The sequence below is a fragment of the Hippopotamus amphibius genome, chromosome 8 (genome assembly GCF_030028045.1).
Source record: "Hippopotamus amphibius kiboko isolate mHipAmp2 chromosome 8, mHipAmp2.hap2, whole genome shotgun sequence".
In the NCBI taxonomy this organism is placed as follows: Eukaryota; Metazoa; Chordata; class Mammalia; order Artiodactyla; family Hippopotamidae; genus Hippopotamus; species Hippopotamus amphibius.
In genome coordinates this window covers 75,093,497-75,237,675 of record NC_080193.1, presented here as the reverse complement: position 1 = coordinate 75,237,675, position 144,179 = coordinate 75,093,497, and the positions used below count along the sequence as shown (strand labels likewise).

Sequence of the window (144,179 nt, the reverse complement as noted above, 5' to 3'; positions counted from 1 at the left end):
TTGAGAATCAAAAACCTGAGATTCTTAGAAGCGCAGGCACACGCTTAGCTGTCAACATGTGAGGGACTATTATTTGCCTGCTGTCTTTATCGCAATCAGTGCGCTTGCTAGTTCCCATCTATCCCCTATGGTATTGCCTTCAACTGCAGGAATTCACCTGCAAGGGTGAATAGCATGCAATCAGGAAGGCCACTCCCTGAATGCCTCTCCAGGGGGAGCTACAGGTCTGGGGAGCTGAGCTCCCATTAGCTAGGCGTTTGTTAGAACACAGACCCACTAAATCCACATCCAGCGTTGCTCTCCGTGGCCCCAGGAATCCATTTCAACAAGCTCTCCAGGAGGTCTTCCACACGCTGAAGTGTTTGATGCTCCAGGTACTGTTCTCATCAAACTGGGGTCCAAAATGAGTTTTCACTGATGAAATTAGTGATGTTTAAGATATGTGGATTGACCAAAATATTCCAGACACTGCCTATCCTCGCGTGAACAGGCCTGTTGGCAGCACCCTTAGGAACGATTTCTACACACTCCTGCGTCCTGCCTTCGGGTTAGACTTGTCACCTCCTGACAGTGGCCAGAGTAACAGAAACCCACTGCTGGAATACCTTAGCTTCTGCCTGCGTACATTTTTCACTCAGGGTATGGCTGGGCCAGCCGAAAAAGCAGAGCTAGGATTTCATTTAACTGCAAACTGTTTCGTGCCTGTCTGTCCAGTGCATGGCAGAACTGGGCTTGAGATTCACTTTCATTAGTATGTAATACTGAGTCATAATAAGGCTGAATGGCAGGCACTGACCTCACGCAGTGCAAACTTTCTCCAGCTATTTATCAAAGAGAATCCATGAGATTTAAGTCATTCTGAAACATCAACCATTAAATAGAATGGGTCCTTCTCCCTACATTCAGGTCAAATTCCAAAGTACTCAGAATCTCAAGTCAAACAGGTCAAATAACAGTCAATAAGAGTGTTTACTAGTGCCAGGCACTGTTCCAAGAGCTTCATCTCCTGCAACTGTCACGATGTCCATGCCAAGTAGATATTATTGTCATCTTGCCATTTTACAGATGAAGAAACTGAGTTACAGCCTGGCTAGAGCAATGGGCCCAAGCTGATATGGCTATTAAATGGCCAGCGGGGATGCCAACCCAGGCAGGGGCATTTTTAACGAGGATGCATCTATGTGTCTTCAGAATCCTGTCTTAATAAGTAATTCTGTTGGAAATAAGTAATTTAAATAATACATACGTTCAAGGGAACTAGTAATGTTTTAGTACCTGCTAGGTGAACAAGGTTTATTTTCAAAAGACAGCAGAGAGAGCATTTCAAACTCTAGTAAGACACTATTCCAGTTACACTCTTAACCGTAAATACTCAGAAAGTGGGGGGCTGACTCGTACCCTGGGGCGTCTCGTAGGTCAGCGTGGACATCTGCACCACCGGGGCGTCCTCGAAGGGTTGGTTGTACTGCGGGAGAGGAAAGGGCATCCCGTCAGATTGGAGGGCCGAGAGGAACCCCTGACCCGGGCTGAGAAGGCGCCAGAGCGAGGCTGCACGTCTGGGGGGCCCGGAACCCCGCTCTCTGCCCCCCAGTCCACAACGCTGCCTTCTCCTCCCTCCCCCCACCCCCGTCCCGCCACCCCCCTCCCCGTCCCGCCACCCCCCTCCCCGCCAGCGGAGGTGAGGGGCGCACCTTCTCTAACAGCTGCTGCATGCGCCTCTGGAAGCGGCGGCGGCTGTCCCTGAGCCTCCGCAGCAGTGCGTCATCTCCCAGGACCTCGCCCTCCATGGCGCACGGAAACCTCAGCCACAACTCCAGCGGGAAGCTGGACCGAGACCGCACCCGGCGCCGCGGTTCAAATAGAGACTCCGCCCTTCCGGCCCGCCCTTCGGTTTTTCCATTGGCTGGTTCTGAAAGGCCGGGCGCTGATTGGGCCTTTCAAACAGGCCTGCGATGCTTTCTCCCGGCCAATCCGTGCGGGAGTTTCCGGCCGCGCCCTGCCCCCGGCTCCAGCGTGCAGCGGAAAGCGGAGGCGGGGGTCGGCGGCAGTGCGCTGGGAGGTTGATGGCGTCACCTTCCCTGCGCGGGTCCCACGCTTGTTCATCAGCAGGGCCACACGAGTATGATTTCCCCCGTCGTGCACCGGAGCTGGGCAGGCGACTTGCGCTGGGACTCGCCGCCGGTGGGGGGCCCCTCCCCTGAATATTGCCCTGCCCCCTGCCCCCCGGCAGGCTTCCTCGTCCAGCCTTCCTCGGGTTCTCGAGCAGTTAGGAGAGCCGAGGGCTGAGAAAGAAACCATGGAGTTAGCAATACAAAAGGAAGCAGGAAAGTGAACACGCATTTAGAAAGGAGAAATACCATAGATCATATAGTACAGTATTTTTATTAACCTCCTGGCACAACTTTTTCTTACATGTTTTTTTATTGCATACTCGGCTCCATTGATATTAACTTTGTAATATTTTCTCTAGCGAATGAATAATTCGGCGTCATCACTGAGCCACATCACTGAGCCATATTTATGTGCTTGTGCTGATGTGATTGCCATAATATGTGATAAAAAATAAAAGTATAACTTTGAGCACGATTAGGACGCTTAGATGGGGCTCTTCACCTCCCCTCAGCCTCCACCCCAATCTTATCATGCGATCCAGCAGAGATTAGGGGAGAAGGGGGCGTGAGAACATCGGGACTCACGTAGGAAATATATTGTGATAGACACAGGAGATGCTGCCTAATTACCAGGTCTCCCCCAAGTCCCCAGCTGCTGGGAGGGCTTCTCCCGGACGCCTTCTGCTGCCGGCCTCTTCAAGGATCGCCCTTTAGTTGTAGAGAGCCGCTCAAGCACCGTCCTGCAACCCTAGGTAGGGCAACCCAAATCCAATGACAACGGATCCAGGTGGAAACCTGAAGTCTGGGCCATTTCAGCCAGTGAAAAGTAAGCTGACGGGCCATTCCAGCTCCTGAGCTCCACAGAATCGGCTGAGGCAACCAGTCTTTGCCTTCCTTCCACAGCTGCCAATCTGAAGGGCACGCCTTGATAAACATCCCTCTCTGTCACTCCATCCCCCTGACTGCTCCCGGGAGAATCCCACCTGTAACAAGGACCCTTCTGTAAGTGGCCACTGAATCTACACATCCCATTTGTAATTTTCCCAGTTTTCCCAAATAGGCTCAGTTTTCTGTCTCCTCCTCCCTTGGGAGCACTCACAAATTTAGGGCGCTGTTCCCTAGACTCAGTGTTACCTTGTAAGTCAGTTTCAAACATTTAACTCATGGCATTTAGAGACTTGAGACATCCAAACTGACCTCTCCTAGGGCTTGGTCCCCACTCCTAGGACACCACTCCCAGGTTTCAGGGCTTCCCTCCCTCACTTCACTGACTATCCAAGGATCTGCTTCTACCCCAGGGGCTCATGGATAGCTCCAGGGAAACAATTTCTGAAGTTCACATCTTTAACTGAAGGTCCAGAAACATACCCACTTTGGTCTCTCCCCTCTGAACCCGTCAAAACCCTTGCGTTGGCCAGCTGGTCTCCCAGTCCTTTCTGACTGGCTTTCCCCAGGTCATGGTCCAAAGTACTGGCCCAGCTAAGGAAGACGGAGCCCAGCACGATGTTCCTAATTTGACACCATCTCTAAGAACACCACCTCCACACCGCACCCCACCCTAGTAACCTAAACATGTGGCCTCAGGAACCTGACCTGCTATATAACTCCTCCCCCGCCACTCCCCACAGCCCAATAACAGGGAAGGATCACAAGTCAGCTCCTTCCCGGGCAGTAGTGGTTGTGTGCCACACTTGAGTCCCCCCGTTTTGGTAGGCGGCGAAGAAGAGGGTGATGCTCGGCTTTGCAGTAGCATCTCCTCCTCTGGCTTTGCCTACACAGCGCCCTCTGCTGGCCTAGTCAGAATTTTCACCCCTCGAAGTGCTGTTCAAATTAAAAGTATACATAGGATCTAACTCTCATTAGAATGATTTTCTGTCAGCTCTTATAAAATGTGCCTGAATTTTATAAAATTTTATATGATAAATGGAGGTTTATTCTGCACATAGTTGTCATGTGCATAATTTCATGTTGGAAAGGTGTGGAAATGTCACCACCTGTGATATTTCTGTGGTTGGAGAAGCACAGCTTTTGGCTGGTTCCTTTGTTGACACAGAAACTGCTATGTAACAGTGAAAACACAGTTTCAGACAAATTATCAACCACAAGCATCAAGGCAGTCTGTTCGGCTGCCAAGAAAAGGGTTTACTTTCCTCTGTCGTTCCAGGGCTGACGGAAGCGAAGAGGCTGTAAATAGCCAACAACAAATTGACTTTCCAAAAGGTGTCAGTCAAAGCTCACAAAATGGGTTTATTCTTTGATTTAGTGAGGCTACTTTTCTGAGATGTATCCTAAGTAATTAAGGCTGTTGGCAAGGATTTAGCTGTCGGATATTTAGTGAAGCACTGTTTATACAGTACGTTCCCTACATATGAACCTTCAAGTTGCGAACTTTCAAAGAAGCGAAACTGCATTTGCATAACCAACAAGGACCTACTGTATACCACGGGGAACTGCACTCAATATTTTGTAATAACCTATAAGGGAACAGAATCTGAAATAATAATAAAAAAAGAAAAGAAAAGAAATGTGAACACCGAAATTTCAAAAAAATTTTTAAAAAGATAATTTTGCACTTCAAAAAAATACATTATATGTTTTAAAAATTTGAGGACATGGGACTTCCCTGGTGGTGCAGTGGTTAAGAATTCGCCTGCCAATGCAGGGGACATGGGTTCAATCCCTGGGCCGGGAAGATCCCTCATGCCTCAGAGCATCTAAGCCTGTGCGCCACAACTACTGAAACCCACCTGCCTAGAGCCCGTGCTCTGCAGCAAAAGAAGTCCCTGCAATGAGAAGCCTGTACGCCACAATGAAGAGAGAGTAGCCCCTGCTTGCCACAACTAGAGAAAGCCTGTGCACAGCAACGAAGACCCAACACAGCAAAAAAAAAAAAGAGCACGTATATATCAAAATGTTTCTAGTGTTACCTCTGGATGACGGTATTATGGCTTATTTTTAATACTAATTTTCTTTAGCTGTATTTTCTAGATCGAACAGTGCTTCTGCAATTATGAGCATGCATTACTCATGTGCTAAAAACACAGCAGAACCAATCGTATGATTCTACCCTGACTCTACAAAATTATTTATCCAAGTAAGACACATATGGCTCCAAACATTCTAAAACTGCTCTCATACAGCTGATATAATACAGGACTGATAGCTACACACTCAGCTTGGTTCAGCTATTGAGGGTGGTCTTATTCTGTGACAGCTCTGGAGTTTCTACTTAGGTGGTTTCAAGGGCCCTCTCTTGGAAGCGTTCTAGGGCATCCTCGGACCAACAGGGGCACTCACTGGGCCCCTTGTGCCCAGACTCCATTTGACCTTAATCTCTACTGCCAGATGAGTCTGTCTCAACAGTGAATTGAGTTCTAACTAGTCTCACTGAGCTCTCGTTCCTGAATTTATTTTGTTATCCTAGGATTTGTAACCAATATGTCCTTGTTTAAAGTAACTAGATCTAGGTTTTGGATAAGACCTTTAGACCTTTTGGTTTGGAGATGAAACATTGGAAAACATTTGCTTATTCTCCAGCTTCTTGCTGTGTGTGTGTGTGTGTGTGTGTGTGTGTGTGTGTGTGTGTGTGTTTAGATGTATGAAGTCTTATTTCAGTTGTCTTTGCTTTGTCCTGGATTGTCTTGCATTCCATAAGAAACATGGATGTATAAGCTGATCATTCCCTGCTTCAATCCAATCCAGCTTTGAAGACAAGTGATTGGTGGTCCACTAGACCAGTGAACAATTTGTGAAAAGGCAATTAGTCAAATCTTGACTTGGCTGCCTACAAAACCTTCATGATGTCACTCATCATCTTGCCAACTTATGAAAGAAAGTCCTTTTGCTCAGTCTATATTTGAGGGCAAATAATTATTGGGTCATTGATCATACAGCCCCTTCTTAGCCTCCTTGGCCAGGGAATCCAAGACACCATTCATGAGCTCATACTGTGGACTAACTGTACTGACTCATCTTCTTTGTGTGTATTTGGCTGAATTAAAGTCTCAGATTCTGCAAGAAATTTCTATTCCTATATAAAGTCTCATTACGATCTCAACTCTTGCACTTTTGGGGGTAAATGGCAAAAAATGGCAAAAAGAATGGCCGTTGTAGAGAATGTTTGCCGTGTCAAAATCAATAAATTCCAAGAATGACACAAAGGCAAAAGATATAAAGAAAAATATATTGTAAAAGAATGTTAATACATAGAAATGAAAATTTTCTTCATGAAAAAGTAAGACAATTTTAATAGGCAAACAACAAAATGGGAAAAGTAGCTCCATTATATATTATAAAGTGTTAATATTAAAATATAAAGAGGAACATGAAAAGCTCAAAAGAGAGAAGGACAAAGTTCATAAATGGCTATCAACAAATGATGGAGTACAAAAGGCCCATAAACACATAAACTGTCCTCCCTCAAAAGCCAAATTTAAAGCTTTGAATCACTATTTTAAACCGTCTAATTAGTAAAAATAAAGAACAATAAAAAAAATTGGTAGAAAAAATGTTGGTGAGAATATGAAGTGAATATTTTCTCATACTTTGGGAGAACATTAATTTGTATAATGTCTCCTGAAGTCCATTTGGTGGCATGTGTTGAAGAGCCTTCAAAACATGTTTATGTTTTGATTTAATGTCTACTTTTTGAAATCCATCCTAAGTAATTAAGGAGGTTGGCAAAAATTTAGCTGCAGAATCTTTAGTGAAGCTTTTTTTTAGTAAAAAGTCCAGTACTAGAAGGATAGTTGAGTCAATGTTCACACACGCATGCACACACATATCTGTATTTCATTAACTATAATTTTGGAGAACTGTATTGGCATCTAAAAAGTATGATTTTTTTAGTATAAAAGTTTACAAACGTATTATATGTCTGCATTTAAAATACGTGCGTTGTATATTTAAAAATTTGAGTGTGTATATATCAAAATGTTTCAGTGTTATCTCCGGATGATGGTATTGTGGATTATTTTAAATATTTGTTTTCCTTAGCTGCATTTTCTAGAATGAACATGTATTCTGCATTTATGAGTGTGCATTACTCATGTAATAAAAATCCCAGCAGAACTAGTCATGTGTTTTCACCTTGGCTCTACAGAATATGAGACCATTTACCCAAAGAAGGCACACACGGCTCCAAACCTTCTAAAACTGCTCTTATACAGCTGGACAACGTTTTATTATGATGAGACCTCACGTCCCAGCTTTTATCCAGAAATGATTTTCCTGGGAAAAGTAGGGCTCCAGCCCTCTTCTGTGCTGTTCCCGCCTCAGTTTCATGTGGTGGGAAATTGCTTTTTATTTTTCACCTTAGACTTTTTGGAATGCAAATACACTCAGGGTCATGATTAATGTGTTTTAATGGGCTATCCATTTTAAAAATCAATGAAAAGAATTTGTGTTAAAAATAGAAGGCAATTAGGTTGACTTGGATGACCTATTTTTAGTCAACCCCATTATTTATGGGTCTGAAGACTCTCAAGACATCTTTCTCTGGAGCATTCAAGGATCCACTCTTCTCTGTTCCTGCCTGTGAATAACTTTAAAACAGGAGGCACCAGGATAATTGATAATTTGATAAATACTTAAAAAAATTACCTACCTTAGAAATGTCTCAGGATTGCCTCCCTTTTCTTCTTTCATTAATCTGTCACCCCATTGCAGATCCTTTTTGCTTCCTGTGGTTTACTGAAGGATGTTTGAAAGGCATAGGAAGACACTCTGTTCTATTTTTTGAAAAGTTTTAGTGCATCCAGTCCTTACTCGAAATGAACTTTTTGTTAATAGCGTTACCTCTTTTCTCAACTGTCATCTTTTTATATTCAACCAAGGACACCATTGGTTCTAAGGTTATTTCCTGCAAGAAATAAGAATTATTTCTGTCTGTCTCATTTATCACAATTATTTAACATTGTTTTAAAATGCACAAAATTTTGATTTTTTTAAAGATTTTTTTTTGATGTGGACCACCTTCTTAAAAGTCTTTATCAAATTTGTTACAATATTGCTTCTGTTTTTGTTGTTGTTTTGTTTTGGTTTTTTGGCTACGAGGCATGTGGGGTCTTAGCTCCCTGACCAGGAATCGAACCCACACCCCCTGCATTGGAAGACGAAGTCTTAACCACTGGACCGCCTGGAAAGTCCCACAAAATTTAGACTTTTTAAAAAGGAATTCTCACTTGTTTTCTCATCTTCTGTAATTTAAATGTCTTGCTTATATCCCAATTTTTTTCTGTTGTTGAATGGGATGTGCATTTTAGAACTCTTTATGAATTTTCTCAAGTCTATAGTTTTGCAAGTATTTGATAGAGAAAAATCGTAACTCCTATTTCAATACCTATGCCTTTCTATGGGCTATAAGTAGTATTTTTACCACATGTTGAGTTTATTATGAAAATGTTAATTTTTCATTTGCAGTCATTCTTCTGAAATTAGTAATATAATTTGCTAATGTTCAGAGGAGAGGAAACTATAGAAACCAATGTCTCTTTTACTTGGAACATTCTGTAGTCATTTGCAATAAGTAAGTGCTATTGAATCTAATTGTCCCCAAAAGAATTGTGAACTCCATATACCCTGAGGGGTCTTGGAGTTTGTCAGTGTGTTTCAGAATATGAACATGCAGCTCCCACCGAGACAATGCCCATCTTAGGGCAGTGATGGCAATACTTTTCCCTCCCACGTGGCCCCTGCTTATGTTTACTGTGAGGTATTTATTTTTTATTTTTTATTATTTTTAATTTTTATTTATTCTTTTAATTCTTTTTAAAAAATTTATTGGCTGTGTTGAGTCTTTGTTGCTGTACTCAGGCTTTCTCTAGTTGTGGTGAGTGGGGGCTACCCCTTGTTGCCGTGCATGGGCTTCCAGACTGAGAATGCAGCTATACCACCAGCTTTCCTGAGTCTCCAGCTTACAGAAGGCAAATCGTGGGACTTCTCAGCCTCCAGGATCCTGTGATTCCTAATTATATGTATATGTGTATATATTTCTGATATATTTATAATTTATATTTTATTTTAAAAAGGTTGATATCACACATACTCAAGTGAGTTATGCTATATTCATTCCTCAAAAGTGGCATTTCAAAGTGCTAAGCATTGTTAAATATCATAAAATACAACTCTGTTGCACAACGTAGTACTGGCACAAGTCAAGGCAGTGTGCAAATTATAAATAGTATAATCAAGTTTCAAACATCTTTTCAAACATACTGAAAGGAAAACACGTAGACACATATTTATTATACCGTGTGTGTGTGTGTGTGTGTGTGTGTGGAGTGTGCGTGCCCTCTCTGGGGGCCTGCGTGCCACTTGGCAGCATCCAAAGTTTCTCCCCCTCTGCATCCTTTGTTCACTCCTGCTCATCTGCAGCGCGGTCTGCAGGGCTGGTGCCTCCACTTCGGAGCTCAGTGCTTCCCGTGGTCCTCATGGATGGCCCAGATAGAATGACTCTGTGTTAGAAAATATGCGGGGCTGGGGAGATGGATCCTGGGGCAATCCACTCACTGCAGTAATACCATCACTAATAGCAATAACACTATTCATTGAGCAGAGACTGTGCTAAGTGGTTTACACATATTGTATCCATTGATCATCTCAACAAAGGAGACAGATGACCTGTCTTACAATCTTGCAGTTTGTAACCAAGGCCATCTTGGGCAATTGACCTGAGCCTCAGTTATGTCATCTGTGAAATGGGAATAGGGTCTACTTCATGGAGTTATGCAGATTAAATAAAACAAGCTAGGTAAGACCACCTGGCACAGTGCTTGGAATAAAGTATCATGGTTACTAAGAACGTAATTTTCTAACCATGCAGGTGTGGGGCTGGAGAACAGGCAGAAGACAGGGGTTGCTTCTAAATAATATCGCAATGCCGTGAGTGGCAACGAGAGGAGGATGTCTATCTAAGGTATGTAGTTAGGAAAGAAAGCTGGTTGGAGGCGCTTTTTTCCAATTAACATCCCAAATTTTAGTGTTTTGCTGAAGCCTGGAAAGAACTACCAACTTATTTTAGAGAATAACTCTTGGATCTAGCGTTATAGTTTTAAAAAACCAAGTGGAAACCAAATAAGTATTAATGCAGGTAAGAGGGCAGAGACTTCTAAGTGGCTCTGGTACAGAGACTTTAGCTAAATTACTTTCCTTCTCCGCTTTTTGGAGAGCAACACTTTTGTGTTTTCCAGGTATCTGCTTTATGCTTTCTCTCTTGACTTTTACTGGACACCTACCATGTTGCAGATGGAGCCTAATGGACCATTTTGCTCCAGAGAGATCCGACACTATCACACTTCTTTGCCACAACTATGAAAAGGCTGCAAGCAGAGAATTTTGCCTCTCAGGCTGTGGCTTTCCTCCCTACTGGAGTGGAAGGCTTTTACTAACCTTTCTGATAGCTTTGAGGATTATGGTGAGGACATTTCTAAGCCATGGTGTTACCTCAGGTTGCATCCCTCAAGCAGCTCTTTTGCTGGAGAGATGAGTTTCAGCTCTGGCCCCATTGGCTAGAGGTTATTATATCCATCTTGATGTCTACTTGTTCTATAATTGAATACAAGTTTCAGGAAGGGGAGAGTGTCTATTAATGTCACAGAGAGGGTCATTTGGTGTGAAACTGACATCCTGGAAGTTGGGCTCATGTATCCCATTGCTGGGAAGAGCAGGTCACAGGAGACTTGATTTCATCATTCACAGGAGCAATTAGACCTGTTGCAGGTCAAGAGGGGCGTCACTTGGTCAGAGCACCCGAGAAGCCCTCATTGCTACTTACCTGCACTGACCTTACCTACCATTCCATCTATCGGGAAACGTGGGTGAGAACAGTTGGGACGTGGTTGCCACACAGCTGCAGGGAAACCCATTCCTTCTTCCTGATTATTGGAGGGGACAGAACAACGAACGGTACTGCCACTGAATAATAATAGTGACAATAGTGGTGACAATAAGTGGTGACTTTTTTGGTCTCATCGTTTCCCTTTTGAATGTGAGATTTATCATCACAGAGCACTGCATAAAACATCTATGTACAGTTAAAAGGATACTCATAAGCAAACACCCCTGGAACCCCACACAGGCCAAGAAATGGGACATTGCCAGCAGCCCAGAAACGCACTGTGTGCCCTGCCCGCTGAGTGACCCCTATGCTGACTTTATGGTGATGATCCCTTTAGGAAAGTAGGAATGCATCCCTAAATGATGTTTGTTTAGGCCTGTTTTGAGCTGCATGTACATGAATATACATGATTTAGTCTCTTTCTAATGTGCTGCTGTCTCAGGTTGCTTTTCCAGGAAGAGGACTCTGAGATGGAATTTAATGAAGGATGTTTATTTGGGGGTGCACTTGGGATCAACCCCTGTGGAAGGGAAGGGATGAAAAAGGGAGTGGGCAGAGGGAGGAGTCAGCTGTGATGTAGACCAAATGGCAGCCTCCAGAAACCCCACAGGGTCTCTGTGCTAGATGGTTATTCAGATTGTCCTGCATTGGACCCAGATGACCAGGTCTTTCCGCTGTAGGCATGCAGTGATTAATCACTGGATCTGGGCCTCAGGAAGGGACCTGACCTTGGACCAGATGGCTCCACATGGCTGAAACCATCCTGGAAGGGGCCAGAGCTGAAGCCCTCTGCAAGCCCAGCAGCTTGGGGGCCAGCTTTGCCATTGTCACTGGAGGACAGAGCTTAGGGACACCATACTTTTAGCATCATGAAAATGTTTTAATTTCCTTTCAAAAAAGAAGAAAAAATGGAGATCCCGGCCTGGACTATATTAATTTCTATACCAACACAGTCATAAAAATATAATTTTAAACATAAATATATATATATATACACATATTTCTCAAATGGAGTTAGGGACCCACAGAGTCAGCATTGTTGAGGACTCAGGAAAGTCAGGATGCAGCCCCAGTGAGTCCTGTGCTGCGGGCATCTGGGCAGCACAGCATCCTCTAAAATCAGGGACTCTGCTGTTTGCTTTTGGCAAGCCGGATAGTTCTTTTTACTCTACTGAGAAATTCCCTCCCTCCCCTCTGCCCCCATTTTGCTTAACATTTTGATTTTTGATCTTGTCAACTGCCATTTTGGCATTCACCGACAGGATGGAATTTCTGCCCTCACGCATCTAATCATGGATAACCTCCACTAATTTCCCAATGTTAAATAATCCCAGAATACGTCTTATTTGGTCAAAGAGCTTTGTTCCTTCTCCTGCTGCTGGATTTTATTTTCGTTGATCACTGTCAGTGAGCCTGATCCATAATATTCTTTCTCTTCCTATAGTGTTCAGATTTTTGTTGTCTTAGCAACTCTTGCTTGGTAGAGTAAATTGGGAAGCTTTCCATCGTGGGGTGTGTGTGTGTGTGTGTGTGTGTGTGTGTGTGTGTGTGTGTGTATTTTGAAACAGTGTAAGTAACATGAGAATTATTTATTTAGCAAATTGGTAAAAGCTCCTGGTAAAGCTTCTGTGATATTTGAAACACGTTTAACATGTAATAAATGTCTCCTGCTTAGTTCTTTTGTTATAAGTCTATGTTAGCATTTCCCAAACTGTGTTTCATGGGAAACTTATTTTGCAAGATCTTTTAAATAGTTTCCTGGTTGGAAACGCTGGTTTAAACTACGTTAAACCATATTTTTTTACAAGAGTCTCAGAGCATTCATGTGCCAATTGCATCTTCAAGAGGGACAAACATTTGTCACTTCTCAAAATTGTAATTCTCCAGAACACAATTTAAGGAATATTTTAAAATGTCATTTTTGGCTCTTCCCTAGATATTTTAATTTTCACTTCTTATTGTTAGCATGTCAAATTCCATCTCACATTTTTAATGTGCAACTTTCATGGTTTTTTTGATGGACTGGAAACCATATAACAAAACTTAGAACTGTGTCAAAAATAATCATATGTAGATTCTTTACAATCTCCATGAGAGTCTGAGGACATTTTTATGGGTAAAGTGGTTTCTCTACATGTGAAGGTGAGTCAAAAATTATCTGTACTCTGCTGTAGAATTTATTTTAATTAAACTTTATAAAAGACAAGCACATTATTTTTTGACATAATCTCCTTGATTTTCAATACACTTTGTCCATCTGTCAACAAGCTTTCGTATTCCCTCATTAAAAAGTGTTTTAGGCTGAGCTTCAAGCCATGAATGCACTGCTGTCTTCACTTCTTCATCAGAAGTGAATCTTCATCCTCGTAGGGTTGCTTTCAGGGGGCCAAACAGGTTGAAAGTCTGATGGAGCAATTTAAGGACTACAGGGAGGATGTTTTAACACCTCAAAAAGAAGTTCTTATAGAGTGTCCACAGTGTGGGCAGAAGTGGGCAGACATGCACTGTCATGCAAGATCACAATGCCCTTGGATAGCAGTCCTCTGTGTTTAATCCGAAGTTTAGGCATCAAGTCTTCAATAAGCATCTGTATCCATTCATGCACCCTTCTTTGTAACAAAACAAGTTCTCCATACTGTGCACAAAGTCTTTGATAAATAACGGCACCAGGTACACCCTCAGACCACAAAAAAGGAGTCACTGCAGCTGCTCTTCTTTTGTGCAAATCACAAGTGGGGCATCCATTTTTGTTTGTACCACAGTTGCAAAAGAGCTGATGTAACATGTTCACACCTGCACAGCAGTGACTGGGGAGACAGGAGCCTTGAATGGAAAGCGCTGATAAGACAGTGCAGCCAACAGAAGTTTTAATATAACCAGAGTGCGGATAATTTTTGACTCACCCTCATATATTGTAACACCCATTTTGGCTACTGAGGGGTGACTTTTGCTTCTTACTGGGTTCTTGGCCATGATCACCCGAGCTGTCCATTGCTCCTGGATATAGCCATGTCGGTATTGAAATTAAACTTTAAGTGACTTAAAATAAAATAAAATTAAAATTTCAGTTACTCAGTCACACTAACCACATTTCAAGTGCTCAGTAGTCAAATATGGCCCGTGGGTGCCATACCGGACAGAACTGACATGGGACAATCTATTTCCAGAGAATGTTCTAGTGGACAGTGCTGTTCTAGATAGTTGATCACAGCAGATAACAGAGGAATCTGTATTTTAAACCAGGACTCATAACTCAACTTGGAACGGTATCTATTAGTGATCTTATAATTAATAATTCAATCTGAGTTATAGTCATTTGTCTAAAGTGGGGTCTCCAAGTAGGAGCAGGCAGTGTTGCTCGTCCACTGAGGGTATGCTTTACATGTCCTAACAAAGCTTGATGTGGGCAGTTCAGACTCAGTAAGACCTCTCTTTCTAAATGCCTCAGGAGTCTTAACTTCATCTCCCCAGGAGACCATGAATGCCTTATGGACAAGGACTGCATCTTCGTGTTCCAGAATGCTCCATGGTACTAATCTCAAGATTCGGCATGTGATAGAAACTTGTCATCCTAATGATTTATTTTCAGATGATGGAGTTCAGAAAGGCAAATCATCTCATTTGAGCCAGAGACAACCTCTCACAACAGAACTTCAAACAATACTTTAGTTAATAACTGTATTAATGGCAGCTCTGTCAATGTTTTGGCCCAAGTCATCATATAGACATGGTATAGTGCTTTGCTTTAGTGATAAAAATCCCAAATCCTTAACATGGTCTATGAGACAGCATGTGATCTGGACCTGCCTACATATCCAGCCTCACCTCACATCACTCTCCTTTCTTTCTGGAATCCTCTAGTCATACTGGCTTTCTTCCAGGTCCTCGAATGCCAAATGATTTACTCTCAAATTTTCCCAGTATACAATCATATCATTTGTCTTTTCTTTCCTGATGTTCAATTGGGAAACATGCAATCAATATTAAAAATTATTAACGGGATATTTTATATTCTTTGTTTTCATGCTAAATCCTTAAATTTGGTGTGTATTTTATACTCGTAGCACATCTCAAGTAGGACTACCCATATCTGAAGCCTCAATAGCCGCAGGTAGGTAAAGGTTACTATAATAGCACAGATACAAACTATTAAAAATTAAAAGCCAAATGACAGCTTGAAAAGGCAGTTTATTTTGTGTGTATGTGTGTCTATTTATGAAAAGGGTTTGCATCCTTAATATATACAGAGGTCTTAGGAATCAATAAGGTTCAGCAAGCAGACCAGTGGAAAAATGGGCAAAGGATGAGAACAGGTAATTCACAAGAAAATCTATAAACATAAAAATATCCAGGTTCTAATCAGCAAAAAATGCACATTAAAATACAATAAAATAGATAGTTTTATCTATTACATTGTGAAATGTCACAAAAGAAATTCTAATTTCCTGTGTTAGTACGAATATGATGAAATGGACACATACATGCTGCTATTGGGAATGCAAATAGGTACAACATTTCTGGATGGAAATATGTACCGAAAACCTTAATACGTGTTTTCTTTGAAGTAGCAATTCTACTGTAGGAATTTTCCTAGGGAGGTATATTAGTTTGCTAGGGCTGCTATAACAAAGTAACACAAACTGGATGGCTTAAAGAACAGAAATGTATTGTCTTAGTTCTAGAGGCTGAAAGTCCAAGATCAAGGTGTCAGCAGGGTTGATTCCTTCCAGAGACCTTGAGGGAAAAATCTGTTCCACACCCCTCTCCTAGTCTTTTGTGGTTTGCTAGCAATCTTTGGTGTTTCTTGGCTTATAGAAGCATCACTTGATCTCTGCCTTACTCTTTTCATGGCCTTCTCCCTTGTGTACATGTCTATCTTCAAATTTCCCCTTTTTATAGGGATATTGCCATAAGGCATTAGGGACCCGCCCTACTCCAGTATGACCTCAACTAATTACGTCTGCAATGACCGCATTTCGAAATAATGTCACATTCTAAGGTAATGGAAATTAGGACTTCAACATATGATTTTTTTTAGGTGGTGTAGGAGGGACACAATTCAACTCATAACAGAAGATAAAGATGTGAACAAAGACTTGGTTGCAAGAACCACTTCCCTCCATCTCTACTCCCCTACACTTGGCTAAGCCACCATTGGGTTTTGCAGTTGCCTTCCCTCTGGTCTCCTTGCCTTCCTATTGCCCGTCTTCCACAAGCAGCCAATTATTTGAACACAATAGAAAACAGCAGCAACAGTTATGAAGAACACAACTCAGGTTGTGTCCCCCCTCTGCCCAAAACCCTCCACGCTCCCATCTCACTCAGAGTTAAAGCCTAAATACTGACCATGTTCTCCAACGTCCTGTGTCATCTGCATCTCCATCTCTCTGCCCCTCGCCTGACCCACTCCAGGCACAGGGGTCCATCTTGGCCTCCCCGGTGACTCCAATATGCAGCTGTGGTTGAGAACCACAGCATTAACTCATTTTATATCTCACGGCAACCCTAGAAAGAAGACTCAATTATCATCTTCATTGTACAGACAGGTTATGCAACTAGGGTCACACAGCTAGTCTATGATGAATGTGATTGGGACAAGGTGGTCTGGGTTTAAAGCAGACCCTCTTAAACAAGATCAATATGGCCTATATACTATACTAACAGGCTGGACATCTAGGCTTAATTTTATCTAGTCTGGCATTTAACTGAAATATGGGTAAATAAAACATCACGTTATATGCAAAAGAACTTTATAACATAAGGAAATATTGAAACTTGAGAAGGTATTATTTCTGGTTATATTAATTCCCATTTACAGTCTTATTCTTTTATTGAATGAAATCTATTATCTGACCAATACCAGCTTCTTCATCCTTTTCTATGAATAAGGTCTTCAAAGCCATTCTTTTAGTGGGTTATTTTCTTACCAACTATCTATATTTGAAATGAAATTGCAACTTAGAATGTTTGTAGAGGGAATCTAGTGTATGAATCATTCAGAAGAAAAGAATTTTGATCTCAAGATTTGAAACCAATGAGGCATTTATGAGCTTGTCAACAGGAACAGGTCCCCTAGGTATGCCCGGAGTGTGTTGGTTTCCCAGTTTTTGGTGAGGTTCATGAATTACACAGCATATACCAAGCACTCTCTACCTGACTGCTCCGAGAACACGAGAATGCCCTGGGAATACCAGGATGCATAAGACATCATCTCCATCCTCTTAGAAGTCACAACACAGCGGGGAGCCAGACAAATGAAGTGGCAGTTATCGTCTCGTGATCTAGGAACCAGGGAAGCAAAAGACAGAAAGTGGAGGGTGCCACATGAGAAATTTTTTTGAAATAGGAGGTGCTTGACTTGGACCTTCAAGGCTGACCGTAGAAGGTGGGAGAGAAAAGGTCCTGGTGAGAGAGCAAAGCAACAGGCAAAGCATGGAAGAGAAAAAGCACAAGAGGTGATGGGGCACTGATGGTCGCTCAGCCTGCCACGAGCATGAGATCAAAGACAGGTGTGAAAGGACAGATGTATTGGCCAGCTCACTGCCATGCAAATAACAGCCAGGAGGCTGAAGGGAGTTTGCGCGGTGGCTTGAAATTCAGTATGTTGAACCAGTCTTAGACAATTGAGTGGGTTCACGCAACTGAGCTTATCTTGCAGTTAAAGTGATCTTCCCTAACACTGCCAATGCTACTGTTTCTATCTTGGAGCCATCTTCACCATTTTTTCCTAATTCGTCTTCCCTGACACTCAGAAAGCTTCTGTTCTGTATGGAATAGGCACCTCTGTTATCATTGGAAAGCTAAGTTCCAGAAACAGCACAGAAATAAAAAGGGAAGAGAATAAAACAGTGAAATATTGCAATCTGGACCTGAGTTTTGAATTCGTGTTGCCTAAGCGGTTGACCAGATGTCGTGAAGAAGTCTGGAAAAGCTGTGATATTATAATTATGTATGTGGCCACAAGACCCAATGGGCCACCTAATCAGGAACATATCTATCCTAGGACAATTCCTAAGATGCCCATCATGTCGGACCACCAAAGATATTCTTAAGAATAGCATCAGGGAGAGAAAAGATGGCGGCGAAGTAGAGAGACGTGGAGTGCATCCCTCTCCACAGATGCATTGGGAATGCACGGAAGGATGCAGTCATTCCCATAGAGAACCAGCTGAATACCAGCAGATGGCCTCGGACACCAGAAAGGACTGCGGGGAGCCCGACATAGCCGGTAGGGAGGCATCTACGACGGCTCAAAGAGGGTGAAGCTGCGGAGCTGTGGCAGAAGGGAGGGAGTGAGAAACATACGGAGGGTCCGCAGCGCAGCTCAGCGTTCCCGGACCGAGATATCGATCCGCGGCTGAACGGAGGGTCCGGGAGCGGGAGCGTGGGGACCGGAGAGCTGGTTCAGGGTGAGAAACATTGTTGCCGGTAGGGTGACGGACCGAGAGGACAGGAGGGAGGAGGTCCACGGAGAGGAGTGCCCGTCCCTGAGAGCTGCCCGGCCATGATGGCGGCTGGAGGCTGCAGGCTCAAGGACAGGGGGGAGGAGCCGCGCGCGAGTAGCCTCTCTCTCTCTTTCGGGGCCTCTGCAGCAGGCAGTGGAGAGACGCCTGTGGGCCACCTAAGGCACTCAGGGATAACAAGCACCCTCAGGCGCTCAGGCGGGGCTAGATTAAAACCCCTTGCAACGCCAGCAGCAGGGAGGCTGCTGAGAGAAAAAAAAAAAAAAAAAAACAACAGCAACAACAAAAAAAAAAACCTGAGAGAGGCCCAACTCTAAGACTTTCTGTTTACGCCTGAGCCACCGGCGTCCCTCTGCAACAGGCACCTCCAAGCCCGACTGAAACAACAGTGCGCCACTGTTCACTCACTCCCAGGAGAAGGAGCCACTATTGTACCCTCTCCCTCCCCACACACCTACGCTTACAGACGAACAATAAAGGAACCTCTGCTGGTCACAGAATAATGCAAAAAAACCCAAGGCAAGGAGAAGGACACTTACAGCTGAGACGCTAAGGAAACAGAAATAGTAGTATCAATACCTGTTGAACTGGTCCATTCTGGGATCAGTTCTGGATTTTTTTTTCTTTTTCTTTTTCTCTCTCTCTCTTTTTTTTTCTTTATTAAATACGATCTTAGCCCTAAGGGATCTACAAGTTTTATAACATAATTTTTTAATGATTTTTTTATTCTTTTTTTTTTTGCCTTTTTATATACTTCTATATCTAGCTAAGTTTTTGGTAGTACGGACAATATATCTCTCATACTTTCCTTTCATCCCTATCTTTTATACATCTCTATTCCTTTCTTTTTATTTGCATATTTCCAACCACAGTACGCTCTTCTGTTCCCCTTTCTTCCAGCCATTTTAAGTTTATTTTATCTTAACATACTTATAAGCAACACTATCGGTCTGCTCAGACTCCTTGCTCTATTCTCCAGATGACGCACTGCCTTGGTATTTAATATTAGGCTTTTGTCTTTATCTTAGTTCTTAGTACAGTTGTCTAATTACATTCTGAGAATCTCCATTCTCTCTGGTGGTACTCTGGCTCTTTTCTATATTTGATCCTAGCTTACAAAATCTCCCTGGATTAATGTTTGTATGTGTAAGGTGTTATTTGTTTGTTTGTTTGCTTTTGCTTTTGTCTCTGATTTGTTCTGTTTCAGTTGTCAATTTCTGTTGGGTTTCTCTTTGAATATCTGATAGCACACTGGGGTTCTGTCAGGTCTTTCTAGAGCCTTATGTCCTAACGGATTCAGTAATTGTGTGTCTTATACATGTATGTGTTTCCTTGACTTAACATTTGTTTAATCCAATACTTGGACATTAGTCTGAGGCTTGGAAAGTCTTCTATAAACACCTCTATCGCCAGGACAAGCAACCCCAAAAGTTTGGACAACCATGAGGAAACAAAGAAACACCGTGCAGGCAAAGGAGCAGGAAAAAACCCCACAAGACCAAATAAATGAGGAGGAAATAGGAAAAATGCCTGAAAAAGAATTTAGAGTAATGATAGTAAAAATGATACAAAATCTCAAGAACAAAATAAAGTACAAGAAACAGTTCATAAGAACTCAGAAAAACAAACAGCAATGGATAACAAAATAACTGAAATTAAAAATACTCTAGATGCTATAACCAGCAGAATGACTGAGGCAGAAGAACGAATAAGTGAGTTGGAAGACAGAATGGGAGAAATAAACGCCACAGAGCAGGAAAAAGAAAAAAAAAAATAAAAAGACTAGAAGACAGCCTCAGAGACCTCAGTGATAACCTTAAACGTACCAACATTCGAATTATAGGCATCCCAGAAGAAGAAGAAAACAAGAAAGGGTCTGAGAAAATCTTTGAAGAGGTTATAGTGGAAAACTTCCCCAACATGGGAAAGGAAATAATTTACCAAGTCCAAGAAGCACAGAGAGTCCCATACAGAATAAACCCAAGGAGAAATACACCAAGGCACATATTAATCAAACTAACGACAATTAAACACAAAGAAAAAATATTAAAAGCAGCAAGAGAAAAGCAACAAACAACATATAAGGGAAAACCCATCAGGATAACAGCTGACCTTTCTACAGAAACTCTGCAGGCCAGAAGGGAATGGCAGGATATACTGAAAGTCCTGAAAGAGAGACACCTACAGCCAAGAATACTCTACCCAGCAAGAATCTCATTCAGATTTGATGGAGAAATCAAAAGCTTTCCAGACAAGCAAAAGTTAAGAGAATTCAGCACCACCAAACCAGCCTTACAACAAGTGCTAAAGGAACTTCTCTAAGTAGGAAACACAAGAAAAGGAAAACACCTACAAATACAAACCCAAAACAATTAAGAAAATGGTAATTGGAACACACATGTCAATAATCACTTTAAATGTCAATGGACTAAATGCTCCAACCAAAAGACACAGACTGGCTGAATGGATACAAAAACAAGACCCTTCTATATGCTGCCTACAACAAACCCACTTCAGACCAAGGGATACATATAGACTGAAAGGAAAGGGATGGAAAAAGATATTCCATGCAAATGGAAGTCAAAAGAAAGCTGGAGTAGCAATACTCATATCAGACAAATTAGACTTGAAAGTAAAGACTATTACAAGAGACAAGGAAGGACACTACATAATGATCAAGGGATCCATTCAAGAAGAACATATCACAATGGTAAATATCTATGCCCCCAATATAGGAGCACCTCAATACATAAGGCAAATGCTAACAGCTATAAAAGGGGACATCGACAGTAACACAATAATAGTGGGAGACTTGAACACCCCACTTACATCAATGGACAGATCATCCAAACAGAAAATAAATAAAGACACACAAGCTTTAAATGACACATTAGACCATCTCGACTTCATTGATATTTATAGGACATTCCATCCAAAAACGACAGAATACACGTTCTTCTCAAGTGCACATGGAACATTTTCCAGGATAGATCACATCTTGGGTCACAAATCAAACCTCAGCAAATTCAAGAAAATTGAAATCATATCAAGCATCTTCTCAGACCACAATGCCATGAGACTAGATATCAATTACAGGAAAAAAACTGCAAAAAAGACAAACACATGGAGGCTAAACAATTCACTCTTAAACAATCAAGGAATCACTAAAGAAATCAAAGAGGAAATCAAAAAATATCTAGAAACAAATGACAATGAAAACACAACAACCCAAAACCTATGGGATGCAGCAAAAGCAGTTCTAAGAGGGAATTTTATAGCAATACAGTCCTACCTTAAGAAACAAGAAAATTATCAAATAAACAACCTAACCTTACACCTAAAACAACTAGAGAAAGAAGAACAAAGAAACCCCAAAGTGAGCAGAAGGAAAGAAATCATAAAGATCAGAGCAGAAATAAATGAAAAAGAAAGGAAGGAAACCATAAGAAAAATAAATAAAACTAAAAGCTGGTTCTTTGAGAAGATTAACAAAATTGATAAACCATTAGCCAGACTCATCAAGAAAAAAAGGGAGAAGATGCAAATCAACAGAATTAGAAATGAAAAAGGAGAAGTAACAACGGACACCTCAGAAATACAAAAGATCATGAGAGACTACTACAAGCAACTCTATGCCAATAAATTGGATAACCTGGAAGAAATGGATACATTCTTAGAAAAATACAATCTTCCAAGACTGAACCAGGAAGAAATAGAAACCATGAACAGACCAATCACAAGTACGGAAATTGAGGCAGTGATTAAAAATCTCCCAACACACAAAAGCCCAGGACCAGATGGGTTCACGGGCGAATTCTATCAAACATTTTGAGAAGAGTTAACACCTATTCTTCTCAAACTCTTCCAAAATATTGCAGAAGGCAGAACACTCCCAAACTTATTCTACGAGGCTACCATCACCCTGATACCAAAACCAGGCAATGATGTCACAAAAAAAGAAAACTACAGACCAATGTCACGGATGAATATAGATGCAAAAATCCTCAACAAAATACTAGCTAACAGACTGCAACAGCACATTAAAAAAATCATCCACCATGATCAAGTGGGGTTTATCCCAAGGATTCTTCAATATATGCAAATCAATCAACGTGATACATCATATCAACAAATTGAAGGATAAAAACCATATGATCATTTCAATAGATACAGAAAAAGCTTTTGACAAAGTTCAACATCCATTTATGATAAAAGCTCTCCAGAAAATGGGCATAGAAGGAAATTACCTCAACATAATAAAAGCCATATATGAAAAACCAAAAGCCAACATCATTCTCAATGGGGAAAAACTGGAAGAATTCCCTCTAAGAACAGGAACAAGACAAGGGTGTCCACTCTCACCACTATTATTCAACATAGTTTTGGAAGTTTTAGCCACAGCAATCAGAGAAGAAAAAGAAATAAAAGGAATCCAAATTGGAAAAGAAGAAGTCAAATTGTCACTCTTTGCAGATGACATGATATTTTATATAGAAAACCCTAAAGACTCTACCAGAAAACTGCTAGCACTCATTGATGAGTTTAGTAAAGTAGCAGGATACAAAATTAATGCACAGAAATCTCTTGCATTCCTATACACTAACAATGGAAGAGCAGAAAGAGAAATGAAGGAAACTCTCCCATTCACCATTGCAACCAAAAGAATCAAATACCTAGGAATAAACCTGCCTAAGGAGGCAAAAGATCTGTATGCAGAAAACTTTAAGACACTGATGAAAGAAATCAAAGATGACACAAACAGATGGAGGGACATACCATGTTCCTGGATTGGAAGAATCAACATCATGAAAATGTCTGTACTACCCAAAGCAATTTACAGATTCAATGCAATCCCCATCAAATTACCAATGGCATTTTTCACAGAACTAGAGCAAGAAATCTTACGATTTGTATGGAAACGCAAAAGACCCCGAATAGCCAAAGCAATCTTGAGAAGGAAAAATGGAGTTGGTGGAATCAGGCTTCCTGACTTCAAACTATACTACAAGGCCATAGTGATCAAGACAGTATGGTACTGGCACAAAAATAGAAAGGAAGATCAATGGAATAGAATAGAGAACTCAGAAGTAAGCCCAAACACATATGGGCACCTTATCTTTGACAAAGGAGGCAAGAATACACAATGGACAAAAGACAGCCTCTTCAATAAGTGGTGCTGGGAAAATTGGACAGCAACATGTCAAAGAATGAAATCAGAACACTTCCTAACACTATACACAAAAATAAACTCCAAATGGATTAAAGACCTACATGTAAGGCCAGACACTCTAAAACTCCGAGAGGAAAACATAGGCAGAACACTCTGTGACATCCATCAAAGCAAGATCCTTTTTGACCCACCTCCTAGAATCATGGAAATAAAATCAAGAATAAACAAATGGGACCTCATGAAACTTAAAAGCTTTTGCACAGTGAAAGAAACCATAAACAAGACTAAAAGGCAACCCTCAGAATGGGAGAAAATAATTGCCTATGAAACAACGGACAAAGGATTAACCTCCAAAATATACAAGCAGCTCATGCAGCTTAATACCAAAAAAGCAAATAACCAATCCACAAATGGGCAGAAGACCTAAATAGACATTTCTCCAAAGAAGACATACAGATGGCCAACACACACAGGAAAAGATGCTCAACATCACTCATCATCAGAGAAATGCAAGTCAAAGCCACAATGAGGTATCACCTCACACCAGTCAGAATGGCCATCATCACAAAATCTGGAAACAACAAATGTTGGAGAGGGTGTGGAGAAAAGGGAACTCTCCTGCACTGTTGGTGGGACTGTAAGTTGGTACAGCCACTATGGAAAACAATTTGGAGGTTCCTTAAAAAACTATAAATAGAACTACCATATGATCCAGTAATCCCACTCCTGGGCGTATACCCAAAGAAAACCATAATCCCAAAAGAAACTTGTACCATAATGTTTATTGCAGCACTATTTACAATAGCCAGGACATGGAAGCAACCTAAATGCCCATCAACAAATGAATGGATACAGAAGATGTGGCATATATATACAATGGAATATTACTCAGCTATAAAAAGGGATGAGATGGAGCTATATGTAATGAGGTGGATAGAACTACAATCTGTCATACAGAGTGAAGTAAGTCAGAAAGAGAAGGACAAATATTGTATGCTAACTCACATATACGGAATCTAAAAATGGTACTGATGAACTCAGTGACAAGAACAAGGATGCAGATACAGAGAATGGACTGGAGAAATCAAGGTATGGGAGGGGGCGGGGGGTGAAGGGGAAACTGAGACGAAGCGAGAGAGTAGCACAGACATATATATACTACCAACTGTAAAATAGTCAGTGGGAAGTTGTTGTATAACAAAGGGAGTCCAACTCGAGGATGGAAGATGCCTTAGAGGACTGGGGCGGGGAGGGTGGGGGGGACTCGAGGAGGGGGGAGTCAAGGAAGGGAGGGAATATGGGGATATGTGTATAAAAACAGATGATTGAACCTGGTGCACCCCCCAAAAAAAATTAAAAAAAAAAAGATAAAAATAAAATAAAATATAGCAAAAAAAAAAAAAAAAAAGGAATAGCATCATCTCTATAATCAGAGAAGCTAATGGCAAGCAAAAAAAATTGTAAATCTTCTCACTGTAGCTTTAGGGGTGGTGGGTGGAGGAAGTAACTTCATTGTAAGGACCAGGTTAATGTTGATACCAACAGTGTAATCTTCCTTTCCATGTCAGTCATAGGAAAAAAAAAACCCTCTTGAAGTGGAATCTATAATCTGTCCCTTTAAAGAACACATTAAAGCAGCCAGTCCTAAGTGGTTTCCAGCATACAGCATCACAAAACTCGGTAAATAATTGATTTAAATTAATGGCCAATGAAAGAAACATATCTGCACTGATCTATAATTACTGGAAGTAACCTCATATATTTTTCATAGAACCGTCGGTTCATTGCATTTTTTTTTTCTCTAAAACTCCATGTATCTAGAATTTAAATTGCTCTCAATAATTGCTTTCAACTGCTTTCAGCGGTGGAGCTTCTCTGTCAATACGGGCATCAGAGAAGGCTATGATTTGGGTGTTCCTTTCTCACCTTCTGATTCTTCCGGACTCTCTGACCTGGAATGGTGACAGCAAAGAGGGACACTGGGATGTGTCCCTGCGGGCACACTTCAGCTGCTAGTCGCTCTAAGCATGGCTCCCCCAGAGCCACAGGGGGAATGTTATTGCTTCAGAAGTTTGTGGGAGCAGAAGCCAGGTCCACGGCTGGCCTGAGAGCAAGTTTACAGCCCAGCCAATTGATGGTTCCAGCGGGTCCAGTGTGGACATGTGATTCCACAATGAAATGAACAATTTAGGCAGTGACTGAAATTTCAGCTAGGGTTCTGAATTAACTTTGCCAAAACAATCATTCAGACAAAACAGTAACAACAAAGACCCAGTTCTGATCTGGAAACCGACTGTTTGTTATTAACAGCATGGTTTCTGGAGTCGGACAGACTGGTTTGATCCCTGGCTCTGACACTTGCTAGCTAAACTTGGGCAAGCTACTTCGTATTTTTGAGCCTCAATTTCCTCATCTGTGAAATGGAATAATAATACGTATTCCATAGGGTGATTTAGAGGATTAAATGAATGGAACTATCTAAAGCTTTTGATACAATGACTAAAAGTTTCTCACTTGAAAATCAATGAAGACCATTGAAATTGATAATAAGAAAAGATCTGTCCCCAAGGCTGCATGTGTCCAGTGGTCCAGATACATCATATGAGGAGGGCAATAAAAATCAAAAGGTCTCTGGAAAGCCTGGCAAGTCATGAAAAGACAATGAGAGTTTTAATAATCAAACTTACCAATGAGTAACCAGTTCATATAGTGTTTTTTTCTTTTAATGCTTTGAATATACAAATTGCAAAATTTCTGTTAAATGTTATTCATTAGAAAGTCCTATTTCCTATCATTAAAAATGATTCCTGACCAGTGAAGCCATGTGCTAGGCAACATCCAATAATTATAACCTGTGCCTGAGGATTTGGCTAATGGTTAAACAAACAAGAATTCCAGAAACAGGTGTTTGAGGTATAAACTCACTTGTGTTTCTTCTTTTCCTTCTCCTTCCATCTCTTCTTCCTCCTCTTTTTCCTCTCCCTCCCCCACCCCCCACCCCCTCATTTTTCTTCTTTTGTTTCTGATTGGCCTGGGAAATTGAACCTTATGTGCCTTAGGATGAAAAAGGGAATTTTTCTTATCTTGATTTTTGCTATGAAGCATTAAATGTCATACTGAGGTCACTGAGATAAAGATCAAGGTAAATAAGACCCTTCATTTGCTTTATAGCTTCTGGTAGAAACTGGCTTATTGTTCACAGACCTCATTTTCTTTTCTTCCTGGTTGCACAACTAGACCACACCTCCCAGCCTCTCTTCAAGGTAGGCGTGTCCACGAGGCTGTGTTCTGGCCAGTGTAAGTCAATAGAAGCAATATTTGTCACTTCCAGGCCCAACCTTGTGATTTTCCACTTCCCCACTTGTCTGCTGGATTGACTGGTGACCCTACAGAGGACTCCAAAGGGATGCAGAGCCACAGAATGGAGGAGCCTGGTCCTTGAGCACCACATGGCTAGCTGCCTCTTAAACACCCAGATTCAACTTGGACGTCAGCAAGAAACAGACTTTTTTTTTTTTTGTATTAATCCTCAAGATAGGGTTTGCTTGTCACAACAGTTAGCCTGCACTGACTATTACATAAATAGGCTCCAGGCACTTTTGCACACACCTATCCCCATTTTACCCTCCCTGTAGCCTGCTTGCTGAGGGGTAGAGATTTCCCTGAGGCCCATGCTTGATGTTTGATTAAACTGGAACCAATTCCCAGAGACTCTCCAATTAAGAACATACCTTTCATTTATTGATTGGTAGATTGAAGAGTATAGTTTAGCAAGCATTTTGCATGGCCCTCTGTACATGAGGCACAGTGCTAAGTACTGGGAACATAAAAGAAATTGGCCCTCAAAGGTTATTTAGTTCTGCTACACTAAATTCTCTTTTTTAAAATTAATTAATTAATTAATTAATTGGCTGCATTGGGTCTTTGTTGCTGCACACAGGCTTTCTCTAGTTGCGGCGAAGGGGGGCTAATCTTCATTGCGGTGCGCAGGCTCCTCATTGCAGTACTTTCTCTTGCTGCAGATCATGGGCTGTAGGTGCTCGGGCTCCAGTAGTTGCAGCATGTGAGCTCAGTAGTTGCAGCTTTGGGGCTCTAGAGCTCAGGCTCAGTAGTTGTGGTGCACGGGCTTAGTTGCTCCATAGCATGTGTGATCTTCCCGGAGCAGGGACTGAACCCGTGTCCCCTGCATTAGCAGGCAGACTCCCAACCACTGTGCCACCAGGGAAGTCCCTGCTGCACTGAATTCTTGAATTCAATCTATAATAGTGTCCAAAATCAACTATTTGCCAGGCCCAGGCAGGATATCAATGTGAAGTCAGGCTGAGCAGAAAGTAGGAGGATCTATAGGAAATTGGAGTGTGGAGACATCAGACAAAGGTGTTCCAATAAAAAATCTAAAACACTGTGCTGCCCTAACAAAATATGTATTTGGATTGAGTTCAGCCCACCAGCTCCCGTTCGTAACCCCTGCTCTACACTGTTCCCAGGGATGACCTTGTGGTGTGCCCTCAAGCCAATCAGTGAGCTGTAGTTGCTGATAACAGTCATTGGTTAGGGTAGACCCATCACCTCAGTCAGGCCAGTCAGAAACCTGAAGATCCAGTTCTGAGACTTCTGTTTGTGTGGTCTGGGAGGTGGGCACTCTTTCCCTCATTTTCCTTGTTCACGAGGTGCTGTTAGACTGAGCTTCTCTGGTCATCCTGCAATCTTGATTGGAAAAATATGTCTGAGAACAAAGCCCAGGTAGAGAAGGCTGGACCCAAGAAATATGTAGAAGAGGCCAGGTCCTGGTGATATCATCTGAGCCTTTGACCAAGCTACTCCTTAAGACTGTATGACCCTGTGACTTTTAGCTTTCTGAGCTAATAAATCCCTTATTAAGCTAACTTGGATTGGGTTAGGTTTTCATTTATTTGCAGCAGAAATTCAAACCAATACACTGATCTCTTTCAAAGGAGATCTGGTGAATAAAATTTCTCCAAGTCTGTAATATAATAAATATGCCACAAAGGATAGAGCAAGATCTAGCAACTTCCAAGTCTGAGTATCAGTGGTTGGGCTCAGTGGTTATACTGGATTTACCAAGAATTCTGACCTGTTGGTGAAAGAGAAAGTATAAAAGGAGGATTAGAAAAGAAAGAGGGACTGGGAGAAAGAGACAGACAGACAGACAGAGACAGAGACAGAGACAGACAGAGAAGGAGATCTCCTTCAAGGAAAAAGAATCCTGCTGAGAAGAAAAGTACTCATATGTATTTCCATTCCATCCTGCAGCATGAATAGGATGGGGCCCATTATTGGTCCACCTTTGATGACTTTCTGTCACTTAACCATAGAAATAGAGTTGTCTACAGACAGGAGACTCCTGATAAAGGAGACTTCTTACCTTCCAGTGGTGGTAGGAAAGGGACTCAAGTTCTACAGGAGGTGGGGTGGAAGCACAGGCAGAAAGCCTGTGTTTGCTCCCAGTTTCACAACACAGTGTGCAGCCTGGTCATCTGAAGTAGCCCTGGTCCTACACAGATGACCCAATCAATCAATCAATCAATCAATCAATCAATCAATCAACATTTCTTGGGCACTGGCTGTGCCAGGAACCACGGGAGGCACAGGTGTTGTGCTATCACCTTCTCTAAGGCCTAAGCTTGTTGACACAAGATATCGCATCACACAGGAATTAACTTTCCATTTGTTTGTGGTTCATGGGAAAACGAACAGGAAAACATCGAAAGTATCTGAGCCTGGATCATTGTTCCCACTCCAGGATTAGGAAAAAAATTAGTCAGGGGCCAGAAAAAGTTCAAAACACACACCAGTGCACCCACGGTTCCCAGGACTGCATGTTTATGTGCATTCAGTCCTGCTTGTTGTTAGAGCTGGAACATTTTGGACAAAGCCTGAAGATGTATACATCAGAGCTGATCCTTCACCCACCGTTTCTAACTGATCAAAGATGATATATGCAAAAGAAAGCACAAGGCTTTCTTCCACTGTGTCTTGCGGTTCTAGCCTTCTCCATCCTGAGGTTCCTCAGTATGGATTCAAGTAGCATTGGGACCCTTGCTCGCATCCTCTGATGCTCTCTGGGAGTGCTGCCTGCTGTGGCTTCAGCTAAGCCTGATTTAGCATCAGGGCGAGCTGGATGCTTTATTACACAAACTCGGGTAACAGCACGGGAACCCCAGGGAACAAAGAGAAACCAGGTGCCAATAGAGCTTTTCCACACATGGGAAATTGTCTTCCGAGGCAGCCGCATGCAGGCAGGGAAGTGTTGGAGCACTAATGGGCAGAGCAGGGGCTGTGACTTCCAGAGCAAGTGCCAACTGTAGAGCTCAGCCGTGGGCTTCTGACTTATTCACTGGCATTTTTTGACAAAGCCGTACTGTTGCCAACAAAACATAACCATGTTGCCCGGGCTTCTACCACATTTTCTGTCTTTACTCTGTTATTGTAATTAATGTTATAAAGACCAATAAAAGTAATAATAGCAGAGTCAATCAATAAAAAGTACCGTGGAAGTGTTCTTAATTGGTCTCCACTTAGCTGAGTCACCAGATATGAACTGGTGCTGTTAATCTTATCTGTAAAATCTGCCGGATTTGGCCCAGATCACACCGAATCCTTGCTGCTACTAAGTCACTTTTTAGAAGGACTTTGAACCTTTCCTTCCACCTTTCCTTGCTTCCATCAGCTTCCAGGAAGCTGATAAAGCCAGCCTTGGATGTGTTTGTTTCCGAATACTGTTTCTGCCAGTTTTACTTGATATTAGAATGATGTCAATTAATTAAATACTCCATAAATAGATGAAAAATGAATGTGAAAATTTAGAGTTGCTCTTTCTATGGAACTGTATTCTTTTTCTATTGCTGCTGTAACAACTTAACACAAACTTGGTGGCTTAAAACAACGTGAATTTTGTATATGATGATTTTGTACATTAGAAATCTAACATGGGTCTCATGGCACTAAAATCAGCGTGTTGGCTGGGCTGTGTTCCTCTCTGGAGGTTCTAAGGGAGAGTCATTTCCTCAATTTTTCCAGCATCGAGAGGCTATCCACATTCTTTGACTCGTGGTCTCTTCCCTGTAGCATCTCTCTGCCTGTTCCCATTGCCACAACTCTTTCTCTGACACTGACTTTCTTTAAGAGGACCATTATACTTACACTGGCCCCCTTGGGATAATCCAGGGAAATCTTCCTACTTTAAGGTCAGCTGACTAGCAACCTTAATTCCTCTTTGTCACTTGAGCTAAAGTATTCATAGGTTCTGGGCATTAAGACATGGACATCTTTGGGAACCATGATTCTATGTACTATAGCATTAAAAAAATTTTTTTAATTAATTATTTTATTTATTTGGTTGTGCCAGGTTGTGGCTGGCAAGCTCCTTAGTTGCGGCATATGAACTCTTAGTTGTGGCATGCATGTGGGATCTAGTTCTCTGACCAGGGATCGAACCCAGGCCCCCTGCCTTGGGAGCACAGAGTCAACCACTGCACCACCAGGGAAGTCCCTACCATAGCATTTAATTAAATTAATTAATTAATTTTTGGCTGCATTGTTTCTTCGTTGCTGCACGTGGGCTTTCTCTAGTGGTGGCAAGCGGGGGCTACTCCTTGTTGCGGTGCATGGGCTTCTCAGTGCAGTGGCTTCTCTTGTTGTGGAGCAAGGGCTCTAAGTGTGTGGGCTTCAGTAGTTGCAGCACATGGGCTCAGTAGTTGTGGCGCACAGGCATGTGGGGTCTTCCTGGACCAGGGATCAAACTCACGTCCCCTGCACTGGCAGGCAGATTCTTAACAACTGTGCCATCAGGGAAGTCCCCATAGCATTTTAACTTGAATGCGTCTCAAGCGTCTTTAAACTTTAAACTTTAAACATTAAACTTCAAAGAAGCTACATCCTACTACCAGCTCTGATAGTGTTTGCAAGAAAGTTTTACTGCACTTGCAAGGGGCACTGGAAGTGGTAGTGAATTAGAAGTAATTGCATGTAACTCCAAGCATGACCTGTACAGCTTGGTTGATTCCTCCTCTTTCTCACATCCTCCCATCCAGATCTTCTAAGATTATAAAGCCCATCCCTCCTTTTCATGATCACTTTCACTCTCCTCCACTCTTGTCGGGACCAAATTGCTTCTTTGTTTTCATTCTTAACCTGACCATTGAGGAGACTCAAGGATGATCTTCCTAAAACACAAATCTGGAGATGACCCTGCCATAAAGCTCTTCAGTGCCTACACACTCGCAGGATAAATTCCAAACTAACAAAAGGCCCCGTCCTACCTGCTCAATCTCCTCTCCCTCACCCCAGCTACCACCTTTAAACTCTAGCCGCACCCATCTGTTTGCTGGTGGGCATCCCATGTTTGGATCTTGCTCCTGCAGGAACATGATGGAGGGGTAGTTTTTCTCATCTCCCTGGGCTATGTTGCCTCTGGTATTTCAGTTATCCATTTCTGCATCTTCGTCCTCGGCTATAGTGAGATGCTTATGAGCAGGTACCAGGTTGAACTAGCCTTGGTGACTTCTGTGCTCCGCATGAGGCTGGTATGTGGTTGGCCCTCAGTTACTGTCAGGCTGATGAATGAATCAAATGATGAATAAAGGAACAAATTAGTGAGTAAAGAGAGAGGGGAGAGCGGGGAAGTATGAGAGGGTGTGTCTGCACTCAGGCACCAAGGTAGACTTGCCATTGAACCACAGAGTGCTCTGCTTGGTGGCAGCCACGTGAGAACCACAGAACATACAGCACAATGCCAAGACCCTCTGTTAAGGTTTGAGGGGCAGAGATGACTGGACACAAACTTGGGCAGCAGAATGACAACCCCAGGGAACAAAGAGGGACCTCTCACAACAGAGCATTTTCACACGTGAACAATTGACTTCAGTGACTTATTTTGTTCATTTGGCTTTCATTGCATCCTGCCATGTGCAAGGCTCTGCTCCAGGCCCTCGGGAAACCCTTGTGAAAAAGACAAGGCTGCTGCCTCCCTGGTGAAGCTGGAGAAAGGCTGGAGGGAGAGAGAGGTGATCAATTACACACAGCAGCACAATCTAATAGCAAGCGGTGACCAATGCAGTGATGGAGAACAAGACAGGGCGACAGGACACAGAGTGATTGGTGTGGGGGATCAGGGAAGTCTTCTCAAATGAGGGGACTGTTGAACAGAGACCTGGAAGAGAATGCTGTTAAGAATATAATAAAATGATGATGAGCCTTTCTGAATGCTTACTGGGTGCCAAGTACTGTCTTGAGTGTGTGACATGTATTAACTAAAAAAATCCTTACAAAATATCTATGAGGATGGTGTAAGTATTATCTCCATTTTACAAACAGGAAAGCTGGGCACAGAGAGGTCCAGTAACTTGTCCAAGGTCACATAGCTAGTAGTGAGTGGTAGTCTGACTCTCCAGAGTCCAAGCTCACAATTGATTTGGTGGCAATAATAATAATAATAGTAACCACAGTGAACATTGCTCGAGAAAGGCATGCATCACATGGGTTGACAAGAACCCTGGGCAGATGCCATGATTATCTTCACCATTTTCTAAATGAAGAAACAGGCACAGAGAGGCTAAGAAACCTGCCCAAGGTCACACAGGTGCAATAGTGGAGGCAGTGACCTCTGGAGCCTGGGCTCTTAACCTCCATCCTATGCATCCTCGCAGCAGCCACGTGCCAGAAGATCTGGGAGAGAGTGTTCTAAACACAGCAGATGGAAGACACCAAGAGCCTGAGGGGGACAGAGGGAGAAAGCGGGGAGATGAAATCAGTGGTTGCCCCAGGCCATTGTATGGACGTGGGTTTTATCCTGACTACAACAGGAAGCCATCCGAAGGGTATAAAAAGGGGGCTGACACAATCTGACAAGGGTTTTGATGAGATGGCTTTAGAAGAGAGATGGAGAATAGATCATGGGAGCAGGAATGGGAACAGAAGTTCAGCTTTCAGGAGAGAGATGGTGGAGTTTGGATGCAGGAGGAAGCAGCAGGGATCAGAGAAGCGGCTGGGATTGGGGTTCATAGGATTGGAATTGGTTGCTGAGTCAACAGGAATTATGGGTGGATTGGGTCACAGGGGGGAGAGAAGACCTGGGGATGACTCCCTGGTCCTGCTGGACTCCAGGGTGGAGGATGACTGCAGGGGGCCATGAGCTGCTCTGTGTGAGGTGCAGGTTAAGGGTTTGGGTGGAGGGGGTGACTGGGTCACAAACACTATGGTTGGGATCTACTAAGTCTGTGATTACACTTATTAGACACGTAAGTGGAGACTCAAGGACAATCCTTGGAAATTTCTGAAAATATAACTGGTCCCACAAAAGCATGGCTGGGAGAGACTTCACCTTTCTTTGAGTTTAATTAGGGCCAACCTGCCTCCCTGTGCCGCTGCGTTGAGTAACTCTGAGTGTGGGTGTGCATGTGCGCACGTCTGTGTGTGGGTATGTGTTCATGAGTGTGTGCACCTGCATGTGTGCCCATAGCAGAGAAGTCAGGCAGAAGGACTCTGGAACCACACGGCTTGGATTCCAAAGCTGGCTCTGCCACTTGCTGGTTATTAACTTTTGGCAAATTACTTAAACGGTTTGTGCCTCAGTTGCATTATCTGTAAAATGGGGTTGGTGGTGGTAGTGGTACATCCTTCCAGGTTTGCTGGGTGGTTCCATGAGTCAGCATGTGTCAAGCACTGAGAAGTGTGCCTGACACAGAACTTCAGGCTCTCCATCACTGTCACAGGTGAGTGTGTACACACGCACTTAATTGTAGAGAGAGTTTATGGTGGTAAACTTGTTCGAGATTATGAATTCTTTATTGGGTGAATAGTCCAACACTTTCCTACCTGAGATGTCATTGTTACAGAATGGATATAAGGAGAAAAGCTTAAAAGAAAGCCTATCCTTGGCCGTTGGATGGACTGCCTCACTGAAACTGACCAGAACCCCACACCAGACACCAGTGTCTTCTGCACGATCCTTACGGAACTGAAGTCCTTGTGTCCAGTCTTCTCCTGCAGTGTGTCTGAATTTGCAGCCCCGAGCCTGGATCCTGGCAGTCAGCCAACCCTGGTTTGGTGGATGGGGCTTCTAGTTTGATGGGGCCAGAAAACCGTGGTGCTCACTCTCACCTCGGAAAATGTCTTTCTCGTCAGGTTACTTTTGGGGCAAATATTCAGTTATCATTTAGGGTCACGTGGCTATTTTTTTTCTGACATTTGAACCCTTTTCCACTCAGGGACCACTCTGTGGGATGGTAATACTTCTAATAATCCTAATTGTCCACTGTTTTCATGTTCTTTTTTCCATTACACTTCATCACCCGTAGCCATCATGCTTTTAAGTAATATTCAAGCATCCTTTCTGTCTTGGGATGGGTTTCTCACCCCCCAAAGCAGAAGGAAGACAGAGCAGTTCTGCTAATCCAAGTGGGCCTGGAATGTATTTTTATGCTCATGGTGTCACCACATAAAGGTGGTCAGAAATCACTCAGAACTTATTTTGTCTCCTCAAGCAAAGTTTCGGTAATTTGGGTAAAAGGGAAGAAATGGGTTCTTATTGCCCAGAGCTCTAAAATGGGATGGAGCAGGGTCATATAGGCCAAATGGACCACTGTGTGAATTTTCAATATGCAAGGTGGTTTCGTTTCCTCTCGTACTCAGGAGCTGAAGCACACTTGGGCTGGAGTCAGGGCAAAAACATTTCCTCAAAAGACACCCTTCCATCTCACCATCCCATTTGCTTATCTATTTGAGTCACAGATTTTAAAACACAGTTTCCTCTGTAGCTCTTTGAAATGATCTACTTTAAGTCTCATAATCCTCTTTCTAATTCCTGTACATCAACATCATCGACAGGCCTGTCTGATAGTCACGGGGTGTTTATGCACTGCTGCCAGGGAGCACACCGTCCTGGGGAAGGAGCTAACCCTCTCAGCAGGGCTGTGTATTCACCGATTCTTTACCCTGCATCATGGCACCTGAGTGGAGAGCTTTACAGGTGGTGCTAGAGCTGAGGATACTAAGCCAGGGAGGTCAGGGACCTTGCCCAAGGTTGCCCTGGAGCCTGGGCTTTAATCCAGACCTGTCTTCCAGAGGTTGAGTGCTTGATGGCTATGGTATTCTGTCTTGTTTTGAGAGATTTCCTGTAAAAGCATAAGGAAAATTGTCATTGTTTACATTTGTGTTGGTGAATATCAAATACTTGACCTCTGAGTCAGAATTATTCTTGGTCCTTTTCACTTTGGTACTTCTCTCGCTTCCATTTCCATCTCCATCTCTGTCTGTCTCTACTTTCATCCTCATCCCCATTCCCTTCTCCATCATCTTCATTCCTGTCTCCTTCCCCATCATCTCCATCTCCATCTCTTTATCTGTCTCTATCTCTATTTTTATCTCCATTTTTATTTCCGTCTACAAAACTACTGTTCATTCTTGTTTGCAGTCCCAGTGTTGGTTCCCATAAGAAAAGCAACTTGCTGACAGAAAAATCATTGAGGAGTTTCATTTAGCCTCTTATGTCTGGCATAACTGAGGAAGGCTAGCCATGAGCATGAAAGAGTTTTAAGCTCCTACTTCATATCAAATCACTCAATAAAACCCTGATCTCTAAAGAGGTGTCAAAAAAAATTTAAAGAGGTTTCAAGCCCCATAGCTCTCTTGTCAGGTCACCTACAATGGAATTGGGAAAAAGTAAAGTTTAAGTGGCCCAGGGCAAGTCGGGCTGAGGCTGGTCAATGCTCAGATACCTTGAAATTATGGCTAGAACAGGAGCCTCTCACTTGAGACCAGAGGAGAGACTGGTGCCTTAGCAAGCTGGCTACATCTGATCTGTCCGCAGGAGCAGAGTTCAGGGGGCTGGGGAGATGGCTGAAGTGCACTAAATCCAGAGGAGCTCCTTCTCCCTTAGGCAGAGGTGGTTCCTGGGTTCACCTGATGGGCCATCTTCAGGTGCGCAGCACTTCATCTTGACCATTTTCTGGTCCCCACCTTTCTCATTGCTGCTGGCCTTGAGAGCTGACCATGGTGCTGGCATGAATCTGGTTCTTTCTGTTAAAAATGTAGCATCATGGGCTTCCTAGGCGGTGCAGTGGTTAAGAATCCGCCTGTCAATGCAGAGGTCACGGGTTCGATCCTAGCTCCAGGAAGATCCCTCATGCCATGGAGCAACTAAGCCCGTGTGCCAAAAATAAAATAAAAATAAAAATGTAGCATCCTAGGGGCTTCCCTGGTGGCACAGTGGTTAAGAATCTGCCTGCCAATGCAGGGGACACGGGTTCCATCCCTGGTCCAGGAAGATCCCTCATGCCATGGAGCAACTAAGCCTGTGAGCCACAACTATGAGCCTATGCTCTAGATCCCTCGAGCCACAAATACTGAGCCCATGTGCCACAATTACTGAAGCCCGTGTGCCACAACTACTGAAGCCCATGTGTCTAGAGCCAGTGCTCCTCAAGGGCAACAAGAGAAACCATCACAATGAGAAGCCCGTGCACCACAACAAAGAGTAGCCCCACATGCTGAAACTAGAGAAAGCCCACACGCACAAAGCCCCAACGCAGCTGAAATAAATAAAATAAAATAAAAATTGAAGAAAAAAAATCTTAAAACAAAATTAAAAATAATGTACCATTGTAGGTCCTGCCCTATATCTGCTGAACCAGAATCTACCTTTAAGAAGATCTTCAGGCAGTTCATGTGTACATGAAGGTTTGAGGAAGGGCCAGGGCCTACCTGGGACTCCAGCTTCATGCAGATGATCAGGGGAGGAGGCCAGTTCATGGAAAGTTGCAAGTGCAGCCTCCGCATGAAGAGAGGACCTTTCATGTAATGCCCAAGTGGGCCCTGCTGCACTGGGCCAGAGGCTGTGTCCTTCCAACCAGCTGCAGTGGAGCAAACTCAGTCAGAGGCCAGGGCTGCAATGCATGGCTGTGCCCAGTCGTCAGGGGAGGGGAGAGCTGGCCCCAGTGCCTGGAGAAGAGGCGGCTTCAGTGGACCAGGAAGCTGGGAGTTTAGAGGGGAGCAGCTTGGGGAGATGGAAGGGAGCCAGGGTGAGGCCCTTGCACACCTGCTGATGTCCAGGCTTCATTTCATGGCCAGTGTGTGTCTCCTATAGGGAGTCCGTGTGCCAGAGGGGGCAGGACAGTCCTGCTTTCAAGAGCGGCTCTTTGGGACACAATTGGCCAAGAAATCTCTCCCATGACCCATGGAGTCTATAGTAGCTCAGAGCCAGTATATAGTATATACTGCATATACACTGTATATAGTATGTATGGGCTATTTTCTAACTATACCGTATGTATAGTATGCATGTGTACTACACATAGTATAGTACGTAGCATATAGTAAGGAGACAGCCAGGATAGCAGAAATAACCTAAGCTCTGAGCGAAAAGTGCATGTGTTGACCTTTTCCTTCCCTTGTAGACAATGAGCCTTGGGGTGATGTTGGGGGTCCCCCACGGAGTGTGACCACTTCTCTGTGCAGTTGCCCAGCTCCCGCCAGCTGTCCCTGTCCCCAGGGCAGTACACTCACCATCACCCGGCTGGCTGTGTTTTTGCCTTATTCCTGCCGGGCGACAGCATTTCTTCTGCTGGCACTTGTTTCTTCAGAGCTGTGGTTGTCTAACTCTCTGCTGAACTTGAGAAATAGCGGATTCCTGGTTCACCATGTCTAGGTTGGGACCTGAGCATCATTTTCAGACTGTGGCCCTGAAAGGCTGATGCAGGCGGTCATGGGCCACAAAGGGGAACAGCAGTGGAAGCATGTGGGGGCTCACCTCCCTGCTTCAGTGGGCGCTGGGCAGCAGAAAGAAAGGCGCCCTCTCCCTGACCCATCTATAAAGTGAGGCCCCAGACTCAGGGATGCTGAGCTGGGGGTACAAAAGAAGTCGGAAGAGGGAGGATGCTGACATGGTTGTTGCATCCACTGTGGCCAACCTTTCAGGATTCCCCCCAAATCCTGACACAGCCTGAGTCGTAGGTTTTAGAATCCCATGTGATGGAGGAGGACCTGGGATTTGGGGGTTGGGTAGCTTTTTCGAGCTCCCACAGTTAGCAAAAGCTCAGAGTCAAGTTCATTCAATATTTTTAAAAACTTTTTCATTGTGGCAAAATAAAATCTACATAAAATCTACAATCTTCCCCATTTTTAAGTGTTCAGCTCAGCAGCATTCATTACCTGCATCCACAATGCTGCGTGATCACCACCGCCGTCCGCTTCCAGTTCACTCAATTTTGACATGTTTTCTCACAGCTCAGAAAATAGGGAAGCAAAGCTGAGAATTTGGTCTGCACATTGAGCTGAGGGACTCTGCTTATTGTTGTGGGGCCAAGAGGGCTCTGAAGGGACACACCAGGCCAATGTCATCATTCATCTGTGAAACCTGCTTTGGGGATAAAGGTGAATGAACATGTCTCTCCTGCAGCCACTGAATTTGCTCAGAGAAGCCACCTGCTGGCACTGAAACAGAATGCAACAACCTAGTATTTAAACATTCTTTAAAAAAATCACGTAGAGGAATTTGGGCATTTTGTTAAATTGTGGATAAAAGGGCAAAGCTGTAGGTTACACACCTGTACATCTATAACTATACCTACACATCTATACTATATCTATCACTGTACTTCTATATCTTGACCTATACATCTGTATCTACACTTCTGCATGTATCTCTATATCTTGACCTATACATCTGTATCTATACTTCTGCATGTATCTCTACCTATGCATCTCCATCTCCCCCTCCATCTGCACCACCTCCTCCTCCTCCTCCATCTCATCTCTTCCTCCACCTCCACCTCCTCTTCCACCTCCACCTCCTCCTCCACCTCCACCTCCTCCTCCACCTCCTCCTCCACCTCCACTTCCTCCTCCACCTCTACCTCCTCCTCCATCTCATCTCCACCTCCACCTCCTCCTCCATCTCATCTCCACCTCCATCTCATCTCCACCTCCACCTCCTCCTCTACCTCCACCTCCTTTCCACCTCCTCCTTCACCTCCTCCTCCACCTCCACCTCCACCTCCTCCTCCACCTCTACCTCCTCCTCCATCTCATCTCCACCTCCACCTCCTCCTCCATCTCATCTCCACCTCCATCTCATCTCCACCTCCACCTCCTCCTCTACCTCCACCTCCTTTCCACCTCCTCCTTCACCTCCTCCTCCACCTCCACCTCCTCCTCCACCTCTACCTCCTCCTCCATCTCATCTCCACCTCCACCTCCTCCTCCACCTCCTCCTCCACCTCCACCTCCTTTCCACCTCCACCTCCATCTCCATACCTCCCACTGCATGATGGTGTTTACTCACACCAAGGATCCATTCACTTAAGACTTTCAGGAAGGACTGAAAACATTTGAATAGAACTTGTTTAGGCCAGGTGATACGTTATTTGCTGTGGATAAAAGCTTGGAATTACAATGAAAATTGGGATAGAACAAAGAACCTGATGGTTTCATAATCAGAAAATGAAGGAGAAAAGTCCACTCTAGCTTAATTAATCTCACTTCGAGACCAGGATAGGGTTACTTGGCTCCCAGTATTTCTATCAGTTGTAATGAAAGCCCATTTTGCCCCTCCTCAGAAGGACACGCTCGCTGTGCAGTGCTGAAGGTGGAGGATGGGGTGGGGGCATGCATGAAAGGCCCCCCTGGGAACTCTCTGCTCTTCCCGTGGGTATCTGTGGCGGGCCAGGCTGCCCCAGGGAAACGTTGACAACTGCTTCTCCATCCGTCCTGTATGAGTCTGCTGGGGCTGCCCTAACAAAATGCCACAGACAGGGGGGCTTAAACAGCAGAAATTTATTTCCCCACAGTCCTGGAAGCTGGAAGCCCAAGATCAAGTCTGCAGGTTTGGTTTCTTCTGAGGCCTCTCTCCTTGCCTTGTTTCCTCCCTGTGCCTCCATGTGGTTTTTCCTCTGTGTGTGTCTGTGTCCTAATCTCCTCTTCTTATGAGGACACCAGTCACGTAGGATCAGGGCGCACCCTAACGACCTCATTTTAACTTGATTAATTCTGTAGAGACCCTATGTCTAAATACAGTCTCATCCTGAGGTCCTGGGAGTTAGGACCTTAACATATGATTTGGAGGGGACAGCAATTCAGCCCACAACAGGAGACAGCAGGACGGAGCTGTGGTTACAGGCAGCATACAGTAGGCACGACCTCCACGCTCAGAGAGCCCGGCTTGCCCTAGACCTCGCAGGTACTGCGCCCGCCTGGGGGCCCTCATCTCCCCTAGTCCCGACCTCTCCAGCTCCTGATGCTGTGACTCTCGCTGTCGCTGGTCAGCGCACAGGAGATCACCCGGCAAGCCAGAGCTACGCCCCGCAGCCTGGTGCTCAAAGCCTGGTTGTTCTTTTATTCCTCAGGACCATGACATCTTTCCAGTCCCAGCCTGATTCTCCCCAACACAGTCCTTCTCCTTCAGGTCTCAAGCCAGCCCTCTTCTCCTTTGGTTCTTCCTCTCTAGGTATATTTTAAACCCAAGATGAGAGTGTACACCATTTTGTAATCCACACCAATCACTTGACAACATGTATTCTGAATCTTTCCCTGTAAATACAGCTCTAAATCACCATGTGCAATGGCTCTACAATGGTGCACCTGCTGAGAGTATCCTCCTTCTCCCCATCTCTCTCATCCCCACCTCCATACTCATCCCCCTTCTGCTCTCAGCTTTCCTTCTGCCAGCCTAGGATCACTGTTCTGCTACCTTCTGCAAGGAGTATTCCTCCATAGCAGATCAGTATGCAGTTGGTACTTCAGTCTCTATAATTTTCTAGCTTTCTAGTCTTTTTCAGTTCATATTCTGGTTTTCAAACTAAATTTTAGGTTCTGCTTTTCAATACCTTTGTATCTCTGAAAACACCTGGAAGGATGCTGTGTAGATTGCAGGCTAAGGACAGAGAGGATCAGATCCATGGCCCTGTCTGTATGTGCATGGGGTGGGGGGTTGAGAAGGAAATTGTGGGGGTTAAGGGTATGGGAATTTTTAGTCCTACCATCCACATTCAGGGCGATTTTGAGATTTCTCTGATTCTCTCTCTGTTTCTGGCTAGATCTCTTCTCACGTGGGTCCTCTTTCAAATGTGGCCCCTGATGTTTCCAATTTCCCACAGTCCTTACCCTTCCGTATTACCTCACACTTGGTCACTCTGTTCACTTTCATTACCTGTCTGACCCTTGGAGTATTTGAGTTTGTGCCCTTACCTTTTTTTTAAAAGATTTTCTTTGTCCAAGGGGTTTTCTCCCTGAATTGAATATGCTTTCTGTAGGAGTTACCATTATCATTAATTACATCTTATCTATGCTTACAGATATATATATTTTTTTAATTAAAAATTTTTTTTGGGGGGGGGAAGGCTGCACTGCACGGCTTGCAGGGTCTTAGTTCCCTGACCAGGGATTGAACCTGGGCCAAGGCAGGGAAAGAGCTGAGTCATACCACTGGACCCCTGGGGAAGTCCCTCCTTACAGACATTGATCAAATCCCTCTGCCTTTACAAAATTGCCCCTTGACTCTTATTATGTTTAATGTTTAACCTCTTTGCATTTGATTGGCTGTGTAATCAAATTTTAAATTATACCATCTGATTTCTACTTGCCTGAGGCATATACTTCATAGATGAATGCATAATAGAAATAACAGCCAACACTAAGGGGTGTCAACTATAACAGAACTATTTAAATGGTGTTTGTGATGCATCGTTTAAATAAAATGACTGAATATTGCCCATTAGCAATTATTATTTTCTCTCTCCTAGTGCAGTTTTCACAAAGACAAAATCTGGTTTAAAGGGGGCATGGAAATGACTATAAATTAATAAAGCCAGCCTTGCTGAGTTTCATGCCACCCCCTCAGCCCTGCCCAGCTAGCCCAGTGCTGAATCTATGTTGGCGTGGAGAAAGTTAACAAAATTGACAAAAAACAATGTTAAATTTTCTCTGCGTAAGAATTTTTTCCTGATATTAATTAAAAGCTTTTAATCAATTAATTTTGTCGTGACTTTCCATAGTGAGCACTTCCTATTTCATTTGTGATTTTTAAAATGTGCCACAAAGTGTAGAAATTCACCTTTAGTATGTTTTATGGTACAATTGACAAGCCAAGAGTGGAGATTTTGCCTTCTTACTTGATGAGCATTTGAAACACCGTGTTCTCTGAATATGTGTTCTTTGCTCACATTGAATTGCTACATTGCTACTGTATGTCTTGGTGTTAACAGTCTTCTTTCAGTCGCTTGAGGGTTTTTTGGTTTTTGACTCCTCCTTTTGGAAGAACCTCAGACAAGAGGGCGGGGCTGAGAGAGCTCAAGTTATAAAAGCCTCTTCCTCCTGCAAGCGGACCAGAGGAGCAGGATCACTGGAGTGAAAGCAAGTCCCGTCTGATAAAGCTCCACAGGTACGTTATCAACTTCTGCTTTTCATCTTTCCATAAATGTTGTGATTGTGTAATTGTAGACTTGAGGTGAGTTTAGTGTCTCTGAGGAGGGCATTGTTTGTTTTTTCTACGAAGATAAGAAGCTAAGTGAAGACAAAATTGGAAATTTCTCCAAGATCTGTGTGGATAAGCAAAATGCTAGTGCACAGGTATCTTTGGTAGTCATTTGGATTTATTTAGAAATGTAGAAATCTGGGCTAGGTATTTGAGTGATTTAAAATATATCTGTAGTTTTTTTCCCCCCCTGATTGACAGAGTCAGAAAAGTCCTCACATGAGCTTTACTCAAAAAGCCACTGGCGTCTTAAGTCTGCAACTGACGATCTTAACCAGTGCTGTTCTCACACCTATTGGGAAGAGTATAAAACAGGTTATTTTTAAATCAAGACTATGGTGAACATAAATTAACATCAAGAAAGCATGCATGCAAATAGTCAATATTCTTTGATAATAAAAGGAGAAAGGTATATTTGACTCATTTTTACTGTGGTTCCCTTAGTTTTTTTTTTTTTTTTCAGCTTCTGAAACATGCTCGTTGCTTGTATTATTTAGAAGCAACAGAGAAACACTGAGGAGTTGAATGAATAATTAAAGGTTTTATTTCTATTTAATTTTGAAGCTATTATTGCTAACACTGACTTTTCATTGAAAAGATTCTTAAGCTGAAAGCGAGAAAGTGGTTATTCCTTAAATCTGTTCTATATGTGCTCCTACAAATACACTTTTTATGATAGGAGTTTTAGCTCATCAATATCTTAGCGTATAAAGAATTTTCTTCCAAGGTTATGACTTTGGATTTATAATTCTTTAAAATTTGGAGCAAAGTTGTTATCATCCATTATTAATTTTTTAAGAACTGATGTGATTCTTGGCACCTGTCAAGATAATAGGGTTCCAGGCACTATAGGGACCCCCACTTTTCCCCTTTCAGACAGTACCTTTGAGCATCACCTAATGCCCAAGTTCTACCTCCTGTCTCACCTCTACTCTGGTTCAGGATACATGGGATTGGTGACTTCAGGGGCCTCCACTGGCTTTTGCCATTTTCCCAGTTTTCACCCACCTATTCAAATCTCAAAAAGTGTGGTTGACAGAGGCAATTAGAAATACAGGGAAATTCCTACAACAAACTAAACCTCAGTTCTTCTCTAGGGGTGAACATGGGAACATGAGATGTGGAGGCAATGGTGTACATTAACCCTTGCAGGTCACTGTGACTCTTGCAGTCACCACTGTAGAACTTCTGCCAAAATGAGAATTGAGAAGATTTCTCCGGATGGTGTCATTTATATTTGAAGCCTCTGCAAGTGTCACACTCATCATTACAATGAATAATTGATGGAAGTGAAGAGTGGAGATGGCTGGGGTTTTGGTACAGGGCCTTTTGGAACGTTCTCATCAGAGCATGAACAGCTTAGTTCCTCTCTCATTCAGTGTTAATAAGGAGAACTTATTTCTTATTCTTTTTTTATTTTTTAACCATAGAGAGACTTAGCACTTGAAATGACATCTTAGGACTGATTTGAACATGGCGTTAGGCAGGCTGAAACACAATTTTAAAAACATGCCAAATGCCATTCTTGTGTTAGGACAATAACATAACAGGTTGATTTTGGTTTTGTTTTTTGTTTTGGGCTCACAGGATGCAAGAGTGTTCTGTTGTTGATGGGGGACTTCTAGACACTTTGAAATTACGCATGAGCGTCAAAAATAAAAATAACACCAGGTCAGGCTCTCCCCCAATCAAGAAAACAAGGTTTCTAATTCTTTAAATTTTGATAGTGTGTTAATATAGTAAAAATGACAATCTATCCTTTCACAAGGACATATTAAAGTGGCACAAAGTAGCTTAAATTTTAAGGATTGTACTCTCAGGCCAGCCTGGTTGGGTTCAAATACTGTATCCTCTACTTATCAGCTCTTATTTATTCCTGGCCTGATGAAGATGTATGTTTCATGTGCTATCAGGACCAATTGTGTTTATAAATTCAAGCTGCAACCACAGAAAAACACTCAGCCAAAGTTACATGATGCTGCCTCTTAAGCATCATGTCAATTACATGCTTGGGTTTCAATAAGATTTGAGTACAAGCTTTGAAAAAATCTAATTGGCGTTATGTGTAGCATCCTGTTTAGCTCAGTGGTTCTCTAATGTGGGGCCCTCACCAGCAGCTTCAGCAGCATCTGGAAACTTGTTAGAGATGCAGAATCTGGGTCACACCCCAGATCTCTCAAGTACTTGAGGTGGAGCCCAGCAGTCTGAGTTTGAGCGAGGCCCCCAGTGATTCAGCCTGCCCAGCCATCACGTGTTTCCCTGTGTGGGAAACTGCAGAAGCTGGGCAGTTGTTAGCGTGGAGCTGCCGTCCTGATGTGGATGGTGGTCAATATCTTCATGACCTCTGATGAAGTTTGAAAATGTGAGTGTTGGTTCAGAATACACCGTGATTTTAATTTTCACTGAAGTAACCTTCACGTTGGGCATTAGGACTCCATTAATCTTGTCAGACCCAACTACAACCCAAGAATAAGGACCGTAAGCAAAAACTAGCTGAGATCTTGATGAAAATATGAAAGCGAAGATTTTACTTTGTTCAACAAGTAACTCCTAAATCTGGCCAAACTCTCAAACATTTCTATACTGGGGGCCATCATTTGTCCCTGCTATAGATTTGCCTGCATTGAACTTTACCTTAGTGTCACACCTTCCTCTTGCATTCAGGACTTTATAAGAAATAGCCACACAGTTTTGTGGTGTAGGAGTTTTTTTTTTTTCCACAGAAGTTTATTCCTTTTAATTTATTGTTTTGAGATAATAATAGATTAACAGGTAGTTGAAAAAATAGTACACAGAGATCCCAGGTAACCTTCACCTGGTTTCCCCCAAAGGTAACATCACACATAACCATAGTATGATATCATAACCAGGAAACCGACACTGGTGTACTCCACAGACTTTATTCAGATTTTACTCATTTGCACGTGTAGACTTTTATGCAATTTTAGCATGAGTAGATTTGTGTAACCACCACCACAATCAAGCTGTGGAACTGCTCAGTCACTGGAAAAATCCCCCACGTGCTGTCCCGTTACAATCTCACTGTCTGTCCCACCCCACCCACACCTACAGGAGCTCTTTGTACACTGGACTCTGGATCAGGGCGCGTGGGTCTGACCTGGCTTTATAGACGTCGTGAAGCTTGCAGTTGACCATGTTCGTCCCCTTGCTTTGGTCCCCTGCAATTTGGTTGCAATTTCTAGCAATGCCCCACAAACCCGCTTTCCATGTGCTGGCCCAGCCCCTCACGTTACCAGTTTCTCTTATTTCACTCTCTGTTCACTTCTTTCTCTTTGGTTCCTTTGTATTCAGTAATATCTTAGTAAGTCTTTCAAATCTTTGTGCACTGAGATGAAATATAAAAAAAATTAAAGTGCAAACAAAAAATTTCCACCATGTCTTCTCCATTTATTGTTTAAATGCATTCTCCCCTTTCTACCCCCTTTCTCAAACTGCTGAAAGTTGTGTGGGTGCCTTCCTACCTCCTCCTCAAATTCCTGAGGGTGCTTTCTGTTGCATTTACATTTATATTGGCTGAGGATGCAATTTCTAGGTCACAATATTTTCTCTCCAAAAATTACACATATTGCCACATCTTCTAGCTTATAGTCTTTCTAGAAGAGAAGTTTGATGCCAGCCTGATTCTCCCCCTTCTGCAATTTACTTTTTTTCTGCTATGTTGTTTATATGATTTTATGTTTAGTCTTATCCTTAAATAATTTCACTGGGTACCTCTAAGCTTATTAATTTTTCCTGGTATGAGATTTTGGGATTTTTTTTTGAACTGAAGACTCAGTTCTTTCCTTAGCCCAGGGAAGAAGATTTGCCCTATTGACTTATTTATTTACTTGGCTGCATTGGGTCTTTGTTGCTGTGCATGAACTTTCTCTCTAGTTGTGGCAAGGAGGGAGTGGTCACTCTTCATTGTAGTCGGTGGGCTTCTCATCACGGTGGCTTCTCTTTCTGCCCAGCGCAGGTTCAGTAGTTGTGGTGCACGGGCTTAGTTGCTCCAACAGGCCTGTGGGATCTTCCCAGATCAGGGATGGAACTTGTGTCCCCTGCATTGGCAGGCGGGTTCTTAACCACTGTGCCACCAGGGAAGTCCTCTTATTGGCTTTTGATTGTTACATCTCCTGTGTGGAAACTTTTCTTCTTCTGAAAGTCCCGTTGCTTAGTGACACATCTCCTATATGTGTTCCCTGGCTCCACAGCTTGGGGTGGAGCTTCCCGAGGAACTTTCATCCCTATTGGACAGGTGAAAGCCAGTGGGCAGAGCCTCATGACTTACTCCGCCAGTACTGTCCTTACACAGCACGCTGCCTGTGTCAGGGGTCCATGCAGGACTCTGTGAGCTGGCACCCCCTGCACATCCGAGCACATCTTCTGGTGTGACATTGGGTCACATGACGATGCCAATTTCTGCAACCCCTGAGTAGAGTGCCAGCTGCCTGCAGAAATAAGGACAGGAGTCAATTCTGGAAGGCACTTCACTGACGGGCACACGATTTCTTTTCTGAGCTTTCACCCTCCTTCTCTCTTTGTTACAACTGCCTTCATTAGGCAGTTACTGAACTGGGGAGGCCACACACTCCCCGGGGTGCTGTCCATGCCCAGGGGAGGCTGTAATCAGAAAACAATGATTAAAAAACGACAAACTTTCCAGAGCTGAAAACAACAAAACCAAAAAACCCCACCAAACTTGTTTGCATGTGAAAAGAGTACATGGTCAATGCAAAAATTTTAGCCCAATGTCTAGTCAGAGTCAATAAAATACTAGAATTTAAAGGAAAGAGGAAAAAAGCATATAAATGTTGAACAGAAAGAATAAAAATGAGGCTGCCCTCAGGGTTTTCCTTTACAAGATCAAAAATCTAAAAGAATGGACCTGTTTCTATGGTGTTGGGGGGAAAAGTGTTGGTCAAATTATCCATGTGTGAATGCAGTAAGAAGCCATCCACACTGTAAAACAAAAACAAAAACAAAAGCAAAAAACAAAACAAACAAAAAACCAGAAACCTCAATAAACAGAGCTGGGAGACCAGAAGGGGGAGCTCTCATGCCCTGGGATGAGAATAGAGCCCAATAAGAAAAAGAAAGACCCTTCTTTCCCCTGTAAGGGCTCAGCCAATGAAAAGCCAGGGACTCAGTTTACTACCTCCCCACCCCCCTTCCTTTTTTCTCTATAAAGGGGTCTCCTTTCCTTGCTGTGCAGAAACTTGCATGTGGTTTACCATGGTTGCTAACCCTGAATTGCAATTCTCCACTGGTCCTGAATAAACCCATCTTTGCTGGAGCAATATCTGTCAGTCTATCTGTTTTAGGTCAACAACAAGGATAAAAAGCTCCTAATACACACCTCCACCAACATCATCCCCAGGGACCTTCTGATGCCAACAGAGGAGTCCAAGGTGAACAAGTTGGACTTGCACTGGGCATGGAGACCAGTGCTGCACGGAGGTCTCAGTATTCATGACTGTTGAAAATACAGAATAAAAATTAATATGAAGATAGAAATTATTCTCAAGGGGGAAGATATAGAATCTAAACAGAATAGTTTACTCATAACAACATGGGTCTAGATCCCAGATTGAGTGGACTGCGGTAGTGAAGTTGGGTGACCAGTGCTCGGAGAGTGAACAGAAGGCAATCAGCAGATTTAAAAACAAAGCAAACTTTTACCAACACTGACTTAGTGTTTGGCAGCACATGCAGTTAGAATGGAGGCTCACTGTGGGTTCTGTCCCACAATTCTTTACTAAAGTGACTTCGACTTCTTCCTCAGTGTTTCTGCACAGTCAGATACCTTAGGAGTCCTGCTTTGAATTCTACATTTATAGGACCCCCCAAATGGATGCGTCAAAAGATACTCAGGTCCAACAAAGCAAGAGCACTGGAAATAACTGTGAGCTAAAGGTGGGCTTCTAAGAAGGGACCCCCCAATCTCTTGGTATTGGTGCTATCCACAACCTCAGGTGGTGGTCCCCTTCTCTGGAGTGTGAGCAGGACCTAGTGACTTGCTTCTAACCAGCAGAATGTAGCAAAGGTGATGTGGGATGTCACTGTCAGCATTAGGTTACAGAAGTTTGTGACTGTGTCTCGCTGGCAGACTCCCTCTAACGCCTTGTTAGCTTGCACGCTTTGATAAAGGAGTTGCCAAGTTGGAGAGGCCCAGGCAGCCGCACACTGAGGATGACCTCCAGCCAACAGCCAGTGAGGTACTGAGGCTGCTGGTCCAATAGCCCTCAAGGCATGGAATCCTGCCAACCAGGTGAGCTGGGAGGCAAATCCTTCCCCCATCAGCCTTGAGACAAGACCCCAGCCCCCGCCTGCACCAGAGCTCAGCCCATGAGAGACCCTGAGCAGAGAATCCAGCTGCATTGAGCCCAGGTTCCTGACCAGAGAAACTGCGAGATCATTAGTATGTGTCATTGTAAGTAGTCACATTTTGGGATAATTTCTTACAGAGCAATAAGTAGCTGATACTAATGGTTGGACTCTAAAAACCATCCAAAATGTGCTGTCCACCCATCTTTCTAGCCCTACTCACAGTGGCAGCCACCTTGCCTGTAATGTCTGTATTTATTCATTTAAAAAAATTGTTTTTTATTTATTTTACTTATTGGCTGCGTTGGGTCTTCGTTGCTGTGTGTGGGCTTTCTCTAGTTACAGTGAGCCCGGGCTACTCTCCACTGAGGTGCGTGGGCTTCTCATTGCAGTGACTTCTCTTGCTGAGGATCACAGGCTCTAGACGCTCAGGTCTGTATTTGTGGCACTTGGGCTCAGTAGCTGTAGCTCACGGGCTCTAGAGTGCAGGCTCAGTAGTTGTGGCCCACGGGCTTAGTTTCTCTGCGGCATGTGGGATCTTCCCTGACCAGGGATTGAACTTGTGTCCCCTGCATTGGCAGGCAGATTCTTATCCACTGCACCACCAGGGAAGTCCAAGTCTGTATTTATTCTCAGAGCCTCTTCCTCCACACTTGCTGAGCTCTTCTGCTCACATCCCCTTCCTCTCTCACCACCTCTACCCACATCCCTCATGTGTTCCCTGGGTCTGTCTCTGCCTCCTTTTGAATGTAAACCTATTTAGCTCCCCTAGGCCACTCCCAATTTTTCACCCCACATGGGCCTTGGGGCGGAGCAGATAAAACACAAGTTTCCTGGTGAGCAAGGAAAGGAGCGGTCACAACACTTATACATCCCTGTTCCTGATTCTCCCAGCCACACCAATTTTCTCACGAAGCCCCGATACTAGTAATGGGAATATTGAGAAAAGCGCTAACGTTGACGTTCCTCAAGCACCTGCCAAGCCTGCTGTGGGAGCATCCTCTTTAATCCGGTCACAGCTAATCTATGGGGCAGGGAGACACGTTTTTAGAGAGCAAGGAACTGAGACCCAAAGGGGAGAAGTAAGCTGCTAGTCCATGGTGAAGCCCAGCCCCACGCTTGGATTTTCCTGACTCCCAAACCCAGGCTTTTGTTTTGTTTTGTTTTATTTTCTGTATCTCTACAGTCTTCATTTTCCTCCAAGTTTGACTGTATTAATAATGGATGTCTCTTGGTGTGTTTATTTGAATTCCTCTTGACATCGTATTTTTCATTATTGAAGAAACGCACATCTTTCATTTTTGCCTGAACGTTTGACTCTCTGGCCTGTGTTATAACACTCGTGCTTCCTGATGCATTGGGCAATCCTATGAATTTTTTAGAAGTAGAATAACAGAGTGCACATGAAATCCTCCTCATTGGATGTCACATACACATTATGGGGCATGCTTGGTGTCGTTTTACTGGCGGATTCTTACTTGGGGAGGTCTCCTCGGTGGGGTCAGTCCACATCCAGGGTTATCATTTTTCTGACTCCATTTGCCCGCTCCTCAGTGAGAATTCCACTCATGTAGAGAAATACACTCAGGTATAGTTAAAGGTAAAGCAGGAAGATGACACTTGAGACTCACGCTTGTCAGCGTTATGCTGCACTGCCCTCCAAGTGGGTGGACCGTCAGTGCCAAATGCCTCATTGCTGATCCAGAAGAGAGACATAACATCCAAGACATAACTTTGGTGAGGCTTTGACACCATAAGAATTACGCGTCATGCTTATATCATGTTATGTTGTGTCGTGTTATGGTGTGAATACACCATGTGTTCCAAGATGTATGTGAAACTCCAGCCCCTAATTGTTGGGGTTAATGGGAATAAGTCCATCACCTTTAACTTTTGGAGCTTGGCAAACCACCTATAAACTCACTTTTCCTTGAAAAAGTAGGGCTTTCTTATCCATTTTCAAGAGACGGAAGCTGTAGATGTCCCCTGGCTACCTGTGCAGTCAGGTGACTGGGAGCAAACGTGCAGCAAAGCTGCATGACGGATGCGTCCAGCTGCTCTTCGGCCCCAGAAACCTTTCTTCAGAGGGAATCTGCTAGGACCCTGGAGATGTAAATCTGATGAAGCAGCATTGCTCCCATTGATGTGGGGAGGGGTCCCTGAGCCCCTCACAGCCGCAAAGCCCTAAGCGCCCCCCCTTTGAAACCACTGCTCTAGACTTGGCTTTTTAAATAACTACTCTAGCGTCTCGGAGCCCTGAAAACTTATGCAGTATCACCAGCCAGGCTCCCCTCTGGGGCGGCCTTGGCATTTCTTCCCTCGAGTATGAGTCAGACAGTCCAGTTAAGACCAAGGGCCTGTGGCCGGTAGGGCTTCAGTTTCACATCTGGAAATGATTTCAAAGACTATGATACGAGGGAAAAAAATCCCCCAATTGTTATCAGCACTCATTATGTTATTATTGACTCTCTTTTCCTTTTGTCTTCAATTTATTGTTTATCCTCAACTGATCATTTTAGTGCTGATATCTTCACTGTTCCCGCCTACCCTACAAAGTCCTACTCCATGCTCTGCTATTACCATAATTATTATATTATTATATTTGCTCTGTAGTTTTCTCTCTCCCTCTCTGCTAGTTTTCTTCCTCCAAGATTTGAACATGATCCCACGTCTTGGGAGGAAACAAGTTGGCCAGCAATCTTCCCCTTCCCTCTAGCTACCCACCCGCCATGTGCTCTTGCGGATGGAGAGATCTGCCCTGGTGGTCCTCAGTCTCACCCCCACTTACTAAAACATTATCACTAAGGTCACTGGTCATCCTTGCCTTGCCCAACCTCTAGACACTTTTCCTGTTTATTAACTATATTTTCCAGATTACATAAGCAGTATATTTAATTTTGGCAAACATCAAAAGGGAAAGAATAAAATTAAAATCCCTCAGTCCCATCCCCACATGTAGCAATGGAAAACACCTTGGTGTATTTACTTCCAAGTGCCTTATACACACATTATATGCAATGCATTTACATCCCCTGCTTCCATAGCTGCCATTCCTGAAGGTGTGTAATATGTCAGCTGCTGAAACACCTGAATAGGGAAGCCGAGAGGGTTAAAAACCCACTCAAGGTCACAGGGTGAGTGGTTGAACCCAAGCTGACTGTCTCTGAAGCCAGAGTTCCTGACCACTGTGATTTCTTGCTTCCTGCTTTTCTTCTACTCACAAAAAATCATATGAATTTCTCTATGTCCTTGAAATATATGCCCTTCATGGTACCATGTTCTTACTTCTTCTGAGTGTAATGTTCTCCTATTAATGGAAATTTAGGTCATTTCTATTTTTTCCTATAAAATTAATATCTTTGGGGTATACCCTTTAATGTGTTTCTAATGATTTCTTTTATCTAGAATTCTCCAAAGCCAATTCATTGGGTCAACAAGGATAATACTTAAATGTCTTTCTACAATGTTGCCACATTGTTACTGAGTCCAAGCTCTCTCTGCTCACTGCCTGACAGGCCAATAAATCAGAGGCAAGGTGTTAAGGCCAGGAATAGAAATTTATTTGGAAAGCTAGCAGACTGAGAAGATGACAGACTAGTGTCCCCGAAAAACTGTCTCCTTGGGGTGTGGATGCCAGCTTCTTTTACAGCACAGAGATGGGGTGGAGATGAGGAAGTAAAGTAAAAAGGCCATACATTTTGCAAATATCCCCTAGATGGCCAGCCTTGGGGAAGGGATGTATTAATTTCTTCTTTCTTGCAGTCATCCACAGGTGAACAGGGTCGGATGCTTCCCTGAACAAAGGCATTTTTTTTTTTTTAAGAAAAAACATGTTTTCATTAAAAAAATTTTTTTTAAAGAACTTTTATTGGGATATAATTAACATATAGTAAACTGCATATATTTAAAGTGTACCCTTTGATATTTTTTTGTTATTAGTAATGTATATATGGCAATCCCAATCTCCCAATTCATCCCATCCCAACACCCCCAACAACGTCAACACTCCCCTTCTCCCTGCTTTCCCCCACCTTGGTGTCCATATGTTTTGAACAAAGGCATTTTGGTTTACTATTCAGGCAGGGGGCAGGGCTCCCCCAGGCCGGCCATTATGTATAGACAGTAACCTTTTAGTGAACTAAAGCAACGGCAAGCAAAGGTTAAAGTAAAAGAAACAGATCCAACAGGTAGTCAGATTTGGCTCTTTCCTGTTACAACCTTGCTTTGCAGGCAGGACAGTGATTCTTACTACCCCCCCCCCCCCCCAGCCCACCCCCATCACATGAGAGTGTCTGTGCCACTAAGCTCTCCCCGACATCAAACGCTGTCATCTGAAATAGCTCCCCTGGTGTTTCATCATTGTCGGACTTTTATTGTTTTTATTACTAGGAAGCCTTAGCATGTTTTTGTGTTTATTAGTGACTTGTGCTCCCTTGTTTGGTGGCTTTGAATTCTTTTGCCCATTTCTTTCTTACTGGGTTTTGTATTGTTTGACCCAGTGGTGTGAGTGTGGTTTTATGACTTTCCCTTAGTGTGTGATGTGTGGACGGGTTTCTCCCTGGTGTGACTTTCACTTCCTCCTCCTCCTGGTTTCCAGTTCACCTCCTTTTAGGGGCAGGCCAAGCTCGAGGTTCCCAGGGGTCCCCTGTGGACCCTCTCCTCTCCTTTCCTCTCCTCTCCTCTCCAGAACTCCCTGGAAGCCCTTGGTCCTTGCCCCTAAGTCTCTTCTCCTAATACCCCTTTCACACCCAACCCTTAACTCCTGAATGTGTTTAGGAGATTGATAAACGGTATACCTGGAATACCTGGTATGTGAAACGGTGTGAAGATCGCCCTGGCTCATAATTAGTCAACTTGAATATCAACTGGCCTCAGAAAACCAGTTAGAAACTAACACCGAATAAAGGCATTTGAAAGATAAGAACAGGGCTGCTTCCTGCACGTCTTACACAGCTTTCCCATTTTTTATTTGACTGAAATGTGATTAAAAAGCAAAAATACCCTTTTTCCATTGCAATGAAATAAGCAGTTTTTTGCAAGCGAGCAGATGAAATCATTTCCTGACCGTTGGTGCCCTACTTAGAAGCCACTTGCTGTATGGGGATCCTCGTAAATACCTTGCAGGATTGATTTGCGGTTTTACAATAATGTATGTAAAGTACCAATTAATACTCTGAGCCTCTCTGTGAAATGCCTGGGGAGAGAAGTAAAAGAAGTGCTTGTTGTTTTAAACAGCCTGGCCTGAGGGTTCTGAGCCGGCTTTACAAAAGCATCCGGTCTCTGTGGCGTGGGAGGATTCTGAGGCTGGGACAGGCAATCTGGGACCAAGGAGCCAGGCTTGAGGGCTCAGGAGCTGTGTGGCTGAGCAGGGGTCTCAGGCCTTTCCATGTGCAGGGGGTATGGGAGATGAGGAGGATTTTTGAGGGTGGGAGGGAGTGTTATATAATCACTTAAATTATTCACTCAATCAGTATTGGGACATTTCTACTCTGTGCTCTGTGCCCGGCTCTGGGAATACAGTGCTGAACAGATAGATCTGGTGTTTGACTTAAGCAGGCAGACAGGGGCCAAACAGATCATGTAATAAATCAGGATACTCACGGCTTGGTGGAGAGGACATGGTGCTTCTAGAACAGGCCACCGGGCACCTGCGCCAGCCTGGATGTCATAGGCACCTCCCTGAAGAGATGGTGCATACGGTCCGGAGGATGAACAGGAGATGAGCAGCTGGGGAGGGTTTGGAGAAGAGGGTTCCAGACAGATAGTGGGACCCAGATGGGAAAGGCAGGGCCCAGTGAGGAGCCTGGCCCACAAGGAGAGGGAGGTGGGTGCCGTCAGGCTGGGGAAGCGAGCAGGGCACAGGTGGTAACTGCTGGCCATCGGAAGGGCTGGAGAGGGGCAAGGGGGCTGGGACTGCCACTTGGGCATGGTGATGACGGAGGGGAGGATGGTGGGGGGAGAGGTCACAGGCAGCTGGCGGAGCTCTGTCCCAGGAGGTGACACAGGGAGGTGGGGTGCAAGAGAAGGATGATGCTTTGGTTCTAGAAACATCGTGTCTGCTGTGTCTGCCGGCTCACTTGGGGCTGTGGAGTAGCTGTTGGTGGATACGGGTCTGAGATAGTGTTTGGGAGACAAGAGGAATAGGGGGCTCCTGCAGGTGGGATGGGAGGGTCTGAGCCCTAGAAGAGCAGGGGGCAGCCCGGAGGCATCTCCATGGCAACTGAAGCTTCTGTGATGCCTGGGCTAATGGCCTGCTCCCGAGGCTGGGAGGGAATTGCCAGATGTCCCTGGGACCCAAGTGCTGGCTCCAAGTCTCGGGGTAACCTGGAGCACACTGGCCCTCGGGCCCTACTGCCCTTGTTAGTCAAGGTCCTTCTCCCACTTCACTTGACTGGATTAGGGCAGGAGTCCTCTCCGCCGCCCACCATCAAGTCCTCTAGCTGATACAAGACACTGGTAATAGTTCTGTAAGTTCCTTTACTCCAAACATTCACTTGGAAGGAGCTTTCATACACCTCCTATGTGTGTTGGTCTGTGATGTGGGATCCCACCTCCCACAGGAGGGGGGCACCCAGGTGGGCCCTGCCCAGGCGGGAGTGGCCAGGGAAGGTGTACTGAAGGACTGAACTCAAGCTTGGTCCCGAGGACGAGGAGGAATGAAGCAAGGAGAGCAGAGGCAGGGGGACAATTGCCCCGCGGGGGGTAGGGATGGGGCTGGGGGGTAGCAGATGGCAAGAGGGGAGGGGCGGGGAGGGCACTGCCGTAGAGCTTTAAGTGAAGCCCGTTTACCTTTTGTGACCCCATCTTACACCCCCTCCCCTTTCTCCACAGGAGAACAGATGTCCTTCAAGGGCGCCCGGCTCAGCATGAGGAACAGAAGGAACGGCACGCCGGACAGCACCCGGACCCTGTACTCCAGTGCGTCTCGGAGCACAGACGTGTCCTACAGCGAGAGCGTGAGTCGAGCTCGCCCCCACCAACCTGCTAGTATGTCAGAAAGCATCACTTTGCAATTAGGAGTCTTTGGGGACCAAAATTCCTCCTTTAAAAAGATCATATCTCAACGTATGGTATTTTGTTCTGTGGGTTATTTTTGTCGAATGTAGAGGCATTTTCTTCTCTGTGTTGTTTTTTAAGCGTTCCTATTTTAAAGATTGTGACTGTAACCTTAAGTTGTTAAAGAATGCACTTGTTTTTGGCCTTTTAAAAAAATTATTTTATTGACGTATAGCTGATTGACAATGCTGTGTTAATTTCTGCTGTAGAGCAAAGTGATTCAGTATACATATATGTGTATATATATATACATATATATATTCTTTCTCATATGCTTTTCCATTATGGTTTATTACAGGAGATTGGATATATTTCCCTATGTTACACAATAGGACCTTGTTGTCTATTCTTTCAAGAATGCACTTGTTAACTGACTTTTATCTTAAATACCGCACTGTTATTATTCCTTTTACTATTTCATGCTTGGTGTTCTTGCTTCCAGCCCGGAGGGTTCACCTTGGAAGGGATTCTTGAATCGAAGTCCTTTTTTTCAACTCTATGGCCAGGGGCTCATTCTGGGTCTGCATTTGTTCTTGCTGTAGCTTTTAGCTGTTCTCTTTGGCACCCGTTTCTCCTCGTCCCAAGCCCGTGTGCATGCTGCCCTCAGGATGCAGAGACACACCGAGTTGTTGCTTAGGGATGAGTGGACTCCGGCTGGGGGCCGGCAGAAGGCTCCTCCCTGCGCTGTGCTCCTCTCCCATCTCAGTCCTCCCGGCACCTCCAGTGGTTCCCACAGGCTTTCTGATCACTCTCAGGTCGTCGCGGACACGCTCGTTTGTCAGGAAATAAAGGCAGCGTTCCAGTCTGATACCAAGAGTCCCTCCCTCATCCCCACTGGCGTGTTAAAAGTCTGCTCAGCGGCTAACTCTGGGAAAAGGAAGGAGGCGGGACTGGGCGGGGGCCTCTGGGGTGCCGAGCACGGCCGTGTTTTGATCTGCTGGGCGGGATTCTTGAGGCGCCTGCACGCCTGCCGCTCCCGGCACCCAGGGCCTCCTTAGGCTTTGCACCTGTCGTCACCTGGGCCGTGGCCCGGGGAGAGTTACGCAGTGGGCAGAGAGTGCTGGTGGCCTCTCCAGTGGCCCCTCCTCTGGCCTCCAGCAGTGGGACACCTCTGGGAGGGCAGAGAAGGCCTTTCCAGATCACACTGGGACGCAGGCGTGGGTGCCTCTGGGAGACAAAGGCTGACTCTTTCTTGCCCTACTCCTTTGGACTCTCACAGGATTTCTGGATGGAATTCCTGCTCCCCTCAGAGAGGCCAGAGGCCCTGTGGGTAGAATATCTGAGGCCACCCAAGTACGTCCCAGTTCTGGGGGGGAGGGGGTCCTGTTTGCCCCTGATAATACACACCTTTGCAAAGTACATTTTTCAGAGGGAAATTGTTCTTTTTTTAAAGGCATTTATGTATTTATGTATGTATGTATTTATTTAATTTTTGGCTGTGCCGCATGGCATGCAGGATCTTAGTGCTCTGACCAGGATCTAACCCATTTCCCCCTGCAGTGGAAGCAGAGTCTTAACCACTGGGCTGTCAGGGAAGTCCCCAGAGGGAACTTCTAGCAAGGAGGCAGTTTTTAATCACCACCCCTCCTCCATCATCATCAATTTCATAAGCTTATACATATAAGCTTATACTGTTGTGTTTTTTCTCTTTTTCTTTATTTTTAAAAATTTATTTATTTATTGGATTTATTTTTTTATTGGCTGTGTTGGGTCTTTGTTGCTGTGCACGGGCTTTCTCTAGTTGCTGAGAGTGGGGGCTACTCTTCACTGTGATGCGTGGGGTCCTTGTTGTGGTGGCTTCTCTTGTTGCCAAGCACAGGCTCTAGGCAAGTGGGCTTCAGTAGTTGCAGCACATGGGCTCAGTAGTTGTGGCTCATGGGTTCTAGAGCACAGGCTTAATAGTTGTGGCGCATGGGCTTAGTTGCTCTGCGGCATGTAGTATCTTCCTGGGGCAGGGCTTGAACCCATGTCCCCTGCATTGGCAGGCAGATTCTGAACTGCTGCGCCACCTAGGAAGTCCCTACTGTTGAGTTTTCTTCATCTGTGTTAAGTAGACCTACAATTAGGGAAGAGCTAGAAAATGTTCTGAGGAAGGAAGGGCTTCACAGGTTTTCAAAATTTTTTGCATTCAGGTGAGTGCAGGATTTCTTTTTACTCTCTACATTTTTACTATTTGTGGAAGTGAACATACAAATGTAAACTCCCAGGCGAAGGAAGAATAATAAAACCAACACTCTTGCACCCACCACCAGCAGGTTTCAGGAGTCCCCCACGTGCCTTTCATGTCAAAGGTGACCGCTGTCTTGAATGTTGTGTTCCCTGTTCCTGCGTTTACTTATAAGCTTATGATTTGAATATATGTCTATAAACCACATGTGGTTTTGCTTTGTCTGTTTTGATGTTTGTGGAATTACACACTAAGTATCCTTTTGTAGATTCGTTTCTTGCTCACCATCCTGTGTTCGTGGTCCCTCCACCCGGTCAGGTGTAGTGGCTGCTGATTCACTTCTGCTGCACCGAGCTCCATCGTGTACATTGTTTGTCCAGTCTAAGTGGGGTGAACATTTGAGTTTTGGGTTTTGCTCTTAGGAGCAGGGCTGAACCTTCCTGGATGTGTGATATCCTCCCTGGAGAAAGTTCTTTGGGTTGAGGCTGGTGAGTGAAAGCGAACACCTCTCCCTCTTGGGAACTGGGGTTAAGACACAGGATTTATGAGGAAACTTGGTTCAAAGGGCCAGGAAGAGAGGGCACATGGTCCCCATTCTCTGGTGTCTCAGTCCTGTACATTGGTCGTGGTAGGAGGATGGCAAAGGGGGAGACTGCTGAAGGCACAGTGGACCTTTTTCCAGGACAGAGACTGCCCCCTCTCTTTTTGTGGTGACCTCATTGTGGGGGATGAAGAGTCAGGTCCGGCTTTGGTGCAAAGCCATGAGGCAAACCCACATGACATTGAGAACTGCTGGTGCCTGGTGACCTGAGAGAAGTGGGTTTGGGTGACAACCCCACCTCTATGGGGCAAGACAGCCCCCTGAAGCTGACAGCCCAGTGCCAGGCATCTGAGCTTGCAGGTCATTCACGGGACACAGGGACTATTTCTGGGGGACAGTGGTGGACAGTTTCCCAGGGTGGTCGTGCCAGTTCACTTACCACCCACAGTGGGCCTGAGGCTCCCTGCCTGCCCCTTCACTGGCATTTGGTGCCAATGGCTTCTTAATTTTTCCATCCTGGTGCATGTATAACGGGATGTCACTGTGGCTTCACTGCACCGTTGCCTCGTTACTGGCGTGGTTGAGCTCCTTTGCACACATTTACGGGTTATCTGTGTGACTGCAGATACAAGCCTGCTCAGGCCTTCTGCCTTTTTCCCACAATGTTGTCTGTCTTATTCTTGGAGACTTATAGTCCTGTATGTATTCTATTTACCAGTCCTATGATGATTAATATATATTGCAAATATCTTCTCCCACTTTGAGAAGAGTAAATATTTTCAAAGTGTTTTTCGACTGTTCCCAAATGGTTTGCTTCTGCCAACTAAAGGGAAGATTTTGGTTGTTTGCCAGAATTAGGTCCTGGATATGCCTTAGCACCTTGCCCATGGTGGGACAGGTGCAACTCTGAAAGGAGCATTTAGAATACATCTTCTTTTGAAAAGCAAACAAGAGAGGAATGAGAATCTGCCATAAAACATTATTTATACTAAATATCTACAAATGCTTATATTCCCCTAGTTGCTTTAGAGTCAGAAAAACATACTTTGTATGTATATAATGACATTTGTTGCAAGATAATGCCAAGTAACTTTTAGAAAAATTTGCATTTAGTTGTAAAAATGTAAACGTCTGCCTCTTTTACAAACTCTGTGTACTCTGAAAGCATGAATGGATGCTGGGTGCTATGAATAGGTGGTGAATCCTTAAAACCTCTGAAGTGGGTTTAAGTCATTCATGAAGAGCAGCAGAGGGTGAGAACATATTAGTGATGTGTTGTTCCCATGTTCTTTCTCCAAAGGACTTGGTGAATTTCATTCAAGCAAATTTTAAGAAACGGGAATGTGTCTTCTTTACCAAAGATTCCAAGGCCACGTAAGCAACTATTTTACCTCCATTTTATGCTACCATGTTCAAAAATAAATTATTCACAGATGTAGAGAACAAACATATGGACACCAAGCTGAGAAAGTTGGGGGGAAGTGTTGGGGTGGAATGAATTGGGAGGTTGGGATTGCCATATATACATTACTAACAAGAAAAAAATATATATCAAATTGTACACTTTAAATATATGCAGTTTACTGTATGTCAAAAATAAATAAATAAATAAAATAAATTATTCACAACCACGACAACAAACAAATTGCTCACTAGTTCATTATTGAAGTTTGCATCTTGCAATTCTCAGAAATGGTGTGTGAACAGGAAGAATTTGGCAAGCAGCTTGTCCCTGGAGAGGCACCATTTCATTTCGTATTTTAAGCTTTGGCAGTAGCAGGTAAAGGCTCCAAGACAGGCTGTCACTCTCTTCAGTATTCCCACGAGTCTGGGAGTCCACTGGAGTGGCCGTGGCAATGAGCCTTGTTTCACAGGGGTTGGCAGGCGACACCGCGCACGCGCACGCGTAGCACCCTGACTGGCTCCTCCGTCAGGCGGTTGACCATGGCCCTCCGCATCTGATCGCGTGTGCATCTGCTCTGAGTCTCGTGTCTTTTCGAACACCAGCGCTGAGTCACAAAAGCTCTGCCCACGGGAGGTCCTCAGTGAATGTTATCTAATGGGCCTGTGATAAGTGGATTGACTGATGATGTTTCCCACAGAAGGTACCCTGAGATCTAGTGAAGTGGTTTTAGTCTTCCCTCCCTCTCATTTGTTCCTCTCTGCCCCCTCTCTTTTGCTTACTGGCTATAGGAGAGAGTCTAGCTATTATTTTTTTTCAATTGAAGTATCGTTGATTTATAATGTCATGTTAATTTCTGTTGTATAGCAAAGTGACTCGCTTATACACTCATATACATTCTTTTTTAAAATATTCTTTTCCATTATGGTTTATCATAGGATATACATATATTTTAAGATTTATTTTTTATTTATTTATTTATTTATTTAATTTTTTGGCTGCGTTGGGTCTTCTTTGCTGTGCGAGGGCTTTACTGTCTAGTTGCGGCAAGTGGGGGCTACTCTTCGTTGAGGTGAGTGGGCTTCTTATTGCCATGGCTTCTCTTGTTGCAGAGCACAGGCTCTAGGCGTGTGGGCTTCAGTTGTTGCAGCATGCAGCCCAGTGGTTGTGGCTTGTGGGCTCTAGAGCGCAGGCTCAGTAGTTGTGGCGCTTGGGCTTAGTTGCTCCGAGGCATGTGGGATCTTCCTGACTCAGGGATCGAACCTGTGTCTCCTGCATTGGCAGGCAGATTCTTACCCACTGCACCACCAGGGAAGTCCCATCATAGGATATTGATTATAGTTCCCGGTGCTATGCAGTAGGACCTTGTTGTTTATCCATTCTCTATATGTAATAGTCTAGCTGTTAATTGATTGTTTAGTTGCTGCAGTAGTTTATAATGAAAGCACTGACTCTCTGTTGAACAGAGGCTGTGCACAGAGGATGGCGGTAAGAACAAGAGCAGGAGTCAGAATTAGCTTTGGGTCCAACCTTGGCCTGGCTGCCTGCTCACTGCATGACCTTGAACCAATTATTCTCTTTCCTGAACTGAATCCTCTTATCTTAAAACTCTAGCAAAGTATAGCTCCTGGGATGTGGAAGGATTCAGTGGGATGGTACATAAAATTCCTACCCTAGAAGGTTCTCAATCAATGTGTTTTCTTTCTTTGTATAAATTAGAAAATGAACATCAGAAAAACTGAGATGTCTTTGTCACTGGCATAAACTTAGTCATTGTGAGTCATTTTGACAGAGTGTAAGCTCTGTGAGTCAGCTATTTATTCCCCACATGTTTCCCTGCAAGATTTTGCTGTTGATCTATTTGTTTGACTGAGAGAAAACACAGTTTGGATTCGTTAACTCATTCAACAAATATTTATTGGGCATTGACTATGTCACGGGGACTTTATATAGGTGATTGCTAATTTACAACCGCCCTGCAAGGCAGCCGTTATCATTTGACTGACAAGGCAAATGAGGCCTGGAGGCGCTCAGTATTTTACCCAGGGTCACATGGCCAGCAGGGAATAGATGAAGGATTGAACCCAGTTTTCTGATTCCTCCTCGTGCATTCCTTTTACGCCCAGCTCCTGCCCCTTCTAAGAACGACCCTGCCTCGGGCAGACTGTATTCACCAGCAGCTTGTCGGTTGCAGATATCCAGTCTAATTGGCTTAAGTGAGCAGTGGTAGAAATGGCACCTCATGGCTGGAAAGCACAGCCACATCCAGGGCTCAGTGTCACCAAGACCCTGCCTCTTTCTACCTGTGGTTCTGTCCTTCTCCGAGTAGGCAGGCTCCTCATTAGTGGTGGCAAAATGGACACCGCAACTCTGGCTGACACCTTTTCAGCTTACCAGCGAGGGGAACGAGGGCCTTGTTCCTAGCAATTCCACCCAAAGTCCTGGGCCCACATTCATGGCTCTTAGTGGCTTGGCGTGGGCCAGGCACCCACTCTAATCCCTGGGGCTGGGTGATGGAATATGTGATTGGCCAGCCTTGGGTGTTGCGACAACATGGACCTGGTGTGGAACGGATGATTCCTCAAAGGAAAATCAGGGTGTTCCTACTAGCAGGAGGAGACGTGGATGCAAGGTAGGGAGACCTACAGCTGCCCACCTTATGGTGCTTGACTGCTGCTCTAGTCTGACCCCAGATGAAGGGAGATATGGTGAGCAGCCCCTGCCCTCCACAAGTCCAGCAGAGGACAGGAGCACCTTGGGGTCTTCCAGTGCCCATCTCAGAGGGGACCCAAGGTTATAGACTGGCGTCAAGACTCTGTAAGCTTTTAATGTCTCCTATTTATTAATTTTCATCTCTCCATCGGCAGTGGCGATGCTCTATGTAACCTGAATGACTCATCAAACAAGGGAATCAAGGGAAATGACTAGTAACAGTGATGCTTGTAATTTTGCAGCTACTTGCCACACCAGCTGACATAGGCTGCCCCAATCTCTCCAGAGTTGCCCAGACCACTCATGTTTCTCTACGTTAACCCCTTGCGATGTCTGTTTCTTGACTGGTCAATGGAGAGTGATGCCTCACCATGGCCCCTGTTGCTGGGTCCCCTCTGAGACACTGCTGTCCAGCTTAGAGGCCACCTCCTGGCACTCCTTAGGCTGTAAGTCCCTGGATCTGGGTTTGTTCTCTTCAGTTCTCACTGCCTCGGCCAGGCTGGGTTCTAGGTAGAAACAGGAAGAACATTACTTTTGCTGTAATGGGCTCTGTGCAATGAAACTTTCTACTATGATGGAAATATTCTCTACCTGCATTGTCCCATATGGTAGCCACTAGCTACTTATGGCTAGTGAGCATTTGAAATGTGGCTAGTGCAACCAAGGGATTGAATTTTCAAATTAAATTAAATTAAATTTAAAGTGGGTGAGGGGGTTGGGGTGGGATGAACTGGGAGATTGGGATTGCCATATATACATTACTAATAAGAAAAAAAATCAAATTGCACAGTTTAAATATATGCAGTTTATTGTATGTCAATTGTATCTCAATAAAAGTTCGTAAAGAAAAAAGTATCAATGCCAGAAAAATTAAATTAAATTAAATTAAATTGCCATACATGGCTAGTGGCTACTGTATTGACAGTGTAGCTCCGTAGGATTCAGACTTGTCCTGACGCAGAGAACTAGTGTTCTGACGCTCTCCTGTCTTTTCCATCTCTCCTCTCTGTCACTCCTATGCCTGCCTCCCCCATGCATCTGCACTCCTGATGACTTCCTGGCATTCTTCCCTCCATTTGCAAACCAATTTATGCAGATTTGTGCTTAGAGGGCTACCAGCCCTAAGACCATCAAGATGGACCCAGATAAATGTCAAGGTCACCTGAGACACTTCCCTACCTGGAAGGGAAAAAGCCTCGAGAGTGGAGTCCATCTTTAGTTGTAGCAAAGACAGGTGGGGCAGGGACTTCCCTTCCCAATCCTGCAATGAACTTGGGCTGGTGTGGACAGACCCCAAAGGATAGTGGGATGGTAACAGCCAAAGAGAGAGGGGAGGAGGACCCTGAGATCACTGGGAGCAGCCTCAGCTCAGGAAGTGCCCCAGGGCTTAGTAAGGAAAGACAAAGGCAATTGTAATCAATTCTGGTTGACTTTTTTTTCTTGGCCAAACTGAGTGATGCACCACAGAACTGTTCCAAAAAAGAAGCAAGATTGCTGGTGGAGGAGTGATTTTGGATCCAGGTTCTAGCTCAATTTTTATAGCTCTAGAAAATATTGAATGTTTTGACATATATTTTTGAATACAGATGATTTCCATAGTCTATAGTAATTAAGACTTTCAGTTAGAAGGAACCCAAGCTAGCTTAACATAAATGGGGAGACTTAGGCTAAGGAAAGAGGAATGCCATGCAGAACCTGAGAGAGAAGTGGCTGGGAGTCTAGAACACTTAGGACCATGGCTGGAGCATGTGGAGGTTCAAGAAGTCTTCTCTGTTTGTCTTTTATCCCCACCTCTCCCTGGATTCCTGCTTCCTTCGTTCTCAGTGGAGATACAGTTGTATAGTATTGCCTGGATCTTCCATGTCACGGGGATAAAACACCAAGATGGTTTTTAAACAACCAACTGAGATGATGAAAATAGTCTGAAAATTAGATGTGATGGTGAAATCTCTTTTTGTGTTTATTTAAGCTACTCATGTGTGGTCTATTCTAAGAAATGTGATGAAATATTTAAGTAGGTTTAATGAAAGCTCTTCCTTCCCGTCAATATCCTTCCCTTCAGGGAAAATGTGTGCAAGTGTGGTTATACCCAGAGCCAGCACATAGAAGGCACCCAAATCAACCAAAGTGAGAAATGGAATTACAAGAAACACACCAAGGAGTTTCCCACTGATGCTTTTGGGGATATTCAGTTTGAGACTCTGGGGAAGAAAGGGAAGGTAAGCAATGGTTTTCTACTTGAACTAGCTAATCCATGTGCTAACATGGTGTGGGCTACTTTGAGTTACCTCAAATGGTCTGATAGTATGTATGGAGGCTGGAGAGATGGGTAGTCAATCCCAAAACAATTGCAGAAAAAAATAAATCTTGTAAAAATCAAAAGCAGTGAGTAGATCATGTGCCATGGCAACGCTCCACAGGGGATGGCTGGCTTGTCACCCAGGGTCCCTTCTCCAGACATAGTGCAGGCTCATGTGACAGCCAGGTTGACCCTCACTGCTTCAAAAGGCCTGCCAAATCTGCTTATGAATTGTCTGGTTTGGCATATGACATTCTTGAGAATAAATGTGACCTTGAATAAGGTGACATTTTCCTCTACACAAGCACATTGCAGGCTCTTACAGTGCAAGATTTTACAAAGATGTTCAATGATTGTGTCACATGAAAAGGAAAAAGCACAAAGAGTTGTGAATTAAGTCTTATCTGGAGCAAAATGAGGACTATAGCCTGGGAGACAGCATCTCAGATAGCTCTAAGGAAGAGCTCCAAAGAGGTAGGGGGGAGGTCAGTGTTACATATGAATTTAGTGGAGGGGGTGGGGTACGTGCAGTCAGGCACACATCTTGGCAGAGGCTGGCTGCTCGTCACGAGAAACAGACGTCTCCGTTAATGATTTCAATGCTTGTCTAGATATGAGGAAATGCAAGAATTTGGGATCATAAAGTCTAAAAATATTTAACTATCTGAAGGCCTGTTTGGCCAGTTTTTCCCAGAGAACACGGTGCCTCGCTCTCAATCTCCACCCTGAACTCCTTTCAGGGTGTGCTGAAGGTCAGCGACTACGTGGCTACTGACTTCATGCTCGTAGAGGCAGGCGGCAATGTCCATTTTCAGTTGACAGTTATTAACAGTGTTTCCTTAAAACCTCCTGTGTCTCCCGTCCCAGTGGACATAACCGTCCTCAGGCAGCTGGAAGCTGGGCCTTTCCTCCCCGTATCTCCAGGCTCTGCTTGCAGTCCTGGAAGATGACCCGGCTCTGTCCACTGTGTCTCTTCCCAAGGCCTCTGTTCCAGGATAGGCCACCACGATCTCACCTGCTGCAGCTCTCTCTACTTATTTTGTCCCATGGTCAACACTACTGCTGGAGGACTCCTTAAAATGTAAATCCCATCCAGCTTCTACCTTGCTTGTAACATCTCATAGGTGCTCCACTGCCTTTAGGATGAAGTCCCAAGTTCTCCAGCCGACTAGTGTGTCCCTGCAGGGGCACCCACACCCCCTCCACTCTACTGCCTCCCTTCCACTTCCCCATGGGGCCCCCCCCCCACACCAGCTGTGATGTGCTCCCTTCTCCCCCTCCCAAAGGAGCAGGTAAACTGGGCTAAGCCCTACCATCAGGAGAAAACCTGCGGATCCTGATGCTTCCCCCCTTTCCCACAGTATATCCGACTGTCCTGCGACACGGATGCGGAAACGCTCTATGAGCTGCTGACCCAGCACTGGCACCTGAAGACACCCAACCTGGTCATTTCTGTGACCGGCGGCGCCAAAAATTTCGCCCTGAAGCCGCGCATGCGTAAGATCTTCAGCCGCCTGATCTACATCGCGCAGTCCAAAGGTGCGCTGGTCCCCGCTGTGGCCAAGGGACCATCTGGGACCGGTGGGGACACTGCGCCCCCGGGTTATTCCATCCAGGCTGCGCAACGTCTTCGGAGATGACACACAATACTCCTTTGCAACTCATAAACAGACTCCAGATGCTCTAGAACTGTATGATTAATCATGATCTTAATGAAAAACAAGATCCTTAAATAAAGGGACAGATCTGGAGCTCTGGCAGATGGTGGGGGTGGGGTGGGGGGAGGATGGGGACACAGTAGCTCTTTAAAATCAGCGTTAAGGAGCTTCCTTGTGGTAATTTTATGTTTTTGTTAATCTTCTAAAGTTTTCATTTTGTCATTTTTACGTATAAACTTTTACTCAGTATTCTGGCGCATCAAAAAAGAAAGTTTAATGTTTGCTCTTTGATTTGGGGATCAATGGTGCTTTGAAAATTGTGACAGTTCCTGGCAGATTGTAAGCACCACGTGAGTGTCTGATGGAGATCAAAACAAATAACCCGTGGCTTTATTATTTGAAATATTCTGCTTAATTTTTTTCTTTTTAACTTTTTATTATGAAAAATTTCAAACCTACCTAAGAGTTGTAAGAATAATACAATGGATATCTGTACACCATTCACTTAGATTCACCATTTGTTAACATTTCCCCATATTTGTCTTATCTCTCTCTCTAAATGTCCACATATTATGATTAAAAAAATCATTTGAGGGACTTCCCTGGTGGTCCAGTGGTTAGGACTCCGCGATTCCACTGTAGGGAGCACAGGTTCCAACCATGGTGAGGAACTAAGATCCCCTAAGCCGTGGGCATGGCCAAAAAAAAAAAAAAATCATTTGAGAGTAAATTTTAGGTATCGTAACCCTGAGCCCTTAAGTACGTTAGCATGTATTTCTGAAGAACAGGGGTGTTCTCTTCACATAACCTGGTATAACTTTCAAACCTAGAAAGTTAACATTGACCAATACAGTTATCTAACAAAAAGTCCATGTTTTAATTTTGCTAATTATCCCAACAATGTCCCAGAGTGAAAAAGAAAATTTTTTTTCTCCATCTGGATTCCAATCCATTTAACTTTTCATATCATAAAAAACTAAAAAGTTTTCTTTCCTCTTGAACTGCTCTTTAGCAGCCTTTCAGGACAATTTTTGAAGAGTATAGGCAAATTGTTTTTGTAGCCTTCCTCCCATCTGAGTTTGACTAATGGTTCCTCAAGATTAGATTCCATTTATCAAAGTCTCACATTTATTTTATTAGTTTATCTAAGGCTAACATTGTAAAAAACTTCATTAAGAATATTAATTGACAGAACTAAAGTAGCATGTCTTGTTTTAGATATGTTTTGCCTTATTGTCAAGAAGAAACCTGTAGTTCCCCTCCATCATTCATTTATTCATAATTTTCTGACCAACCAAAGGGGACCACATAGTAGGTACTTTGTTATGAAACCCAGCAACTCAGCTTCCTGACTCCTAAATCTGAACACATCCTTTATTCATTCAACAAATACTTCTTTTTCTTTTTTTTTTAAAGCAAATTTTATTTATTTACTTTTGGCTCCATCAGATCTTTGTTGCTATGCATGGGCTTTCTCTAGTTGTGGCAAGTCGGGGCTACTCTTTGTTGCGATGCGCACGATTCTCATTACGGTGGCTTCTCTTCTTGTGGAGCACAGGCTCTAGGCATGCGGGCTTCAGTAGTTGTGGTGCTCGGGCTCAGTAGTTGTGGCTCTCGGGCTTTAGAGCATGGGCTCAGCAGTTGTGGCCCACGGGCTTAGCTGCTCTGTGGCATGAGGGATCTTCCTGGACCAGGGCTTGGGCGGATTCTTAACCACTGTGCAACCAGGGAAGTCCAACAAATACTCTTTAAACACCTAATATGTGTCAGGAATTGTTTTAGGTGCTGGGAACAGAGTAGAACAAAGCAGACAAAAGTCCCTGGGCTGGGACCTCTACTTAGGTGGAATAAGGGGCCAGAGCTGGGAGGGTAATTGTCTCCTTGTTCTCTGCGTTGGCCACATGGAGAGCTACTTCGCCTCCATTGCCTCATTTGAAACAGGGATGTTGACAACTGAAATCTGTCTTCAGGAAGGAGACTGGGTGCCAAGGGGTCTGGAATTCACATCTTGTGAGAACTGGTTGAAGGAATTGGGTCTGAAACTTCTAAGGACTACATCCCATTTATCTTAAGATATTGGAAGGACTTTTATGTGGGAGGTGACTAAATGAGTTCCTCATTGGGAAGACAGTAGCAAAATGAGAGAATGGAGACAAATATGAACAAAAGGACTTTCTAACAGCTGGGGGAGAAGGCTGCCTCAGAACTCCTGAGGCTTCTGTTACCAGAGCTAATCAGGGGAGGCTGGTGACCAAGCCTCAGGTTGGATTCCTACCTGGGTTGCATATTAGACCAGGGGTGTTTCCAACTTTGGATTCTATTATTAGGTGAAATAATATTTTGTAGGTATTTTATTCACTGCAATTTTGAAAACAAAAACAAAAACAAAACTGTGCAAAACCCTTGACATGGCAAAGATCATCAAATAAAAACCTTAAAATACCAGTGTACAAAATTGTGTAACTAAAGTTAAATTGTAGGCACCAGGGTCACACCAGGAAGATCACTCAGATTCCTGAGTGGGGTCTAGGAGCAGAGTACCCTGCTTTCCATGACAACATCACTTAACTTGCTCAAAGGCTTAGGGCAGGCATTTATTAGCCATAAAAGGATTTACCCGAGAGGCTGGTTAAAGAGGCAGGTTCCCTGGCCCCACCTCCCAGAGAGTCTGATGATGTGGGTCTAGAGTGGGGTCCAGAATCCATATATATTTTTTTAAACCAGCATCTCTTAGAAACTCAGAGATCCTCTTCTCCTTCCTTTCCATCTAGTCGTAGGTCAAGCCCAGTCCAAAGTGTGGCCAGCAGTGCTGCGTCCTGGTGCTCACAGGTGGGGCTTCTTTAAGGGTCGAGGATAGGATGGGATGCTTACTCACAGCCAGCTGAGTGTTTGTTCTTCTCCCTTGTGGACAGGGGCCTGGATTCTCACTGGGGGCACCCACTATGGGCTGATGAAGTACATCGGGGAGGTGGTGAGAGACAACACCATCAGCAGGAACTCAGAGGAGAACATCGTGGCCATCGGCATCGCCGCTTGGGGCATGGTCTCCAACAGGGACACCCTCATCAGGAATTGTGATGTCGAGGTACAGGCGGGACACGAGGAGGTCTGCAGGGTCACGGGGGAGAAAGACTACGGCCCGGGGCTCTGGCCTGAACACTGGGGCTCTGGGATGGCGTCAGCTATTAAGGAAGTTGGCCTTACAAGGTTCCTTTGGAACCTCAGGAATTAAAAAAAAGGATGACGTAATCAAAGAAGTCCTAGGAAGGAGTTACCGATAGATGTGATTTGCTCATTAAAATTTTTTCCCAGCAAATCCTGTTAGAGTCAGTTCTTCAGTTTTTTATTCTCTGGTATCGTGTTAGGACAAAGTATCTATTTAGTTGCCTCTTTTCAGGTCCCGTAACTACATGCTCCTCAAGGGCTAAGACTCCATCTTATTCATTTTCTAATCCCTAGACCCTGGCATAGGTCTTGGCATATGACCGATTCCAGACAAATATGTGTGTGTGTGTATCAGTGTCTACCTCCACCTTATTCATACACACCCACAAATATATGTGTCTAGATACACACACACACACATACACATACTCTCCTGAATGCTATCAGTTTCAATGAATTTATACAAAAGGGCACAAGGCGATGGAGCAAGAACTGGATTGGGATCTGATTTTTACACTGCCACTGGTCATTTATGTGACAATAAGCAAGTGATCCAGCCATTTTGAGACTTCATTTCTTCATATTTAAAATGATGGTCTGGGACTTCCCTGGTGTTGCAGTGCTTAAGACTCCTCACTCCCAATGCAGGGGGCCCGGGTTCCATCCCTGGTCAGGGAACTAGATCCCACATGCCTGACGCAACTGAGGGTTTGTATACCACATCTAAGGAGCCTGCGAGCCACAACTAAGGAGTCTGCCTGCTGCAACTAAGACCTGGCACAACCAAATAAATAAATAAATAAAAATAAAAATAAAATAAAATGTTAAAAATATTAAAATGATGGCCTGTACTGTAAGATCTCTAAGACCCTTCTGCACTTAGGAATCTGGGAAGAGCATCAATATCGTTGAACCCAAAGGGTTAGCCTTAATATGAACCTATAAAAATGTCATCACGCATTTTGGGCAACAAATGAATCTCAAAGGCAAGTTTCTCTGTGCTTTTCAGGGATATTTTTCAGCTCAGTACATTATGGATGACTTCAAGAGAGACCCTCTGTACATCCTGGACAACAATCATACCCACCTGCTGCTTGTGGACAACGGCTGCCATGGGCACCCCACAGTTGAGGCAAAGCTCCGGAATCAGCTGGAGAAGTACATCTCCGAGCGCACTATTCAAGGTCAGTGTTTAGGAGGTGGGACATTAGACAAACATACTAACAAGAGCAGCAGTAGCAGCACCAACAGTAGCCCCCCATTACTGAGTAAAGCTTGGTGAACCCACCCAGTTAGATGTTCTACTGCCAAAGAAGAGCTGTTATATCTCTTCTTTAATATATCAGAGATGCTTCTGCTGAGGTTACTGTGATACGTGCCCTGCAACGTGCTGGAACATTGGCAAGTGTTGCCTTGTCCCACTCTGGTTTGTCCCACCCAGTATAGAAACCCGCTGTCCATTCTGCTCGACAACATTTAAGAACAAGTAAAATCTACAATGGCAAATTTGCACTGACGAAGCCATGCTATTAGCTAGGACAGAAGTGATAAAAACCGACCCACTAGCGTAACAGTTGGGTGGTTTACTTTTTTGGATACTGGCTACTTCTATATACTAGAACCACCTGAAACATTGGTTTCAAGCGGAGAATGAAGCAGTTGAGTGAAAGCCTTTGTTTGCTGTGGCAAGTGATAAATACTCACTCTCTTCCTATAGTTGAGAAGTTGGTATTGAGAGGTGTCCTGTTGTGGAACCAGATTACCTCGTAATCTAGTGGCAGACCCCATAATAGCGCCTTGTTGGAGATAATCTCAACCTTTTTCCTTTCTCAATGGGACGTATACGGGGGAAGACATTTATTTATGCCATACTCTCTCTTGAATGAACACACAGTTATGCAAATTTTTCATCCACTCAAGAAAGCAGAGGATTATGCAAATAAGTGCAATTATTGTAAGGATAAACTTGAACCTGGTCTAATGTGTATTAGCAAATTCAATCATTCACAGACTTCAGCATTTTAAATATCAGTAACAAATTGCAGCGTAACCCGTGTCATGCCCTTACTGGTTTGGAGCACAGAGATGCATCCACTGTGGTCCACTGACAGTCAAGTCTGTGAGGTCTGAAGCCATCACCCCACACCCTGGGCTCATGGGGCAGAAGCTTCTGATCTACCACTTCCTTGAGGCAGGTGAGTATTTCTGATGAGCCCAAAATAAATTTCGTGTTTTTTATTTTACAGATTCCAACTACGGTGGCAAGATCCCCATTGTGTGTTTTGCCCAAGGAGGTGGGAAAGAAACTTTGAAAGTGAGTCTTGGTTCAGTTTTCTAGAAGATTGGTCAACAAGCTTACTCAACAAATTTGTATTTTCAGGGCTTTGGGGTTCACCTCATCTCACCTGACTAATCTCTTTTCTACAGCAAGTAGGTAGCATTTTTCCAATCACAAAGCATTGCCCTAACAGGCTTACTTTGTTTCCTCAGCTGAGATTTAGGAAGAGACTTTGTAACAACACGAATAGTCTGGGTACATACTGTTGTCTTGTCATCAGCCTACCAAAGAGAAGGCTTGACATGAACTCACAAAACTTAGGGATCATAACCAGCACATATGTTGGAAAACCATGGACACCCCGTGATCATACACACTTAGAGTTACACAGAATTTCTGGCAGAATTATTTGGAATCATAATCTCATGCTTCTCATTGTTTATTCTTTTCTATAACAACGATCCTTTCACTCATTCATTCATTCATCAGCAGGTGTTTATTAAGTACCTTCTATGAGATCATTATTAAATAAAAACCTTATTTACTTTATAAATAAAAAAAGATTATTAAATAAAAATCTTTCGGGGAAAGACTTTTCAGAGAAAAATAGAGATTTTTTTTCAGTGTGAAATAATATGGAAATGCTTGAAGAAGAAGCAGTCACATTAAAAGGAAGAGAGATGGAGAAAAAGTAATTGATGATGGTTACATTTATTATCTCTCAGATTTTAGATTTAGAATTAAGGTTTCCAGCGAGCTGTTGCAGGCCTAGGGCATAGCATTTCCCTTAAAGTCTGTTCATTCACAACCCACAGAGCCCACAGGAGAGAGGAGGGAGGGAGGAGAAACTGCCCACCGAGCTCTTCATTCTCTCATCCTTTGCTCACTCTCTTATCATCCCCACTCTTGCCCCAGCACGGCCTTGACACCCACATTTAATGCAGGTAGTGAGGTAAAGATAGATCCCAGCCTGCTCTGTGAATGAGCCCTCTGCCCGCTCTGATGAAGTTCTTTATGGGCAGTGTCTTCTCTCAGGAAGACATCACTCCTGGCTAAAGGAAGGGGCTTCACAGTTTCTTCTGTACCCACGTGTACATCACTTTGTTTTGTTGTCAAGTGATTAAACTTTTTCATGCATGATTGCCCTATGCTGGTCTCTGTGATTTTTATCGAGGCGATAAAAATGTGGTAGGTGTCTATCCAGAAGGCAAATATATTTTTCTTTTCTTTCAATGAAAGGAGCAAGGGAAGTTATTTGAGGAGGGAAATATGTGAGTCGACCTAACAAAAAATGTGTGGCTGCTGCTGTGAAGGTATTTTCATACCTTAAAAGGACGAATATTTTTAACTTCCATCAGATAAGCTATCAACGACAATGTTGAATACCATCTTAAGAGCTGTGACCAACATCTATGATATCAGTATTTGGAATGATCCATTTTGTATAGAGGGATATTTTAAAGCACTTATTTATGGGAAACTTACCAGCCACACGTGTTCTCATTATGGAATTTGGTATTAACACCGGATGTAAGACAACTGGCTTACATTTCTGATTCTTAAAGCGGTTGCAAATATTTGGTTTGCTTTTGATTAAAAATAAACCCACCCCCGAAGGATAAAGTACAGACATATGTTGATGTAATTTGTTAACCAACTTGATTAGAACCTTGGTCCCGAGCTGGGTTCTGTTGATCATCTGGATGACTCTGTCTCCCTTCTCCCAGGCTATCAATACCTCCATCAAGAGTAAAATTCCCTGTGTGGTGGTTGAAGGCTCGGGGCAGATTGCCGATGTGATTGCCAGCCTGGTGGAGGTGGAGGATGTCCTAACGTCATCCATCATCAAGGAAAAATTGGTGCGCTTCTTACCCCGCACAGTGTCCCGGCTGCCTGAGGAGGAGACCGAGAGTTGGATCAAATGGGTGAGTTGTGGGGGAGCAAGTTCCTGGGAAGGGAGAGCGCCTTCAATGCCCAACTCTACTAGCAGCTGCGGGTCTTTCAATCAATACTTTCTCAGTGACTTGAAACTGAACTCTGGCCCAAACCAGGTTTTTTTGCTAGAAATTGGAGCACACATAAGTTAAGTGACTTTCCCTGTCTCCGTACCTCATAAGGGGCAGCTGATGGGGCTTAAATTCCAGCCTGTCTGTTTGCAAAGCTGATGCTGCTTTTATGCCCTGTCAACAAGCGCTGAGCTTCTGTGTTCCATATGTATCAGCAGTGGGGAGGAAAAAAATCCCTGTGAGGGTGTTTTAGAAATGTAGATTCTAAACTGAATCTGTATCTAGTGGAGAAGCTGTTACTGCAGAATAATTGTCTTCTTAAGTGAACTGGCCTGTGATTAATTCAGAATCTCTCACCTTTCCTATTGGATCATATAGGAAATGTGTACTCATCGAAATATCTCATGCTTCTTATTGCTAAGCCTATAAGTTATTTTAACACCGTGCCATGCTTTCTCACCTTTCTCTCTGTTTCACGACTGGTGTTGAAGTGAATTTCATTTTGCCGACTGTTCAGTTCATGATAAAGCTCACGTTAATATCAGTAGGTATATGTTCACATCAGCTCATTCAAAAGGGGCTTTGATGGTTGGATAGTCTCAGGAGCATGAGCTGCCACTTGTAGATTTTTCCATAAAGGAAACAACAGGCTGTAGCAACAGGAGTTATCTTAATCATAGAGCCCATTTCATCATTAGAGGGAAAGGTTGAATGTAGGGTAAATAATTTTAAAAGTTCTTTAATTAGCTTAGTCTTTCAGCACGATTTAGTTGTGGGAGAGCCTCGAAGTGTCAGATTTGGCAAACTGAAATCCTGGAGTCACGAAGATAATTTTGCTCGTGGTGGTCTTTGTCATTATTTTTTTCTTTTATTGACGTCTAGTTGATTTACAATATTGTGTTAGTTTCAGGTATACAGCAAAGTGATTAAGATATACGAGTGTGTGTGTACATATATACATATATATATTCAGTCATATAGGTATATATATGTGTATATATATATAAAACTTTCTTTTCCAGATTCTTTTTCATTATTGATTATTACAAGATACCAACTATTGTTCCTGTGCTGTATAGTAAATCCTTGTTGTTTGTCTATTTTATATAGAGTAGTGTGTATCTGCCTTTGTCATTATTTAAAGCAAGGCCAGACAAATCAAATTCTTGTAAATAATGAGAAAAGTCAACCCTGCCTTCTAGGCTGTCAGGTACTCTGTACTAAATGAACACACAGGGAGACCCTATTGGTTTTATTTAATTTCACATGGATAGGGGCGATAATCCTGGTAAGGTACAGCAGGATCAAAATGACCAGGAAACAAGTCCTTTCTGGATTAAGCCTCATTGCTAAGACTCAGAATGAAAAAATTCAGATACATCTTCTTCCTGTAGCTGAGAGGCAGTGTTGGTGCTGAATGATGCCCTGTCCAACAGATGCTTATATGATGTTCCTACTTGAGATACTGCATTTTGCAGATGTTACTAAAAAAGGTGAAGCTGGTGGCTTTACATGAAAGTTTTTTGCTGGGATTTTCTTGTTGCTCAGCCAAGTCCAGTTGAGAGACAGACACAAGAATCAGGTGAAGAGAAAGGTCAAGATATCAGCTTCATTGGTGATGGAGGCCAAGTTGAAAGATGTGGCTTAGGGGTGCAGCCACCATGGCCCTCCTTACGCTGAACCCCAGAATGAGACAGATGAACCCACCCAGACAGAGGCAGCCCTGGATGACTGCTGGCCCCCTATCAGCCTAGCCCTAGCCTAGGCATGTGGCTGACAGCAGATACCAAAGCACTAGCACCCAGCAAGGAGCAGATCCCAACGGAGAAGCAGGAAAGGACTGGCTGGGCGAGGCCAAAGTCATCAATTGGCTATGTCACTCCCCAAGCCTGAGTAGCAGTAAGTGAAGTGGTGGGGGATACCCAGGGGCCTGATTTGGATGGAGCTCCCTCTGCATGAAAATATGTGGGTGAGGAAAGTAAGTATTACCCAAAGTGGTTATTTCCAATTCTCCATGTATTCAGACCTAAACAGTTTGAGTCATTCCAAACACATCAAGGGAGCAATCCCAAAGTGTAGATATCAACCTAAGACATTGTGTGTTGAGCAGTGTCCTCAAGGTAACTTCCTGTGATGGATGGAAGAAATTCAGTGGTCACTTCAAGGATGCTCACAGAGGAAGGACTAGACAACTCTTAACTCACCCACCAAAGATGTCCCTAGGTTCCTTCTAGTGACTTTCCTCTTACTTCTCATGCAATTGGCTTGTGGAGTCCAGACCAGGTCATGTCCAGAGGGCCATAGCACCTTATGGATCCTCACGTCCTTTATGAAAGATTTTGATTTCTGCTTCAAGAAAACTGTTACAGGAAAGTCATCTGGAGCAGGCTAAACGTCAGACACATTTTGCTTTCTGCGATTATATTATCCTTTCCGGGATTCACATCTAATTCATATTCATATGCTGATGATTTATCATAATTATAATCAAGTCAATAGAAGACATACCTCAATAATAAAAATTAGTCTGGCATTTTAATTATGCACTTACCTGGGGTTTTGCAGTTGGTAGAGATTTCCCAAAAGACCAAGCCCAAGAGTGGAATGATTAATTAATGAATGTATACCTTCAGTCAAATATTAACTGAGCAACCTCTTGGGGTGATCATGGGTGACCTCACTGATTGTGTGGAGCCCCCATACCTGGCCTCACAGTTTCTCATTCTCTTCGAGAGACCCTGTACACTTCCCCACGGGGACCAGGCCCTCCTCCCACTGCAGTGCTCTCACAGTTATTCCGCTGTACCTACTCCCCACCTTCTCAAGAACCTGACCCTTCAGAGTCTCCCAGTCTGTCAGCCAACCAAGGTATCCTTCATTCATTCATTTCAAACACTCGTATTTGTTTAGTTGTTATTTATTGAGCACATACTGTATGCCTGGTTCTGGAACAAGCCCTTCAGAGAGAATAGTATACACAACAAGAGTGCTTGTCCTCAGAGAGAACACAGAAATTGAAAAAAAGGTCATGCTGGGTGATTACAATACGATGTATTGGATAGTTTCAAACCAGAAAGGGTGTTCTGAGGAAAAGTGGTGTGGATACACAGGGCTTGAGCCAACGGAGCCTGGCCTGGCGTGGAAGGGCTTTCAGGGTAGGGCTTCTCAGAGGAAGTGACGTGGGAGCTGTGATCTAGATGATGTGTGGGGTCCAAGGGTTGAGAGCTGTGGTTGTTTGGTGCAAAGTTCCTGAGATGGAGGTAAGCAAGGCTACCCGAGGAGCTGGAAGGTGGCAGTGATCCACAGGTGGATCCTGTGGGTGGAAACTGCAGGACTGTTGAGGGTTTTGGTTTTGTCCAGGTGTAATGGGAAGTCAGTGAAGGGTTTGAGGCAGGGTGAGGTGTGATCTGAGTGTATTCAGTTGAGCTCACACTGGCTTCAGTGGAGGGTTAGGATCTGAGTGAGAGTATGTGGGTGGGGAGGAGGGGACGAGGTAGGCACCCCTGCAGTATGTTTGGGTCCCATCAGTTTGCTCTGTATCCATATTCACCTTCTCCTTCTTTCTTTTCATTTTGAAGGAAAAGATGTTTCACCCTCATCTGTGCCCCAGAATCTGGGGACCTGGATCCCTTCCCCCACTGTCATTTCTGGCTGGACCCCTTTCCTCTGCCTGAACAAAGGCTGCCAGCATGGGGACAGGGCCCTTCCCCTACTCTGTCAGCCCCTCCCCCTCTATCCATCAAATCACTGCGGCTTGTGTTTTCCTCTCGTTTTCATTTATTTCCTCGTCACCCTCAGATTCCCTTTGAACTAAGACATCTGACACCACCTTTCCCAGGAAATTGCGCCTTGAGGTCACTTCCTAAAATCCAAATCCAGGGTCCCTTTTTAGGCCACGTCTTCACCCTTCCAGCCTGACCTAAGTCTTCCCTCTTGGCCCAGCCGAAACTCTCTGTAGTTCCAGACCCTCATTTCCAAATGTTGCCAGAAAAACCCACCATCACCTTGAACTCAGTCTAACCACAGCCAGACTTGCTTTCTCCTCTAGAAGGATCTCTTCCTTTCCAAGCTCCCACCAAGCTCGCCAACACCTGAAACCTTGGAATCAGAGGCTCTGCCTCTCCCCCAGCTCTTGAATCTTAAAAAGTGTCTTCAAACTAAACATTACAGAAGAATCACAAAGGATAACATAGCGAATTCCTCATATCTTTACTCAATCACCAAGTTGTCTTGGCTTTTGTTCATATTGAGCTTTTCCTTCCTATAGTCTAAACCTTGATGTCCAGACTTGGATGATTTCTGTGGTTTTCTGTTGTCTTTTCTTCATTTATTCACTCATTCAACAGTTGAGCGCCTATCATGTGTTTGATACACACACACACACACACACACAGACACACACACTCACCCTAAGTCAATGGGTCTCTCAGCTTTTTTTATAAATTAATTTTTATTGGTGCATACTTGACTTACATCATTGTGTTAGTTTCTGCTGTACAGCAAAGTGAATCATTTATACATACACATATATCCACTCTTTTTTAGATTTTATTCCCATTAGGTTATTACAGAGTATTGAGTAGAGTTCCCTGTGCTACACAGTAGGTTCCTATTAGTTATCTATTTTTATATATAGTAGTGTATGCATGTCAATCTCAATCTCCCAGTTTATCTCTCCTGCCACCCCCTTTCCCCCTTGGTAACTGTAATTTTGTTTTCTACATCTGTGACTCTACTTCTGTTTTGTAAATAGGTTCATTTGTACCATTGTTTTGGATTCCACATATAAGCAATATCATGATATTTGTCTTTCTCTGTCTGACTGACTTCGCTCAGGATGACAATCTCTAGGCTCAACCATGTCGCTGCAAATGGCATTATTTTGTTCTTTTTTATGGCTGAGTAATATTCCGTTGTATACATATACACCACATCATCTTTATCCATTCCTCTGTCAATGGACATTTAGGTTGCTTCCATGTCCTGGCTATTGTAAATAGTGCTGCAGTGAATGTTGGGATGCATGTATCTTTTCGAAGTATGGTTTTTTCCGGCTATATGCCTAGGAATGGGATGCCTGGATCATATGGTAGCTCTATTTTTAGTTTTGTAAGGAACTTCCATAGTAGTGGCTGCACCAGTTTATATTCCCACCAACAGTGTAGGAGGGCGACTCTCTCAGCTTTTTGGCAGGGACTGGTAGAGCCAGTGCTTTATTCTCATTGTGGTCAAGAACTCACTATTCCAATTTAGAAATTAGATGCTGTGGGTACAGGCACTGCAGGAGAGAGAAGGAGATCTGGAACATTCTTATAGGTGGTCTTTAAAAGGTGGAATAAAAGATTCCTCACCTAAAGGGAGAAGTTTATGCTCTTCATGCCTGAAATCAGTCGGCTGACAACTCTGCTCTTTAACTCTTGCCAGCTCAAAGAAATTCTCGAAAGTTCTCACCTATTAACAGTTATTAAAATAGAAGAAGCTGGGGATGAAATTGTGAGCAATGCTATCTCCTATGCATTGTACAAAGGTGAGTAAAAATGAGCTCCTTTAGAAGTTTCAGCTTTGTGTTGCTTTCTGTGGCTTTTAATGGCTTGCATTTATTCTTTTAAACAGCTTTACTGAAATATAATCTTGCACTTAGTTTTGATTATCATAGATTGGAAGTTGGAATAACTACAATTGACCTGCTGAGTTAAATCTCCTTGGTTGTATGTATTTAACAGAACAAGAACTTTTATGTCATTAAAATATCAGTTAAATATGATCACAGTGCTCTCCAAAGAGCTGTCTCTAACAGTGGTTTAGAATGTTTGTCTGAGTCTCAGACACTTTGAGAACATGATAAAAGCTATGGACCTTTGTCCTAGGAGTCCACAGCTATGTACACCTGTGCACACACACTTGACACACATAGATAATTTTGCATTCAGTTTCAGGGGTTAACACATTTCCTGATGCTAGTGAATGAACCTCAGTTTTAAAATCCTCATGTGTGAATTTTGCTGTCTGAGAATCCCATCAAGGTGGAATTACCTGAAGTAAATAGAGCCTTGGCAAAGACCATGTGTAGTTGAGCTGTCTGATTAATATACGTAAGGTTTGCAGAGTCGGGCAAGATGCCTCAGAAGTGCACTTTAAGCATTAGCTGTTTATTAGAATCACTCTTATTGGGCTTGTCAGAAATTTGGTTGTAAGGACATTTGTTAAAATGGGACTATGTCTATAGAGATATATAGGTACAGAAATGATTAGCTCTGAAAAAGACAAGTGGGACATTGTTATAACATTGCTCATTATGTCATAGATTTGGATATAGTATAAGTCAGATGTGGTCCTGGAAGTGTGACATTTATGGAATCTGAATCTATGGAAGAATATCAATATACCATCATTACACTGTTAGGATATGAAATGGAAAGATATCACCCAAATTGATCCTCATTATGTACTTTGGGACACATAGACTATGGATAAAAATGAGTGAAAGTAAACTGTCAGTGAAATAACAGCTCTGAGTGTCTGGTCCTAAGAGAACGTGCTTAGAATCTCCTTTGATAAATGGCTCTGATAATTGGCCATATGGAATGGTTCTGACTCTCTCGTTTCTGGGCATTTGGTGAGTTGATTTTTTCCCTGTCCTCTTACAGCCTTTAGCACCAATGAACAAGATAAGGATAACTGGAATGGGCAGCTGAAGCTTCTGCTGGAGTGGAACCAGCTGGACCTAGCCAGTGATGAGATTTTCACCAATGACCGTCGATGGGAGGTGCGTAGGAAACTCTCCTGGGCTATTTCAGTGGCATGTCTGGTCCATTTCTGACAAGGTCTTTGATGTTGAATCTTGGAAAGGATTGTTCTGTCTTGGTACATCAGTGTTGCCAAGCCTCACTTTCCTCATCTGTAGTACAGGATAATAACATTGACTTAGTAGTTGCTTGCAAAGAGATAATACAAATAAATACACTAATGTAAGGTAGCATCAATACACCAATACAATCCAAAATTTATAGCTCTTTAGGCATGATGTGAGAGGCGATTCTCTTTCGGGCTGTTGAGGTGCAAATTTCCTCCTGGGAGCTGATGGACAGAAATGTGGGGAAACTAAGTGCAGGATGATTGAAAGGGGTTTATTAGAAGTAGCTCAACTAAAAATCCAGACAGTGGGTACTCATTTTATGTCCTGCCCCACCTTCCTAGCCACGTTCTGATAAGAGAGTTGTCAGCAGTGACATACATAAGAGAAAAGTAGAACAAATTTATTAAAGACATACAGTGAATATCTTACAGTTAGAAAATCAGGACTCCTCCAGGCAAATGAGTGCCTCTGATATGGTAGTCGTATGTCCAGAAAATCTGTATTTCTTTTCCAGTAGAATGACTTTTCTTACTTTCAATTTGATGAGAGCTCTAAGAGTGCATTTTCCAGCAGCATCCTCTTGGGTACAACTAAAGTGAGATCTGCCTTAGGAGCTCTGTTTTGTAAGAACCATTATAAACCATCCCGCTTGGCTCTGCAAGGTGGAGTCTTCTTTGTTTTCAGCTCTTTAGTCATTGGTAGGCAGTGAAAACACTTTTTAGGCCTATCGTTGTATAATCAAAGATGAAGACTTCATTTATACTAACACGTGGTCAATTTTATTTTTTATTTTTATTTTTTTGGTCAATTTTAATAATAGAATACAAATAAAGTCAAGGCTTAGGGGTTTTTAAATTATTCATTCCTTTAGCAAACATTATCTTTGTTTGGATTTTGCAGTATAATGAACCCTATCTCATGTGGCAAGCCTTTAGTTTATTGAGGGAAAGCAAGACTATAAGTAGATTTGGTTAATTGATTCATAAATGAACCCCTGTGTGTGAAATGTCCTATTAAATGAGGTCAGATGGTACAGATAAACATAAGCTCAGGCACACATTGAATGGTACATTTAATTTTATTAACTCAGCTAATGATAGTTAAGGCTGAAGGACATAGCGGTTGAGAGTATAGACTCTGGAGCCGCTCACATGTGTGACTTAACCTCTGCAGGTTACTTAACCTTCCCAGGCCTCAGTTTCCTTGTGCAGTGGTGAATTGGGGTCTGCTCATACTGGTTTTGGCAAGAGCTGATTGCTAAAATTTTTAGGGATTTTTGAGCCAGTTTTTAACTACAGTCATTAAAAATCAAATAATACACACTTCGAACTAAATAAATTTCATTAAAAACAAAGACAATAAATAATCAAACTCATCCCTTTCTAGTTATTTTACTACATTTACTCTGCTCTATACTCTGGAGGTTATATCTATTGTATCTGCATGCTGGAAACACTGTACTTGCTACTCTGTGAGTCCCATTGTGCATTCGATGATGTCATGTGGTAGCCAAAGACTGGCCATGGTGGGAGCTTTTACACCATAGCAATGGGCAAATACTAAAAATAAGGGCTTATTCTTTTCTTCCAGAGTGTTGGTTGTAAAGTATTTACCAGCACATCAATGCTCATCTGAAAATAGAGATGGTAAGAATAGTGGTACCTACCTCATTGGATTATTATGATGATTAAATCAGACACTACTTTTAAAGTGCTTAGAACATTGGTACATGTTAAGCCCTATATAAGTCTTTGTTTAAAAATAAATAACATAATTCTCAATGGTGAAAAACTGAAAGCATTCCCTCTAAAATCAGGAACAAGACAAGGATGTCCACTCTTGCCACTACTATTCAACGTAGTTTTGGAAGTCCTTGCCACAGCAATCAGAGAAGAAAAAGAAATAAAAGGAGTCCAAATCGGAAAAGAAGTAAAACTGTCACTGTTCACAGATGATATGATACCATACATAGAAAATCCTAAAGATGCCACCAGAAAACTACTTGAGATAATCAGTGAATTTGGTAAAGTTTCAGGATACAAAATTAACACAGAAATCTCTTGCATTTCTATACACTGACAATGAAGGATCAGAAAGAGACATTAAGGAAACAATCCCATTCACCATTGCAACAAAAAGAATAAAATACCTAGGAAAAAACCTAACCAAGGAGGTAAAAGACCTCTACTCAGAAAACTATGACACTAATGAAAGAAATCAAAGACGACACAAACAGATGGAGGGACGTACCATTTTCTTGGATTGGAAGAATCAACATTGTGAAAATGACTATACTACTCAAAGCAACTTACAGATTCAGTGCAATCCCTATCAAATTACCAATGGCATTTTTCTCAGAACTAGAACAAGAAATTTTACAATTTGTATGGAAATGCAAAAGACCTTGAATAGCCAAAGCAATCTTGAGTCAGGCTTCCTGACTTCAAACTATACTACAAGGCCACAGTGATCAAGACAGTATGGTACTGGCATAGAAACAGAAATATAGATCAATGGAACAGGATAGAAAGCTCAGAGATAAACTATGGTCAATGAATCTATGACAAAGGAGGCAAGGATATACAATGGAGAAAAGACAGCCTCTTCAATAAGTGGTGCTGGGAAAACTGGACAGCTACATGGAAAAGAATGAAATTAGAACACTCTTTAATGCCATACACAAAAATAAACTCAAAATGGATAAAAGACCTAAATGTAAGGCCAGACACTATAAAACTTCTAGAGGAAAACATAGGAAGAACATTCTTCTACATAAATCACAGCGAGATCTTTTTTGACCCACCCCCTAGAGTAATGGAAATAAAAACAAAAATAAATAAGTGGGACCTAATGAAACTTCAAAGCCTCTGCACAGCAAAGGAAACTATAAGCAAGATGAAAAGACAACCCTCAGAATGGGAGAAAATATTTGCAAATGAGTCCACAGACAAAGGATTAATCTCCAAAATATATAAACAGTTCATCCAGCTCAATATCAAAAAAGCAAACAACCCAATCAAAAAATGGGCAGAAGACTTAAATAGGCATTTCTCCAAAGAAGACATACAGATGGCCAGGAGGCACATGAAAAGCTGCTCAATGTCACTAATTATTAGAGAAATGCAAATCAAAACTACAATGAGGTATCACCTCACACCGGTCAGAATGGACATCATCAGAAAATCTACAAACAGTAAATGCTGGAGAGGGTATGGAGGAAAAGGAACGCTCTTGCACTGCTGGTAGGAATGTAAATTGATATAGTCACTATGGAGAACAGTATGGAGGGTCCTTGCAAAACTAAAAATAGTTACCATATGACTCAGCAATGCCACTACTGGGCATATACCCAGAGAACACCATAATGCAAAAAGACACATGCACTCCAATGTTCATTGCAGCATTATTTACAATAGCCACGACATGGAAGCAACCTAAGTGTCCATCAACAGATGAATGGATAAAGATGTGGTACATATATACAATGGAATATTACTCAGCTGTAAAAATGAATGAAACTGGGAAATTTGTAGAGACATGGATGGACCTAGAGACTGTCATACAGAGTGAAGTGAGTCAGAAAGAGAAAAGCAAATATTGTATATTAACACATATATGCGGAATATAGAAAAATGGTACAAATCAAGCAGTTTGCAAGGCAGAAATAGAGACACAGATGTAGAGAACAAGTATATGGACACCAAGTGGGGAAAGCAGGGAGGGTTGGGGGGGAATGATTTGGGAGATTGAGGTTACCATGTATACATTACTAATAAGAAAAAAATACCAAATTGTACACTCTAAATATATGCAGTTTATTATCTAACTGTATCTCAATAAAAGTTCTTAAAAAAAATAAAAAAATTAAAAAAATAAAAATCTTTGTGTAACCTTTGGTAGCACACAGAGCAGCTTCACTGTGCTAGTCCACGTGGCCATCATGCCAGCCATCACAGGGATTATCTCTTTATGCTGGTTAGTAAGCCAGGGCTCTGTGAGTACCGCAGGAGGGGCATTCTGATGGTTTTTGAAGGGCCTGCTCTGAACTCGAATCTCTGAAGGCATCTTGATCCATGTTATCTCATTTCGTTCCCACAAGCACCTATTTTACACATGAGCAAATGAGGTTCAGAGATAAAATCTTGTTTGAGGTTGCAGACAAGGTAATGGTAGAAACAAGGCTTGGAAACAAAGATGTGTCGCACTGCAAAGCCCTTCTCTTCTCCTTATGCCAGTGGTTCTCAAAGGGTGGTCCCTGGACTGGGGGCAGCATGAGCTTAACCTGGGAACTTGTTGACTGTGCAGAGTATCAGGGCAGCCACCTCTTTCTGTCCCTATCCCACCTGGATCCACAGCGTGGGAACTCAAGGGACCCTTGGCAGTTGCTTCTGCAGGCAATGTGTGATCCTGGTGAGACCAACATCAGGCAGAACCAGAAACTGCTAATGTTGTCCTTAGCAGGGGATCGTCCCATGAACCAATTAAAGTAAAGTGAGGACAGTGGGCTGGGTGAGTAGCAGTGAGGAGCGTTGGGGATCAGGGCTGTAGCGCCCAGGCTCCCAGAGCCGCCCCTACTTGGCTCCAGCTGACAGTTCTCTGTGTTGTCAGAGCTTCCAGTGTTTACTCGTGAATCTGGACTTTAATGCTGGAAATGTGGATTCTTATGAATCATTTAATTTTTCATGTTGACGACTAAATCAAATTGTAAAAAATACCAAGAAGGACAATCGGAAATGTATCTGAGAGCTGATGTGGCCTGTGAACCATGGGTTTGTGTCTGAAGTACACGTTAGTTATCTTTATTAAGATTCTCAATAAGCTTCTATGGGATAAGATTAGTCAGGAGCCCAGACAGTAGAGGTAAAGGCAAACAATAACCAGGTATCATTGTCCAGTGTTCCAATGACTCACAGTTATGTAACATGGCCAGGGATTTGCCTCATGGCATGGGAAGGGCATCAGGGTGACCCAGCAGCACAAGGGAATAGTTGGTTGGTGGTTGACTCACAATCGGTGTCAATGGTAGACCTCAGAGAAATGGTGTGAGCTCGAGAGCAAGCCCTCTGCCCCCTAATGGAGCGAGTGCTTCCACTGGAGTCAATTCTTGATCAACATCATCCCTTTTTTAATGTAGTTCTTTTTTTTTTTAGATTTTTTTTGATGTGGACCATTTTTAAACTCTTTATTGAATTTGTTACAGTATTGCTTCTGTTTTATGTTTTGGCTTTTTGATCTCGAGGATGTGGGATCTTCGCTCCCCAACCAGGGATCGAACACACACCCCCTGCATTGGAAGGAGAAATCTTAGCCAATGGACCACCAGGGAAGTCCCTCAATATCAGCCCTACGTGGGTGTCATTATCTCCATTTTACAATAGCAAGAGGCCAAATCCCATCCAAACCCACATCTGGCTGATTTCAACACGCTGCTTCCCCTGTCTCAATGTTTGAGCTATGATCCAATATTGTGTTACAACCGAAAAGATAAACTTTATTTCCAAAGCAGAATTGAAAGAGAAGCTGAAGATCCTATTACTTTGTGGTTAAAAATGCGATGTGGCTGAGAAAGAAAATGCCTTGTTTTCTTGATTGGATTCAGGGTGTGCGTTCTCTCTCTGCTCTTTCTCCTCAGTCCGCTGACCTTCAAGAAGTCATGTTTATGGCTCTCATAAAGGACAGACCCAAGTTTGTCCGCCTCTTTCTGGAGAATGGCTTGAATCTGCGGAAGTTCCTCACCAACGACATCCTCACTGAGCTCTTCTCCAATCACTTCAGCACCCTGGTATATCGGAACTTGCAGATTGCCAAGAATTCCTATAATGATGCCCTCCTCACATTTGTCTGGAAACTGGTTGCTAACTTCCGAAGAGGCTTCCGGAAGGAAGACAGGAACAGCAGGGATGAGATAGACATAGAGCTCCACGTATGTGCTGGGATGGTTGTCTGCTGGAATTCTTTGCTCTCTTGACTCTTCCTTCAAAAAATCTCTCTACCTCCATCTTTTCTACTCCTTACCTCATTGCTGTCCTGTAGTTAACATGTTGGGGTTGTTATTTTTTTCTACTGCCTTGGTTTAAGCTAGCATGTCCCAGCAAGATAACAAGTGGTGATTTTCTTGCTTTATTCTTTGTGCTATATTTACAACTAGTTATTGATGTATTTCTTAATTACAAATCTTGATGTGACACACTTTCTGAAGGCATCTAACAAGGAACAGGGAGAAATGAATGGCTGTATTCTCATATCTTAGCTTTTTGGATATGATCTGCCTAAAATTGTTCTCTGCTACCTATGCAAAGGACTGGAGAAATGCTGAGTTTCCTTCTGTGAATAAAAAGGGCAGTGAATCTTTCTAAAGAGATAGTCCTGGTTTCCACTGGAGAGGATGTTGTGGATGTACCACTTATATTCTCTCAAGATTTCCTATTTTAAGGACAGGCAAGGCCCAGTTCCCAGCACCTGCAACTGTGTGCTGAAGATTTGCTCTGGTCAGAACCCAGTGACTGCCAGAAGTTGGTGTATAAATACCCCAGCAACCACCCCCCACTCAGAGGAGATAATTCTGAGGCCTGTGTCCTACATTGGCTCCTACGGTTGCCTAGTGGGATTAATGATTGGTTATTTACCATGACAACTTTTCAGTCCTTTTTTTTCCAATCTCATTCCCTCAGTCTCCTATTGGTTTTCCTGGAATCACCTCTCAAATAAACTACTTGTCTCAAATCCTTGATTCCTTCTGGGAGAACTCAAACTAGGTCATTATCTTTTATAGTTCTAGAATTTTAATATATGTGTGTGTTGCAAAAATCTGAGCTAGGTGTTTGAAGGAATTGGAAGTGTTTAAAAAGCTGTTTGATGCTATTTATGTTAAAACTCTGCACAGTATCCATAACTGTGCCAGAAATATTTTGGATCTTGGTAAAACCTGTAGGGAAGATGAAAAGGAATACATATATAGAGTTGTTTTCTATCTGAAAAGCTTCCCTTGGAAGATATGGGAGGCTGAATAGGAGCCAGGATTCTTAATTGATGTATTAGGAATTGAAACTCTGAATAACACTCCAAAGAAATAACTGTAGTTTTACGTTGTGATCATTGAACTTAAACTATCGGAAAGTTAGAATTTAGTTTGAACGATTTTTCTCGGGGAGGAAGAGGTTTCTATGATGAGAAGGAATTGCTTTCTCTTCAGCCTCTTAGAAGTCATTCAGTTTTTAAATTGCTGTCAGCACATTTTTTCACCCTTTATACCTTTCCCTCTACTTGTACGTTGCCTTTTACGATAGATCAAAGATTCTGTGTCAAATGATACCACCTGGTGAATGGTGGAGATGAAACTCACAACACTGCTCTGTGAAAATGGATTCAGACACCAAGCTACAGAGCCCTCCAAATATGGGGCGCTGTCCTAGGGCATCCTGACCCTGTTTTCGTTCTTATGCTAGTGCGTCTGCTAAGGTGATGCTATGTCTGCACGTACTGACTCCCTGCTCTAATCCCTCCCAGGACGTGTCTCCTATTACTCGGCACCCCCTGCAGGCACTTTTCATCTGGGCCATTCTTCAGAACAAGAGGGAACTTTCCAAAGTCATTTGGGAGCAGGTAAATATCCAAGTCCGTGGCAAATGTATGCTTGGTTGTGGTTGTTCTGACCCTCTCAAATCTCACACACCTAAAACATCCTCAGCAAAATGGAATATTTGATGTCGATGGGTATGGTTGTGTCTGTTTCCATGTGTGATTGTTTTCCAAGTGGAGGAGATTTTTAAGTTTAATTTAAAATTAATTTCTAGCTTTCTTGCATTATGGGCAGGAAGTAGGGCCTGTTGAAAGTCTGCTTTGGGAAATGACGAGGTTTTTCTTTGTGATTCCACACATAATGATTTTTATAAATGATTTATGAACAGTTGAAAAGAAGCTACATTCTCTGTTTTCAGAGCGTAAGATTAGGTATTGAATATTGATTCACACACATAGCTTCACTAACTACAGTTGTCAGGTCTTCACATCCTTGGCTAGTTTCCCCACCAGAGCTGTTACAGCATGATGGTGGGTCATCAGACCTCCCACTGCCATGTCTAACTATCAGCTTCTCCTGCATTTATCTTGATATTTTCTTTTTGTATGTTAATTCCATGTTCAAGACTGTGAATATACTCAGGTTCAAGACTCTTGGTGCACATTGCAAATTTTACTGGGTATCACTGTTAACAGTTCAGATTTTCACCATTTCCTGCTTATGCCATCAATCTGTCCTTGCCTGACTTTGATGTTGACTTGACCACAAGGGATTACGAATTAACTATAACATTCTCACCCTTCTGAAAGACCAAGGGCTGTACTCTGGCAGCCCTGGGAGCCAGCAAGCTTCTGAAGACTCTGGCCAAGGTGAAGAATGACATCAATGCTGCGGGGGAGTCTGAGGAGCTGGCGAATGAGTACGAGACCCGAGCAGTGGGTAAGCTTCTGGGAAGGGGACCCGTGGCTGGCACAGGCAGGCCAGGTGGCATTTACTGACTTTTCTAAGAATGACTGTGGGAAAATATAGGCTCTCTCATCCCATAGCTGCCTAGAGCCACACCCAGGCCAGGTCTAAGTAACTCAGCACCATAGGGGAGCCTTGGGGTGTTTTGTTTTGGGGATGCTGTTCAGAAATCGTGACAGGTATGAGGTTTTACCTGATATGCAAGCTAGCAGGTTAGCCTGCCAGTTTCCTATACACATACTGTCCGAAGACCCCAGTCCCCTGGGTTAGGGACACAGATGGTTATTTTTAATGGTAAAGGCAGCAGCAGAGCAGCATCTTGGGTTGGTCACTCGATTCCCTGTGGGGTATTGTGAATAAAGGCTGGTGTTGGTGGCCCCACAACTCCCCAAACGTAGGCAACTACGAGCTTCTATATTATGAGGTGACAGATGAGCTGCCCAGCTCTGCTCCAGGGCAATGTTTCTCATCACCTGGACCGGAAGAGGGCAGAGAACTGAGCCGAGCGTGACACTCCTGGAATGTCTGTCTTCTGTTTGCTGTTCACCTGCCCTTGAACACAGCTGGCCATTGCCCCTGCTCAGAGGGCCTGAACCATGCGGGGGTGTGAGAATTCCAGGACCAGTTGACTCTCAGCAACAGAGAATCTTAGGCTGGCTCAGTTTTCTTTTTTCCATTTAGGAGTTTTAAGTTTGCAGTGTGGCATCTTGCAAAATGCACGCTTGTTCGTCCGTTGTCTTATCTAATGAAGAAATGTTCATGCATTGAGCTTCTTTGCATTGGGAAAAGAGTGTCTGATTATTTCTTCTAATATATTAAAAATTTGAAGATATTATGCTGATTTTGGATTGACTTCAGCTAGGCGAAAGCTCCTAACATTTTGACTTTTAGAAGATTTTCTCTGAGAGATCAACTCCATGACTGGGGATGACCTAGAGGGGTGGGATAGGGAGGGTGGGAGGGAGGCTAAAGAGGGAGGGGATATGGGGATATATGTATAAATACAGCTGATTCTCTTTGTTGTATAGCGGAAACTAGCACAACACTGTAAAGCTATTATACCCCAATAAAGAGCTGGAAAAAAAAAAAAAGATTTTCCTCTGAGGATCTGTACAGCAATCTGTTTGTCATAAGGTCTCAAAATACAAGCACACCTTCAATGCAATCGGCCAGTGTTTTTTATTACATCATTTTGGGGGTTTTTTGCACTGGGCCTTAACTGCAAAGAGCCTCACCAAGAAAGCACAGAAGGTAAATAAGGTGGAGGGGCTGAGGGTCTGGATCCCCTCCCCTGTGGTTGAGCCCCACTAAAGAAGGGGCTCCCATGTTCACTGCAGCTCAATTCAGTGGGCATTTCTGGACACCTGCTGCTGGGAGGCATTGTGCTGGGTGCAGGGTGCCCAGAGAAGATCCCTCTGTTCGGTAGAGAATCATATTGTGCTGGAGTTCCCTCTGCGTTTTATAAACCAGGGTGCTCACAGCCAGGCTTTTGTAGAAGTCAGGGATTGCTGGGGGGCAGGGATGGAAAGTTCTGTGTATTGGCCAGCCCTACCTCCCGCTTCTCTCTCTCTGGGGATGATGTCACTTAGAGCTGTTCACGGAGTGTTACAGCAGCGATGAAGACTTGGCGGAACAGCTCCTGGTCTATTCCTGTGAAGCCTGGGGCGGAAGCAGCTGTTTGGAGTTGGCAGTGGAGGCAACGGACCAGCATTTCATCGCCCAGCCCGGGGTCCAGGTAAACAGCATGCAGTCACTGAACATCACACCCAGAAATGGGCCTTTTCCATCACCTGGGTCTCTGGATCCAGCGTACCTCTAACTAGGTGTAGGGATGGGCCAGGTTACACGAGCTCTCTGAGCCTTAGTTTCCTTATCTGTAAAATGGGCATAGTAGAGGGTAAAGAAAGGGTTGCTGTGAGGATTCAATGAGATAATATGTGAATGGGGCCAGCCCTTTATGGTAGCTGTTACTGTTAGAGCTATTATTAGTAATAATGGCAGCAGAGAAACTAGTATGAAGCAGGTTCAGCCAGTGTAGACGTTTCTGCCCTGAATTACATTAACAGCAGTTTGCACCTGGCATCTCAGGCTTCAGAGGGACAATTTTTCCACCCATCATACCAGCTGAAGGGGTCTGGTGTGAAGGGGAGGAAGGTGGGGAAGAGATGGATGGATGGACTGACACTTCTTTGCACACCCCTTGCATAAGCGATCACACTTCATCTTCACAGCATGCGTGCAGATCAACATTGTCCTATTTTACTGATGAGGACCCGGGAGCTCAGGGAGGTTCTGGAATGTTCCCCAGGTTGGTGCTAGGAAGTAGCAGTTCCGGGACTTGATTCCATGATGATTGCCTGCCTTAGGGACTTCCCAATACACCATGCACAGTGTTGATGAAAAAATCTGTTTGCCACTGCAGCTAAAGTGGGTTCAGTGAATGTGGTTGTGGATGACAAGGCACATACAAGGAGCCCTGCTGTTGTTCTGGTTTAACCTCTGCACCATGGGGGGCTGGAGGGAGGCCAGTGCTGGGGTCGGGGTTGCCTGGGAGACAGGTCGGCAGCCATGGCCACCTCCTCTGCTCACGGCCCTACTCACAGCTTCTTAGCCCCCATATCCCTTCTTGCTGGTGTCCCAGAGCTTTGGGCCCTGGGGAGGCTGACTTAGGCTCCCGTCCAAGTTCACCAGACCCGACGGTTTCCACCAGATGCCGGTTCAGTTCTGTTTATGTAAAATCTCACTGCCTGGGTGGTGAGAACCAGGCCATTTCTGAGTGGCACCACTAGGCCCCTAGTCACAGTAAGCTCCCCACGGCCACCAGCGACATTTGACCCCACTCAGCAGCCAGCCCCGCAGGTAGCATTGGATGTGCGTGTGAATTTGTGATCTTTCAGGAAAAAGGAGCTACAAAGATCCCTGTTTAAACTTATGCAGTAGAGATTAGAGTTGGTTAAAATTCATAGGTTTAGCAAATACTGTATGCTAATGAATATATATGGAATCTAGAAAAATGGTACTGATGAACCTACTGGCAGGGTAGGAATAGAGATGCAGATGTAGAGAATGGACTTGAGGACGGTGGGGGGTGGGGGTGGGGTGGGAGAGGAAGCTGTGACAAAGTAAGAGAGTAGCATTGACATATATACACTACCAAATGTAAAATAGATAGCTAGTGGGAAGCTGCTGCACAGCACAGGGAGATCAACTCGATGATGGGTGGGGAGGGAGATTCAAGAGGGAGGGGATGTGGGGATATATGTATAAATATAGCTGATTCACTTTGTTGTACGGCAGAAACTAACACAACATTGTAAAGCAATTATACTCCAATAAAGATGTATAAAAAAATTCATAGGTTTAGTGAATTTGCACTCATACAACCTCTATTTTAAGGCTCACAGAACCCAGCATAGGAGAGGACTGAAAATCAAACAGAATTTTAAATGGTTTAATCATAGCCCCTTAGAATCCAGGTAACTAATATAAAAGAATAAAGATCTCAATTCAGAGAGTTATTTATTTTGGGGAGGCTTCAGGGCTGGGAAGAAAGGTCGTACACCATCTGGCATGTCATTTCATTAATAAGGACCTGTGTTCTTTGTCTGTTTCCTATAGAACTTTCTTTCCAAGCAGTGGTACGGAGAGATTTCCCGAGACACCAAGAACTGGAAGATCATCCTGTGTCTGTTTATTATACCCTTGGTTGGCTGTGGCTTTGTATCATTTAGGTATGAAACAAAGGCACATGATCACGTGCATGAGTGTGTGTATGTACATGCATCTCTGTGTGTACAAGCCTCTGTGTGTGTGTACATGCATCTGTACGTGTGTGCTCTCGTGTAAAGGATCATAAGGCCTGGAAATTATGATGTTCACCTTAGTGACTGCACATTAGGTCTGGGATCTCTCTGGGTTTCCTCCAGGTTTGATTTCAAAGAGGTAGAAGTGAGGTCATGTCTTCAATATCTGAGGCAGAATTTGGATTTATTAAACATGAAATGCCAAGGCTGAATTTTGGCTGAGTCAAACTTAGAACACAATTTGGATGCTGCCTGTCTCTGACCCAGTTGTGGGTCTGTATCATCTGTGTTCAGAAGGAGAGGTGTAGCCCAGGCAGTGATGTTGGCCGGGGTGGTGATGATGCACTCACCTCTCGGTCCAGGAAGAAGCCCCTCGACAAGCACAAGAAGCTCCTGTGGTACTATGTGGCCTTCTTCACCTCCCCATTTGTGGTCTTCTCCTGGAACGTGGTCTTCTACATCGCCTTCCTCCTGCTCTTTGCCTACGTGCTGCTCATGGATTTCCACTCTGTGCCGCACCCCCCGGAGTTGGTCCTCTACGCGCTCGTCTTTGTCCTCTTCTGTGATGAAGTGAGACAGGTAGGTCAGCCCCATGTGGGGCACCCACTCATTTCCTCAGTGAGCGGCGTCTTCCTAAGGCCAAGGGGGAGCAGAAGTTGCTCCTCAAGTTCCAAAGTCATTATTTCCCCCAAATTAATGTTCTTATTAGGTGGCTGCCCATGAACATGAAGATTCCGTGAGATCTCAGCCCCAAGCCCAAGCTTTGCCCTCTAATGAACGCGAGTTCACGGAGGTGAATTCCTCAGGGTGGGGCATGTGTTCAAAGAGCAGGTTGACCTTGGACTGTAAACTCACTCTGTCATCAGGAGCTGTTTGTGATCCTGTCATTACCGTCACCGAGGGAGGTGGCACCATGAATGGTGGGGGAATTGGAAGGACTTTCCAGCCAAGAGCATCTCAGTGCCCAGCGTGTCAGATGGACAGTGTCGGACTGACATTTGTGCCTGTGAATTTTGGGGAGTTCATGTCAGTGGTGCTTTTCTGCAGTTTCTTGGGATCTGCATTGTTTGGCATCCACTTCCCACCCTTGAATCCAAACTTAGCCCAGGCCTGGCATGTAGCGGGTGCTTAGTTAATAATTGTTGACTGAGTAAATGTTGATGGTGAAGGTCAGTGCTGTCCCTAAACCGTCATGAAAAGTCACCCCAGAAAATCCTTGTAATATGGTACTTTATAAAATGTTTGAGAACTGCTGTTGCTGTCACTCTTGTCCCATCTGAGCCCAAACCCAAGAACATATCCATTCAACAAGTATGGCCTAGGTGCTTACAGTTTACAAGGTACTGTGCCAAGTGATACAAGTATTTGGAGGGGCAAAGAATGCTGTTCTTGACCTCACAGAGTCACTGCCTAGAAAAGGAATCCTAAATTGGTTTCAACGATCATGCTAACTCTAATAGGTGTTTTTTTGTTGTTGTTGTTTGTTTGTTTGTTTGTTTTGGTGGCTTCTAGGAGCCCTGGGTTGAGAAAGATTCTGAGGTTCTGTTTTCAGCAGGAGAGCATCTTAATGAATTAGCAGCATCTGCCATGGGCACGAGGGGTGGCAGGAGTCCTGGCCCCAGTGCCCTCGCTCTGCCCTCAGTGCCTAGCAGGTGGGAGGTGCAGACGTGGCTGGAGATGGGGTGATGAGCATGCACAATTATCAGGCTTTCTGTCTACCAGCAACTCTCCCCCAGGACCCAGTCCTGCTGACATGCAGAGGGTTTCTGTGACTTCAGATCAGCCTGTGAGAGCCCCAGGCATTGGCTCAAAGGGTCACAGTTCAGTCCAGGGCACTTCTGTATTAGTTCTGTAGGGCTAGGACTAGGGCTGCCATGAAGAAGCACCACCAGCTGGGCGGCTTAAACAATGCAAGTTCATCCTCTCATTGTTCTGGAGGCCAGAAGTCTGAGATCAAGTTGTGGGCAAGGTTGATTCTTTCTGAGGATGTGAGGGAGAACCTGCTCCAGGCCCCTCCCCAGTTTCTGGAGATTTGCTGGCCATCTTTGGTGGCCATTTGCTGGCTTTCCTTGGCTGCAGATGCATCACTTGATCCCTGACCTCACACCCACACCATGCTTTCCCTGTGTGCACGTCTCTGTCCAAGTCTCCCCTTGTCTTAAGGACACTACTCACATTGGATCAGGGGCCCATCCTCCTCCAGTATGATCTCATCTTAACTAATTACATCTTCCAAACAAGGTCACATCCTGAGTTGCTGGAGGGTAGGCCTTCAATGTAGGGATTTGGAGGGAACACAATTCAGCCCTCAACCCCTTCCTTACAGTCTCTCAGCTGCCATCCTTTATGCACTAGTTCTCTCTCTCTTTTGACTTACTGTGTATCAGTAGCCAGGGTGTGGAAATACACTGCTTGATAGAAGCAGAGAAAGATGGAAGGAGAGTCAGCATTTAAAACAGGAATGGGCCCAAGCCATCATGAGAAAGTTAACCTAGAATCTTTAAATTAGCAACCTCCTGAGTTACGTTTTCCTGGGAACCAGCACTGCATGGGGTCACACGTGTTCCCTCCTAGACCAGTGGGGTCGGGTGCCAGGGCCCAGCCTCCCTCCCTTTGCTCCACTCCCAGGTGTGGTTGACCACCTTTCAAGGGCACACCAAAGAGAAAGTTTAGCTTTTGCAGAGGAAGAGGATGAAAGGGTGCATTTGGAGGGCTTTGTCTGACTGCAGGGGGAAAGCCCTGAGTCTCATCCATGTGAGAGGCCAGCAGACCTCTCATCCTCTGTGGATGGGAGGCCCAGTGTGAAAAGAAGTCATGAGCACAAATAAGTGAAGAGGGAGAGAGAAAGGGAAAAACCAGCAGGAATTGCAAATAGCATGGTAGTAAATTTCTTTGATTTTCTGGTTCCCCATCCTTAAATGGGCATCTTTCTTACTGCAAGGGGTTATTTTTACAGTTTTATTGAGATATTATTGACATATAGCACTGTATAAGTTCAAAGGATACAGCATAATGACTTGACATACATATAACCGTGAAATGGTCACCACGTGAAGTTACTGAGAGGAGCCAGATGACGGGGTGCACTTTGTGGAAGCCTCACCCATCCCATCTGGTATCAGCTCTGCTGGGGAGTTCCAGCTCCTCACACCTACTCTGCTCTTGCCCAGAACCAGGTGGCATGGAAATGCCTTGATTCAGGTGTTTGTTTTTTATTCACATGTGATTCTCGGGGACTAGCACAGAAGCCGGTGCTGTGTTTCTTGCAAGTGTGTGTATCTTTAAAAAAAAAAAAAAAAAGAATTGACAAGGCAGGGTTTTCCTGACTCAACCCCAGAGCTATGCTCTGACCAAGAGAAAGTGGGGAGCCTCAAGGCCAGCGCCGGGCAGTTGGGGAGGAACCTAGAGGGAGGGGGCTCAGGGGTACCCTTCTGAGCAGAGGGTGCTGTTGGCAGCTGCTTCTTGGAACGGCTGGTAAAAGTGAAAAGTTCTTTTCCCACTTCTGGCTGCCCCTCACTCACTCTCCCAACATTTCTCCCCTGGTCCCGACCCCGCCTCCCTGCCGCGTTAAGTCACAGAAGCTGCGCTGTGAGTCCAAACTTTGGATCCTCCAGGCATCTAGAGGAGAGTGAGGTCTAGACAGAGGGCTTATCCTGGGTTGCTGTGGTGACAGAGCTTGACCTGGATGGAGGATGCAGGGAGAGTCATCCTGGTACAAGCCAAGCACTTTCATTCACACACTCTTTCAACAAATATTTATTGAGCACCTACTACATGCCAGGCAGTGTCTTAGACCCTGGGGATAGAGCGATAAATGAAATGGGCAAATATCTCTGTCCTTAGGGACTTTCTACCAGTTAGAAGCGACCAGCAGGGTCTTTTCCAGGAGCTTTCAGGGAGAGGAGGTGAGCATCGCAGGTAGTACTGAATGAGTGAGTCTTGTGTGGACGGAGAGGTTGGCCTAAAGGACTTGGGATAGTAAAATTTGGAGTTTTATGTCCCAAGAATCTCCCTTCAGATTTGGATGTACATTTAACTACTCATCCCTTACTCACATCATGCAGGAAGAAGACTCAGGACAGGTGTGTTTTGCTTGGAGCAGGGCCCTGGGCAGGTGGAGTGTGTGGAGCTTTGCTCAGGAGAGACACAGAGCAGGGACACTGCATGGGAGCAGACAGTGGGCAGGAGCCTTGTGGGGAGGTTCTGGGTTTCTGATGTGCTTCGCAGTTACTCCCCGGGCCTGATGTGATGCCCATGGTGTCTGGCTGAGTCCCAGCTGTTCTACCATCATCATGGGTGGTGTTTGACGATGCTACGGATATGTAGCTTTGTCCAAGTGTGTCCTCTGTCTCTTTGTGAATGTTATTTGAAGGGGCAGTTTGAATTCAGCAGTCTTGCATATTAAGGCAATGGTGAGGAACCCTCCTGTGCTTAGTTAGGGTCAGGAGCTTGGGGTCAAGGCCAGCCCTGCCTTCTGAGCACAGCTCTGACTGTGTGGTATGTGAGCCCATCTGCACAACACAGCCTTGCCGATTCCTGTCATTACAGGACTCTGACACTTGGGGTCACTGTTTCCATTTCGGGTCTGCAGACTCAGGTCTTTGGAATCCTCCGTGTGGTTGCTTTCCTCAGTCAGTTCTGCCAGCCTGGTACTACTGTCTTAGTGAACCTAATTCACGCTTGTTAGCGAAAAGCAAAACCAGGCAGGAGGTTACCTGCTTCAGATCGTGTCTGGGTGTCACACACACGCTTGTCAGAGTCTCCCTGTGTCCCCTTGCCCAGGGGACATAGGTTGCTATGGTAATTGGAATTTTTAACCAAGGCAGTCAATAAGCACAAACATAGTTGCTAAATAACTCTTAGGTCTACTAAACAGACTGTGAATGTTTATTTAAAATGAGGTGAGTCCCAGCATCCTTTTATTGAGAGCACATTCATTCCTGACACCCTTGAATCCCCAAATCCTGAGAGAGTGAATGAAATATGCTCCGGGTATTTTATGAATATAGCCAATTGCTGGCATTCCGTTCAGACAAGAGGTGGCTATTCCTTTTTAAAAATGTCTTCTTTCTGCAGTGGTGCCTCCCAGCCTCAGAACTGGTCTACTCACAGCTCTTCCCATCACGTGGCCCGAGGCTGAGCTGGGCTGGGGCTGCCCTGTTGCCCTGTGCTGACCTGCCTCTCAGGCCAGGGTTTCAAAGAGGGAAGCAGGTGGCAGGTAGCGCCTGTCCCAGCAGCCCTCAACTTGCAAGTGGTTCTTGGTGGGAGGTGTTCACTGTCACTGGGAGCACCCAAATAGACAGTTAGGGGTCCTGATTCGATGTCTGAGCCCATGAGTTCAGCCACTGCACAGGGGAACACGGTCACGTCGGGCCACTCACACCTCGGGGATTTTAACACTTGTTTGGTGCCCTCACCCCTTTGTCCACGAAGGCTGCTGTTTGCATTTGCAAATGAGTGAAAAGAAGGACTTCTTGAGAAACTGAGGATGTTTCTTGCATCTCTTGCAAGTCTAAGATTGTGCAATCTCTGTGGGGTCTAAATTAGAATCAGGGTGATGCTGGAGAGAGGAAACCACGTTTCAGAACCCTGAGAACTGCCACGTGCTGGCTTTCTGCCTTTGAGCAAGTTCCTTTGCTTCTTTTCCTTAGGCCTTGGTTTCAGGTGCAGAATAGGAAATAAGATATCTGAATAGCAGATGAACCCATGTTGGTGGTTTGTTTAGTAGATTTGAAAAGTGCCATGTTCCTTTGATGACACATCTTTGCTGTTGTTTACCTGCCTTGCAGGAAGGTCTGGTTGTTTCCTTATCTGAGCTCACTTGGACCTTTAGTCTTACCTCCCCTCCGACCCTTATCATGTTTCATGTTAAACATGTTTAACATCTGTCTTTCCTGTGGGCCAGTGGATTCCTTGAGAGCTGACATTGTACCCAATCCAACGTCTCTGTGTCCCAGGAGCCCAGCACAGGTGTTTGCAATCCCATGGGCTCTCAGTAAATACGTTTTGAGTGGATGAACGAATGAAAGGGTTAGATGACCACCCTGGAATCATCCAAATCCAGCATATGGATTGCCAGAGAGGCTGTCCAGATGTAGCCTTCTGATGAACAAACTTATCCCTCTTTAAGTGTTTTTCTGACATACTTTCTTCTGAGAAATCATGACCAATATATACAAATCATGACGGAAGGATCACTGAGGCACACTGTTCCTGTCAGTCATTTCTGTGACCACGTCTGTCCTCACAGGTGCCACATATAGCACCTGTGTGCAAAAAAAAAAAAAAAAAGTTTTTAAAATTTCTAAAAAGAGTTCCTTTTATCAAGCTATTTGTCATGTGCCAGAAAAATTTTACAGTAAACACACAAACTTGTGATGAAGACAGTATGGATAACACCCTCTACCGTTGTGCAGTGTGCAACCTATGCCACTGTACATGGTGGACACGGGGTTCCACCTTTGCCCACACAGGTTGTACTCACTCTCTGCAGATTTCTCCTTAAAGAACAGTAAGGATCCACAAATCCTTTTTTTCTTGACTTTGTTAGCAACACATGAATAACAGCACAGCGAGCATGCAACCTACTTCCCAGTCCCCCTGGAACAGCAAGGAGGCCGTTGCAGGGTGTACTTGGCACACCATGGCTCAAAAAGGATCTGGAAAGAGATGTGTGAGCATGAACAAATCTGGGAGCAGCTGGTATTTCCAAGCTGCCATGTCCTCTCTCTGTCCCTCTCTGTGCTGCAGTGGTACGTGAATGGGGTGAATTACTTTACCGACTTGTGGAACGTCATGGATACTCTTGGGCTCTTTTACTTCATAGCAGGGATTGGATTTCGGTAAGTATTCCTCACCACATTTTCCAGTTTCAGGTGTTTTTGGATTGTCTTGGTTGGAAAGGCAGAGGAAAGACATTTCAAGCCCGAGATAAGAGAGAGAGGATGTAATAGGGTCCTGGTATTTTATGAATACAGCCTATCTCTGGAATTCCATTCATAAAAGAAGTTGCTATTCCTTTTAAAACATGTTTTTTCACTGCAGTGGTGCCTCCGAGCCCCAGAATTCATCTACTATGGTTCTTCCCATCACGTGGCCTGAGGCTGAGCCCGGCTGGGGCTGTCTCATTGCCGGGTGCCCTCCCTGCCCCCCATGTAGAGATTGTTACAAATGCCCCTTGTCTCTGGCTTTTAGAGACACAGCTTGGTCAATATAAAGTTGTGTCTCCTCTCTTTCCCACTCCTGCTGGTCTATAATTGCTAAAGGCTTCTTCACGGTTTTTCTCTTTGTGCTTGTGGAATCTGGGGAGAGAGAATTAGAAATTGAGGGGAGTAGAGAATGATGAGGGTGTTAAATATACAGTGCTTGCATCTGGGGCCATATAATCTTCTAACATGCACTTAACTTCAACTTGAATGCTGGTCTGGAGCCTGGCCTCCCAGCTACAAGATTTCCTCAATCCCTGAGCCATAGTGTGTGATTAGAAAAAACAGTCTAAAAGTACAGTTGAAGGCAGAAAGCAACGTGACTCCACATGATAGGGAAATTGGGGTGCATCCAAGCCACGGGCCACCTCACCAGCCCTGCTCCTTCCAGGCCTGCCTTCCCCAGATAGCTTCAAGGTAAAGCTCAGGGTTCCGTTGGAGCAGAGAAGCCCGACTACTCATGTTTACGCCTCCCCAGAATGAGATGCTTTACAGTGAGTTCTCACTCTGCAATTTAAACTGGATAAAAACTCAATTTTTCCTCCTCCAAAAACCTTCCCTTTCTGCTTGGGTTAAAGGCCCAGCATTTGAATCACAGTTGGTTAGATGTGATTTCTGGGGCATTCCAGTTAGAAAGCACATATGGTTTTCAATGAGCACGCTAGCAGGTGGTTAGCTAATCAAATGATCTGGTGCAAATGAGGTAAGTTTCACTGGGGGGAACCTGGCAGGGTCAAGTCCCAAGTGGTTGAGGTCATTCTAGAAGCTTGTGAGCCAGGAAGCTGGTGATGTCCGGATTCGGTCGTGCAGTAGTATTTAGGATGGAGGACCGAAGTGTCGGGGATCTTGAAAGCTCTGTTTTGTGTGACGTCCTTGCCTCTCCTGGAGCCCACGAGGGCAGTAGACATGGCCTTTGGCTTTCGGTGGCTGATGGGCGGGTCTAATCCTACTTACTCTCAGTTCCCAGACTTTTGGCCGTTTCTTCATGGTTGGTTATTTTTAAGAGTAAAATTTTGATTGTAAATCAACGATACTTCAATAAAGTTTTAAAAAAATATTAGCAAACGCAATCCAGAAATAAACAACGATAAAAAGCCATACTTGGAATTATTTTGTCATTATCTCACAAATTCTTTCCCCTTCTTTCCGCAGTCTCCACCCTTCTAACAAAACCTCGCTCTACTCCGGACGAGTGATTTTCTGCCTGGATTACATTATATTCACACTAAGGTTGATTCACATTTTCACGGTCAGCAGAAATTTAGGACCCAAGATTATAATGTTGCAGAGGATGGTAAGGATGAAGAATATTGGTAGTTAGTTACCCTTCTTCTGGCTGTATCCAGGGTTCCTTTTATTGTTGAGAGGAAGATTTTGTCCATAGAATTATGGCTGCATTTCACAATCAGTAGGGTTTGCTTTTGTGATGTGTTTACATCAGGTGCCCCTTCCAGGTTAAAATTTAACAGAAGATGACTGTTAGGAGCAAACAGCATAACTCAATGCATTGCTAAGGAAGATCTCTAGATTTTACATGTTTCCAAGTGCTTTCACTTGAGTCTTAACAATTCACTAGGCACCTAGGCAGGATAGGGACTTTATATCCACTTTACAGATGTGGACAATTGGGTTTAAGAAAGTTAATATGTCATCTGGAGACATGCAGTGAGCTAGAGGCATAGCGAGGACTGGAACTTTAATCTTATAACTATGTGATACAGACATCAGGAAAGTACTACCAGACCCACTTCATGGGGAGTAATAACAGAAAGATAATTACACACCGACGATGTTGCTTCTCTCAGCTTGTTTTCCACGTGACCCAAACCTCCCGTGTTTCTGTCTTTAAATCAGATGGGCATTGGGATGAGCTCATCTGGAGGTTCCTTTCCAACGCTGAGCTCCTTTGAGTTTGTGGTTTTAATTCAAAGCATATCTGGGGCATCAAGTCACCATGAAGTCATGCTGTGTGCGCAAAACATTAAAAAAGATAAAACAGTGCATTCCTGTCTAAAAAGGAGAGCTTTTATTTTCCTTAAGAAAAAACAACTAAGGCAATAGTTTAGGGGTCTACAGAATGTGAGCTGGAGAGGAGGAGGGGGTCCAGAGTTGGGTCCCTCTTCTGCTCCCAGGCTGGTCTCATTCAGAAAGTCTCTGCTGCTAAGCTGGTTTGGGGACCTGCAAGCAAAGATGTATGCATCGTCAGTTTTAGTGCTGGGAAATAGATGCCCTGAGACCTAAGGATGATGATGGCTGTTTTTAAAAATTAGTGGGCGAGCACTGGATGCCTTAGGGTCTGGGTTCCCAGAGGCTCTGCCCTTCTCCGGGGTCAGCGGAGCAGACGAGCCACTCTTGCACAGTCCTGACTCTGCTCTCCTGTCCTCCTGTGACAGCTGATCGACGTGTTCTTCTTCCTGTTCCTTTTTGCCGTGTGGATGGTGGCCTTCGGTGTGGCCAGGCAAGGAATCCTCAGGCAGAACGAGCATCGCTGGAGGTGGATCTTCCGCTCGGTCATCTATGAGCCCTACTTGGCCATGTTCGGCCAAGTGCCCAGTGATGTGGACGGTGAGCCTGATATGGCCTGGGTAGGGACAGCTGGGAGGCGGCAGATGCTTCCAGAACCAGCCTACAGGGCTCCCCGCTCTGACCCTGGGGGCTGTCTTAGGAGCAGGCAGCTGGAGTCCAGCCAACACTGGGCAATGGACACTAACCCTCAAAACTTTTTCTTTCTCCTGAGCAGGATCTTATGTCCACTTTGCAAGCATGTCCCCAGCATTTCAGCCTGCAATTTTTAAACCTTTTTAAAGAGTGTTTCTCATATTTCCAACAGCAATGTGGCCGATGACCACAAGAAGCCTCAGTGGTTTAGAAACGAGCATTGCGAGTCTGTCCTGTACGACAGAGTGATGGGGTGCTCCTTTATTTCAAAAAGTGCAATATTGAAAAAATTTGCACTGGAAGCTGGAATGTAAACTTCCAGCATTAGCCCCCTGTCAACTGTCTTTCAGAGGAAGGTTAATGGTGGCAGAGAGGGCATTAATTTGGCCACACCCAGTTCACATAAGGAAAGTGTTAGACATGTGCAAACTGGTGTGTGTTTTGGATAAACCATCTAGAGCATCTCTGTGATGCTGAAAGCAGCCTGGGCTTGTCGTGTTGTGTCCTGCCACGAGAAAACTACCCTGATGTTTGCCTGGCCCTGTGCTTGCATTTCTCAGCTCCCTGGTGTTTCTCAATTATCTCTGTGGCCTCATGGAGTTTTTCTGGCCTATTCTGCTGCAGCCTCTTCCAAAACCTTAGAAACAGCTCTTTTTCATGCAGCTATGGAAAAGCACCTTGTTATTATTATTATCTCCAGCTGCATACTGTACTCGCCATTTTACATATGTGTGTTTTGTCCTCCAGACAGTCCTACATGTTAGTGTTTCAGCCCCATGGGAGGCAGCTCCCAGTAACTAACCTGAAGAGCCAGTGGCAGGCAGCATTTGAATCCTGGTCCAGCCATGTCTGTGCTGTGTGCCTTGGGACGCAACTTAGCATCTCTGGCTCTCAGTTCCTTTGCAGGTAAAACGGGTGCAGTACCGACTTCTCTGCCCAGTTTCTCACCAATTGGCAGGACTGAACTCAGACTCACAATTCAGGTGATGATCTCTAGCCCAGATTGACTCCCGGAGGGGCAGGCACTCACACCCACTGCTGTCTCTGAGATTCTCAGACACACCTCTCCATCCTCCCTTCCAGACCCAGACTTTCTCCAAGTCCCCATTTTAGGATCTGTCACCGCCGGTCACACAGATGTGCAAATCAGAAGCCTTGATGTCACGTCCTTGGCGCCTCCTATGACTTCCTCCCCCACATCCAGTTCATCAGCTAGTTTTGTTGATTTTATCTCCTAAATGTCTTTGAAACCCAGCTACTTTTTACCATTCCCACCACCACTACCTCAAGCCATCCTCATCACCTGCCTGCATGGCTCTTAATCATAACCTCCTCACATCTCCCCCTGGCTCCTTGCCATCTGTGCTGCAGCCAGAGTGATGCTTGAATAAAGAGAACCAGATGTGTCACACCTGGTTTAGCAGTCTAATGGCTACCTATTGCTTTTTTTAAAATAAATAAATTTGTTTCTTTCTTTCTTTATTGGCTGAGTTGGGTTTTCGCTGCTGCGTGCAGGCTTTCTCTAGTTGTGGCGAGCAGCGGCTGCTCTTAGTTGTGGTGTGCCGGCTTCTCGTTGTGGTGGCTTCTTCTGTTGTGGAGCACAGACTCTAGGCACTGGGCTTCAGTAGTCGGGCACGTGAGCTCAATAGTTGTGGCTCGCAGGTTCTAGAGCTCAGGCTCAGTGGTTGTGGCACATGGGCTTAGTTGCTCCGAGTCATGTAGGATCTTCCCAGACCAGGGCTTGAACCTGTGTCCCCTGCATTGGCAGGTGGATTCTTAACCACTGAGGCACTAGGGAAGTCCCCTACCCATTGCTTTTAGTATAAAGATAAAAATGTTAACATGCTAACACGCTCATCCTATTCTCTCATCTACAGCCTTTTCCAGTCCCCCTATCACAGGGCCTTTGCACATGCTGTTCTCTCTCTGGATACTCTGGGCACCCCTCTCTCCCCATTCATTTAGCTGGCTCAAACTCATCCTTCTGTCCTCAGTTCAGAGATGCTTCCTTCCTGTGGAAGCTGTTCCTGGATGCGCTGCCTCAGTTTGTGCCCACGGAGCGCACTGTATGTGTCCTTCTTAGCACTTTCAGGGCTGAAATGTTCAACTTGTGTGGTCGATCATCTGCCTACCTTTCCAAAGAGGTTGAAAGCTCCCTGAGGGCAAAGTCCATGTTTACCTTGACCTTCTTTTACCTTGACCTTGTTTCACCTTCCATTTTAGTGACGTCCTGGCTCATAGTAACTGCTCAGTAAATACTTAAAAAAAATTTATCGGCGTATAGTTGATTTACAATGTTGTGTTATTTTCAGGTGTATGGTAAAGTGAATCAGTTATACATATACATATATCCACTCTTTTTTAGATTCTTTTCTCATATAGGTCATTACAGAGTACTGAGTAGGGTTCCCTGTGTTATACAGTAGGTCCTTATTAGTTATCTATTTTATATATAGTAGTGTGCATATGTCAATCCCAATCTCCCAATTTATGGCCCCACTTTTCCCCCTGGTAACTATAAGTTTGCTTTCTACATCTGTGACTCTATTTCTGTGTTGTAAATAAGTTCATTTGTACCATTTCTTTTTAGATTATACATATAAGCGATATATGATATTTGTCTTTCTCTGTCTGACTTACTTCACTCAGTATGACAGTCTCTAGGTCCATCCATGTTGCTGCAAGTAGTATTATTTCAATGGAATATTACTCAGTCAATAAATACTTAATGAGTGGATGAGCACGTGATTCTGAGACTTACACCTGGCTTGGATAGGGTGCCTTGGGACAGTACCCAACACATTGGCTCGTCATTACCTTGTGTCCCTTTGGGATGCCTTAGCACTGCCCCTTCCAGAGGATCCTCACTTTGCCTGTCGGTCACTGCATCCTCAGGTACCACGTATGACTTCTCCCACTGCACCTTCACCGGGAACGAGTCCAAGCCCCTGTGCGTGGAGCTGGATGAGCACAACCTGCCCCGCTTCCCCGAGTGGATCACCATCCCCTTGGTGTGCATCTACATGCTCTCCACCAACATCCTGCTGGTCAACCTGCTAGTCGCCATGTTCGGGTACGTGCTCCGTCACGCACTGGCTGGGGGTCCACGCCATGCCGGGCCCCGAGCCAGGCGGGGCTGGAGGAATCGGGAGCCAAGCAACAAAGGTCCTCCCTTGAGGAGCTTATGATAGAGGTCTCTAGGGGACTGGAGGTCTGGGGTGGGGAGGGGCCTCGAAGGGACTGTGTTAAAAATATAGCATGTCCTTATAAGCTGTAACAAGAGTTTATTTGACCCCAAAGACAGGTGCCTGTAACCCCCTTCAGCATGTTCAGTCTGTATGCTTAGTGTCCATTTAGCAATCTCCCCTGAGCGCTGTGATGCTGGCCTGGGGGTGACTGCATCTCAGCTCAGCTCCCAGGCTCTCATTTTCCTATGGACTGAATGGGATGGATTCTAGAGCTTAAGGGACTCAGCCTTTAGTTAGTTGCTGCTTTGAAATGTTTAGCTTAAGTACAAATCAGGAGAGCAGAGTCAGGAAAGTGAGTCTCCTTTGGGGCTCACGTCTAATGAGGTTGGTGTGAGAACACGATGGTGACTCTGAAATGTTTTTATTGCCTTTGGCCATTCTCTTTAATACATTAGGAAGTCATGTTTATCTTGCCCCTTTATCTTTCTTAGGAGGGTATCAAAGAGCCCCATGTGGTGGGTCCAAGTGGGGGCACCTTAGTTTTATGCTGTTGCTGTGAGGTAGGTGGTTATTTTGCGTACATGAATCTTGACACAGACAGACAGACAAGCAGTTTAAAAACAAAATATAAATTAAAAAAAATTTATTTACTAAACCCTGGGGGGAAAGAAAAACTGTAGTTGAAATCTGAAACTGAGAAACGATGAAAGACGAGAAAAACACATTTGATTTCGTTAAACAAGGTGACCGCAGATGAAGTCATGTGATAAGTGATAGACTGTGGGCAGTGTTTGCCTGAAGGTGAACAAAAGCTTCTAATTCTTAATATAGAAAGAGCTCCTGCAAATCAGTAAGAGAAAGATGAGCCAGTGGAAAGTGGGCAGAGGAAATGCAATTCAGAGAAATTCAAATGGCCACTAATCGGGGGGAAAGGGGCTTGACATTGTGGGTGGGAAAGGTCAGGTGAAACCAACAATGAGGGGCTGGTTTAGGATCTGTCAGGTGAGGAAACGTTACAAGAAGTGTTGGTGATGATGCTGGGAAATGGACTCAAGAATGTGAATTGTCTCCAACTTTGGGGGAAGTGATTTGAAAATAGCTATTAAAAAATATGCAAACCTTTGGCCCATTCACGTCTGGGGATCGTTCCTAAAGATATATATAGATCATTGTTTGATGGCTATCGATAAGGGGATATTAAAACAAAGCTTTGTATCCATACCACAGACTATTATGCAGCCCTTAAAGAGAAAAGGTGAGATCTATATTTATTGACTCAGAAGGATGACATTTTGTTAAATATAAGAAGCTCAGTGCAGACTTATTTTTATGGCATAATCTTATTTTCTGACAATAAAAACAAGAAATTTTAAAAAACCAAGTATATATTTCACTCGTCACAATGATCACACATTACTTCCAAAATTTAGAAAAAAAATCAGAAGACAGTTATCACATAGAGCCCTGAGGGGTACCAGGACTGCAGACAAGAGTCATCTTTCTTTGTTGGTCAGTGGCCTCTCTTTGAGTGAGGCTGGAGGGAGGACACATGCATCTGAGGACATCACACATCCTAGGGGCCAAGCCGTGAGTGATCATCTGGTTTTCAGGTGTACAGAGGTGTCCTCCTCTAGTCCAGCTTCTATACTGTGGCCACAGTGGTGTTTCTAAAATGTCACTTCTCCGCTTAAAATTTTGGAAGGATTTCAGTGTTTCCCCATAGACTTCAGGGTAAATTTCAGCCTCCTCAGCCTCCTCCAAGGCCCTCCGTGATCTGAGCTTTGAAGACACCTTCAGCCTTCACCCCTGCTATCTGTCCCCAGTGGGCATCCCACCTGTCTGTCCCTGGATGGGGTGATATGTCGCGCCTGAAACTTTCGCAAATGTTATTCCTCTGTCGGCATTACCTGTCCCATTTCGACCATCTCCTGCCCGTTCCTCTTGCCCTCTGAGGAGCCTGGCAGCATCCTTTGCCAGAGTGGTCCTCGTGCCATCCCCACTGTGTGTAGAGACTCCGTGGGCCCCTGTTCAGTGACAGCGTCTTCTCCTTCTAGACTGTGAGCTCTGGAGGGTGGAGATTGTGTCTGTCTCAGCACCTGGCCCTTCCTGGGTTTGTTCCATGAGTGAAGAGAACAAGATTCTTTCTGCTTTTAGTTCATCATTCAGTTATCAGTTAGGAACTTAGCTTCCTGGTCTGTTATTCACTGAGACATGTCAATGGTGAATGTCAGACCAGCGAGGTGTTCATCACATAGATGTACAACATCTGTTCTGTGCCAGGTGCCTGGACCACGGAGATCACGTGGCCCTTGCTCCCACTTGGCCTTAAAGAGGGAATGTGCAACCCGCCCCCCCATCTTTACTCCTAACGGGGGGCCTGGGGAAGGACTCAGGAATCCAGATGCCTGTGTTGCTTACGGGAAGGTTGGATCATGTCAGGCTGCCAGAGGTCCCCAAGTCTGAGCTTGCAGAGACGGGTGGCAGAGACGGGTGACTATGTATCCACATGAGGGCAGGGAAGGGAGGACCAAGTTCCAAACTTGAAGCAAGAGTCAGGAGGGAATGAAATGATTTGGGGTCCTAGTTTACAGTGATAACCTGTCCTATTAACCTTTACATTGAACATCGGGTAGTCCCTGTAAAAAATGACCACTAATATAATACATACAAAAATTAAGCAGAAGGGCTGACAGCTCCTAAGGCGACAGCCTTTGAGCTACATGGATTCAGTAGCCCTCAGGAGGCAGAGTGGAATAGCGCTTAGAGCTCTCCTGAGTCTGTGTGCTATGAGCTGTTCACCAAGGCCATTCTTGAGGACCTTGTCAGTTTGTAAGTCATTATCTGCATGGCAATCCTAAAATGACAGAATTTGGAATCGAGAGGGACAGAAGTCCGGCCTGTGATTTTCAGGTTGAGGAAGTGAAAGTCGGGCAGCTCCGCGTCTGTGGCCCTGGGTGCACTGCTGTCCATCTTGCCTGTGTCCATTCCAGGCTTGAACTTGGGTCTCTTCCCTGCGAGGCCTGAGCCATTGGGCCACGCCCCACTGTTGCCTCATTCAGTGTGTGTGTGACCACTGGGGGACTTCCCTTCTCTTGGGGCCTTCCTAGATTTGTCTTGGGCTAAAGTAGAGGCCTTTCTTCTGTTAATACCTGTCTGGGAGCAGCCAGACCAAGCGCCCTTGCCATCCTTGGGCTAAATCGTCAGGATACTGTTTCTGATGGCTGTGATGGGTGTTCTGGGCTCACTCCGAGCCAACAGCTCTGGGCTGTGACCCCGTCTGGGACTGCATCAAAATATTCGTGTAAGAGATTAGCCATGCTTAGCCATGCACAATGGCAGCCTTTTGAACTGTAACATAAATGTACACTTGGGAATTTTAAAGCAATATTGGTGAGCTCTCTAGATGGTATTCAACAGGGAAAGGAAATGGGTGTAAACATCTGCAATTATTCCACATTAAAATTATCCATCACAGGCCCTGTGCGGCTCATCAGAGGCACGAAGTGAACTTAAGGTCAGTAGATGACTCGGAGTTGTTTTAACACAGAGCTGTGATGCTTTCAGGCACTGTGTCCTGAAGATAAATCCACCCGAGGCATTTCTGCTGAAAAGGACTCATCAGACTTGCCCTGTCTAAGATAATTTCTAAGGATAAAATTTTTTTTAATCTTAGGAATAATATATGTTCATTATGAATATGTAGAAAAGAAGAAAAAAGAAAATATCACGGGGTACAAGTTAAACATTTGGGTGACTTCAGCAGTCCCAGTCTTCAAATGGGATGAAAAGAAGAAAAAGAGAGCAGATAATTGTAACAATAACAACAGCTAATATTGATACTCTTCTGTGTTAGGCACATCCCAGTGCTTTACACGTGCAGCCTCGTTTACTTATTTATCATTTTTGTGTAGGTGTGGTTTTATAATCATTTATAAATGAAGAGTTGGAGGCAGAGAGGTTAAAATGGGAGGAGATGGGCACATAGACATAGTAATATAATATGATGTGTATGATTCAGTAAGATACGATGCAATACAGGCAGCACAGAGAGCTCTTTACAAGGGACTGTGGTGCAGAGTGGGGGTTAGTAATTGTGAGAAATATTGGGGGTAGGCAGCAGCAAGTGGCGGAGACATTTGCTCAGAGGACCCTACAGGCATTGGTTGGAGAGAGAGAAGCAGAGGAGATAAAGCTAGTCTGGGGAGAACCAGTGACTGCGGAGGGGGCAGGGTTGGCAGGGGCTGGGTTACAGAGTGTCTTTTACGCCCTGTTAAAAAAATTCAGACTTTTCCCTGCAGGTGAAGGGAGATTTCAGGAGTCTTTACACGGGCGAACGGCACAACCTTAGTTGTGTTACTTTGACAGAAACATGATAAACAGTTAGCATTTCAAAAATCAGTGCAATGAAATCGCTGTCTGTCTCTTACTGTTAGCTTTGATGCTTTTTGGGGACTGCAGAGCGAGAGGGGAAGCAGGATGTGTAGAGCATTTTAACGTGCCCGCTGGGGCACTGCGTGGGTGCAAAAAGTCAGGGTCATCAAGGGTCCCTGCATATTGCTGGTGTGTCGGGGGAGGAATAGCAGATGGAAAAATGTCTGAAATCTGTGAAAAGCTTGGAAGAGGGGTTTTTACCTGACTGCAATCTAGCCAGCAAATTTCTTGTAATTCAGTTGATTCTAAAATTCTGCCATTGTTTTAGCATCTACTTTTTCTTTGTGAAGTTTTGCAGACTTTTCATTCTGTTGATCAGTCTTTCTGTTTTGGTTTTTACTACCAAACGGCTTTAATTACTGATTTTTAAAAAATGATTTTAACATCTGTTGTATGAGTGCCTCTCATTATTCTTACTTGAAACTTTCCTGGCTTTTCTTATATTTTTAATCATATGGAGTGCCTAAGGCTCATCTTCTGCAATCCTTTTTTCTTTCCTTTTCCAAAAAATTTCTTTAATGAATTTTATTGTGATGATGTTAACTTTGTAGAGTCATTTAGGGGAAGCTGACATCCTGTAAAAATGCCAGAAAAAGTGATGTGATTCTCCACTTATTCAAAAACATATAGTTTCTCAGTAAAGTTTTAAGACTTTATTCACATGAAGATGGCCGATTTTTTTGTTACATTTTTTTTGTAGCCATTTGTGGTTGTAAGTGAGACATTTTTTTCTATTATGTTTTTTCAATAACTACTTTTCGATGTGTAGGAAGGCTATGAAGTATTGCTTACTTATTTTGGAACAAGTCTCCTTACCAAATTCTTTTTTTTCCCCTCTCTTTTCCTTTTATCATGTCATGGAAGTTTCCTCATATTTCTTATTTATTAAGCTCCTTTCTTCTTTTTCTTCTAATCAGAAATGGATGTTGCATGTTGCCAGAAGACACTCTAGCAACAATCAGAACGGCATTTTTCCTTTTGATCTATGATGTATTATGAAAATGAATTGTATAAATGACCTTAATATTTAGTCATCCTTTTGTTCTTTGGTCAGACACATTACTCTTTTAATGTATTGCTGAATTTCATCCATGTACAAGGCTATCTGAATCCTAAACATTTATCTCTTGGTAACGTTTTCACTGTCAGTGAATGTCTGAGAGTTTGTCTCTCCTGCTTCCTTCCCATCTTGTGCTCAGCCGAGGTGCTCTGCTCAACTGCTCTTAGGGGACCGAGCTCCCGCCAGCTGGGTAGCTGAGGGCACAAGATATCATGGGAGATGCCGAGTCAAAGGGAACCTCACAGAATTCCTCTCAGGGAAGACACTAGATGGTCTGCGGTTGGCAGGGCGAGGGGCAACTATCAAAGTTGGGTGGGTGAGAGTCTGAACATGAGAGTTGGCCTCTGAGCTGCTCTGGACATTTGGTTTTGCTGAGGGCATTGGGGATGTATCAGCACCAAACTCAGCCTGTCCTCTACGGAAATGAAAAACCGTGTCTGAGGAACATAAAAATTATTTGAGCAAAGCAGTTGGATGCAGTGCCCAATTATCAACCTTCCCTGGGGAACCCTTACGTCTTGTTGGCTGAGTCTGGAGCTGACTTGAGAGAAAAAGAACAATCTAGAAGGTTTGGGGTGGGATTTGGCCCCCAGGTCACAGTTTGCCTGTTCCTGCTGCTCTCTGGGGAAGGGGGGACCTAAGGAAACACACCTCAGCATGGCCACCCCCGGAAATGTGTTATCTATGCAACGTGGCTTTTGGGTGTTAATGTCCAGTGGTCAGCCAGCTCACCCACACCCCCTGGGACGCGGATCAGGGCTTTTACCGTTTGCCCAGGGAAGGAGAGCTGCTCACTGGGTGTACCTGGACCCTGAGGTGCGGAGGAAGCAGAGGTTCCAGCAGGAGGCTGGGCTGTCCTGAGGAGCACCTGGGGCAGTGATGGAGGCAGAGTTCTTCAAAATAAAGAATGATACAAACGCCAACCCCTATTGTGGGCACTGGCCCAAGTGCATTCCAGACCAGGGCTCTTAGCCTGGTCTGGAATGAGAGTCTTAGCTTCAGCCAGATGTGCAGAAAGAAACAGTGTCTGGCGACCCTGCACCCACCCCCGCCTCTCTGCTCATGGGCCCTACAGATCAGGTTGGGCACTGGATTTGGCCCCCAGGTCACCGTTTGTCAATTCCTTTTCCAGATGACCTGGAAGACATTAAGATGTTTCTCACTGCCTCTGAGTGACCAGTTAGGCCAAGATGCAAATCTCTTCCCACTAGACCCCTCCTCAGCTGCGGTTCCACTTGGAGCTCCCAAGGAAGGGAGGGAGAAGACACCTTCCCCAGCTCTAAGCGTCCTGAGTGTTCCTCCCTTCAGTAGGAGCTATTCATTGCTTTTGGATAAAACCTCAACAAACTACATTTGATGCATTACAATGGATGCAATTTGTGTGTGTATGTGTGTGTGTGTGTGTGTGTGTGTGTGTGTTTGAGTTTTAGGGGCAGTCAGTAGCATCCATTTTTGGCTAAATACATAAGATTTTAAGATGCTCCTGGGGCTCATTTGAATGGTGATACTTTTTCTGGAGCAAAGTATGTAGCAAAACATGATTCCTGGCAGGTTCTTCTCCTGGACTTCATTAACCTGGGCGTGCCTACCGTCCTCTCTTATTGCAGTGACAGAAGCCTGCTGTGTCCTTTGCAGACACAGAATCAGCAGGGACCGGCAAGGACAGATAATGGTGCTTGATATTCACCTCGGAGCAGCCTGACCTACATTTGGAGGAAACGGCAGACTCCCTGCCAGATCCAGTATGCTGCACCCTCACGCATCACAGCCCTGTCTGCTTTCCACCTAGAAAATCTACCACATTCAGTGGGCACTTGACTCAGTCAAGAAACTGTTTTACATGCCTAGTATAGAAGGTTACCTATAGTAGATACTCAGCAAACATGAATTCCCTTTGCTTTAAAGACCATACCCTGTTGAAGAGGCACTTTCTGGGAAAGCCTGCCCTGCCTGAACCCCAGGACCTGGTAGAGAGCTCCAAGGAGTCTGATTCATCAGTAAATGCCAAAATAAGCAGAACCAAGCTTGTAAGCAAAGCCACAACCATGATCTGTGTAGGCTAGTGTTTTGCTCGTGTGTATGATCTTCACTTGGCTAAAGATGTTTAAGTCTTAGGTTGTAGTGTGCGAAGGGGTGAGAGTGAGGTCTCACAACAAATGTATCCCGTTTCTCTGCCTGCAAGGTTTGGCCTCTGAAGTTTTTACCCAGAGTTTGGAGAAATGAATTTATCTGCAGTCAGGATTTGCTGTTAGGTGCTTTTAAGGGGTTCATTGCTGCTTCTTTGGCTCTTGAAGGGGTGATTTGGTGTTAGCAATAAAAGTATCTCAGATTATTGAACTTCAACAAATGGTAAAATGCTACACAGTCATCTTTTAGTGAGTAATCCAACCTGATCCTTATGAAATGGAGCATAGCTCAAAACATTCACACTCCACATCATGAGGTGGCATCATGTAGTGACAGAGCAAATAGGTGCTGGGTTGGATTTTGAGGTCCAGATTCTGACTTCATCACCTCCCAGTCAGGGGACTCAGACAATTTACTTGCCTCTGTTGTGCCTCAGTTTCCTGATCTGTTAATCACAGATGATAATAGCATTTACTTTTTACAGAGACCTGTTTGCAGATTAAATCAACCAACACAAGTAGACTGCTTAGAACAGTGTCTGGTGTGTAACAAGTGTTAGCTACTTAACAGTCTTGGTTTAATTTGTAACAGATAGGTCAGTGGTATAATCAGACATTTTCCCCATAGACATTTTCCTAATTCTTTGTTGTGGGGATCTTTTTCTCCCTGTGAATTGTGATTTACATAGTGAGATTGTGTTGTAAGTAAAAATTTGAGCCTCATTATTTTCACGCACATATAAACATTTCCCAAAAGCATAAAAATTAGTGATTAACATAAATTTAATGGCCGCATAATGTAATTGCATGGATTGGCCATAACTTGCGATATATTTTCTTACGGTTGAACATTTTGGTTGTTCCATGCTGCTGGGTGGAAGGTGGGGGTAGCTATTACTCAGAGTGCTGTGGCAGATACCCATGTGTGTATAACCATTTCTGTATTTTCTTTTCTCAGTATCTCCTTATTCTTAGGTTAGATTTCCAGAAGTAAAATCAATGGGTCAAAGGGATAAATATTTTTAAGGCCCTTGATAAATATTAACAAACTGCTCTCCCAGGTTGTTTATAATTAAACTCCCACAGTGACATAGGCAAATTATTCCCACGAGAATCACCACCTTGGGTCTCTTGGTTTCGAACACAATACCAGACTGACGGACAAAGAGAATCCTTGAAAGATCTTGAAATAGGAATCATTTTAAAGTTCAGTGGACAATTTTTTGTGATTTAAAAACAACAACAACAGGAAAAGCCAGACTCAAGTCAGGCCCAGCATGAAGGGCAGAGTGCCTGGTGCTGAGCTGCTCAGGCCCTGATACCTGCGTGGACTCTTCTCTCCTATGGCAGCGAGAACTTGGTACCAATATGGCCATATTCGGCCGTGACATGGCCAGGCCCATGGAAGGCTGCGGCTTGACCTTCTCTCCTCTCCCACCAGCTACACCGTGGGCACCGTCCAGGAGAACAACGACCAGGTGTGGAAGTTCCAGAGGTACTTCCTGGTGCAGGAATACTGCAGCCGCCTCAACATCCCCTTCCCCTTCGTGGTCTTCGCCTACTTCTACATGGTGGTCAGGAAATGCTTCCGGTGCTGCTGCAAAGAGAAGAACACCGAGTCCTCCGCCTGCTGTGAGTGGCTCATCCCTTGTGCTGGGGCTCAGAGGCGGGGATTCATTTCGGGGAAGATGTCTGGTCCACATCTCAACAGGAAGGGTTAATCACAGTTATTTTGGCTCCCACAGGTATCTGTCTGTAAAGGTCAGGCATCAGACCCCCCAGTGATTTACTCGAGAGGAAGAGTAGATTTCTTTTTTAATTTACAGAGCACAATTTTAATATGTTAGTAGAGTTTACAATACTTAGAATTAGAACAGTTGTCCGTGTCCACAGATTTTTTTTTTTTCTTGTTTTTTCTTTTTTTTGTTTATGGTAGTGTTTCATAGCTATTTTGTTTTATTTATTTTATTTTTTATTTCTATTGAAGTTTAGTTGATTTACAATGTTGTGTTAATTACTGCTGTACAGCAAAGTGACTCAGTTGTACATATGTATACATTGAAAGAGTAGATTAAGAAAGCCTTCTACATCTGCCGGGGCAGACTTATTCCAGGGGGCTCACTTTTGGACGGACAGAATAATGATGAAAATAGGATGGTAAGGAAACACGATTCATGGGATGGTGTCAGAATGTGACTTGGTCCGTGCTCTCTGTTGCTTCCGTGACATTTATTTCCTGGAAGACCTTAGCTCTGACTCCAGCAGGGCTCATGACTTTTCTGATTGTTCTTAGAGAACTAGCAAATCTTAGGATGACTTTCCTTGGTAAAACAGTCTCGATGTAGAAACTGGGCCGTGAGGTCCGATAGGTTAACCAGCCCTTTCATCGTCATCCGGGGGAGACTCCCCTTACCCTGCGCACCCCCACAGCCGATGGAGTTGTCACCAAGGGTGGGTCTGCTGCCTTTCCTCTTTTGCTTCCTCCCCTCCCTCCCGCTCACTCACCAGCTGCTGTTGCTTCCCTTCCCTGGGTTGGAGCACCGGCAGGAGGGGAAAGAGCAGAAATCCTCTCGAAACTGGGGCACTGTCCTGGGCTGGCTCCGTGCTACCTGGCTTGATGCGTGTTTAAAACTGACTACTGTGTGGGCACTTGACTCACATGGTGACTCAGGCTGGACCCCGCCCTGCTACCTGCAGGGTTTCCTTTCTCAGTCTCCTTTCTGAGGAAAAGCAAAGAAGGGTCTCGCTGAGTCTCTCGTCAGATCTGTTGTGTGTCTTATTGTGTAACAACCGTCTGAAACCTGGTTGCCTGAAACAACCACTGTTTATCTGCTCATGATTCCGTGGGCCAGTCCTGGGCCAGGTCTCTGCTCCTTGCGGTGTCCGGCTGTTGACAGGCAGGCCGTGGGCTGGCTGGTCCCAATGTCCATGTGTGCTCACGTGTGTGGGGTTGGCTGGGTTGTCACTGGGGAGCCTCCGTGTCCTCCAGCTCCGGCTGCCATGTGTGGAGGCTAGACTCCCGCAAAAGGCAGGAGCTGCATGGTCTCTGAGGCCCTGGGTTCAGAAAGTCAGATGATGTCATTTCTGCCACGTTCTATTGGTCAAAGAAAGTCACAGACCTGCCCACCTAAGGGAGAGCAGCCTACACGTGGGGTGGGCAGAATCCGTGGCTCTAATTTGCCACTTATCACACCAGGCAGCCCCTGAACAAGCCGGATGAGCTGATCCCCTGAGAGTTCCCCCTCACCCCCTCCCTCCCACGCTGGCCTATCAAGAGAAAGCAAGCTTCTCACTGCCCTCCCAACCCAGACCTCACAGCTGAGCTGAGCCATTGCCGTTGGGGGCACTGTACATGGGGGCTTATCTCTCATTAACTTACCTGCCATATTAAACCTAGATTTGACACATTAGAAATGAAAACATTTTGGGACTTCCTGGTGGTGCCGTGGTTAAGAATCTGCCTGCCAATGCAGGCGACACAAGTTTGATCCCTAGTCCGGGAAGATCCCACATGCTGCAAAGCAACTAAGTCACAACTGCTGAGCCTGAGTACTGCAACTACTGAAGCCTGTGCACCTAGAGCCCAAGCTCTGCAATAAAGCCTTAAAAATAAATTCATTAATTTAAAAAAAAGAAATGAAAACACTTCTCTAGCCAGATAGTTCTGAGCAGTCCAAAATTATCTTTGATGCCTCAAACAATTTAGAATAAAAATTTCTAAGCTATAATGGCTATAGCTGCATTCACCATAGGGTGACCCTGTGTACACATATAGCCCTATTTGCTGTGCTTTTCTTGAGCCTCAAAACTTAGACAACTGAGCATGGGTCTTTAAGAAACAGCTTCTTGATCTTTCTCAGTACTTGGCTGCTTTTTCCTTGCCATATTCTAAAACTGATGCATTTTCACGAGCAATTTGAATATCTGCTGTGTCTTTCTTCCTTGAAATAAACTTTCCTGAGCACTTCCTTTCTGAGCAGGATCTGTAATAGAAGTGGATGGTATAGAAAAGCAGAAACTTGGTTCCAGAAAAAGACCTTCAGCAATTGGGAGAGAAGTGTGTGCCTTGATGTTTATGAATTATCCACTTAGTCTTATCGCTTAGATTCTAAACAGCTGCCAAGAACCAATGAAAAAATGCTCATAAGATGTCTCAGTAGGTGGATAAAAGAAAGGAAAATCACTGAGTTCTTATAAATTCCAAAAGCAAGAGGCTACCAGCCTCATTTCCTGCCACAGTTGTCTTTGGAAGATTTTTGTAAAACCCACACACGTTTACTGCGGATCTGGGTTTAAAAGCAGAGGGAGTGCAGGGATGAATGGAGACTGTGCACGGGAAAGACAAGCAGAACATGAAGAGGAGCCTTCCCTACACAAGCACATAAATGAAAAGCACTGTAAAGTATTGCAGGAGGCGTTCATTCCTTTACAAATATTAACTCTTGGTTCTGTGGATGCAGCTGTGAACACAGCCATGTAGGGGCTGGGCTCATGGGCCGTGGCCTGGAGAGATGCCAGCCCTGGAATGAGGCAGTGTCACAGGGAGCCTGCCAGACAGAGAGTGAAGGGGGCCTGGGGATCATTAATTCAACAAATGTGTGTCAGACACCCACCATGCAGCAGCCAGACACTGTGGAAATGGTGCTAAATAAGGTAGAGGCTATCCTTGCCTTCAAACAGTGCTCATAATCTCAGGAGAAGAAAAACGAGAAAGCCTTAATAGAGAAGCATAGGAAGCGCTAATTTAGAGAATGTGCAGGGTGCCATGACAGCCACATTGTGGACGCTTAAACCCCAGACGAGAGTGTGTCAGGGAAGACTTCCTGGAGGAAGGGAAATTGAAACTGAGACCTAGAGGATGAATGGGAATTAGCCAGGCAAAGGCGTAGATGCTGGGAGGGACCCACAGACGGAGGAGAGGTGAGAGAGAGACGTTATAGAGGTCAGATGACAGGCGAGAGGGGTCTGTGGGGCCAAGGGTTGCAGGGAGACCAATGAAACACCCTGGTCAGTGTCCCACAGCCGGTTTCTAGCTCCACGTAGCCTCCCTGCCTCCCGCCCCCTGCCTGCTGTGTCACTGTGTACCATCCTGAGTCCCAGGGGAAGGAAAAAATGCAGACAGAAGACACAATAGTGCATGAAATGGTAACATAAATCATGAAACACACAGCACCGTACACTTTTCCTGATTGAACTTGTTTCCCTCAAGATGGAAATGAACAAAGAAACTCCCAAGGCCCCAAACAAGCATCCTCAGATCACCGTGTCAAATGATGCTTCTTAAATCCTGACATTCGTTCCCCTGACTTGGGGAAGGCCGTCAATTTAGGGTTTGGGGAGTGGGGCAGGATCTTGACATGTGTCCCCTCGTTAGCGCACTACCGGTAAAAAGAAGAGTCTCTGTTCAACAGCAAAAATCTGGTTGTTGGGCCATTTGGGAAAGGAATAACCTAAGGGAGAATCTAGTTCAAACAATTACAGGAATACGGTTAGGCTGGTCTTGTCTCCATATTGATTTTTGTCAGGATGCGTTAGAGACCTTCTGCTTTGTCTATGCCTTGTTCCTGCTGTTTACTGTGTTGTGTCTCCCTGGGGCTGCTGGGGGAGTGTTTATGTGTTACCCTCTGGTCTTTTCTTCATTGATAAAATGGTCACTGACGACCATTATGGGATTCAGGTTCTGTGTTGGGCCAATCGTCCCTGTCCTTTTAGTGTATCCCAAATATTTTGATGGTTCAGAAAGTAAAAATATGAATTTTACTAACCTAGACATGATAATTGGTCATGACTAAGAAAACTTTAACTTGCCAAGAACCATCATTTTTTGTGGGATTCCTTCACTACATAGAAAAATGGAGGACAGATACTTAAGAATAGGACCTTAAATATTAGTCACAACTTACCTCTGTGTTATTGCTGGAGCCATGATCCCTTAAAGTCTGGCTTTCAGAGTGTAAATGCGCCGACGACCCCCATCTCGTGTCACAGTTTAAAGAATCCTCATTGTCAGCTCCTTTAACAGCATTATTTCACGACGTTAAATGTCACTTTGGGGAATGTCGTTAGCTATCACGCATATGTAACTGCCTTTCCTAATGAAGAGAAGTGTTTTGACAATTTGGATAAGTTGCCATCTTTCCCCTCATCATTTTGCCCTGGAAGACAAAGTGAGTCATTCCTAACTGAAAGAATGTAAAGTCTTTACAGCAGGGATGTGAATTGAAAGTTGAGACCTGGAATTTGTACTAGAGACCACACCCAAAGATCAGAGGTGCGTAATGAAGTGTCTGAGAACTCTGAGTCTGTTTTGAAGCCAAGTCATGTGTGAATAGCTGTAGAACCCAGGGGACCAATCCATGCTGCAGATTTGGAGGCAAATGCAAAGTAAATTTAGGAAATGTATTGCCAACTAGAGGCTCGGGCAACAAGTTTCTTACTGCTTCCTGAATGGCTCCAGGGAATAAAACAAAGGATGGATAAAAGTTGCAGGGAGGATATTTGACACCGTATAGAAGAAAAGCAAAGGCTAACAATTAGTGCTACCTGGAAATGATGTGATACCCTGTGGGGCAGTGAAATCCCCATCACTAGTGGGATTCCAGTTGGGGGTGGGTAGGTAGAGAAACCATATGGGATGAAGGTCCATGCTTTAAAGGTACATTGTGCTCAGCCCAGGATCAGTGAAATCAAGAAACTCAGTGCACAGGTGGAGCACAGATCAGTGCTCTGGATTCAGGATGGGTTAAGAAGGCAGGACATTCCCCCAAACTTATTTAATGATTAAGCACAGAAAGAACATTAAAGTGAAAACAAATCCCCCAACCTGGCCAGCAAATGGACAGAAGCTTCAACCAGAGAAAGCAAACGGGTCAGAAATGAGCCGTGTTAATCTGCACCTGTGTCCCTGATGGACACCTGGGAGAGTGATGCTCTTACAGTAATCGGAGAAACAGGCATTGAGCCATCTGCATTCTCTTCAAATTGTTCTTAGTCTTGGGAAGGAATAAATAAATAGGGAGAATGGGAGACCACAGGACAGGATCCTTTAGCTACTGTGCAGTGATGATAGAAGACAGGGAGCCAAGAGTCCCGTTTACTCCCTGGAGACTTCGGTGACGGGGTTGGGGGGGGGGTCCTGATCACTACCTGCTCATTTGTTTTTCTTTAGGGATGACTAATTCCAGAACCATAGCATTCTGTGGTCGTCGAATCCTCTCACGGGGATTCATTTCCTATATTTACTTTGCATTTGCCTCCCATGACAGGACAATCATAGGGTTTAAGCTCAAAATTGCTCTTCTTTAGAGAAAAATACAAGACTTTTCAAATAACTTTCAGAAGAGGTAAAATCCAAACTTCCATTTTTGGTACTTTTTTGGTGACATCTTCAAGTAATAGTAAAAAATATGCATTCTTATAAAGTTTGGTGTTTCTCATGATTGAAAAGTAATCCATGCTTATTTATAAAACAGTCAAAAAACATAGAAAAACACAACTAAGAAAGAGCTAGAGCAGATGTAACCCATCATCCAGAGGGAAATATTGGTAACAGTTCGGTATTGGTTCTGTCATTCTCGTGTGGGTGTTTAATAAGTTGATTGCTCTGTGCATACACGTTTATAATCTAATTTGTTCATTTAACTAACACTCTCTCAGAGAACATCTCCCATAGCCATAAATATACATCTTTATGTCAATTTTTAACTGTGGAATATTCCAGCCTATGGGTATACCACATTTCATTTAACCAATCCCTTGTTAAACACGTAGATTGTTTCTCCTCTTTTGTTATCATATAACACTATGATAAACAGTTTTATGTATTCGTTTTTAGCACATCAGTGATTTTTTTCCTTTGAGTTCTTTCTAGAAGAGAAATTTCTAGATACAGTGTATGTACTTTTGACATCTGCTGCCCCCTTCCCATCCCTCATTCCCTAAGGCTGTAACAATTTACAGATTTTCCCATTATGTGCGAAACCTGTTTATTCACAGCTTCTTCCACACATGGTACAGCCATTATTTTAGACTCTGCTAATTTTCCTGTTTGGTTGTGAAAACTCTATGTCATCATTTGAATCAGCATTTCCTTGACTGTTAAAGAGGTTGGACCTTTGGTCATTGGTCATTCTTGCTCTTTAGCCACCTGAGTTCAGGAGCATCCATCCTTCCCATTGATTATTAAGTACTCTTCTTAGGCTTCTACATACATTTAGTTTGAAGAAAAGACATTGGAAATGACTTTGCTAGGAAAAATCCAGTCGAAAGAAATTCAGTTAGGAATACTTTTCTAAAGTGAATAACCACCATTTAAAAACAAACTTTTATTTGCTTCAATCCTGCTGCTTGTGTGTTGGTTCTGTCTTTGACTCCCAATTAATTTTTTTATGTCTAGGAAGATCTTATAACAGTTCCTAAACTCTAACATGTCGATGAACACAGTAAAAGTAAACACTAGATACGTTTATTCCGAACGGACACCTGCATGAACAGAGGTTCTTTCCTTTCTCTGTGAATTCAGGTGGAGGATTGCTGTCCGTTGCACTAGGACCTGAAACACAGGTGACACGTGGATTTGTTCTTTCGTTTGCTTGCCATCTGAAAGGCTAAGGCACCATAAAAACATAGAGCTAAAAATCTTGCTGGAATAGTCCCAAGGCCAATTTTGCAGCACACCTGGCTTAGGTGAGAGGAAAAGTCTAAACATAAGAGTTTTCCTTGAAGTCTACACCCAGACCGCATATTTCAAAAGGGTAGGAATGATGTCCAGGGATGATTTTCCTCTCCTCCAAAATTTCTCTCCCCATGTTAGGTTGAGAATAGGCAATCCGTCAGTAATTATCCAACTGAATGACCAGAGTAGCATTTTGATGTTATCAAAATGGGACAGGAGCACATATGAAATGTGAGAACCAAATTTACTAGTGAAATGATTTTGTTAAGTCACAAAACACACAGACAGGCTGTGGATGGATCTCTATTTGGAAGGAAGATTGCATTCCTATTTCATGCAAGCTCCAATTCCTCCTTGTTACCAAGAAATTTATTAATATTCCATCGCTCTGCTGCTCTCACTAGTAAGTAACATCAGTCAGATTGGGTTCTGCCGGACAAATCTAGTTCTCTTGGTTCCAGAGTATGGCGAAATGCCTAGCAGGTGTTGATTTAGGAGGGGAGGGGGCAAATGAAACAATGTGAATGTTTTTCTTTGTCTCATTATTCAAGGTTTCAAAAATGAAGACAACATGACTCTGGCGTGGGAGGGTGTCATGAAAGAAAATTACCTTGTCAAGATCAACACAAAAGCCAACGACACGTCAGAGGAGTATGTCAGTCGTTTATTCCCGCTTTGCAAGGCTCCCCTTGTGTACGGAAGCAGGCGGAACACAGGCAGCTTATCTGAGCAAACTCTGTAAAGAGAATTGCAGCAGAGAGCAGTGGCACCAAGAGGATACGGTGCAGGCAGCTGAAGGTGACAAACACAAAAGGGTGTGTCCGCCTTTCAGGAAGGGCAGAAACCACCCACCTGCCATCTGATTGTCCTTCTGACTGAAGGGCAGAAAGAGGTATTTGGAGCCTGCAGGGTAGGGCCGTGGGACCAGATGACAAAAGTGGGGTCCCTGTGCCACGGCTGCAGAGGTGGATTCCGGGAAGACCCACGGATCGTGGGCGATGGTGTTACCTCGCAGGGTCCGCACATGGATCTCTGTGAGGAAGAAGCAGAGAGATTAGAAGATGGCAAAACCCTTTGGTCGATCTGTTACAGACGGCTGTCCCTGAGAAGTCCTGAACATTCTTTATGAGTCACATGGAGTTGTTGTAAACATCCCATAGAACTAGATAAGTCACTGACTCCGTAGATGGTCCACGAGGAATGTGGGATGCAGGGCCTCCAAGAGCGTGCCTTTCGTATTTAAAGTGGGGTTAACATGGTTAATGGTCAGATGTCACTCTTACTGAGAGCTCAAAACACACCTCAAAATTCAATCTAACAAAGAAAGAGTAAACATGAGAACAATTAATCTCTTTGTTAGACTCAGCACAGCTATGGGAGCAATGGTTGCGAAGTGTGCTTTTTCTCTTTGAGTGACAATGCATACGTGTCTATTCTCCTCCATCTCTAGACTCAGAGACCTTAGTTTTAGAAGGAAGAGATGGACCTTACAGGTCACCTTTCACCCGCTATCAACAAAGGTAGTCTCTATTTGCTGTCCTTCCAACTGGGGTGAGAGTAGGATTCTGATTCACTTGGGTATTAGCAAGAAAGTAAAAATGGTAAAAGCAGCTGACGTTGATTTAGCTGAAGATGAAAATGATCTGTATTTTGTTCTTTAAAAGACTGTAAAATGGAGCCTAATAGCTCTTTCTCTCTCTCTCTGTTCTCTCTTTTTTAACTTCCTTGGAGAATGAGGCATCGCTTTAGACAGCTGGATACAAAGGTATAGTTCTGTTTATAGTTTGGGAAATATTTTTTAATCTCTATTATCTTTGAGCTTTCAGCTAGAGCTCAGTATCCAAAAATAGATGAAGTTAATTGTTAAAAAAAAAATGGATGTGACCCTGTTCCGTACTCAGCTTTCTTTATTCACTGTATAAAGTCTGGGTGCTGGAATGGAATTGCTTTTCCGATGCCCTCAGCCCACACTGGAAGAGCCCTGAAGTCCCATTTCCACGATGTCTGAAATTTCTCTCTGCCTGACCCAGGACCCCTCTTCTCTTTTTCTCTCAGATGTCAGATGCTTGCAATGACAGGGAACACCAGAAAGGCTCAGAAAAGCAGGTTGGGAGCCTGGAGCCTCTATGCCAGTCTTTGCTGCCACTCTAATTTGCCACCTACTTCATTTGAATTGCAGATGCACAAATACAAGAATTAGGCATAGAGAGAGCATGCCCACCTCCACCCTGAGCTGGGTAGCCGGAAGTTAGGATTTCGTTCAGCTGAAATGACAGTCGATTCATAAACGCGGGCTTCCCCTTGGGCTCTGAAGGGGAGGTGATCTCTAATATCTCATCATGGCATTTTGAGGACAGTGTCCTGGGTGAAGAAGTCACACTCCCCCCAGGGCTGTGCAGTTTCACACCTGGACGATACCCCCATCTGGGGTGGCAGGGTCTCCAGCCCCCAGTACCTCGCCTAGCCTATGGTAGGGTCTCAAGGAACATTGAATAAATGAACAAAAGATGCTCTTCTCAGAGCTCTAACACGATAATTTATTCAGTTCACAATTTCTTGTATATGTATTTATGTGTTCGTTACCAGCAGCATTTAAAAGATCTGAGACTGTGTTTCCGTGGGCCTTGCTTCCTGAACTCTGGTCCCGTGCAGGACACTGGGCTGATGCCTGCTCCCTTCCTACCTCGCCCCTCACCCCGCTCCAGTAGCTCTTCTCTTCCTCCCAAGCCTTCCTCTCCTTCCCTCCCCTGGAGCTGCTTGCTCCACACGCTGGAGTCAGCCACTCAGGATGACGCTACATTTTGTGCAGACACCCCTGTGCAGAAAGTTTCCATCACAGTCTGCTTTAGTTCCCTGTTGCTGCGCCACAAACAACCGCACACTTTAGTGGCTTCCAGCAACCGTTTTATTTCTCAGACACAGTGGTGGGGATGGTGGACCTGAGCAGTGGGGGGTGCTGGGGGGGGGGCGTGCTGAGGGGGTCCCAGATGATTGGAGGCTGTCCACACACGCGAACGAGCCAGGGCTCTGCGGGGCCCTCCGTGGAGTGCCCGCGGGGCCAGCCCCCTTTGGGTGTCCCTGGCTGTGGAGCTCCGCCCTTCGTTGGTTCCTGTGAGAAGCCCACCTACACCAAGCGTTTTGCAGGTTTTAGCTGAATTTGGGCAGCTCCCAGGGAAACAACACAGAGCCATGGGCCACCACCCACGGGATTTCACTGCCTCTCCCTCCTTCTCCCCTGCTCCCCTGCCGTCTCTCCGCTTTTCATTCCCTTCCCCTTCCTCTACCCCTGCTCTTCTGAGCAACGAAAAGTCTCCCCTTTCTATCCAAGGAGAATTGTAGGGATGGCCACTTGTTTCTTGAGCAAGCTCTTGGTGTCTTAAACCCTACTTTACACAGTGTATTAAAGTCGTTTTACTGCCAACCAATGCAGAGAACTCCCCAAAGCCCCTTCAGTAAAAAAAAACAAAACAAAACAAAAAATTTCTCTATCTCATGCTTACACCAGAAAACAAGGTCATTCACAATTGCCCTTAAATCTGTTAGTAGGAATCCTACTATGCCTTCTTTAATTTAGGCAGCCATTAACCCTTAAGGTTTCTTTTTGTCCTTTTAAAAAACAGTTAAATGAAGAGGCTAATACTGGAAATAAGCCCAAGTTAAACAGAGAGTTTTCCTTGAGTGAGTGATATAGCAAGTTGGAAACCAACTGTGCAGAGATTGCGATATGTCTATAGCTTTTATTAAGTGTAACAAAATGGCCTGTAATGTAAAGTGATCTTCATGCATCTTGTGTAAAAACTTGTGAAATACGCATGTATTGAAAATAATTTTATTAGGCCTTTTACGTAAATTGTTTTGCTACTTATACTGTTTCTTTTCTGTGAGGGGAGACTTTATTTGCAAAAACTTGATTAGTACTATATCACATTATTTTCATTATATTATACTTTTATCAAAGCAAAACTTTATTGATACCTTATAATTTTATTAGTCACATGTAACATTTTTGTTTCTATATATTACTTCTCTGTGTTGTAATCTATCCTTTCTACGTAGGAATCACTAGTGGTTTTTATTTGAGTAAAGCTAGTCTTAATTGGTGCTAATGATTATTTGCTTGTGATATGATTTCATAAATTAGTAATGGACAGAGTCTGAATATCACCTGGCGTCTGCCATGCTCCGGGCATGAACCATACTTGCTATTTCATACATAGTACGTCTATTTCGTGGAAAAGCCACAGAGTCATAATTTAGAATTTAAAATTGGAAAATCAATCTTAAGACCAGTTCTGTTTTTTCCCCTTTCAAGCTTAATGATCTCAAGGGTCTTTTGAAAGAGATTGCTAATAAAATCAAATAAACCTGCATGGACCCTAATGGAGAAAAACCTAATTCTAGCAAGGTAAGTAATTTTAATGGCTTCTTTTTGCTCTGAAAATTTACATATTTTAAGACTAACTCAAAAATCGCGATATTTTTTCAGTTATTTTCACATATGATCAGATTTGGAAATAATGCATGGTATAAAAAATATTCAAATAATATAGGGATATAGGAAAGAACAGGTAGAAGCCGCCCTCACATTACTTTCCCCACCCTGCCGTACCCCCCCACCCAAGGTTAGCACTGCTTAGCAGTAGGATACAGTCTCCTTTTGGATTGTGAAAAAAAAAACAAAACTTCCAAACTATACAGCTACTTTGGCATTAACTGAATCAAGGTCACACTCTTCTTGCTATTTTTTCTTTTCTTACTTAACTCTAGATCGTGGGTATCTTTACAGTTCCGTGCCTCAAACATGTACCTCATTCTAATGACACATCATTTATGTTTATTGCTGTAGGGGGTATACATATGTGTGGGTTCTTTGGTTGGTTTGTTTTATTTGCTATTAACAGATGCATGTTAATCACATTTTACTACCAAAAATGTTTTAGTAAGGCTTTCAAGGTTTTTAGCAAGAGCTCATTTGCACAATAAAAATGTAATTCGGTTAATCGACAAAATTGAACCCAAGCCTTTGCTCCGCGCTCTTACCTTTTACTTTAATTATGTTTTCCCATTATCTGTCCAAATGCTGAAGCCAAATGCTGAAAATGCTGTTAGGAACTTGTAGAGCTAGGAGAAAACAGCAGTGAGCATCCCGTTGGATTAGACTTTTTTGAGAAAGTGAATTATAAGGAATGGAAACACAGTTAAGACTCCCTCCCTCCCTTCCTGTCGTCGTATTTACTGAGCCTTCTTAGTGCTAGGAGTACTGTGCCTGGGCCATGCTGAGGCTCAAATGCTGATTTCTGCCTTTGCATAAATCCTTACGCTACAGAATTTCTATTCTGTGTTATAGGGTAACTGTGTTAGGTTCCTTTCAGTATATCTGATAGTTCAATACTTTTCCTAGGGTTCTAACAATCATAGATCATATTACAAGCCCTCTATCCTAGAAGACTCTATAAGATCTAGATTGATACATATTTCCTTTGCATATTTATTTGCATATTTATTTTATGTGAGGGCAAGTATAGTCTCCCAAGTTGCTCAAGAAAACAAACCTTGTATATTTAGGAAGAATGTATTTCAACTCTTCCATCATGGTATTTCATAAGCACAATATTATACTTTATAATAAATTATAATTCGAGTTTTGTAGCATTTGCTATTTTGTTTAATTTATGAGCTAAAATATAGAAAAAACAATTAGGAAGAGATAAAACAATTTAAAATCATTTTTAAAACCCATAGAGGTGTAATAATTAGAAAAGATTCAAAATGAACAGCACACACACACCTCTTAAAGCTCTAATCTCCTCATCTCTCCTTCTTTTTCCAAAAGTGTTGACTATGAGGAAAATGAGCAGAACTTAGCAACCTGCTCTTTACTTAAATTGTTATTACCATGTGGAGAGTTCATTAATTGGTGAATGAAGATGAACTGGGAGGAGGACATTGCTTTGTGTCCATGTGGGCATCTGTGAGAGAGGGGATGAGAAGGAGAACATGAGAAAACAGAGGGCCCAGAAAGTCTGAACCACCGGTATCATTCGAAACAATGCATTTGGCATGTCCAATCTGTTGGTATACTTTTTTACTTCTGGATATAAGATCCACTTTTTTTTTTTTTGATGTCATCTGTCTGGCATATCATTAAGAAGTTCCCTGAAAATGCAATTTTATAGGCAGCCACTTACACGATGCTAAAATATTTTTTTTTGATTTTTTAAATTGAAGTATAGTTGTACAATATTATATATTATAGGTGTACAGTATACTGATTTGCAATTTTAAAGGTTATACTCTATTTATAGTTCTTATAAGATATTGTCTGTGTTCCCCATGTTGTACGATACGTCCTTGTAGCTTATTTTCTACCTAATAGTTTGTACCTCTTACTCTCCTGCCCCTCTCTTGACCTCCCCGATTCACTCTTCCCCTGGTACATGCTGCCGAAAGATTATTCTTGTAGTGTCTCTCTGATGCTTCTTTCTCTAGAGGGGTGAGGGTATCTTTCCTGGGGGTGGGGGCAAGGGAAGTGAATGCCAGCTCAAGCGGGTGTGAGTTGGCTCCGGTGGAGGTCAGGCAGGAGTGGACATTTGGGGACAGGTCTTTACCAGTTTGCCCAGCTGGGCTTTCCATCTCGAATCAGCCTTTGATCCAGTAACTTGGAATGGGATATTGGGTATAATTATTTCTTTCTCATACACTGAAGTTGAAAGGAAGTAAGAACCGGGGTGAGAGAAAGCTATTTATTTTCTCATACCTTTATACTTTCCCTGAGGACAGGGGTGGGGTGGGACTGGGGGTGAGGGAATACTTCCCTGAGGGCCCTGGAAATTGTTTGATCCCTACGTAATAATCCATTGATTCTTGTAATTGCCGCTCTTAAATTCTAGCTCATTTCGATAAATTATTGCAGTTCTTAAGTTTCTTATTAACTCATCCTTTACTTATGCAGAAATCACTCAGCAAATAAAGCACTTGGAAACTTTCTGGGTCTTAACTTTGAGTTGAGTCTTAACCATTCAACCGTAGTCATTCTGCTCACACTGGCAAACTGGTTAGAACTCACATCTTTAAGAGAAAAAATGGTCTTGTAATTACTTCAATACCAAAAGACAGTCTCTCAATTTTTGGTAGTACATTTGGGCCCATTACCAGTATATTACCAATGTATTTTGAAGCAGACGGTATCCTGAGAACAGATGTGGGAGATCACTCTTAATGCAGCGCTCTTTGTTTTCACAGGTTGTATCAGACGTCTAAATGGAAACTATTCAAGGGGTGATGCTGAACAGTTTTGTTCCTGACTAAATGAGAATCGTTCAGGCCCTGGCATGCACAGTGATGGTTTTAATCACCCTAGTGTACTCAGTCTGAGATGTGTTACTGATCTCTCACAAGAAGATGGATGTAAAGCAGGAACATTGCCTACAACTTGCTTCCCCTGAATGCTGCCCTGTTACTGTCTGAGTCTCAGTGGCTAGAATCTGCCGTTGATAGTTTAAACTGTACTGTGTCTTCCTGCTCCATTCTCTCTTCCCCCTTTGATCCATGCACATTAGAGAACATCTCTCCTAGGAATAGGAACCTGGTCATGCTTTTCCTCCTGTACTGTTACTTTGTTTATTTCCAATTGAGTCTCCATTATTTCCTTTTTTTTTTTTTTTTTTTTTGTATGATGTGACTAAATAGCTGGCATATTGTTAAAAGTCTCCCCAGTCAGGTCACACTCTAAAAACATGCTGCAGTAAGAGGACTCTGCTTTTTTCAGAAGAACCTGTTTTCATTTCTCATTATGCTTTTATTCATTAAAGCAGGTGATAAAGCAGCATTTTCCTGTCTCACCAGGAACTCCACTTGAAGGAAATATCCCCTTCCTAGCAATGTGAAAAGTCACCCCAAAATGAAATCCTGAGAGGCACATCTGATTTTGTTTTCACTGGGTGTTCCTCTTTTTCCTCTTATTTATTATTTTCCCATTAAAAATAATTCATGAATGTTATAGAAAATTCGTGGGAATTATAGAAAATGTAGACTACATGGGAATATAGAAAATATAAATAGTCTCACTACCTGAAGATAATCACTGCTAACAAGTCAGGATGTTTTTCCAAGTCTGTTTTTTTCTATGCATGTTTTATTTCTCTTTTAAAATTTTACATAGTGTCATTATACCACATTTACAATTTTACATAAGCTTTTTCACTTAATATTTTATCGAAGGTGTTTTCTTTTTATTCGTTTACATTTACAATTGCATGCTATTCTGTCTCTAATGATCTCCACCATGTTGGTCATTGAAGATGGTTTCTCGCTGGCCAGTGGGATGAGCATCTTTGTGAATGAATCTTTTTCCACAGTTGGGAAGGTTTCCTGTGGCTAGATTCCCAGGAATATGTGTTGATTATCAAACTATTTACAAGGCTTTTTTCATAAATGTTTAGCAAATAGGAATTATTAACTTGATATAAGATATGCAATACATGAACCTAGAACTCTTAAGATAAAATATTACATTTAATCCTTAGTTTAGGAAGAAACCAATATACTTATTTCAGTATTACAGATGGTAAAGGCATTGGTATAGAATTGGAGAGATTATCTTATTGAACACTTGTAGTCCCAGCTTTGTCTGGAAGTGCTGTTATCTTTGCCCAAAAGAGATGTGCTTGGAAGTACATTAAGTCATTGAAAGGTCCATGATTAGTTTTTCCACTTTGCATAGAATATACTCAGTGGCTAAAGAAGAAAATCTTAGAAGGAAGCTATTAAATGACTACGTAGTTAGAAAAACTACAAAAGCGTGAACCAATAAAAGCTTTTTCTGTTTTGTCTGGGCAGTGGTTACAATGACTACTCATAACATTCGTGATGTTTGCAGGGAATGAACACAAATAAAAGATGTCTTTTTACTTAAACCTTGTTATTGGCCTAACAGGGAATTTTATTCAGTGGTAGAGTTGATTAGTTCGTGGTTTTGGATGCTGAAAGTAGATGGGATAAAATTTACTTGACAAAAATTGTCAATGAATGGAATTTTCAAGTTTTCTCTGTGAGTGAGAAAATTTCACTTTTGTTTTACCATGGCAACTAGAAGAGCTGCCTTTTCTGAAGCCACCAAGAAGAGACTTGTGTTGTCTCCATGGTGACTAGAGAAAACAAAGCATATGGCACTGTACATAAGATTGTGCAGAGAGTGACAACCATCTTAACCTCTCACCCTCAATTCAAGTGGTGAATTTGGATAAAATCAGTAAATTAAATTGAAAATTAATTTGCCAGAAGACAAAACTTAGCAGCTGATCCCCTTCAGTGTGCTTGTCCATATATTCACATTTCCACTGACCGTGTTCTTGTTAGTGTAAGAAATAGACCATGTGCACATCAGCATCGTGAGTAAAAGCCGTTCTCCCGTTGACGCTGATGACAGAGAACTTGAACAATACTCGGAACCCACTAGTATTGGAGAGGGAACTGCCCAGTGTTTCCAGCTCGGCTTGTGTGGGGGATGTTTTTGCATGGTTACTCCCCAGGATTTTTGTGTAGGCCAAGTCATGGTTTTAGGTGTAGCTCGGGAAGATAGCATATATCTTGGACGTACCTCTCATCAAAGGTGCTCTGCCTTTGTGCATGGTACTAAAGGTGTCCTGTGCACGTGCACCCCTGCTGATAACCCTGCAGCTCGGTTTAAATGAGCTGCAGGGTTATCAGGAACTAAATGAGGAAATGTCACGGGCTGTCTTTGTCACTCGGTTGAGAGTGAAAAAGATAAAATTCCATCTTCAGTCATTCATTTCCATGGGGATCTGATTCCCAGAGTTATCAATACACGAGCTGACTTCGCTAAGCAGATGGCTAGAATATTCTGAGTGAAGGCAAGCAGAAGAATGTCCCTCATGGTTCTGGTTCTTGCCAGCAGGGCTAGATTTGGATTCCATGGCTAGACACCCACCTGTAGCCCAAGGGTCTCCAGCTTGTGCGACTTGGAGCTAGCTCCCTATGTCACCACCCCTCAGACATGTGGAGCTGTTTCTGAGCTTACAGGGGTTTCCTGTGGCCTCAGGATCTGTCTTGGGGCCAACATGGCATTTGTCCATCACCCCATGTGGTGATGGAGCCTCAGGCCCAGACTGAGGTACATGGTCCCCTTGCTGAAGGCAGGGTCCTGCAAAGCCACCCTGGTTCTTGACAGAATCGTGGTGATGGGAGAGATGGTAGAAGAGCTTATTCTTTCTGGAGCAGATATAATCAAGTGTGGGAGAGTGTGTCTCCCTCCCAACGCCCTTTCCCCTTCCTGGTCCATGTGGGGCATTGAACTGTGTGGTTGTCATGGAGATGGAGGTTGTCACAGCCTCCATCTCAAAAAGAAAAAGCTTAGAAGTCGGGCCATCAGTTGAGCTAGAACTGGATATCGGAGACACACGTCCCACTGCCCTTCCTGACCCCGCCGACCCAGGCACACGTGGACTGGATGGACCTTTATTCTCCTACAGATGGAAATTGTGAGAGGAAAGCAGCCTTCTGTGGCCTGCCCCATTCATCCATCAGACCTCCACGGATGTTTCTGAACCATAGTTCGTTTAGGATCAAGCTGGGGCTTTGGGACTGCACGCACACATTTAAAGCCTCAATTTGTTTAATCAATGTTTTTCCCCTTGCAGAAGTCTTGTTTAACTAGGAGAAATTTCCCTCATTTTCTCATAATGTGCAATGTGTTGTCAGTAAGTGTCCACTGTGAGCACTCCCTGGGGACTCGGAATAAAATAAATAAAAAATAAAAATGAAAAAACATCAAAATCAAAATGGAGCAGGAGGCTTTGCCCTCTACCGTCTTACAATCCATGAAAGGAGACTGACTTAAAAAACAGGGACTTGATGCTACAAGCAGTGTGCCAAGTGCAAAGGCAGTGGGATGCGGACCCAGGAGAGACCTGTGTGGGGTGAAGGGTCCAAGAGGCACCTGCTTGTGCAACAGATGGAAGAGACTGGCTTCTTCCGAATTCCTCCTGGGGTAGAGTGAGGCCCACGTCACTTTAGTCGAAGCAGGTCACTACTTGCTGTGCACATGCAGGGCTGAGGTGTCTGAAGTTGCTGGGGGGGAAGTTGAGGCAGATTTATTGAGATGGAAGACAGCAAAAAGGTGCAGGCTACAGGAGGCATGTTAAGGAGAGCGCAGGGCGCTGTTCTTGGGAGCCCCTCCCTGTGATGGAGCCAGTGGTCAGGAAAGAAATATACAAACCAGGGAGCGATCATGGCAGTGGACAGAGCACACGTGATCTACTAGACGGTGGGCCATATCATGCCGGGAGCCACCCCAGGATCCTGCCACACTGGGCCACAGCAGTATCCTCCCAACACGGGTCTCCATCACTGCCCTCGCCTCTCCTCCTGACTTCTGGCACTGCCTGAGAATTAAATATTCCCCACGGAGCATCCTGTGCCCTGCTCACGAGTCTTCAGTGGCTCCCCATTTAATTCCGGCCCAGATCCTGAAAAGGGAGTTTACGACTTGGGCAGCCTGGTCCTCACACACCTCTGCAGACACATGATGTGACCGCCCTGCCTAGTTTCCAAACGCCGTGTTCCTCTGCTGTTCTGAGCTGAATGCTGTGTCCTTCTCCAGCCCGTTTCTTACCTCTGACTGCCCAGCATTCTGCCTCCCAGGAAAGCCACACTGCTTTTGTTGTCCTGCCTTCCCACGGGTTTCTTTCACCTCTTATGTCATGTGCCTCAATGGGTCTTCCAATAGATAGCCATGTAGTGCTGCAGTTCAGAAATGTGGGACACATTTACCTTGCTGTGAATCCTGGCTTCACTGCCTGCTGGCTTTGTGACTTTGGGAAGGTTACTTAAACTCTCTGTGCTGAAATGTACTCATCTATAACATGACTCCTTCCCCTCAGAGGGGTGGGAGGATTAAATGAGATAACTTAAGAGGTGCTTAGGTCTGGGCTGGCACTTCCTAGCTGCTCAGTGAAGGTTAGCGCTCTTTATTGTCACCACTCGTGGCTGTTCCTTTGTTCCAGATCTCGTCTACCTTTCCTTTTGGTGAACTCTTACTCTATCATCAGGGCCCAACTTGGGAATCACCTTCTCCAGAAAGGCTACCTTGATCCTCCACTCCCAGAGCAGCTCTGTCCTAAGAGAGCTTCCCAACTCTTCCACTTCCTGGCCGTGTAGAAGATGAGAGCATCTGTGGCTCACCTGCGTGGTAAAGGGGACTCCTAGGGACCACAGGCCCCGGCCAGGCCCCCACCGCCCCCCACCACCAGCCGCCCGGTGCTGGATGGTGAGCGCCTCACTCACTGAACTCCTGCCTGGCTGGGCATCCTGGGCATCCTGGCCAGGCAGCTGTGGTTAACAGTTCCCACCACGGTCCGTTTTGGCTGGGCCTCCCTCCCTGTCTTCCTCGCTGCGACATTCCTGGGGGAAGGGCTTCCTGTTCCCGGCGGCGTGTTGGGCTCGCTGTACCTAGGCCATGCCTGGTCTATTGCGGGAGCTCAATCCGGCACCTGTGTGGTTGGACTGAACTAGTCACCACTCCCCACGTGCCCTGTGGTTTCCTCGTTAGTGCTGCTCCTCCTCCCTTGCTGGCTGGTTAAAATACGACTCATCCCTAATCAAGCACCATCCTGCCTTTTCCTTGCACCCCAGGCAGGGGTCACCAGCCCTTCCCCATGTGAGTTTGGAACCCGATTTATAAACTTGACTGCAGCCCTTGCAGCCTGTCCATGAGATGTCATGGTCGTCATGTAGGGATCTGTCCTCCCACTGGATTAGGCACTCTTGTAGGACAAAGACCTGGTCTTTTTTGTTTACAATTTCATTAATTGTGCACTTAGACACCTACACTATGTGCCTTACCATGCCTGCATATCACCCTAACGCTGTTCCCAGGGATCTTACTGTCTGCAGGGAGTCCTGAGTCTTGGGTGGTGACCAGAGCTGTGGTACATGGGTCCAGGGGGCAGGTGTGAGTGGCTCCCAACCTAGCTCTGGGGGAGGGACTGGAGGATCCCGGAACCAGTGAAGAGATAAAGAGGACAGATGGGGATTGTCGGAGGCAGAGGGAATACACACGGAAGCAGGTGATTGTTCAAGAGCATAAACTTGAATCAGCTCACCTGGGTTCAAATTCTGACCCTGGAGTATACTTAGGTCCAGCTGGCAAGCAGCCCTGACCCACACCGTGTTAGCTTTGTACCTGTGGGTCCCTTATTAACGTCCTTTAAATTCTGAATTCTGTGTTCTTGGCATAATGTTTCAGCATGTGGTGGTGCTGTGACATTCACCCTCACATGTCAGGAAAGTTTTTGCTGGGGAAAAAACGAAAACGAGCAGACACCTCCAGGGAGCCATCCTGCTACAGGCGCACCCTGCAGGGGCGCAGGCGGCCCAGCGTGGGGGGTCCTGAGGCACATCCTCAACGGCTTCTTCCCACCCTCAACCCCAGGGTGAATTCTTCACACAGAAGAGCACTTGTTTTTATTTTAAAAATAAACAAAAAGGGTGTAGCTCCCAAATTAAGAGATTTAGTATATGTACATACACACACGTGTATGTATATATATATAGATATACACACACACATAGTTGTGAGGTGGGGGAATAGTGTTTGCAGTAATTTTGTGCAGAAGAAAGTGAAACCTCACATGCTCATTTGCCTTCCTGCTTTGAAGTGAGTACAAAACAAGTACGTAGTGTTACAGCATTGCTATGACTCCAGCTCAATGGATGCTGAATAGTGATGGTCTCTGTCCCTGTTTCCTGCCGCCCTTCATCCTCTCCCCAAGCCTCCTCCACCCCCTCCCTTCCTCATTGTCTCCCTTCTTTCAGTTCAGCGCTGGCAGATGCCTCTGATGTCTACTTAATTTTTCTCGGAGATGGGTGAAGAATAAAAGCGAGGCTGTCCTTCTAGTCTGATGGAGAGGGCTTTTGCCTCCAATTTCACCTCTCATGTCCCCTGGTTCAACCTCCAGGCACAGGCAACCCCCCTGCAAAGTGAAAATCCCCCAGGCTCCCGCGGCTTTGCCTTGAATCTGTGCGGCGGAAGCTGCAGCACTCTCATTATTCCAGAAATGGATTTCCTCTCAAGCCCCACTGTCACTTTCTTTCAGGCAGATCAGGCGATTTATGGATGCTTAAGGGGCCGTGTGCCTTCAGTGACCCAGAACTGAAGACACTCGGGAGGGAGCCCTGGCTCAGTCGCAGGAGGGCGGGGGCTTCAGCACCTCCTGGGTTTCTCTAACAGCCCAGCTCCCCTGGGAGAGTCCAGGCACAACCAGCATCCTAGCTCCCTGCATACCTCCCCCCTCTCTACCCATCAAAGCCCCAGGCTCTGACCCCTGCTGTCCTTGGGGTGTCTGGAAGCAAGAGAGTCTCATTCCAAGTGAGGGTTGTTTCCAGGTCAGGAGAATCATTTCCTTCCACTCCTGAGAGCCCCCTGCGTTCCAGCTCCATAATCCGTTCCTCTTTGGATCCTTCTGAAATGAAGTGACACAGTTTCTCTCCCAATAAAAAGAGAGACTTTCATTTTCAGACTTGACGCGCATTTGACTTGCATGGAAGAATTTTTGAGTTCAGAGAAGGGGAGATAAATTCACTTTCTTCAAGCGCTCCCTGCCTGCCTGTGCATCCAGTGTTCCCCAGGTTAATTCTCAAAGAATGCAGACACCCACGGGTGAGATGCAGCCCTTAAACCTGTCTGGGCTTCGGCCTCCTCATTAGAAGAAGAAGTTGAGCTCAATTGTTACCCAGGCTCTCCCCTCTCTGAAACACCAGCATTTGCTGCTCCCTTGATAGACGGCCAAGACACTGATGGACCTTCTCTTCTTGGTCATTTCAATTGCTTTGAACTTATTTCTGTAACCATGGCAGGGATGAGAGGATGCATATGAAATGAGGAGTGTTGGCAATGTTCTTCCCTCTTACCATCCACTGGGCCTTCAGAGGGCTCCTCAGGCCCCCTCTTGTGGGAATGATCCCGGTGACGGGAAAATGAGGGGACGGACGCCAGGCAGGCGGGCGGGAGGGAGGAGGAAGGTCTGGGTGTGAGAGAGCATTTACAGAGTGCAGAGAGAGTTGGGTCCTGGCCTGCACGTGTGTGCATGGATGTGTGCGTGCACGTGTGTGAGAGCGTGTGTGTGCATGTAAGTGTATGTGTGCATGTGCGGGCACACGTGCACTTGTGGGCATGCGTGTATGTGCATGTGTGCGTGCATGTGTACACGTGTGTGCAGTGTGTCCGTGCATATGTGTGCGTGCATGTACATGCATTGTGTGTGTGCACACATGTGTGCACATATGTGTGTGTGAGTGTGCATGAATGTCTGCGCATGCACACACAAGCCACCTGGAACCCTCCTTGCTTTCCTCTGTTCTACCCGCCCTCTGCAGCGGCCACCTCAGACCACTGCCTCCTCACTCTCTACTGCTCTCCTTGACACCTCCGGCTCTCCCTCTGCCTCCATCTCCTTTGCTCTCGGCAAATAGCCTTACTTCCTGCTCCCCCCATTCCCGTGGGTTCTCACTCAGCCCCCCTCTTCCAGATGTGCAGACCCCCCCAAACACACACACCTGGCCCAGCTTTTCTCCTTCCTTCCTACTGTCCTTTGTCTTATCCAAGTCTATTCCTTCCTCCTGGGCTTTGGATTCCAAACCCCATACTTCCTGGGAACCTTCTAGGACTGGTTACTCTTCCTTCTCCTCACTTCCCTTTAACCCCTTCCCTCTCAACGGAATTCTCCCCATTGGAAGTATTTCCACTTGCTTCCGCCCTTCCTATCCTTGGAACAGAGCACCCCTGCCCTCCATCTTCCCCTGGCCCTCTTGTCTCCTCCCTCTCACAGTCTGAAATCTCACAGATGTCCCTGGACCCACGGCCTCCGTTTCCCTCCCTCTCACGCACGGCTGAGTCCCACACCCTTCCTCTTCCGAGGATCACCAGCGGGCTCCATGTCTTCCACCTGCCGGTGTTTTCTCGTCTTCCGGAGACCTCTCTTCCCGTGGCTTTCTGGAACCACCGTCTTCGGGTTTCTCCCTGCCTGTGTCAGCACCTTCTCAGTCACCTTCGAAACCTGTCCTGATCTACTCATCCATTCACGTCGGCTTTCCTAGGCTCCATCCTCAGCCCTCTCCTCGTGCGCGCGCCTCCCCTCCTTCACACGCACCGCTTCAGCTCCCATTCAGATGACGTTGATTCCCAGGTGTACGGCTCCAGCCCATATTTTCCACCTGGGCGCATACCTGCTCACCCCACCGCCACGCTGGCATGTCTCCTTACCTTCGCTAATGTTTCCTGCGATTGTGCCAGACACAAATCCTAGCGTTACTACTGGTGCTCTCTTTCCTCCCACGTCACAGCTTGTCCTTTGTACCCCCTGAGTACCTCGAGTCTAATCATGTCCCTCCTTCTCCACTGAAATGTAACTTCTTCTCGCCTTACTACCTGCATCCAAGCCACTGTTTTCTCTGCCTGAACCACAGTCATAGATTCCAACCCCTCCCGGATTACCTGGTCACCTCCTCTAAACTCTTCTCTGCATTCGAGACCAAAGTGATCTCTTCAACATGAACATCTGCTCATGTGATGCTCTTGTTCAAAACCCTCAAATAGCTCCCCGTTGCTCTTGGGATAATCAGCCAGGCTGTTAGCAGAGCCTGCAAGGCTCAGCCTGCTCTGGTCCCATTTATCTTTCTATAGCATCATCTGATACACCCTCCCCCTCCCTGAACTCTGACACTTGAGAGGGAAGAGTGATGCTATTAATGGTTAGTCTGCGGCAACAGGTGTGAAACAGTCAACAGTCTTGGGAAAACTGTATGATTCCCCCGCTTAGGGCTGACATCCTCCCTCCGGTCCTGGGGCCTTTGTTCGTTCTGTCGCATCTGCCTGGGAGTCTCTTCTTTGCCTTGTCACCCTTTTGTAGCCCTCACTGTGATATATACCTGTGATGCTGTTGATCCCTCCTCTGAGGAGGGTCTTCATCACTGTTGCCATTTGGCATGTATTCATGTGATCCTGAATGCATACTTCTCTTCCTGGCTAAAACTGTAAGCTCCCTGTAGTCAGGAACCATTTCAGGGTTTGCTCCCTGATGTATTTCCAGCAAGCAGCTCAGTGCCTGGCATATAATTGCTAAATGATGTTCAATAGGTGACCGAATGGATAAATCAGATAATTGCTGGGAGACAGTTAACCATTGGTTTCCCTTCTTTCTGCACTTCTTACTTTGTTTCTAACTATTCAAGGATTATAGTATGATGAACAGCCTTGGAGGCAGAGATAATTTCTCCCTTCAGAACGAAGAACAGGCACACTAACTTTCCATATAATAAAGACAATGTCTTCCTCTGTAGAAAAGGGCAGGCATGACCACTGCCCCTTAGAAAAGCCTCAGGCTCTCTAAGATCGGTGTTCATCTTCTGTAACGTGATTGGTCACATGCACAGGTATCACCTGGCTCTTTCCACATTGTCTTGTGGGACTCAGGGCTCAGGTAACCAAATCCAGAAATGCTGATACTCAGGCTACTGCTGTGAGTGATGATGAATCCCTCGTCTCTGACTCAGGAGGCTTGGGCCCTCTCCCAGCATCCACACCAGTCACATGCTGGGCGAAATCTCAGACTTTTCCCAGGGCTTGACTTTAACTAGAGTAATTCTGTTTTATCCTTTCTGTATGTTTCTTGGATTTCAGTATCAAGATGTGAAGAAATGAAATGTGAATGCCTTCAACACCATCCTTTTATTCCTTCCACACAAACGATATCCTTGTGTGATACTCAGCAATGGTTTTCCTCTCTCTTTTTTTCCCCTATCTTTCTTGTGTGTTCTCTTTTTCTCCTTCTGATTTTGTCATTTTTTCCTTCCTAGGTCTTTAGTCTATATTCTCTTCCAAGTGGTTAAACTTTCTCCCACACTGTTAGCTGAGTTTTATAGATAATTCTTAGAGAGGAAATACATTCAGGGTTTAGTAAAGTATAAAAGAAAAAGCCCTAGATCAGAAGTCACGAGACAACTTTTAGATTCATTTAGGAGTAACTAATTATGCAAAATTGCACAAGTCACAAAACTTGTTTCCTCATCTCAACTCACTCATTCATTCACTCATTCATTCAACAAATCACGTATTGAATTATTTGAAATAAATGACATCATTGCTGCCTTCAGAGGACTTGCCCTCTAGTGAGGGAGGCAGACAAGAAGACTCAAGATCATAACACAGTGAACAGCTAGAAAACAGGGGAAATTCAGGAAGGCCACTGCAAGGCCCAGGGGCTGGGCAGAGGAGCCTGAGCAGTCAGTGTGAGCTGGGGGTAAGTGATCGGCTGTGAAGAAGGCCTGGAAGGGGGTTTTAGTCGAAGGATGGAGAAAGTCACTACAGTTCCTGCTGAATCTTTTCCTTACTTTCCTTGTTTACCAGGTTCTGCCTCTACAAACCTCTTAGTGGTGTCTCTAAGGGAGAGTGTTTATCACCCCAAGGGCTGCAGCAAGTGTACCTAGTGGACAGCAGTTTAAGAACACTGTGGCGGGACTTCCCTGGTAGTGCAGTGGTTAAGAATCCGCCTGCCAATGCAGGGGACACGGGTTCAATCCCTGCTCCGGGAAGATCCCACATGCCGCAGAGCAACTAAGCCTGTGCGCCACAACTGCTGAGCTCACATGTCGCAACAACTGAAGTCTGTGCACCCAGAACCTGTACTCCACAACAAGAGAAGCCACCACAATGAGAAGTCCGTGAACTGCAACGAAGAGTAGTCCCTACTCGCTGCAACTAAAAAAAGCCCGCGTGCAGCAACAAAGACCCCACGCAGCCTAAATAAATAAAATAAAATAAAATAAAATTTTCATGACAACAAAAAAAAGACTGTGACAAGTACAGAGAGAACCTGATACCTAGGTGCCGCCAGTTGCCCAAAGCACTAACAATTTAAGCCCACTACAAAATTTTGGGCATTCTCTAAAAGCCTTTCTTTCTATAATGCCTCGCTTTTGTGCCTATCTTTGGGTTCAGGCCTAAGAAATTTATTCATAGACAAATACTTGTCTCTCTCATTGCTCATTTTCCAACCAAGAAACTTGTTACCTTCCATGAGTTTAAATTCAAGATATTTCTATAACCCACAGGGCAAAAGAAAGAAGGTTACACTAGGGAATGAAGTCACATAATCTTTACTGAGGTCTGTGTAGATGACAGCACACACATATCAAATAAGTAAGAGGCCAGGAAAGACGTCTGTAAAGAGAAGGAAATAATGGATCTAAAAATCACATCTGAAAAATACTAAACAAGGCACTGTACACGCTGGAGTTTGTATAAACTCACCTAAGTGAAAGTTTACATGGAACACTTGGGAATGCATTTACCACTCTACAGATATCTTGTAAAAATGTGTACATAAGATTAACACAAGTTCACAATCAACAAGTATTAAATAAACTGCCTAACAATGAAAAAAAAAAAAAAGAACATGGTGAAGGGCCCAGCCCCACCCCCACCACAAGCCCAGCATCTGGGCCCAGGCTTGTCAACCACAGGGTTGTTGTGGGGATGCGATTGTTCGATACAGTCCTTGGTACAAGGCAAACATCCAAGTGCCTGCATCAAAACAGGGGGCGGGGTTGCTTTGGAAATTATTCCTGTACTTTCTTTTTTGCCTCTTTGAGAACATGACAATTTCCCCAGTTGGCCCAGGATTTCCATCTGCCAGGGTTGGAAGGAGGGAGCCGAGATTAGAAACATCTCAGAATCCAGCAGGGAGGCAGAGGGAATTCTCGGTTTCTAATGTGCATAATAGGATTAGACAGCAAGAGGTTAGCCCTGGGAGGCAGGACATTCTCCAGAGATGGAATTACAGATTCTTTATTCTCCTGTTCTGAGTCTTCTCCCACCAACAACTTCCTCACAGTCTAGAAGGAAGACAAGGCGATTCAGGGCATCTGGTGAGAAGATGCAAGACTATCATTATTATTTACATCTATGTGAGTCAACAAAAAGAGTTTAACAGCCTCGGTCACCTGGGGTTGGCTGCCCCACCAGGAACCAGCAGGAAGACAGAATCGTGCTGGCCCCAAACAGCTCCCATTCCTCCTATCCTTCAAACAAACATATGCTTAGAAAATGACTGCTTTGAAAACGTCCATACCTTATCAAGTAGAAAAAAATTAATATTTATTATTCATTTCAGAAAGGTACAAAGCATTCCCAAGAATTTGGAAGCACCACAAAAGCTTTTAGATCAGTCTTTGGAGTGTGTTCAATGGTTGAGCCTGCAAACATGTCCACTAATTTCCATTTTTAAAAGGGAAGTGTGTTATTTTTAAATTATCTGGATTCTAGTCTCATAGAAATGGTATTGTGCTTCCAAGGGGTTGGCACAGGGTTAGACGTGGTTAATGGAAGGGTAAAAGCCTGCAAATCATCCTTTGGTAGGTGTTACTGAGTTCTTTTGTTTTCTTTGCTCTTAAGTGGTGCTTATTTGTTGCTTGTGAAAATGCAAACAGACGCTGGCATTGCTCCAAGTCTGAGCACCTGGAGTTGAGTGGCAAAGATGCCAATAAGGCAAATCATTGCATTCCTCTCCTTTCTGCAGAGGAGGATGACAGGTGGAATTGCTGTGCACTTAAAAGATAAAGAGACAATCGCTATTAAATATTTGAGGTACTTCCTCCTAGCCTTGAAATTTTGAATTTAATTTCTTTTCTTTCCAAAATAATATTTGACATATTTTAAAAAGCCAGAAAGCATCACAAGGCTTGTCGTGAAAAATAACTATCCTTGCCCTACCCCACCCTAAGCACAGAGGCAAACACTTTAAAACCTTTTGCCTATTTGTTCTGCTTTTTTTATTTTCATATTTCTAAACAATAGGCTTATGCTGCTATTTCTTGACTTTTCAAATTATTGTGACTTCATATTGTGAAAGATGAGGACTCATTCAGTTCTTTTCTGCCCTATTTCCACCCCCACCTCCATGCAATAAATCTGACCCTCCATCCTCCCAACTACTATTATTCAGTG

The 144,179-nt window shown here is 44.2% G+C and overlaps 2 protein-coding genes across 3 annotated transcripts in view; one reads left to right on the top strand and one right to left on the bottom strand.

Moving 5' to 3' along the window:
• Window positions 1-1,818, bottom strand: part of HJURP (Holliday junction recognition protein) — a 15,502-nt gene extending 13,684 nt beyond the window's left edge. The window contains exons 1-2 of one of the 2 annotated variants that reach the window (XM_057747095.1): window positions 1,692-1,818; window positions 1,399-1,465 (exon numbers count right to left, since the gene is read on the bottom strand). In XM_057747095.1, the coding sequence (XP_057603078.1) occupies window positions 1,399-1,465; window positions 1,692-1,787 (163 nt within the window). In that variant the 5' untranslated portion in view covers window positions 1,788-1,818. The remainder of the gene's footprint in view (window positions 1-1,398; window positions 1,466-1,691) is intronic. The other variant, XM_057747096.1, reaches the window with a different exon arrangement.
• A 54,411-nt stretch (window positions 1,819-56,229) lies between these two features.
• Window positions 56,230-127,523, top strand: TRPM8 (transient receptor potential cation channel subfamily M member 8). Its single transcript, XM_057745186.1, has 24 exons — window positions 56,230-56,346; window positions 60,455-60,528; window positions 65,331-65,487; window positions 66,929-67,106; window positions 70,138-70,310; window positions 71,400-71,574; window positions 72,637-72,704; window positions 74,396-74,593; window positions 80,099-80,201; window positions 81,322-81,440; window positions 87,163-87,453; window positions 89,037-89,132; window positions 89,859-89,988; window positions 91,605-91,750; window positions 93,634-93,746; window positions 94,181-94,397; window positions 100,569-100,660; window positions 102,176-102,317; window positions 103,417-103,588; window positions 106,577-106,754; window positions 115,928-116,118; window positions 123,712-123,811; window positions 124,892-124,925; window positions 127,473-127,523. Exons 1-24 carry the CDS (start codon window positions 56,230-56,232, stop codon window positions 127,521-127,523), a joined length of 3,315 nt encoding a protein of 1,104 aa, XP_057601169.1.
• The last annotated feature ends 16,656 nt before the right edge of the window (window positions 127,524-144,179 follow it).

What these genes read in the sequence shown, in the direction of transcription:
- TRPM8 (XM_057745186.1), top strand. Translation starts at nt 56,230, where the DNA reads ATGTCCTTCAAGGGCGCCCGGCTCAGCATGAGGAACAGAAGGAACGGC. An exon ending in CTCCTATGCATTGTACAAAG is followed by an intron (nt 80,202 to 81,321) that starts GTGAGTAAAAAT and finishes GTCCTCTTACAG; the next exon opens with CCTTTAGCACCAATGAACAA. An exon ending in TTAGACAGCTGGATACAAAG is followed by an intron (nt 124,926 to 127,472) that starts GTATAGTTCTGT and finishes TCCCCTTTCAAG; the next exon opens with CTTAATGATCTCAAGGGTCT.